Genomic DNA, 144,179 nt, shown 5'->3' on the forward strand with positions numbered 1-144,179 from the left:
TTTTGAGGCAAATTCAGCAAAGGAACAAAATAAACCATTCAATATCTATAAGCTTTACAGTTGCCTTCTTAGGAGTTGGTCTCTAATTTGATTTTTAGTTATTCTGATACAACTTTGATTTTATGAGTGACTTTTTATTTGACTAGATCAGATTTGACTTAAATGGAAACCTAAGTGCTAACAAATAGGACATTCTGCCAAAGCAACTTGGTATCTTTCACATTTACCCCTAATTCATTTTTAGTCCTTTAACAATCCATAGTGATATTCTCCTAAAGAGGGTGCACTTTCAATATGACGGCTGTCAATGTTGCCCTGATTCGTGATACCAAGTGGCTGACTTTAGAAGTCTGCAGAGAATTTCAGAGAGGAACTTGCTCTCGACCTGATGCAGATTGCAAGTTTGCCCATCCACCAAGAGTTTGCCATGTGGAAAATGGTCGTGTGGTAGCCTGTTTTGATTCTCTAAAGGTGAGCACCATTTGAATGCACGTAATTTAAATTGGTTGATTTCTATGTTTTTCAAAATATGATGTGCTGTGAAATGTTTAAAATTAATAACAGCATGGAATTGGTAAGTTTTGCTTTTAAAAACAGAATGTAGACTTTGTGCTTATAGAAATAAGCCAGTCTAAAGCTCACTCACCCCTTATAAAGATAGATACAAGAATTTTTGTAGGAGAGATATAGTTTTGCTAATAGTTAGCTTTTTTAAAAAAATGGATTTAGATTTTGAACACAGTAATAGAAATCCTCATATAACCTAGAGAAGCTTTTACCAAATTACAATGTAGCTGATTATCCATACTATAAAAATACATGTGGCAGAGACCAGTTTTTAGAGGATAGACAAAGCCAGACTGGAATAGTATAAGGTGAAAATCTTACTTTTCAGGAAGAAAATTATGGCATTTAGAAGATTTTTACTAAAAGTATATTTTGAACCTTTAACATAAAGACATAACTATAAAACTAGGCTCACAGACTGGCAATGTAGCTCAGTCGTGCCCTTGCCAAGCATATACAGGATCCTGAGTTCCATCTCCAGCACTGCAAAACAAAACAAAATAAACTCACTAGGTTCATTTAATTTTCTTCTTGAATACCTAATTGACCAAATCCAGATTTGTGACTACATTTTATAAGGAAAGTTCTACAACCAAGGTCTTCAAATATTAATGTTATACTGGAGTATAAACAAAACATGAGGAAGATGAGGTATTATGTAGAATAGGACATATATGATTGCGGAACAAGAAGATGCATTGATTTTCATGTTTTATTCATAGTTATCCCTAAATTAAGGATAAAGATGTACAAAATCAAAGCATAGGAGCAAAAATAGTAGTGGATTCTTGGCTTAATTAATAAGATTTTCTATGATGCATTCAAGATGTTTTTTCAAAATATGTTAAAATGAATTAAGCTTAACAAGAAACTTTTCAATTTCTTGATATTGTTTTACCCTCATCATGACCAGTTTTACCTCATTAACATTTTATTTATGGTGGCATTGGCTAATAGATATGTATTCTTTGATGTGAAAGTTTCTTCAGAAAACATTTTCTTCAATGATATACGACAGCTTGAGCATCCCTTAGTTGAAATGCTTGGGATCAGGAGTGTTTCAGATTTCTGAGTTTTTCAGACTTTAGAAAATTCACATGTATGTAATGAGATATCTTGAGAAATCCAAGTCTAAGCATGAAATTATATAGTATTTTTAGTGCAACAGCATTTTGACTACAACCTGTCACATGAGGTCAGTTGTAGAGTTTTCCATGTTTGACATCTTGTTGGTGTCAAAAAGTTTTGGATTTGGGAGCACTTTGGATTTTCAGATTAGGGATATTCAACGTGCACTTCAGTAGTTACTCTTAACTTATTTCAAGTTCTTAGTTTTTATTGAAGATCATTCTAGTTCAAGAATGGAAACTTGTTATGGTAAAGGTAATTCCTACTGTTGAAAATCTCAGAATTCCTTTTATTTGCAAAATACATTATGACTAAAGGACTTATTTTGCTTTCTTTATTTTGGGGTCATTCATGTTTCATTTACAGTTGTTTGTATATTACTTCAATCTACTACTGTAGGACTAGGCAGTGCCTCCACGTGCAAGAGTGCACTAGTCAGGGTTGGGGAAAGGCAACTTTTTCATCCCGTTCATACTCAGATTGATCCATGGCAATAGGCACTTTATGTATGTGGTTTCTGAAGATCTGGAGTATACTCCTAACCCCACAACTGTACTTGACCTTGGGCTCCTGAATCTTATGAACCTTGAGTGACTTCATCTCACTCTACCTAACAACTTTTCCACCTTATTTTCATGATCAATTGTGAGAATGCCAAAAACATAACACAAATGAAAAACCATGCATCACTACAAAAGTGAATTAAACGAAACGTCGTGTTCTATCAACTAAATGGTTTTTTAAAAATTTATTTATTTATTTATTTTTATATGGTGCTGAGGATCAAACCCAGGGCCTTGCATGTGTGAGATAAGCATTATACCGCTGAGCCATAACCCCAGCCCCTCAACTAAATGTTTTTTAAGGAGTGCATCAAAAAATTTTATTTAGTGGGACTGAGGTTGTGGCTCAGCAGTAGAGCGCTTGCTTGCCTTGCACATGTGAGGCACTGGGTTCGATCCTCAGCACCACATAAAAATAAATTTAAAAAAATAAAGATATTAAAAATTTATTTAATTAGAATTTATTATAGGAAACTACAAATTCATCTTCCATGCCAAAATTCAGTTGCTATGAATATGATAACAGTTCTTCTCACTAAGTATCATTGTTTCTGTAGTTTTCTCTTTGGTATAGAGTTCTTCGTAGATTCTGTATTTGTAGGCATCCCAGAATGTGGCAGGAGATATGTGACCCTCCTAAGCATTGATATACTTTAGGTCATGGTTCCCATTTAAAGACAAAAGAGTTCTATAAACTAAATATTTTAAAGAAAATATTATGGAAGGCATTTGTTATCAAAATGCATAGTGCACTTTAAAGCTTAGAAAATGTTTAATTCAGAGACTAGGTAACAGCTAATGGATAAAAATAACCACTTTATTATTTAAATAAGCTGTCTACTCACAGTATCTGGTTTTTTAAAAATAATTTGTGCATTGTGTTAATATTCTGATGGCCAGTCACATGGGTAAAGATAATTTGCATAATCCTTACATCCTCAAATTTTAATGAAAAACTTAATTATTCAAATATACAGAGTCTTTGAAACAGTTATTTCATTTGCCACTTAGATAGCACATTCATCAGAGTTCCATGTCTACACAAAAGCTTTGTAGTTCCCTTTTCTATTATTTCTTCTCCACAATATGCATGAAAGCTATGGCAAGTTGAGGGTAATTGACCTATGAGGGTAGTGCCACTGTCATAGCTACAATACACAAAAAAACATACCTCAATAGTTATCACACCATTTACTACCCCTCTTGAGTTTGTATAATTTAAACACCATGAAATTCATCTGTGTACTATTTCTTCTTCCATGAGTGGTTAAATAACTGAAGCAATCATTTGTTGAGTTTGGGGCTGCAGCTTTTGTTTTTATACGAATTTCTTTAGCACTCACTATTGTATCAGATGATGGTCCTTTGCCTTCATAATAGGTCCAATAGATAACAATGTCTTTAACTCACCTCATAAAACGAGGGAATGTTACAAAAATGATAAGGGTGAGTTGGATGGTTAATTATGAATTGTGCTGAAGTGCTATGCCCATCACTCCGTGAATGTTGAGTGTTTAGTGATGAAAGTTGTCTCATCTTCAGATAGAAATCTAGATGGTGCAGCCTGCAGATTAATTTCCAGAGACAGAAGAGTCTCATGTCATGTTGGTATGCAGCTGTTTTTGATGCAGTTGCTTGGTCTGCTTGGCACAATTTATTTCAAAAGTTTCTTTCAAAGTATCACTTAATCCATTCTATGCCAACATTTTAAAAAATATTTTTTAGTATTTAGATGGACATATATCTTTATTTTATTTTTATGTGGTGCTGAGGATCGAATCCACTGCCTCACATGTGCCGGGCAAGCACTCTACCACTGAGATACAGCCCCAGCCCTATGCCAACTTTTTGATACTCTGGTTTGCAGTTGATCTGAGTTGGTATTTTTTTCCCTTGGATTTCACAAAGGTTCATCAGTATAAAAATTAAATCAATGCTTGCAATTATTTTCATGGCCAAGTTATTCTGCTTCAACAATATTTTGGTATCTGGTGTTTTGAATTTTCAACTCCATACTTGAAGCAATATGTGGTATCAGCCACCTGTTATCTAGAAAGGAAGTAAGTTGTCATTATTTCATTATGACAATTCAACACCCTTTGCATTTGCCCACCACACTTGAGGTAGTTTTGTCACAGTTATTTCCCTGTTAAGGTCATAGCATCAGGCATAGTCAGGGGATATTCATGTCAACCCATATACTTTTCTATATGAAGCAAACTGATAAAATAGTGCAAATGATTCAACCCTACATTGCCTTCAAATATCACAAATGATCACAAGCATAACATTTGACAAGTAGAACCTGTAATAGAGGCATAAGGATGGGAATGTATCCTTGTACATAAAATTGATCAAGACACCAGTATACTCTCTAGTCACAGCAGTTTTCACTAGTTTTTTTTTTTAAATGACTATTTATATTTATTTTTTTGGTACTGAGCATTGAACCTAGGTGGCATTCTACCACTAACCTACATTCCCAGCTCATTATCCCTAGCCTGTTTTGCTTCTTATTTTTTAAAAGTTTTTATAACTTGTTTTAATTAGTTACACATGAGAGTAGAGTGCATTTTGACATATTTCACACAAATGGAGCACAACTTTTAATTCCTCTGGCACACATAGTGCAGAGTCACACCAATAGTATAATTACACACACATATATAGGGTAATAATGTTTCTCTCATTCTACCATCCTTCTCATCCCCACACCCTCTCCCCTCTCCTCTGCACAATCCAAATTTGCTTCTTATTTTTGATACAGGGTCTCCCTAAGTTGCTGAGGCTGGCCTTGATCTTAGGATACTACTGCCTCCCAAGCCCTATGATAAGAGACCCATGTGTCACCACATCTGGCTAAAATTTGACCATTTTTAACTGAATATTTACTCATCCCTGTTTGCTAAGGGAGAGTTTACCAGAAACTAGACTCCTAGCAACATAATCCCAAGGGTCGTCAGATTACACAAGATTTAGCACCATTTTAAGCTCCATCAGAGAGGCACTACAAAGACACAGGAGTAATGCTTGTGTCTAAGAGTCAAGGAAAATAAAATTTTACTTAAGGAACTCTATCTTCTATGAGACTGACATTAAAAAGGAAGTATCCTTCACTGGTAGAAATCAGTGATATTTATTGATTTTCAAAAACCTCTTCTGAAAGAAAAATGGAATTATTATTTGTACTCAGTTAAGTATATATTGATAGTTCAGCCTTCTTTTTTAACTTTTTATTTTGAAATAATTTTAGGCTTAAGGAAAATTTACAAAAATAATGCAGGCAGTTCCTGTATACTTTTCACCCAGATTCCCCTAATGTCAACAACTTACATACCATACATAGCACAGTTATCAGAACCAGGAAATTAACAGTGTGTTAGGACTCTTAACTCAGGACCTTATTTGAATTTCTCCAGCTTTCTCCATAATGTCATTTTTCTCTTCCAGGATCCAATTCAGAATCCCACTTTGTGTTTACTTGTCCTGTCCCCTTAGTCCCCTCCAATCTATGACAGTTCCTTAGTCTTTCCTTGTCTTTCATTGCTGTGACACAAAGCGAGAGGCATTCCATAGAATAATTGACCAGTTCTCATCCAATGTGTCATGGTCACAGATATTAGGGAGAAGATTGATGAAATTCAAATAAGGTCTCCAGTTTAGTTAAAAGTCTCGTGTTAGTATTAATTTCCTGGTTTGGGTAATTATGTTATAGGTTTTCTGGGCGAACTAGGTGAAGGTTATACTGGGATTCAAGATATTATTTTTGCATTTTTTCTTAAGTCTAAAATTATTTCATACTACAATTTTTTTTTTCAGTGGGGTGCTGGGGATTGAACCCAGGGCCATGTGCATGCTTAAGCATACACTACCACTAAATTATACCACTAATGCCTCAAAATAAAAAAAAATTAAAGTTAGCTTTATAAATATTATGCATGTATTTCCTGCCCTTTGAGGCTCACAAATATATGGAATAATTTTTTCCATTTTCTTTCTTCTTAAAAAAAATTTAGGGTATGGTAATAAAATTCTGAAATCCATTCAATGACTGATTCCAGAATTGCCTGCACAAAAGTTCAGTGAGTCTGATAATTAGTTTAAAAAGTATTCATACTCCTAACAATAATTCACAGACCTTGAAAACAAGAATGTTGGCTGTAGAAAGAAAATCATTCAGTCCAAAATTTTTACCATTTACAGATGAGGAAACTCCAGAACCAGTGAGGGAAAGTCATTTACCCAAAATGACCTATGCAGTTATCAAAAGAGCCTGATGACTCCAATGTCCTTCCAATTATTTTTCCCCATGGAGAAGAAGGAAATGGAGGAAACATCAAAAGGGCTATTGTTTTACTAAACCAAGAGCATCTGGTTCTTATCAGGTTCATGATGTTCTACATGACACTGATATATACTTTTGTGGAGTTTTATTTTCCATATTTTTATTGGTGCATTATAGTTATACATAATTGTAGGATTTATTGTTATATATTCATACATGTACACAATATGACACATATGTAACAATGAATCCTACAGTTATGTGTATTGGTATATATTGTTGCATATTCATACACACACAATATGACAATATAATTTGGCCAATATAATTCCCTGATGGTTCAAATTTATCTCCCTCCTCCCTGCCCCTGGTCCCTTTGCTATCCTGTACTGATCTCCCTTCAATTTTCATAACATCTCCCCCAGCACTTTTTCTCTCTAGCTTCCACTTTCGCGACCAAAACATAGAAACCCTTGACTTTCTGAGTTTGACTTATTTGGCTTAACATAATATCTCAAGTTCATCCTATTTTCCTGCAAATGGCATAATTTCATTCGTTTTTATTGGTCCTTTTTAGTTAAACATGAGAGCACAATCCATTTTGATATAATTATACAAGCATGGAATGTATCTTATTCTAGTTAGGACCCCATTCTTATGGATGTACATGGTGGGGGGAATTCAGTGTGTTGTTTTCATCTATGTATGTGGGAAAACTATGTCAGATTCATTCCACTGTCTTTTGCCTCTGGGTAAGGGGAAGAATAGACGTGCAGTAGATTAGATAAGTTATTTTTTCCTCATTCTCCAAATTTATTTTTACTTGTAAATTGACCTTCATGTTTCATTCTTCTTTATGACTGAGTAAAATTCCATTGTCTGTATAAACAACATTTCTTTATCCAGTCATTCACTGATGGACATCTAGGTTCGATTTAACAGCACAATTCACAATAACTTGTGAAGTTTTGTTGTTCTTCTTCAGTTTTTGTAACTGAAGACGGGAAAGTTGAGAGAAGAACCCAACTTTCCCTTTCCTAATCCCTCCCATTTTTTATTGTTTCATGATAACTTATTTTGGTTAAGATTTTAAATTGAGGCTCATATTTCCTTCATAGATAATCATTTGGAAATTTTATTTTGAAAAAGAGGAATAAAAGAAGCAGTGTTTTTTTAAATATTTAGACAAAATTATTTAATTTTGTGTATTAAGGTTTGATTAATTGTTGAGTGTCTGAACACTGAGTTATCTCTGCTCTATACCATAGTCCACCCTCCTCCCCAAACACTGCAATGCTGGGTTAGCTGGCCAGGATTAGGGGGTTATTATTGTATAATATTCTCTGATGTCTAATTCTGCTAGGCACTCATTAGTATAATGACCTGGCTAACTGGGAGGTAATTGTCATAGATCAGCTGAAAACACTGCAGGAGCAATTTGTAACTAACACAATTTATTTTAAAATGGTGTCTTATGGAATTATAGTTCAAGATCAGTTTCTCTCTTCATCTTGCAGCCAAGTTGCAATTGGGCATCTAGAGAGAAAAGTCTCAGGATAGGGCTAGATATGTGCTTTGCAACCATAGTTTGATTATACCATCCCCATAAAGCAGGAGAGATTTTGAAAGTCTGAAATTTGAAAAACTGTATATTATATGTCAACTATTTTGTTTGGAAGAACTCTTCATGTCAGGGAAATATATAAATATATAAATAATTCTCTTCCTGTTAGCATAACTGTATGAAATCATTGCAAATATTGTCTTTCTCAACGCCAGATTTTTGTGAAATGTGGATAAATAGCTACTTCTGTGCATCTGGAAATAATAAATAGTTTTTCTAGGAACATGACTTTGTTCCTAGAACATCATTTACTTACTGCTCTTTTTGTCCTAAGAGATGAGGTTTCTGCTTGTACCATTCTTGAGAATGACCCTGTTTTCCTTTCTCGCCACGTGTCATTGGATCCTTGATTTGTAGGGTTATGCATTCCAGAGGAATCTTGGCTATCTGCTCTTTTCTCATTATATCTAAATAATCTTTTAATTTTCTTCTATTTTTTACACCATGTAACCAGTTCAGCTTCTTAAATTTGTGTTTTGATTGTTGTTGCTGTGTAATCCAGATTTTCAATCCTGCTTGAGTTTTCAATGTTTTTATTTCTATGCCTTCAATTCTCACCCAGAGTTAAGTTTTACTGTTAGATGCAATTAGAAGTTTAACTTGTGATTTCTGTCTTTTCTTTCTTTCTTTCTTTCTTTCTTTCTTTCTTTCTTTCTTTCTTTCTTTCTTTCTTTCGGTGCTGGGGATTGAACCCAGGGCCTTGTGCATGTGAGGCAAGCACTATACCAGCTGAGCTATATCCCCATCCCTCTGTCATCTTTCTTGATGTTGTTTTCTTAAAAGCCATTGGCAAACATATTTGTCAAGATCTAAATGATCTTACTTATTTGAACTTGACCATGTTGTCTGGAGGGAAAGTAAACCATTGTTTCAGTACCTTATTTGTGATGAGTTTGTGTAATATTGCTCAACACCATGTCTAATCTGTTATTTAGTTAAGTAGTATAGCTATAGGATCCCTCTGTTGAAACCAGTTTTGTAGCTACAACTTGATCAAAGATATTTAAATGTATGCCTTAAATTGGATTTTTTTTCTGTAAAACAATGGCCATTTTTTCTTTGCAATCTCAACTTTTTTATCCACTTGAAATTGGAAATTGGTAAGTTTCCAGACTGTGAAAACTATGCATAAATTTTAAAATGTAGAGTCCACAATACTTGTAAGTGCATTATTAAATAAGATAAATCCTGTGTCAGCCATGATTTGCCAGCTAACTAGCTAGTACTATTCTAATTTCTCTCTTTAGCATGCAAAAATGCAAACAGAAAACCTTTTTGCTCTGTGACTTTAAACTTTTACCCATCTTTTATATGCTTCTAAATACAGTGAATAGACAGCATTGTGCTATCAATATCTCTTACTCCAAGATCACATTGTTTTAAGATCTCATTGTCATGTTATCTTAAAACCTCTGTTCTTCATCCCATTTGTGAAAGATATTTAACACTGATGTAACAATTTGAGAATTTTTTACACCTCCCTTAGCCCTGTGTTTTTGTTTTAAAATTTTGACAAATGCCTACCCCAGAAGTTGTTTTTCTGTTAAGTTTTATTCATATCTCCTCTAACTTAAGTGAACTTTTTTCTAGCTTTTATAGTGAAATAATATCTAGAGTTTCTATAATTTCCTGATTATTTTTTATTAGCCAAGAAAGCATTCCATGTAAAAACAAATTTAATCTTAACATTAATGCAATTGAAAAGTCTTGAAACCGTGTCCGTCTTCATTCCACAGTACCCCACTGGATGAAAGACTTAATTTTGGAATATTGTCTTATTTTTCAAAGAAGCCTAGAAAGTAGTCTTGATAAATCCCTCTTTCTTGGGTGAGTTACAGATGTAAACCCTTGAAATATCAGGAATGAAAAACAGTATCAGCAAGTGGCATAAACATAGAAAATGTTTCCTGTAATAATAGCTGTAACAAGGGCTCCTTGTGTGGCCTTCAGCAGGTCATGGGAATCCTACTGCCTCTGTTTCTCTTTATACAAAAGCAAGCAGCAACATCAATTTGTATGACTATTTGTTGTGGTTTACTACAAGGATTTTTATAAATGTCAGGATTATTTAATGCTGAAAGTCCTGTTAAATCCACTAAGAGTTCTGTATACATTCAATTCCCCAAAGAAATGATTCATTCAACAAACATTTGTGAAACCTATTACTTGTTAGGCACTGAGCTCAGCATTGTGCCAAATACAAAAGTATGGAAGATGTGATTCCTGCCTAACCTCTTAGTGAGAAATTGCTTGTACTATGTGCCATAAGTAAGGTACAAGCTCACAGTTAAGAGTCCAAGGGGAGGGGCAGGCACTAGGATTCCATCCAAATGTGATAGTTAAAGATACAATCATGGGAGAGGTACTGATTTAACTATTCTGAGAAAAGGGATATGAAGATTTTGCAAACAGAGAGGGTGACTGCACAAAGGGAAAACTTATGTATTTGGGTAGTGAAGTGTTAAGTCCAACTAAAGCATAGAGTTTCATAGAGTATGCACTTCAGAGGTATAGGCTGCAAAGTCAGTGAGGAGTTTGGACTTGATTTTGTAGATCTGAGAAATCTGGCCATTTTTAAGCAGAGAAATGATAACATCTGTCAATGCAAGAAAATTGGTAGAGCAAAAGAAACTAATGAGAAAGGGCCTTTTAGAAAGCTATTGAAATATTGAAGGTATGAAATTGTATTTAAATTAAGTGGTGGCAGTGGGAAGAGAAAGCTGGTGATAGAGTTGAGAAGTAGATGAACACAATGTGGTTAAGAGGTAGTTGCCAGGCATGGTGGCACATGCCTATAATCCCAGTGGCTTGGGAGGCTGAGGCAGGAGAATCATGAATTCAAAGCCAGTCTCAGGAAAAGTGAGGCCTCAAGCAACGCAGTGAGACCCTTTCTCTAAATATAATAAAAAATATGGCTGGGCATGCGGCTCAGTGGCTGAATGCCCCTGAGTTCAATCTCTGGTGCCCCACCCCCCAAAAAAAGAGGTAGTTAACATTCTACCCAGCCTATAGCTCTTGTGCCCAACCTGACATCAGATTGCTTGTACTAAATTGTAGCTATTGAGTTTTTTTTAAGTGAAGCTTCAGTTTCAAGCATTTTAAGACAAAAATAATGCTTGAATATTACTAGATTCTCACAGTAATTAGAAGAGTAAAATTCAATAAGCTTAATCAGACCTAACTTTCCTAGCACACATTGTGTACAACCACAGGAGTGGGATCCTAAATAGAATAAGTTATACTCTGTGTATGTATGATTTGCCAAAATACATTCTACTGTCATATATAACTGAAAATAACAATTAAAAATTTAAAAATATATATATTGACCTTAAACAATTCAATGAGCAATTTAGTGAGGCTCTAAGTAACTTCATTAGACCCTGTGTCAAAATAAAAACTTTTAAAAAGGGATGGGGGTATAACTCAGGGGTAAAACAAGTCTGGGTTCAATCCCTAATGCCCCCCCCCCAAAAAAAAGATTCAGTGGGAGCCAGTCGATTAAATGTTTAGGTTTTAAATGTTTAAGTGAAGTTTTAGTGAAGGGTGCCATATTTTGGGGGGTTTTGTTTTGCATTAATATGGGCACTGCCATACCTTTTGTGCTTAGAACATAGTAGGACCTTTAAAGGTATTTGTTGAATGAGACATGAGTTCATTGAATCACATGGAGGAAAAATAAAAATAAGGCCAAATGAGAGGCTCCAAGTGAACTCTCCATTGGTGCCTGTACTTCTACCCTGGTTTAATTTTTATTGAAATATGGATGAAAATTTTATACCCCCATGTAACAACTTTCCACACTCAACCATGTTGTAATTTACATTTGATGGCCTACACATTACTAGTTTTTGCAAATGTAATTCTGTCCATCAGAATCATAGCAATGTTCTTTGTCCAAATGCTGTTGGATACTCGCCAAATGTTGCATTTTGAGTGCTTTTACCTTCTGTAGGGATTTAAACTTTTTTTGCTAAGTGACTACTGTTGAATATTGCTTTAAAATAATTACTATGATAAGCTAGTTATACCTAAATATTATTTTTGTTCTAAAATGTTTGAAATTGAATTTTAGAGTAGATGGGTGGCTTACAAATCAAGGTATGATTAGTGCTAATAAGGTCATTCTGACCCAAGTACAAGGTCATATTCTACAGAAAAGAGTTTTGTTGAGAAGAGGGCTGCCTAATACAATAAAAATATATATTTAAAGTTCAATCAATAAGGACTGGGGGTGTGGCTCAGTTTTAGAGCACTTGCCTAGCACGTGCAAGCCCCTGGGTTCCATCCCCAGCACCATTAAAACAAATGTTCCATGAATAGTTCTTGCTGTAAATATACAGCGATATTTTGAAGTCCCAAAGAATTTGACCATAGAAAGGCAAAGAATTCTAATAGAATCCATGCATTGACACTTTAAAAAAAGTGAGTAACTATACTTTGGTCCAAGCAAACTAGAAAAAAAAAAAAAAGACTATCTTCCACTTTCTCTAAGCTCTTCAATTTCTTTCATTTCTATGCTTTCAATTGTCATCAAGAATTAAGTTTTACTGCTGGATGTAATTAGAAGTTTAACTCATACTTTCTATCATCTTTCTTGATGTTGCTTTTTTAAAAGTCATTAAATGATTCCATGTGTTTGTCAAAACTTTTATTTTCTAAATGATCTTCCCTATTTGAACTTGACCATTTTGTCTCTGGAGGGAGAGTAAACCATTTTTCAGTACCTGGTTTGTGATGTTAATATTGCTTAACATCATGTCTAATCTGTTACCTAGTTAAGTAGTATGGTTATAGGGTCCCTCTGTCAAAATCAGTTTTGTAGCTATAACTTGGTCAAAGACATTTAAATGTGTGCCTTAAGTTGGATGTTTTCTATCATAAATGGCCATTTTTTTCTTTTGAATCTCAATTTTTTTTACACCACTGGAAATGTGTCTCACTTTGGTAGCACGTGACATTTACTTCATCTTTGAAATGATAAAATATATTTATATCATATTTTGTTTATTTCTTCCCCAAATTTTCCTATTCTTCCACGAGAGAAACACATAGGGAAAAATCATGTTATTTTCAAGCCAGAGATTGTGGGGGTGGGGGGAGGAAGAAATGGAGGAGGATGAGAGAAAAGAAAGGAAGGAAGGAAACAAGAAAATCAGGAGATGCCAATTGAGAAAGGGTTTTCATCCTGACATACTTTAGCTCCAGTAGTAATGCATTTGAAACAAAACCAGAATGAAAATGTAATGAATAAAATCACATAGTAATTAAAGGGGGGTAATAGACAAAGTCTTTTTGTAATGATCTTATTAGAAAGGTATCTTTCTTGTAAGTCATTTCCAAGCCTTTTGGAAGAATGTAGCTGTTTTACTATTAAGAGCAAATCGGCAAGGGAAGGGGATAATTCCGTCTCTGAATTTCTTTTGTGCAGCTTATTAAGCTATCTGAATGGTTTTCATTTAGAGATGTTAATGTATTCCAGGCATTCCAATATTGCAAACTGGGGAACTCAGTTTAAAATAGGCTTCCAGTGACACAGATTTAATCATTACATAGTAAATACATGAATTGTAACATCACAATGGACACCATAAATATGTACAATTATTATGTATCCATCTATCATAAAAATGAAACAAAAAAGTAAGGAAGGAAGAAACAAGAGCAGCTGAGATTATTCTTAATACAGTAAGGAAAGAGTAAAAAATACTTAGAACTCCTTAAACAAGTGTTTATTTGCTTCAGTGAGGACTGAGGATGTAGCTCAGCAGTAGCATGTGCATGGCCTGGGTTTGATCCCCAACACTGTGGGGGATAGGGAAGGAGGAGAAACTGCTGTATGCATTGTATTGTTTTCTTATGGCCTTACTGCAAGGTGCAATTGGTGAACTTTGTATTCAGTGCTTGCTTTGAGGGTTAGGGATCTATTGATACTTCAGCTTTTGATTATCCACGTTGAAATGCTGTGGTCAGCATTGGCTTGTTTGTTCATCTGATGCAAAATGTATTTTCTTCCTTTTAGCTTGTATTTTTCAAGATGTAATTCTGGGGCATTGGAAGTGGTAATGCTTTCAGATGATGAGGGGTCCTGCAGTGAGTAAAGGGATAAATTGACAGGAGAGCTGAGGAGAGGTTATTAGAAAACCCTTTGTTCCCTTAAATTTGCATACATAGCATACATTTAGAAAAACACTCTCAAAGAAGCTTATAGAGCAAATGTAAGCAACATGTAAACAGAGTTCTCATATACTTACTTATCATTATAACTAATAGCCCTACTTTTGCAAACAGAAAATGAATGCATTTTGGAGGATTAGTAGAATAGGTTATGAAAAGCCCAGTCTTTCTTTTTAGTGACCTGGGCTGGCCTCCTTTTACATGAGTGCTAACATCATTACTGATGTCAGAGACATAGAATTAAGATGTCCAAATCCTTTCACTATGACCTTTTAGAAACTGAATTATAAGTAATATAACAAAATGCTCAATAAATGGCTAAATCCATTGTCAGATAGGACAGAGTTTCTCAAAAGTGTGATGGCAGACTTGCTTTACCTGGGGACTTGCTAGAAATGCAGATTCTCAGGCCCTACCCTATAACTACTGAATCGGACATTCTGGGAGTAGCCCTGGGCATCCGTGTTTCAAGAAAACCTCCTAGTGATTTTGATGAACATTAACATTTGAGAACCACGGGCTTAGAGAAAACTATAACAATTTAGAAGAATGTCAATTAAAGATGATCTTTCAAAGTTTCAGAAGTTTAGTACTTTGTGTTGTTTCCTGAATGCTTTTTCCTTTCTTGCTGCTTGTTCAAAATGGCTTTTTTTCTTGGGTTGTATGTTTATACACAGATCTGGTGGAAGAAAACTTGTATCTGTTCTGGAGGACTTGGGTATCTTTGGGAAGCCTATATATTTCTCCCTACATGAGTATCCTAATGCTTATTAGCTTAGAGGAGGCTCTCAGATGTACATTTCTCAAAATTCTTTGGCCACAGAACCTTATTTTTGTGGATCATATAGAAATGTCTCTTAGAGGGTGTTTTTATTTGTTTGTTTTTTAGTACTGGGAATTGAACCCAGGGGTGCTTAATCTCTAAACCACACCAAAGTATTTTCTATTTATTTCTGTTTTTTATTCTGAGACAGGTTCTCACTAAGTTGCTTAGGGCCTCGCTAAGTTGCTGAGGCTGGTCTCAAACTTGCGATCCTCTTGACTTAGACTCCTAAGCTGCTGGGATTACAGGCAGGTGCCATCACCTGGCCATTACATGCAATATTACATGACAGATGACTGATTGGATAAGAATTGTGTTGGTGTCCAAATATGTGAAACCCAAAAGTAAAATTTTTAGTTATTATTTGAAAAGATTAATGACTTTTTTGTGCCACAAAAGCTCTATTGAAAGTATTGTCAGCTGCTACAAGTAGCCCTACAAAATTCTATATGCAGCAAACATGAAGATAAAAAGATTGTGCATATTATGTATACATACATATACATATAATATTAAACATGTTTCACATTTACATAGCTCAATGTCGGCATCTAAGACATTGGCCTATCAAGATGCAAAATAGAAAAAAATAAAAAAATGAATTAAAAGTTTTATAATGAAATTTAATTGTATTATTTCACCAATTTATATAAGTAATATTTTAAATACCTTTGCTACAATTAATCAATAGTATTTCAAGCACCATTAGCATTTTCTCTTACAGTCTATTGTTTGTTTTATCCTCACAGGAAAAACTGACTTGCCTGATTTTTAATCATTTTAATATATGTCATAAATAAAATATAGCAGTAATCATGGCAAAGTTAGGATTAAAAACAGAGTCAACCAAAGACGGTGATATATTCTATGCTTTTCATATAAAAGAAATGATACTGAACATTTCACTCATTGTGATGCTAAAGTGAATTTTTGTTATGGTGGATCTTTGTGTGTGTGTGTGTGTAAGTGATGTGTGTGTCTGTGTGTGTGTGTGTGTACTCACACACATGCACTAGAGATAGAACCCAGAACTTCCAGCATATGAGGCAAGTGCTCTATCACTGAGCTACATCCCTAGCCCTAGTTATGCTAAATCTTAAAGTAAGAAGCTTACAATGGTTAAAAAAAAATGTCTCTTGATTAGATAAACTAGTCTCCTAAGTTGGTACTGGTTTATTACCAGTTGAAAAGAAAAAGGAATAATAATTCTTTTCTCTTAGTTTACTTGCAAGAATGAGATTAAAATCTGGATCTGCTTTTTTAACCTCTGCCCTTTCACCTACAATACCACTAAGCTGTGGGGGCAGAAAGTGCTTAACAGTAATATCCAGTTCTAATAATAAGAGATATGTCCTTGTTTTTTAACACTATATATATATAAATTTCCTCCCTGGGCATGTGATAACCTATATTATTCATCTAATCAGTAACTATGCATGTAATATTACCATCTGTAGGAGAGAAAAATGATACAAATACCTATAATTTGTCAGACTGTTTATAGTTAATTCTCAGTATTTTAGTTTTAAGGTAAAGAAGTAATGAAGAAAAATACATATATTTTTTACATCTGGTACTATTTTATTTCCAAAGCACACTAAATTTTACTCTGCTCCTGTATTCTTTCAAACTACCTATAAAATATGTAGAGGCAGGAATTATTCTTAGAGAAGTTAATTAACAGAATTGGAAAATAATTTACCCATGATCTAAAAGTAATTAGAATCCAGAGTTCTTGAATCCAGGTTAAGAATTCTTTCCAATAAAATAGTGCATTCATTTTAATGTTTATTCCTTCTTTGTCCTAGGAATAAATATTCTAGAAGTCAGAGTATGAAGAGTCTGGGGCCTGGTTACAAAGATTCATATAAGAATGGGTTTATTTTTGTAGTTTCCCTATCATATTATCTTAAAATTATAAGTACAATTTTGCATTCTGCACTCTCTGTTGTTTAATCATTTATGTTAAGAGGTAGGTTCCCTAATGTCATCAGCAAATGATTATAACACTTTGTGTTTTAAAAGCAGTGGAAAAACCTAATTGATAAATTCGAGAATATAATTTATATGTTTATATTATTGACATATTTACATGATGTAGCCACATATTCATTTGTAGTTGAAAACCATCAGTTTTGTGACTAATGTTTACTTAACCAACATGAAATTGGCAACAATATAGCTGAGCTCAGTGATGCATGCTTATAATCCCAGCCACTCAGGAGGCTGAGGCAGGAAGATCACAAGTTCAAGGCCAGCTTCAGCAACTTCGTGAGACTTTGTCTCAAAATTTAAAAAGGAAAGAAGAAAAGGAAGAAGTGGGCTGGGAATGTAGCTCAGTGGCAAAAACATCCCTGGGTTCAATACTAAAAAAAAAAAGGAAAAAAGAAAATGGGAATGGAAAGAAATTGACAATATACAAAAGAAAACAAATAAATGTAACTCTTGCTCATCAGCTACATTTGAAGCACTGAAGAAATCAAACCCTAGTTCCCAGGCCCACAGATCATCACCTCCACTTTATACTCTCTCAAAGTATTTCTACTTTATGGCCATTTAAATCAGATCCCCACTGAAAGTGACAGGGGGTAGGGCAATCTTTTGTGAGGTGGACAGTGTACTCTATGTGAGTTCTTATTTGCCTGTGTTCTTAGAGGAATGAAATGCTTCAGGACACTTTGTACTTTTGGTGACAAGGTTGATCATTGTCATTATTTGGAGGCATTGTCCACTTTGTGATAGTGTTAAGCCTACAGTACTCAAACAATTGTGGTCTGAGTAAACCTGTTTCTGAAAGGCGCTAGTGTGTTTTGAAGAGGTTCTTAGTAATGATCACAAAGTGCACAGACCAACTCTTTCAAACCCCACTTCTTTCTCCAGTGGGTTCTCAATCTCCAAAGGATGTTGCTGGACTCTTCCTTTTGTCAGGTCATGGCAGTTTTCCTTAAGCTCTCATGACACAATTTCTCATAATTTGACACTGTTTCTCCCAAACTAACTGGTAAAATTCTGTTCTGCAGACACTTACTAATGAGCTATTGTAGGGGTATCTTTTTATTATAAATTGTTTTCTTTTCCCCCCATGTGGTTTGATCTCAAATGTACCCCAAAATTTCATATGTTAAAGGCTTAGTTCCCAACTGATGGCCCTATTGGGAGGTAGTGGAAATTTCAGGATGGCAGGATGGGGTCTAGTTGGAGAAAGTAGTTCACTAGGTACATGCCTTTGAAGGGGATATTGGGACCCTGGCCACATACCCTCTCCCTCTATCACTCTCTCTGCTTCCTGGCCAGCAAGAGGTGAGCAGCTTTGCTCTGCCATGATGCCCTTTGCTGTGATGTTCTTCTTTTCTGCAAGCCCCAAAGCAGTTGGGCCAAGTAACTATGGACTGAAACCTCTGAAACCATGAGCCAAAATAAATCTTTCCTCTTTATACATTGTTTATCTCAGGTCTTTGGTCATAGCAACACAAAACTGACTGACACAGCTAAGAGAAGATATGTTTATAGTAGTTGTTCTGCTCCAGAACTGACTTATTTTAACTTTTGATTACATGGTCTATTCATTTTCAAATCCCCTGAGACCCCAGATACCTAACAAAATATCCTACTTGCCATGTTTGTCTGTTAAATTGTTTCTGGACATACCAAACAGCCAGTTGATCGCAATCTTTGTTATAATCTGTTTTAGTCATCTCTTTCACTGCTGTGACTAAAAGAGCTGACCAAAACAATTTTAGGAGGAAAAGTATATTTAGGGGCCTATGGTTTCAGAGGTCTCAATCCACAGATAGCAGGCACCATTCCTCAGGGCTCAAGGTGAGGCAGAACATCATGGCAGAAGAGTGGCAGAGGGAAGCTGTTCACATGGTGATCAGGAAGGAAAGAGAGAGAGAGAGAGAGAGAGAGAGAGAGAGAGAGAGAGAGAGAGAGAGACTGACTCCATCCATGAGATACAAATATAAACCCCAAAAGCCATGTCCCCAATGACCCACACCTGACCTGCCTTCAGTTCCCATTCAAATAATCCCATCAGGTGATTAATTCACTGATTTTTTTAAGGCTGTCACAACTGGATCATTTCCCCTCTGAGCCGTCTCACATTGTCTCACACATGAGCTTTTGGGGACACCTCACATTCAAGCCATAAAATAATCTTAGAAGGAAAAATGTGGCTCAGACAGTAGAAATATTTGAACCAGTTCCTCAGTTTAGCTCTATCAAAATATTACAAAGCAGGGCTGGAGTTTTGTTTCAGTGGTAGCACACTTGCCTAGCATGTGTGAGGCACTGGCTTCAATTCTCGGCACTGCATATAAATAAATGAATAAAATAAAGGTCCATAAACAACAAACACACACACATGTGTTTGTGTGTGTGTGTATATATATATTTTAAATATTACAAAGCAATAAAGTTCTGGTCTTAAAAATGTGAACTCAGGATCCAGAATTCCTAGGTTGAAATCCCAGCTCTATTACTTTTTAGTTCTGCCATTTTGGGCCTTTCCTAAATTGTGAAGAATAAATGTCATAATGCATATTACAACACTTTTCCCAGTGCCAGGCACATGGTAAATACACAATGAGGTAAGATAATAATGTACAGGTTGAAATGGTGTTGAAGAAAATGCAAACCAGAACACAGTATTCTAATTATCTCTCAAATGAATTTTGTTATGGTGAGTGCTTTTATGATATTGATGGAAAACATAATTTTACAGGGATATCAACATGATCTCTAAATGTGTGTTAACAATTGTCCCATGACAAGGGATATGAGCTAAAACTGCATATACAATTATTCTACAGCACTCATAAATACTCTGCATTAGTTCAAGTCTGAGGGATCATTTGACCTTATATGCTAGCGTCTAGTATATAAAGGCAATGAAACATGAAACCATCTAAAGCCAAATAAATGCTCTGGTTACCTTCAGTAGAAAAATAAGTGTAAAAGATTGACATGCTGATATTTTACACTGCCTAGTTTATTTTACTGCAGCTACTTTATCAAATCTTTTCTAGCTTGGAATTTGATTTACCTTATATAAGAGGCATAAACAGACTCATTTTTTTTTTCAGAAAGACATATTTTCTAATTTTATCCTGATTTTCAGGAATGGGAAAATGGAGCTTGTGTAGATTTGTTTTGTTTTATTTTTCTCACCAAACCAAGGATTCCACTCATTAAAAGGCACTGATTAGATGATCATCATGGCCCAAATGACCCTAGAAACCTTTTTGTACTTAAGGGATGCACATTTTGAAAGAATGCCACATTTTTCCAGTGTTCTTATCTTCTAATAAGTCTTGTTCCTACTGTTTAAACTGATTTAGGGAGTACAATTGATAGATTTTAAAGCTAATTAATGAATTCTATCTGGTCTTTGCTTTATTTTGTCCTTCTCTTGGATTTAGAGATAAGCATTCTTTGAAAGTGGTCATATTTCAAATTCTTCTTTGTAAGGGCAGAGAATTAATGGTTGAGGGATTGATTTATTTTAAAACACAAAACCCTCCCCTAATCACTTTAGTTAAAATAACCCAACTTCTAGTTACATTGTTTGTAGATGGCCTTGTTTAGTTTTTTGAGTACTGAGTACAGTTTCATCATCATCAAATATTAACTGTTCCTCTGAAAGCTTTACCAAATTAGACTGGAAAAGAATCATTTTAAAACACATAGATTTTTTTAAAAAAAAAAAAGTAATTGCAACAGTTTCATTTAGAACTTGGTAGATTCTATTCACATCTCTGAGACACACTTTGAATGAATCTTAAAACAACTTGGTAGATACTCAGGCCAAGCAGAATAGATCTTTACTTTTAGAAAAGAAAGAATTTGCTTGTTTTCATGTCTACAAAACGAAAATGGACCATAAGTTGGCCTAATTTTCAATGCATTTAAAAAGAATCACTTAGCTAAAAATGCCAACTTATTTAAATACACAACGCTTGAAATTTGGAACTTTCTTTGGGGCTTTGTGCAATACTCTAAACTGCCTACAGTTTTAATAACAAGTTAACACGAAGGTCTCAATAAGACTTTTTGGTGATAAATATATATTATCACTAACAAATGTAGACTTTGTACATGTCTCAAAGTATTTTAATGGCAATCCATGCCACCAAGTAAAATGTTCTGCTTGGAAACTGCATTTTTTGGTATTAGTTTGGCAGTTGGAAAGGATTATAAGGAACATGCTTATTTTAAAGTGAATATATGTGGTTCTATTAGGGGTTTGAAATATGATCTCACTCTTAGGAATTTAGCAAGACCCTGTAAACAAGCATTTTGGTATCATGCTTGCTTTTTCATTTCTTTATCTGAAAGAAGACTCATGTTTAGCACAAGAGCAACTGGTTTTCATCTTTGTGTTCCTGATTTCAAAATGCAGTGATAAATCAATAATTGTATCTGCCCTTTACATAACCTTTGGGTGGAGGGATATGTGGATGGCTATAGAGACATAATTATTTAATTTATTCAGCAGCACGCTGAGCCCCATAGAGATAAATTGCTTAAATCTGAACAATAATCAGTGACTTTCTCACTTGATACTCTTCTTACACCTTTGTAAGATGTTTGTCTAAATTAAATTCTTGTTTGAAACTTTCTTTTCACTTAGAGACAGGAAATTTAATTTTGCCAAGTAGAAACCCCAATGTTTAAGCTTAGTGCATAACTAAAACATGTAGGAATTGTGGGGATTGCCAAATGCCTTCCCACTTCCTATGTTTTAGTACAGCTAAAACTCACTTGAGACCCTTAAGTCATGGAAAACCTAAAATAACTGGCTTGGTATCAAGGGAAAGAAGTCATAGTATAGGAAAGCCAGTTAGAGAAGTCTTGAAGTTTTTATTTCAGGAGTAGCCTGAGTGAAGCCTTTAAACAAAAGAAGAAAGACAGCGGCCATTTGGAGAGATCTGATGAAATTTACAGCTTCAGAAAGGGGTGTTGGCAGGATGACTGTGGGATATTGTTTTGTAGCAACCATAGGAAAAAATATCCACCTTGTTATTTTTTGAGAGATGAAGTATAGGCAAAAGTATCCTTTCAATGAAAGATTCAATTCTTTGGATTTCACTCTGTTTTTCAATTTAGGAGAGAAGTCAAAATGAAAGTGAGAAGAAAACTATAAACATTACACACTTTTGTTTAGGCTTCACTTTCTTTACCTGTACCCTGAGGAAGGTGAGTTAGATCAGTATTTTCATAAGGGTATTCTATGGAGAGATGTCAACCGGCCTTTGATGAAAAGGTATAGGGGTAATTTCTGTTGTTGAACAATGTTGGAAAATTCTGGGTTAATAAAGTAAACAAATTTCTTTCCCCTAGGAGATGTGAGAACCTTTATTATGCTCTTACATATCATCAGACTAGAGCAAGACAGTACACCAATTTTTTCTACCTATTTGACCAGGAGACCTAGTTCTTGAGAATCCTCTCTGGAACTAGTGGTCTCTGTACACACTCTGATGAATAATGGATTAAAAGATTTCCAAGAGCCTTTCCAGATTTATCACTTAATGTTTCTATGATTTGTCTCTAGACATCTCAATTTCCACAGCATTGTACAATTTCATTCATTCTGACCTTATTAATCCTGAATCTTTGATAATTCCAGTGGAAGCATCTGCTTTCTTAATGAATAAAAAATAAATTCAGGACTGTGTCTAGCAATTGATTCCTAAATGTTCATTATCACCATTTCTTGTGAAAATTGTATTCAGAAATACGGGGCTATTATGAATTGCTATTTTTCCCAGAATATATTACTTTATTAGTTAGAATTAGCCATGCCCCTCAACTTTTCTCCCTCTCTTTTAATATGAATAATCAAGGATTGACTGAAAAAGATATCTATGCAAATAATGGTTATTCATCTGCACATTTTGAATATGTACCTGCATCGATCTCATGTGTTTATAGAAACATGATGTTAATCAATCATTTTCCTGGACTATAATGGATGAGTTTTGCTTGAAATTCAGTATTCCAGAGAGGTCTAAGAAAAAGAAAATGTTCACTTGCCCCCTGCCACCGCCCCCACACCACAAAAAAAAACCCTTAAAAAACATAAAAACCTCATCTTCATGTAACAATTTATATGCTCAAAAACTATTTTATCAGACTGGGGCTGTAGCTCAGTGGCATGTGTGAGGCCCTGGGTTCCATCCTTAGCACTGAATAAAAATAAACAAAATAAAGCCATGCTGTCCATCTACAGCTACAATTTTTTTTAAAACTGTTGTATAAATTTGGAAGCAGGCTGGGGGTGCAGCTCAGTGGTAGAGCGCTTGCCTAGCATGCACAAGGCCCTGGATTCTATCTCCAGCACCACAAAAATAGAAAAAATTAGAGGTCTGAGTCACACACCATGCCCCTCTGCGTCCTAACCTAAAGAGGGAGCTCCAGCAGGCATCAAGATCAGAAAAGATCTCTTGGACATATTTTAGTCCAGTTTTGCTTCTGTGGGTGGGAAGGTGGAGTGGTTGATAAGGTAAGTGATTGGTGTGAAGCTTTTGGTGGGAGGAGCTATGGAATTAAAAAATTGCCTTCTCCAACAGTCAACTTCCTTCGATTTCTTGCAGCTGATCAGGTAAGCTGGTGCTTTGAGTACCTTGTGCTTCACTCTGGGCAACTGATTGACTGATCAGGGATTACATGGAGGGGGCTTCCTAGGACTTTGTGGTAAAGTAGATAAAATGGGTTTTGGAGAATTTGAGTTTATTTAGCTCAACTCACCAGGGAGAGGACTGCAGAGAAAATATTGTATGGGGCATACTTATACTTAAAAGAATATTCAGTGTTCATCTGCAATTCAATTTTAATTGGGAGCCCTTTGTTTTTTATTTGATAAATCTGACATCCCCAGATAGGATTCTAAGCAGGAGCCCTGGCCGGGAAGAAAGGGTACAAGCAGCTGGTGTCCTTTTTGTCCTGGTTTGTAAACTGCTTTGGTAGATGTTGGATGGGCTGTCTAGAAAAAGGGAGTGAGAGAACCATTAGGACAGGAGATTTGACTTATGGGCCAGAAACAACGCTTTGTTGTTTTATAATGAAGCATATGGGGTAAGTAGCTTTCTGGTTGTGTGATTTTATGTGTGTTTTCTTAGAGTAACAAATTGAATGCCATTACTTTGCTTTCCTTTTTTTTTTTTTCTGTATTTCACGACATTTTATGTTAGTTGCCATCAGCTGCTCTAAAGACAGCTTCTATGGATACTTACCATGAGGAATGCCTTCTGGATTTTGGTAGCTAGGTGCCAATGTGCTTTGTTGTCTTTGGGGTTTTACTTTTATTCTGGCTGGCTGTTTTGTAAACAGAATGATGCATTCTCGATGAGTTTGTTATTCACCAAACATCTGGTTAATATTTTTCTAAAGCAATTGAAGATATTCGATTAGAGCAGGGGTAAAAAGTGTGTTTGGGAGAGGGAGGGGAGCCAGAAGAAGATTCAGGGTGTTGGTGAGGCAGGCTTCCTTTCCCTGTAAACAGCAACTAAGATTTTTAGTGATATCTGCTCTCCAAAAAATTTCAAAGAAAAATCTCAAGCTCACGGTTATTTGAAAATAAATGTTTAATGTGACTGAAGTAGAATGTAGGTGGAACATTTTTCTTGTAAGTCAGTGTATGCAGTAGAGATCCACAAGAAGGCTCCACCTGCTGTTATTTTCCTAAAGCCATGTATTCCACCTTTGTCTAAGTAGCTTCAGGGAATTTGACCTACAGCTTGTTCTGAGAAATTCTGGGTGGAGGTGGGGCAGTTAGAGAAACAGCTTGTTGTAAACTGACCCTGAAAATTCAGGGCTCCCCTTGGGCAGTCTCAGGTGGTGATTAGATATGGATCAGCTACTGGTTTTTGTATACAGCCTATGGGACCCTATATCCTGGGAGCCCTTAGGGCCAGAGACCCCTGAAATTAGACTAGGGCTTGTGTCTGTGTGCCTCATGGATTCATGTCACTTCTGGTTCAGCTATACTAAACTACCAGGCTTTTTCAGCCACAATGATCCCATATTCCTCAGGACTTCTAGTTATAACAACAACAATGAAAAAATTAGCTATTTTCTAGACCTAAATAGGATAGCGGTTCATTTGGAGGAGACAACCAGGAATAGCTTCAATCATGTGTTGAAGGGAGAAGAAAGACTTTATGAAAGGAAATAGTAAGAGAAACGATTAGGCTTCCAAATAGTAGGTAGGCCTTATGAAATTATTCTCACAAAGTCCAACAGACTAATATGGTGGGGCTGCTATTCACCAGGCACAGACACATCCCTGGAGATTCAAAAGATGAGGAAGGTACAGTTCCACCTTTAGATGGCCTCAAACTTTAATAGGGGAGATAGGCATGCAAACAATTTATCGATGTATTCAGTGATAAGTACTAGGTAATCTGAGTACAGGTACAGTTGGAGGCGCAAAGGAGGGAGCGATAAGGGATGTGGGGGTAGGGAGATAGCTTCAGGAAAATCTTTGTAGGGGAAGAATCCTTTGAACTGAGAGTCTATGTTGGATAATGAGATCCTGGAAACTTGTCTTTTATGGCTTGCTGAGCTGCTTGTGAGTTAGGACAAGTCACCTAACCCTTTTGACCTTGACTTTCTCAGTCAGATAGAGGTGCACAAGACATTCCTCAAAATCCGGTTGAGCCCTAAAATGTTTCAATTTTGAGAATCAAATAATCTTAGCAGACTACTTCTGAACAACAGTGTAATTGTTGAGGCTGACCCTCCCTTCATCTTTTGGAGGTCACAATTGAAAAGCTTTCTTGAGGACAACTAGGTAAGAAGATTCTCTCATTTCCTCCCAGGTTCTTTTTTTTAACTAATTAATTAATTGAGTTGTTCTAATTTGTTATACATGACAGCAGAATGCATTTTGATTCATAGTACACAAATGGAGCACAATTTTTCATGTCTCTGGTTGTACACAAAGTAGAGTCACACCATTTGTGTCTTCATACATGTACCTAGGGTAATGATGTCCATCTCATTCCTCCCAGGTTCTTGCCTATTCAAATTGGATAGCTCATTTGCATGAAAGTCATTGTTCTATATATGCGTATATGAATTATGTCAAGAAAACAGGGTTCCACCAGCATGAGGAAGGGGACTACAGTGTTGACTGAAATAGGGGGCACTTGGCTGGCCCATTTCATGGGGGTCTATGTTCAACCTCACGAGTCTTGCCTTCAGTATACTCAGGAAATGATTTAGTAAGACTTTTTTCACCAGATTTCTTACATCTCAAATTTAAAGAAAAAGTTGTATGCAGAAGTTTAAGGGTACTGTGCATAACATCAATACTTATTTATGATATACTATTTGGAGGAGAAAATGGTGTAGATTGTTTCCATTTTTATAAATACAGAATTCTTTTTTAAAAGTATTTTTAGTTGTAGATGGACACAATACCTTTATTTTATTTATTTATTTATTTTTATGTGGTGCTGATGATCAAACCCAGTGCCTCACATGTGCAAGGCAAGTGCTGTACCCCTGAGCCACAACTCCAGACCAAGACAGAATTCTAAGAGAAAGAAAATGGAAAATTTGCCATTTCTATGCTGATATCTGGCTAATGCCCAATGTATGCCAATGTTGACTCACTTTTAGCTCTTTCAGGTTTTTCCTAGACTTTAATAGGTCTGTGATTGTTGCAGGAACCAGGCAACATAGTACCTATGATTTCTAATGCTCAAATTCCTATTACTTACTCTGAAAAGCCATGTATAAAAACATAAGTATGTTACATTGGGGCAACATTATCAATAGGATATTTCATTTAACACATGATGGTTAAAATGCAGTAACAATATTTTCTTCATAGTCCAAATCATCTGACGGGTCTATTTATTTAACATTTAAGTTTTAACTCTTGGTAGTAGGGAAGATTGGTGAGATTATGTCTTTGAAAAGATAATCCAGTTATAATTATATTTGAGAGAGGGCATTTGGGGTTTTTTCCCCTATAACTTCAAATGTATTTGAAGAAGCAAGTCACTCTGCCAACAGCTGTTTTTGTTAAGATACTGTGACTGACAAAGGGTAGTTTTCAGCTTCCTAGGGTCCTTTTCTTATTTTGATGGATGGTAGAGCTTTCTCATGAACATAAAAAAAGTACTTTTCACAGGCTTTTTCTACCACCAAGTGCATGGGAAGTCTTGTTATCTGACAGAATCTGACTCTCATAACTCTCAAGACTTAGGTGGGATTTGAATCACTACAATGCTATTTTTCTCCCTCAGTCAGAGGCTTTGTATTCATTTGTGAAAAGCCTGAAGGTTGGAAAAAGGCAGTAGATTGAATTTGGGAGGTTTTATAAATGCTCTGCAACTTTTTCCTCTGTCTCTTATCAACTATTCCATGCAGATGTAGTTCAGAAATGTCATTGACCATTCCTCCCCCCTGCTGTTTTTTGGCTGCATTTTCTAAGACAGTAGGTGGGAAAAGGGAACTAGAAGATTCATAGGTATAGGAGCACTTACTTCAGCAATGAACTACTTTCCTATTGAATCACTGTGGTATTTTCTTAACTCAATAACATAATGAAAGACCAGAAGAGAATGACATGTTTTGAATGTCAAAAGGAAATGGAAAAGGAGAGAAATTGAGGCTAGCATAAATGAACTTTCACACTCATCTCTTACATTTCTTTAACTTTGTATGTATAGAAGGGAAGGAGAGAGATTGTGTGTGTGTGTGTGTGTGTGTGTGTGTGTGTGAGAGAGAGAGAGAGAGAGAGAGAGAGAGAGAGAGAGAGAGAGAGAGAGAGAGAGACTGGTTTAATATATCTTGACTAGCCTTAGCTGCTGTTTTTAGGATATAGGCACCTCTATGAAAGGTGGCAATTGTGACAGGTATAATATTTCTGAGTCCTTGATAAATTACATAATCTAATACTTTCCACTAATACATGGCCTTTCTGACCTTTTGTGTCTAGATTGGAAGAAAGAAGGCTTAGGACACCATTGACTTAGCTAGGGAAATGTGAGAAGTGATTTTTTTTTTTTTTTTAAGATTCAAGATAGTTTCTGGGCTATTATAGATTTACTGTGGTGGGATATCTTGTGGCCCACTTAGAGTGCTTAGTTAGCTCAGAAAAATCATTGGAACTTTCTATTCATAGGTTTTTCCAAAATACAAGTATAATGTGTGATTACATACTCTGTTGGGACAATCACTGCCCCTTCCACACTTCATCCCATCCATACTTAATCTACCACAGTCTTTATCCCCTGCAATGATGAAAAGAAAGTGTTACCAAATATCAAAAGCAAAGCTTGTTCCCCACAAAATGCTATCTAGAGGAGGTTGATTATCACCAAGTGTTCTGCACATAGATACATTATCCTGAGTTCTAAAGACATTTTGAAAAACATGAGAGGCTTGGTTTTCTTTTGTAACATTGTATTCCACAGATAACCTAGATATTAAATTACTTGTTCTCCTCATCTATTGTTTCGAAAGAAAATGCAGATTTTTTTATTTTATAAGCTTTCTTTAACATAAACAGCAGTCTCTGGTAAAATGGTATTGCTATGCATTTGCATTGTTATAGAATTAAATTATGAATTCTGTCATTCAAAAAAGAATGCTTTATAAATCAAGTAAAATCTCATAACTAAGATGAATATGTTTTTTTAAAAATCTCTTGCTGCCTCATATTCCAGACTTTAGTTTTATAGCCCAACTTGATGTAATTTTTAAGGCATGATTATCCTTTTTTACCTATTTGTTTACCATTTTCGCTTTGTAAAAATGTTATAAGTGAAAACTAAAGTTGTTATATGTAAGGAACAGTGATATAAAAGCACAAAGGCATGTTCAATTCTTTATCTCTGGGTTGGCAGAAAATGTGCCAAATATTCTATACTCCCTCCCTTTCTTCTTCTCTGATTGCATTCATTCCAAATGGTATTAAAACTTTCTAAGTTCTCACCACAAATAATGAAATCCCAATTATTCTTTTTTTTCTTTCTTTTTAAAAAACTAATGTATTATTTGGAATTTGTGAGTAACAAAGATGATCTTGGGCTGGAGTTGTGGCTAAGTGGTAGAGCACTTGCCTAGCACACATGAGGCACTGGGTTCAACACCACATTAAAAAAAAAACAAACTAAAAGACAGTCTTTATATACGTGTGTGTGTGTGTGTGTGTGTGTGTATTGCAGAAGAGTTAGAAATTGTATTGTGTGACCATATGTACTAATTGTGTTAACAAGCACTAGGTGGCTTGGTAATCCTAAAGCGATCCTGCTCAGCAGCTGCCTGATTTCTTTTCTCACTGCTGCTCTGTGAGTGCCCCAAAGCCTAGGGATTGGTGCAATGGCCCTGAATGTGCGTAAGCAGCAAGATGAAAGATAAGAAAAGGAGAAGGAAGGTCAGGAGTGAGGCATTTAGACCTGGTTGGGGGGCAGTATCTTCAAATGCTGCTGCAACTGGTGATGCAAAGGTCTGAAATTCAGAAGAGAGGTCAGAGGTAGAGATAGAGATTTAAGACCTGGACAGTTGCAGGGCAGGATGAAACTTTAGAGAAACTTTGGAACAATTTCATTTCTCCAGGAAAAAGAAATAAGAAGAGACAGCAAAGGATTTAGGCCTGAGCCTTGGGGAAATGTTTAATGTTGGGGTGTGGAAGGAGGAGGAGGAGGAAGCCTGAAGTAGAAATATAAACTAGCATGCCTGATGGTGAAAGTCACTAAGTGCCCTACCTCCTCCAGGCGGTGAATTTTAAGCCAGATAACCTCAGTTATGTGGGTGGAGGGTGGAAGATGTATACACTAAAATCCTGAGACCATCTTTGCCTTGCTGCAAGATATGATAGATGTAAAAACGAAGCTAATGGCTTACCTTGGAACACATTCATCTTGAAAAAACCCTCTTTATTGTCATTTTTAAGCATAGATGAGGATTTCCTTACATTCCCTACATGTGCTGAAATTATATAGCTATTCCTAGTCTCCTTGTAAGAATTCGAGAGGATTAAGTTAATATCATTCTTAATTCTTTCAACCTATAAATTCTTTTTTTTTCCAGGATTTGCAGAGAAATATAAAGGCAAATTGAAGTGGAAATATTATTAAACTTTTTGAAAATCATTTAAATTTGCTTATATCTAAATTGATCAAAAAGAGAAACAAAAAGATATCCACCATAGAAAGCAACAGTGTACCTTTTCATTTCTGGCACTAAGTTTAAGTTATATTCCACTTCTTGCCAGGGAGGTAAGACAATAGAGCTACCTGGTTCCAGTGATCTAATATGGTTAATGGATGCAGTTGGATAGGGGATCACTGCTAATGTTCCATAGCACAGTAAGGTAACTATGATTGACAATAATTAATTGTATGTTTTATTTATTTTTTATTGGTTGTTCAAAACATTACAAAGCTCATGACATATCATCTTTCATATATTTGATTCAAGTGAGTTATGAACTCCCATTTTTACCCCAAATACAGATTGCAGAATCACATCGGTTACACATAAACATTTTTACATAATGCCATATTAGTGTCTGTTGTATTCTGCTGCCTTTCCTATTCCCTACTATCCCCGCTCCCCTCCCCTCCCATCTTCTCTCTCTACCTAATCTGTTGTTGTTCAGTTCTCTCCCTTGTTTCTGCCCCCCTTTCCCCTCACAACCTCTTATATGTGATTTCGTATAGCTTTGAAGGTTTCCTTCCGTTTCCATGCAATTTCCCTTCTCTCTCCCTTTCCCTCCCACCACTCGCCTTGTTTAATGTTAAAAAATAGCTAACTAGAGAGAATTTGAATGTTCCTAGCACACACAAAAAAATGATAAATGTTTAAGGTGATAGACAAATTACACCAATTTGATCATTGCACATTGTATACATGTATTGAAATATTACACTGCATGCCATAAATGTGTATGATTCTTATGTGCAATTTAAAATATTTTAAATGTTTTTAAATGAATGAAAAAGTAAAAGAGATTCAATGCATGTATGATGATGTGGAAATGAACCCAGCTATTATGTACACCTGTAATGCACTAATAAATTCCTCTCCTGAAAATTCAAAAAGTAAAAATAAAATGAATGAGTGAAGTACCCCCCATCAAAAAGTTTGCATTATATATAGCTTTATAAAAGTTTTGAAGGCCACACCTGGATTCCCAGTGAACTTATAGGAATGCTTTCATGGCAAGAAAAATAAATATGGAGAAGTGATTGCCTAAACTACTTAAGCATCATAAATAAGAAAAATGCATAGCATGTGTTGAATGAAAAACACTTGGTAAACTAACTCGATTTTCTCCTGGGAATTCAGGTGGCCTAGTAACTTGCACTCTTGAGTCCAAAAAAAAATTGTCATTTTTCTCTCTCTTCCTCTCCCAATATCCTCATGCACTATAAAGAATCTTAGTATCTATAGGAATAAGAATTTCTTGTGGTTGTGTTTGCCATAAAAGAATTATAGTGGACCTAGTAATCCAAATGAGATAATTATTAGCTGCTGCATGTAGTGCTCATGAGTTGAAAACAACAATGGTTCACATGATAATGTGATAAACAGCTAGTCCGGTGACATTCTTTGCTACCACATAGTAAACACCATAATTGGCAGCCGTGTTAGTGTTTAGGTGACACCAAAGGCATGTTGGATTCTGTGGAACTGACATGTTATCCTGTCTTGAAGGTGTTTAAATCATCAATAAGACATCCAAATAGCTGAGAATCTAAAATATACTTTGGTTTCAATTATCTAAGTAGTGTAAGGCCTTTGCTTCTAGAGCCTGAAGAAAAAGTTGGCTGCCAGATATAAGGATTTATTTTTTGATTAACAGAATGTCAGTGGATTTCAGGATGCTTTTCACGTTGTAGATTTTGGGAAAAGAGCTCCTAGATTGCCCTCAAATAATGGAATCCAAAATTTATATATCTATGTGTGGATGGTTATTAAATGTTTTCCCTGGATTTTCTTGGTTACTTATACATGTGGATCCAAATCCCAAGTCTTCTTTAAAAACACATGATTTGCCAGCTCGTGATGGATGATTTTTATTTAAATTTGTAATTTATTTAAATTTTATGACATAATATTCACAATATTTTATGTTCTAAACATAACTTGATACATACCAAAGCAGAGCAGAGTGGCTAAGAGAAGGAGTTCTGGAATCAGACCAGCTGTGTTTTAGTTCTAGTTTTGTCACTTTTTAGTTGTGTGTGCATGGGCAAGTCACTTAGCCTCTCTTAATCTCAGTTTCCTGGCCTAGAAAATGAAGATTGTAAAAGTATCAGTTTTACACTTAGGAAGATGAAATAAGTTAATTCATGGAAAACATTTATGAAAGTTCTTGGCACATGATAAGAACTTAATAAATAAGCTCTTATTTCCTCAACCATGTAAGATTGTTAGAAATACTAAATAAAAACTTTGTCTAATTCTTCACTATTAGGGTCGGTGTACTCGCGAGAATTGCAAGTACCTTCACCCTCCTCCACACTTAAAAACGCAGCTGGAGATTAATGGACGTAACAATCTGATTCAACAGAAGACTGCAGCAGCCATGTTCGCCCAGCAGATGCAGCTTATGCTCCAAAATGCTCAGATGTCATCACTTGTAAGTCACAGCTGTCTGAAAGTTGTCAGTGCATATTGTGTGTCTTATGATGCTGGGAACTAGACCCAGGGCCTCATGTGAGCTAAGCAAGTGTGTCACCAGTGAACTACATCCCCAGCCTCATGTACTTTATTCGAAGCATATATATCTACATTGGAATAACCTTGTAGGCCTTTGGAAAGCTAGTTACTACAGGATTTAGGACTCAGCTCATGTTCATTGACACTTCTGAGTTGTGCATGTGAAGAGAGCAATCAGGTGCGTGGGATTGAAATCCTGGTTGCATTTATGCATGAGTTGATTCCTAGAAGAATATTAACAAAGGAGCAAGTGCATGTTAAGATGAAGAGAAAGATTGATTATTATTACATGGAAATCTTTGAATTCTAGGACATTAATTCAAACAAAATTCTCTGTTCTTTGATAGTTTTGTTGTTGCCTTTAAATAAACTTTTTATTTTAAAGTCATTTTGGATTCATTGGAAGAACTTTAAAAGCAGGCCAGAGAGTACCTGCATTATCCCTCACCCAGTTTCTCCAGTGTTTTGTTTTATGTTGGGGGGGTTTGCTTTGTTTTGTTTTTTACAGGGCTGAGACTGAAATTGGGGTTTTGAACATGCTAGGTAAGTGCTCTACTACAGAGCTATACCCCAGCTTCCCCCTGCCGTTAACATCTTAAAATACCATAGTAGACTTATCAGAACCAAAAAATTGAGATTCTCATATTACTGTTAACTAAACTGCTGGCTTTATTCCCACTTCACCATGTTTTTCAGTAATGTTCCCTTTCTATTCTAGTGTCTACTCCAGGATACCAGTACCACAGTACATTTGTTTGGATTCTGTCTCCCCTCTCTCTTCTGATCTGTAACCATTTCTCAGTTGTTTCCTATTTCGAATGACCTTAACTTTCTTGAGGAATACTAGCTAGTTATTCACTGGTGGTTTGTACTACTTAACCTAAATACAGAGTTTCCTTCTGCATAAAATTAGTAAGATTAATAAGTGTCTAGTATTTTGTGGATCAGTGAGTTTAAATGGATTTATAGAAAGCAATTAAGCTATATCTGTTCATATTGTCCTATTGAGAATTTATCTTGTCCTGATACCTTCAAATGTAATGTTGCATTTTGGCCCAACACTTCTCAGAGGGAATTGAAAACTGTCCCCTTTCTGCTACAATTCTTCAGCTCTCAGATTTAGCACAATGGTGTCTCATTCTAATTCCAGCTAGCCAAACATTTTTAAAATTAACAAGATAAATTTGAAAGAGCTGTTACCTTTCTTTGTTACCCATTCCATCAGTGACTATATAATAAACACTAAAAGTCAAAAGATACATGTATTATTTAGATGCAAAGAAAATATGGGAATAGGACAATCTGCTGTCAGCAAAACCTTATTATAAAGTTGGTTCTCAGAATTCAAGGAAATCTGGGTTAATGTAACACCCTTTAACTATCATGCCTGTATACATAAATGCAAAAAACAGTTGAGAGGGGCATTGATGTTTTGCACCATGATATTCTTTTTTCCAGAATGTCTAGACAGATTTAGGTAAATTAAATATATTTCATGTCCTGTACTCTTAGTTTGCCAAAATATTTGCCTTGGAACCCAGTGCTTATTAGTTATGTTGATAAATTGGTTCTCAGATCACCAATAGCCTCTTCAGAGCTCCTGTTTGACCTTCACTAATACTTTTCATTGTCAACTCCTTACCGAAACTCTTTCCTGGGCTTTCACACACTACGTTTCCTCCCTGGTTCTAAAGGAGTAGGGAAGGAAGACAAAGGCTCCTAGATATGTACAAAACAGAAGTGAATATGCTTGGTGAGTCCAGAAAATGTAGAATAAACCAGAGGAGCTTTTACTTTTTTCCATTTTATTGATATAATTGGCAAATAAAAGTATATATGTTTAAGATGTACAATGTAAATATGATATTTGTATAGTTTATTAAATGAGACAACATGGATTAGCTTGGAAAACATTATGCTAAGTGAAATAGGCCAGATAGAGAAAGAAATACTGCCTGACCTCACCTCTATGTGGAATAGTGAAACAAGTTTAACTCACAGGCACACAGAATAGAAGAATGGTTCCTAGGAGTTAGAATGGGGTTACGGGAATATTCTTCAAAAGTGACTATGACAAAGGAACGTTTAACTCAACATTGCTACCCTCATCCTCTTATGGGATGTCTTACTTTCAAATTGAGCAAGGATTGGAGCAAGATTTTATTGTCAAACACCTGAGCCCACCATATTTTATAGTGTTAGAGCAAATCTCTTTTCAAAGGTCAGGGGCTAGTTCAGGACACCAGTCAAATGACCTGCTTCAGGGAATCAGAGAGCAAATTGTAGGGTAAAGTAGTGGTAACTATACACCTTCCATTCAACTTCTGCCAGAGACTCTCCATTCAAAGTCTCAATCCTTCTTGCATTATTGATCATGTGGGATCACACTGGAGGAGTAGGGAGTGGTTTTTTTGTTTTTTTTTTTTTTTAGAATCCGATAAGAAATTCATTAAGTTTTCTAGCCTCTTGATTTGTGCTAATTTTATTCAACATGATTTCTATAGTAGAATGCATTTCCTTTGGTTTTTTTTTTCCTCATTGGTGGTAATGTCAGATTTTTACTGCAGATGATGATTGATATGACTCACAGGAGTACAATTTATTTTATGGCATGTCACAAGATACAAGGCATTACTTAGAAGATCCCAGGGAACAATTAGAAATTACTTTTTTACCTCATAGATTATTTAATGATAGCCGTTGTGATGTGATAAACTGATAAAAGATTAATTTCTGCAGTTATTATGTGTACAAAATTCTAGCTGATATGCTCCTGCTCTGTGGCCTAGGAAGCTGCCTCATAGATGTTCTGTAATTGAGTTAATGCAAACGATTTTAAGTGGCATTTACCAGTCTGATCTGGAAGAAATCTTTTCATTATGGATCCTGATCCTGATATAATTACAGAAGTAAAGTTTAATTTTACTTAATTTCCCTAGTACCGACTCTCCACCAAACAACTCTTGCTCTCTTAATCACCCCATTACCAATAATTGAATACTTGTCCCTAAAATAGTCAAGCTTTTGTTTAAAATATTTCTAGTTCTTATATTTGTATGGTTTCCCAGTAAGACCCATTTATATTACTGGCTTAAACTTCAGGTCTTTCTACAAAGCATACTTTGATCTGTTTCTGGGATACCAGAAAAGCACATCTGCCTTTGCAAGATTGAATGTGGTTTGCTTATTATAAGCCCATAGATAAAGGGAATGTCAACCTCAATGGGATGGTAACTAGAGAGCAGATTCTGTTCAGTGTGACTGAACAATGAATAAAAGCCACACCTAGTCGATTTGTGTGGAATGCTTGCTGCAGCAGGCAAGTTTGTTCACTGTATTTAACAGGTCTGCGTTGACATTTGCTATTATAAAAATCCACCCTGAAAGCTTTTTGTTGGCTTTATTAAGAAAGTGAAACAAAGGACGTGACTCCCAAATATTTTTTAGTGCAATTTCAGAGATTGCTTGTAATATTCACAGCAAAAAAAGAATTATAACTTTAAAAACTCCCCCTTTTCATAATCAGAAGGCAAACATGAGCATTGTTGAAGAATGTTAGGAAAAGTAGACATACTGGATTACTCTCAAGCAAAACTAAAATTGGAAAATTTTAGTTTCACAACTAGGAATTTTAGTTATTGGGAGGGAGGATTCTCACTAATGGATGTGATACATGTGTCTGTGTGTACAAATATATGTACATATATGTTTATATGTGCATGTGTAGATAAAGTAGATATGATGTTATAAGGTTATTAGAATATTTTTATTTAGATATTTTGCCTCTCTAGATCTTTCCATATCTGGAAAATTCCTTTAGTTTCTTTCTTTGAATGTGGTGATTCACATGGAAGCTGATGCTGACATATAGGTGAACTTGACCCAGGAGAGTATATTCACCTGATGATTTATATAGAGGGTGTAGTTCAGCACATTTGAGGTTTCATTAAGGTGTGCCAAGTCATGTGATTCTGCTATTTTCATGACTTTCATTCCTGAGGCCAAGTTATGGAATCTAGACCATAAAGGATATAAACAAGCGTTCCATTCCTTGATTTTTCTTTTTCCTCTATTGAATCATTTGATGTCTGTCTGGACCCCTGCTCCCCTTTTTACATCATTTTAAATTTCTATCTACCAAATATATTTCTCAGAAATAGGATCACATGTTTACATTAATATAGTAAGGTATGGAAGTGATGCAACACTTCAGAACCAAAATAAAAAAAAAATAGGAAGTCAAGTAGATAGGAGGAGGGGAAAATACTAATTAATTACATAATAATAAATATTATTTTCAGATTCCAATGCCTTTAATGTTTTTCTTCTTTACTTAATTAAGCTCTATAAGGTATCATATTACTCAATGAAACTTTGGACTAGAACAGTTTTATGTGGCTGGAAATAAAATTGGAAAATATTTTTTTGCATTTTTTTATTTTTGAAAGTAAGTAGTTAAATAATTTAGGAGACAAAAACAAGAGGATAATCTCCTTCCCTCACCAAGATATATTCTACATTTGCCATATTTCTATTAGTTGCAATTTTTCTAGTTCACATTAACTCAATTTATCCACTAATATATTTATGTAATAAAGAGTAGTTATTGTCCTGGTTTATTTTGTATTAAAATTTACTATGAAAAGTGTGGGCCAGACATTTTGAAGACTTAATAGAAAAGAAAACCATGTCTATTGCTCCAGAACAACTTGGTCCTAATACAGGAGGACTGGCCCCAGAGTGCTAAGAGACCAAAGAAAGATGCAGACAAATCCAGGATTGCACAGAGTGTAATTGGATGTAATGACAGAAGCGTAGTCCTGGGCAGCAACTGAGACCAGCTGGATCCCCACAATTGGGTCACAGGGAAGTGCGTACATATTGGTGAGGACAAAAATGACTTCGTCCTAGCCAGAATGTACCTGGTTTATCTTAGATTAACATCAAAGAGTCAAGCATATTTCTGGCACCAGGGTCTGGTTGTAAAGCTCCATATGCCTTTGTAAAGCTTTTTCGTCTATTTATAGTTTGCTAGGAAACTCTTGAAGAAAAATTGACCCTCTGGACACAGGGGCAATCATGGTGGTCATAACTCGACATGACTGTAGTCATATCAAACTGAATCCACACATCCATATTCCAGATTGCTAGTCTCCTCACCAGTACAGAAATGACAGTACATTTTAATGAAGGGTTTACAGCAGGCTTTTCAGTTTACCTATTCACAGAATAATAAATTAAGCTATTTAGTTTTTCACCTCAATGTAGTCACATTGTTTTGTAAAGTGATGTAATTAGAAATAAGGTTAATGTGCTCTTAATATAATGAGGATTATCATTATCATGTGAATTTCCACATTGACTGAGGTTCACCATATCACATCCCAGGAGTGCTTGGAGTGCTACTATGTTATGAACCCCAAATTTCATATGGATATTATTACATTTTCTAAAAGATTTTACTTTTAGATACAGCAGCTGAAGCTCATGTTTTTAATTGTTCAACACATATTGTTCCAGAGGTGAAGTTACCTTGGGCGAGTGAAGGTTCAGGGCCCACATTTGCTTGGTCTCCTTCCAAGAATAATGTCTTTTTAAAATTTTAATATTTTTTAGTTGTAAATGGACACAATTTCTTTATTTTTTTAATGTGTTGCTGAGGATTGAACCCAGTGTTCACTCATGCTAGGCAAGCGCTGTCGCGACCCCTTGCCTGCAAGGAAGACGCAACTCAGGAATCTTCTTTCAGCAGTTTATTCAGGTCCTTGATACTTTTTCTTCTTTCAGCAGTTTATTCAGGCCTTTGTTTTGACATGTCTTTTAGCTTCTACTGCTACTCCTACTACTACTTCTACTGCTACTCCTACTGCCACTACTCCTACTCCCGTGTGCCCCAGCCTTAATAAAGCAGATAAAGCCCCAATGCACAACTGCCACGTGGACTTTTCTCATAGGGTGCCAAGTCACAGCGTGCCAACTCATTCTGATAAGGAGTTGTTTGTCACCGACTACAGGGGAAACCAGCGCCATCTTGTAATGGCGGCCACAGTTCACAGAAACGGCTCACCACAAAGCGCTCTTCCACTGAGTCACAACCCAAGCCCCCAGAGTACATCTTTTAAAGATGGTCATAAAATTTGCAAAAGGTATTTGTGTGTTCTAAGTCCTAAGAGCTCTCTTCTTCCAGCCAGTGGTCTGAGCTTTAGACCCCACAGATCCCAGATTGACTCCTAATTGCAATTACTGATCCAAAGTATTTATTCATGACTCAGTTCCTTTCCTGTGACTGTGTATGTCACACAGCTTAAGGCCCCTTTTATAATAAAATAAAACCACTAGCAGTAGGTGTGCTGCCTTGCCCCAACTCTGTTAATAGGAAGTATGAAATCTGTTTGTTTCAAAAGTTAAGTGAAAATGCTACATTTTCGCAACCAAACAGAGGGTACTTGTACATGATATCTTTTACAGTGCTCAGTTCCTTCAGTGGTAACAAATCTCAACATTGTCCCTTTATCCTCCCTTATGTATCCCCATAGGATAAATTAAATGTAATCTCCTCTTGGCCCATTTTGTGTTCTCTTCCTCTGGGACTGGTTAGCTCAGTCTGTTAGAGCTTGGTACTAATGAGACCATGTGGGCCTGTTAGGTTTACTGTTCATGGTCAAAGTCTAAGCTACAAGCCAGCTATCTCAAAATTGCTTACTGGTGATCACAAGTGAGATGAAGGCTGGGAATTTGAAGGGCTCTATGAAAATCTTTCTCCCTGAAGGAGGATAAAAAAAACATAAACAAATAAAGCCAATGCTTGATAATCTAATCTATAAGGAATAATTTTTTTCCCTTATCAAAACAATCCTCTTGCATAAGTGCACATGGTTTAGCAGTTGTCACTGAGAGGGCCACCAGGAGACCTCATGTAAAAACCTGTGGTTGCCCCACCATTTGATAATCTTAAAAGTAGTTCCTCTAATATTCTTAAATTGCTTTTATAGGCTTTAAGTATCTATTCAATATTAATTTGCTTTTGAGAAAAAAGAAAAAGAAGGTTTATTGCTTTGCTAGCAAAGGAGAAGTACAGGGGACTCCTGTCCCAGAGGTTGTGATTCTGCTCATCAAGGAGAGCAGTGGGCTTTTAAAGAGGTGATTCAAAGGCCGCATTCTATGTGTTCTCTGTTGGAGTTGTGACACACTTGTTAATTTGGGAGATAGTCATTTCTGAGATCTTCTGGTGCCATCCCCAAAGTCAGAATTACTTGGTTCCTGTGGTGGGTGTGTGTTCAAGGACAGATAACTCTGCCTGGGATGGAGAAGAAAGGTAATCCTGTTTCTACTGAGATTGGGGAGGGGAAGAGGTTAGGGAGGAGCAGGGAGAGAGGAAGAGAAACAAACAGATTCTTTTAAAAATAAGTCACAGTGGCAGAGCAGCAAGTGTTATATTTAAGGCATAAAGTGGACACTTGTATATTTCCCCACTGTAAATTTCTACATTCCGTTTTTTTTTTGGTAAAAAGGGTGATAACATCTCCAACCTGCTTCCTGCTGAGAGGGCAAATTTGGGGGAAGCGACCTGAAGTCCTTGTTCTCTATCAGGTGGGGTGCAGATAGGCATTCAGCATCAGAGCAGTCCAGAGGTCCACAGTGGCAGATGGAAGGTGACTGGACAAAGCACACGTAGGGCAGGGATCATGCTAAGCCAACAATAAACAAAATAACAAAGAATTACTTTTTTTGTAAACAATTAGCACAAAGCAATTAGTATTTCAGTCAGGCTCTAAAAACAATGAGGAAAGTAACTCATAATCATACCAGTGAAAAACAGATCAAGTTTATCAATATAGGAGGTTAGGAAGATTCATAGGTCTGTGAGATCAGGCTCAAATTGACTCAGGACAAATTTGCAACACTAGAGTTCTTTGTGATCTTTATTATTAAGCATTTCCACACAAGAACCCTTACTTTTATAGCCTCCAGCTTTACTTACCTTTGTTAGGGCTGACATAAGTGTACATCTTGTTACATTTAAAGAAAACTATTGTTTTTTCCTTTTTAATGTCCGTGTAGGACTGTGCATAGGCTATACTCTCCTGCTGGGTGTTTAAGACTAAATTGAACAAAACTGACATTGTTAGTATCTACTGTTAAGAGTCACCTGAGATTCCTCAGAGATCACTCTTGGGGATGTGTGCAAAGCCTCTGGCTCCTTTAGCTTTCCTCTACAAGTGGTGCCATCTGCTTGGATGGGTGAAGGTGTTGCTGACCATATGTGGCTTCTTTTAGAAGCATCAGGGACATTTCCATCTCCAATGGCCCTCCTTTTTGCAGAATGTGCACTGGTTGGCTTCCTGTTCTCTAGGGTCCTCTTGGTTCCTCTGATTGGCACATTGGGTGACTCACCAGAGTTGTAGGTCCCATTGTTTTCTGGGTCCTGGCTAACCATAGAGGGCAAGAGCCAAATTATTGGCTATTTTTTCCTTGGCCCTTTTACTTCCTTGACTTTAGTCTCCAAGTTTTTAATTTAATCATTCAGCAGGACAGTTTCATCAGTGTTAAAGTAGGAATAATGGGTCATGACTTCAATATCTATAATTTTACAGTTATCCCTTCCATAGTTAACAATAATGTAATGTATATTTCAGAATAGCTACTAGAATTCTTCCCACAAATAAATGATGTTTGAGATGATGGATATATTAACTAGCCTGATTTGATTATTGCATAATGTATAAATGTGCATAAATATATACACATAATACACAAATATATACATGTCACTGCATAACATATACATATATGTATGTGTGAATGTATTATAAAATACCTCATACTTTTCATACTGTTTGATCTAACATTTCCCATCTTTAAAAAAAAATTATTTAGGAGTGGCCATCTGCCTGAAGTATACCTCAGGAAAGAGAGAGAAGCTAATGTACATTCCATCACTTTGACACTGCTTTTGAAAGTACTTTTGTTTTATTTTGTTTCTGTTTTTCTTGTTATGCACTGTGATGTTCAAATTGGACTTCATTTTGTTACCCCCAAATTAATCTCAATATAGTTACAATATATTAGGAATCACTTTTCATTCAATTCAGTGTATATTTATTGAGCATACACTCTATACCAGACATTAAATGGATAGGAGGTGGAAAAAAATAATGAACACAAAATAGGCTGTACCATCTACAAATTTATGATCTAATAGTAATGAGGTATTGAATTAGTATTTTTGTGGACCTCTTAATTTCTTATTTGTACCTGTTGTTCCATATTCTTAGAGCTATGGGCTTTTCTTTATTCCATAATAGACCTATCTTTCAAATAGCCATGTATAATTTTGTGGTAGTTTTTGTTGTTTTGATGATGATGGTGTTGGTCCAACCCTGATAATTTTAACTTATTCCTCCTATTTATCCTGGACTTGCATTGATATGTTTATAAATAATGTCCAGGTTTCCTGTGTGTTCCTTACTATAGTAAGTTCTTCCCATTTGCCCCCACAAAATCCACATTTTGTTTCACAGTCTTTGTTAACAAGCTAATATTTTATTATTTTTGGTGCTAGAGATGGAACCCAGGGGCTTTATGCATGTGAGGGGTGCACCCTACCACTAGCCTACAATTTGGTTAAAAATGCTATCAAGGTATGAGTGATACATCAAAAAAGCTGTACATATTTATTATGTACAATCTGATGAGCTTAGAGACAAGCATACACTTGTGAAATTACCACAATCCATGCCACAAATTTGATTTTTAAAGTAGTTTTCCTTTCCTACATGGTGGTCATTAACAAATCATTTTTAGATCAGGTCTGGTTTTCTCCTCAAAACAGTCAAATTTGCTTTGCTTATAAGGTCTCATAACTTCCTCCTGAGGAAGAAGTCATTTGCCCTCTTCCTATGCTGATCTGTTTTTAGGTACTCAATTATAATCCCAAGTATTCTATTGTAGCTTTTCCTTCCACCAAATAAGGGTAGATCAGAACCATGGTTTGTACTCTTTTTTATGCTGTTCTTCTCACCTCTTATACCCACAGTAATATATTTATATTTCATCTGTTTGCCTACATTTAATGCTTCCTCTTACTTGAAGACATCTGTGATTATTAAAGTCAGAAGAGCTAGTTCTAAGTGAGGACAATTATTTACTTTAGACCCTTGAACTTTTTTCTTATACTCTAGGACCACAATGACTTATTATTCATTAGCAAGTATGATTGGTACATAAACACCACTCTCAGTTTGCATCAGTTTATAAAGCTAACTCTCAATTATTGAGGGATCAGTTAACTAACCTGGAGGTTATGCGGGACTCTTGCAGCCAGCCTTTGGGATACTTCAGTCCTCATAGACCATCACTCAAAGAATATGGAAATTACCAAGTAAAAACTGTGGGGAAAAAAAAAGATTACTCAGTTGTGCTCCATGTGAAAAGTTGGAAAACTTTGATAGAAATTAAAGTTATGCATTTCAATATGCTTTAAAATTATCAAAGGATAAAAGTAAACCCAATGATGTTTAAAGAGTCTTGCTCCCTTTTATAATATATAAATGCTTGTGAATGAACAGTAAAACAAAGGTATTATGAGTGCTAGTAAAATTTAAGAGTGCTATTTTTCTGGTATTAAAATCAAGTCAAGAAATTGTTACCAAATGTTTATCCTTCCATAAAAGAAAATGTTTGGTCATCCACCTCTAGATAGGAGCTCAGAGAAGGAAGGCCCAATTATTCCATGGACTTCAGTCTAGGATGCCATTTAAGGGACTTAAAGTATTTTCCATTCATCCATCAGTAATTGTTTCTGATCTCAGATATTATTGAGGAAACTAAAAATAGATATATTCTGTTAGGAAGACACAAAGATCAATTCATCATAAATGCAGAATTTTCATATCTTTTAAAAAATATTTATTTTTTAGTTGGACACAATATCTTTATTTTTATTTATTTTTATGTGGTGCTGATGATCGAACCCAGGACCTTGCACGTGCTAGGCAAGCACTCTACGCTGAGCCACAACCCCAGCCCCCAGAATTTTTATATCTTTATACTAGCTTGAATATTAATGTTTTAAGTTATAAGTTAGTGTCCCTAATATGGGTGTTAACTAGACATGTTTTTTGGAGGCATAGTTTTTAAAATTTGTTTATTTTTAAAATTTTTAATTGACACATGATATTTGTACATATTTATGGGATACAGTACAATAATGCAATTTATGCCTAGAATTATAATGATGAAATCAGTGTAAATTAGCATTTCCTTATCTAACGTTTATCATTTCTTTCATTGAGAATCTTCAGACTCTTCTAGTTACTTTGACAAATATCATAAATTGTTGCAGACCATAGTTTCTCAGATTATTATATCAAGGAGATACCTGCACTTCCATGTTGACTGCAGCAGTATTCACAATAGCCAAGATATGGAATTAATCATGGTGTCCATCAACACATAAATGGATAAAGAAGCTTAATATTTCTCTGAATTGTTTTATAATTCAAGGGAGCTACAGAACACTTTAAGGCAAATATGCAGTGGCTCCTAAAGTTTTACCTTTATAGGATTCCAAGTACTTTTTTCCCATTGTCAATCACTGAGGAGTGATCTATATAGATCTATACAGTTGAAAACCTTATTTAGTGACTGCTTAAAAGAACATGCTCATGAATACCTTAATAGCAGCTTATAAAGCCAAACTTCTTCAACTTGTGGAATCTTGCCAAAGATATTAAATTTTTGCATCAGTGGATTTATGTATAATTGATGCTTTACTCCAGAAGTTGTAGTATTTTATATTTTGGAATCCTCTAGAACCAAATACAGTGAGCTTTTCTATAAATGGCTATATAGTAAATATTCTTTATGGGGAAAGAAGATATTGAATAGGTACCTATACGAAATGAGAGAGAACAAATATTTTTTATTACACAGGTCTAACTGATGAGTACAGCTTCATCTGTGGATAGGCACTAAAATAAGAATTTCATATAATTTTCATGTGCTACTAAATATTATTATTATTTTAATTTTTTCAACCATTTAAAACTATAGAAAAACAGGTTACTGGCCATACAAAAACAAGGGCAGACTATATTTGGCCCAGGGGTCCTAGCTTGTGGATCCTTACTCTAGAGCATTTAGCTGCTGCTGCTGCTGCTGCTGCTGCTGCTGGTTGTTGTTGTTGTTGTTGTTGTTCTTCTTCTTCTTCTTCTTCTTCTTCTTCTTCTTCTTCTTCTTCTGAAATTTTTTTAGTTGTAGATGGACATAATACCTTTATTTTATTTATTTATTTATTTTTATGGAGTGCTGAAGATCAAACCCAGTGCCTCACACACGTTAGGAAAGCCCACTACCACTGAGCCACAACCCCAGCCCCAGCATTTAGCTTCTTAATCAGTAAGTAATCCATAACTATGCACCAGGGGTGAGTATCTTGGGGGCCTTGAACTTCCTAAGGTCATGTGAAGTATTTTGTACACACATGAGTTTTTCTGTGGATAGGGTCTGCAGCTTTAATCTGACTCTTAGAGAAGTCCAAGACTAGAAAAGGATTAGAAGCCACTGTACTGAAGACATTTCATTAATTTTTAGGAGGCATTTCCTAAGTGCCTCATAGTTCCTAGGTACAGTGGTAGGCACCAGGAATTCACAGGGATTCCTATCATAGGAGGTGATATGCAACAGATACTGAGGGTAAATACTTTTCATGTAATCTTATTCATAAAGTCTGTTATCTCTGGCATTATTGTTGTTTTACAAGACTCAGAAAGATGAAAAACCTCTGGTTCTGGGAAAAGAAAAAAAAAACCTTTTCACATTTTCAAGTATTTAGTGAATAACTTAGGTTCAGATTTGAATATCTGAAATACATTTAAACTTCCAGATTAGTTTAGGCTTCAAAGAGAAATAAAATTCAATGTATTAAGAGCCTTTTTTCTTAGGACTGAGGGAGTAGAACTGTGGTAGAGCATGTGCTCAGCATGCACAAGGCCCTGGGTTCAATCCCCAGCCAAAAAAAAAAAAAAACCCAACCTTTTTTCTTTGAAATAGGATTAACCCACAGATAGATTCACTTTGCTCAACTGACATCAAGGGCTATGATATAGATAGAAGCAGGATTAAGTTGCTTACTAAAGCTGAGTATGTGAGTTTGCAGGCTGTTAGTCAAAGTTAAGCCCTTGAATGTTCAAATTCATGAAATGGAGTAGTTGCCCTGGGGCAGAGGTGGCTGTGAGAAAACAGAAATGTCTATTGGAAAATAAATAAGCAGCTGGGAGTTCCTGCCTCTGCCCCAGGGCTGTGAGTGGACAAACTTGCTTCTTCTCAATAAACAGTGTTATAGAAAGAAATTTATACCCAAGGAGGAAATGGTCATAAAAGCTTTGATACTAATTTTAAAATCTAAAGACAGCATAGTATAGTTCATGGTGAAATCTTTTAAAGATCTAAGAGTTTTCAGCAGCCCTCTTACACTTTGTTTATAGACATTATTTAAAGCTTTTTTTCCCATATGCTTGAAGCATGTAACAGACTTAAGTACGTTAAAATTATTCCAAAGATAATAGAAGTTAACCAGGAAAATTTCCCTGGTGAGTCACCCCCAAAAGGAAAGGAAAAAATAACAGAAGTTCAGAGCTACCATAAAAAGAAGGCATTGCTCATATGTACATTAGACTTGAATATTAAATGATCATTAATTAAATTAATATTGTTAATGATTAGTGTTTTTTTTTTAATCTGGGAAATTCATCCACCTCCCAATCTTTCAACAGTTTTAGTCCAATGGTTAATAGATATAATAATGGTCTTTTTCTAGTTTTGCAAAAGGCAAAAGCAAAAATTATCCAGGAAAATGGAATGGTGACTTCCGTGAGAAACTTACCACAAAAGTCCCAGAAAAAAATTAAAACAAATATAGTGTTTTTATCTTGAGATCCTTGCTGATTTTGATATAACCATGAATCATTTAGTGAAGTTTGCCTTGTTGCTGAAGCATGCTTGGGTGGCTGTTTCCAAAGGATTTCCTTCTCATGAAATAAAATAATGTCATATCAGCTAATTCCTAGAGTTTCACATCTCATTTGATGAGGCTACAGACTTTTACATCACCTGGACTTAGTTCGGCTGGGTCAGCCCTAAGATGTTTGTCCTCAAACCTTAAACCCTCTCCCCTGACTACTTCACCAACTTTTCTGGCACCTGGTGTCACCCTTTTCCTCTTAAGCTGTCAGCCACCATGCCTTCTTCACTCACCCCAGTGAGTCTTGCCAGTTCTTTGAGGCCAAATTCTTTCTGTCCTTCATAACATATCAAACAGTTAATTTGATAAATTCAACCAAGGCAGAGTGCTAATGGAGGCGTGCTTACATGTAAATTGAATGTGGCTTGTAACAGGAGCTTCTTGGAGAGTCTGTGCTGGTGAAAATTACAAGTCAGCACAGAGGTTGGGGCAGGGAATCTAGGTTGCCCCATCCAGGGTCTATGGCTTCCTAGTCTCCTGTATTTAGAGATGTTCCAATTAGTGTGACTTAGCAAGTCTAGGCACAGCTCGGCAATATATCAGCTTCTTTTTTTTTTTTTTTTTTTTTTTTTAGTGAAAGAAAAAGAAAGCAAGAAAGAACACATGTGATTAGTAATACATAATGAAGGGCTGGGGATGTAGTTCAATGGAAAAGTGCTTACCTAGCATGTGAGGGACCCTGGGTTCTATTCTCAGCACTGCCAAAAAAAAAAAAAAAGCAATACACAATGAGCAGCAGCAATTACACAATAACTACCTTACTGAGTCACTACTAGAAATACACTACATCTCATCAGATGTATTATTCACTCAATACAGTTCAAATATTTTTAAAACTCATCATTGATTATATCTGTCAGTCATTCACTATGCATTAAGTACTTTAGAGGAGACAAGAGAAATATCAAAGAAATTATGACTACATTGATAAGTAAAGAAGTTCGTGTGTGAAATGAACTGGAAAATAGCACAGTAAAGTGATAAATTATGTGGTTACAGATAATAAAGGCAATACACATATCAAGCTCTTTGAATCCAGGACTTTTAAAAATAAAAAAAAATCAGTAATAGCCTTTGCATTTCTAAGACTTTTCTTTATAAGTTGTGCTCTAGTTTGTATCCACCCAGTTATCTTATCTCTTCTTGTCTAACAAGGATCCTTATAGTATATTAGGGCCTCCTTTTGAACTATATTATCTGGCCCCCCTAGATAAACACAAGGCTGGGCAAGTCAAGATTCATTTGTGAAGTAGGACCTCTAGTTAAAGAATAAAAAAATATATATAATGACCATATCAATCTCATTTTAGGTAGATAGAAAAAATGGTTAAAGTACTTACTTTTAAAAAAAGTTGGTACTGGGAATTGATGCCCGGGGTGCTTTACTACTGAGTTATAACCCTAGCCCATTATTATTACTACTACTACTACTACTATTACTACTAGTACTACTACTACCACCTGGGATTAAACAGAGGGGTGCTTAACCACTGAGCCATATCCTCAGCACTTTTATTTATTTTGTTTTTGTTTTTAATTTGAGACAGGGTCTCACTAAATTTCTTAGGCCTTAATCTTGTGATACTCTTCCCTCAACCTCCTGAATCACTGGGATCACAGGCATGCAGCCAGCCAAGTATTCACTTTTCTAACCTGCTCTTTTCTTCATCAATTCTTTGCTATCTTCCAAGTCAGTAGACTAAGAAAAGAATCAAGGTCAGTGTTTGGTAATACAGGTGGAACCTATGGTATGAAGGGCAGCCTTAGAGCCAAGTAGTACTGATGGGTAAGAGGGAGAAGGGTGGAAAGAAGGGGGGTTTCAGGAGTACTCAAAGTCCACCTGCAGAGTACAAGCCTGTGTGAGGAGATAAGGGAGATTGTCTGTATATGTGCTGTCACTGGTGATGTGGTTTTTAAGTAAAAACAAAAGTACTGGAAAAAATACATTTGGAATGGGCTGGGGTTGTAGCTCAGTGGTAGAGCACTTGCCTTGCACACATGCGGCACTGGGTTAGATCCTCAGTACCACATAAAAATAAATAAATAAAATAAAGATATTGTGTCCATCTACAACTAAAAAAATATTTTAAAAAATACATTTGGAACAATGAGATTTAAGTTAGTTTATTCATGGCTTAAAATCATGAAGTTTGCTTGATCAGCTTATCAATAAATTTGTTGCTTGAAGAGATTTGTTGCTTTAAAAGAAACTCCCATATAGGCATTACCAGGAGATTAAAAATAAGCCAATCAGAATAGACAATGGTAAACATTGATATGGCTTAGGAAATTCTGATATTTCTGCAAGAATATCATACTGTGCGATAACAGGAAGAATCTGTTTACTTCTAACACTTCTATCCCCTCTTTTAAACATACAGGCTTCTTTTCCTGTGAATCCGTCCCTTGCGGCTAATCCTGCCATGGCTTTCAATCCTTATGTACCTCATCCTGGGATGGGCCTAGTTCCTGCAGAACTTTTACCAAATACGCCTGTTCTGATTTCTGGGAATCCACCTCTCGCGTTGCCAGGAGTTGCTGGTCCAAAACTGATGCGTTCAGATAAACTGGAGGTATTTGTGAAGAAATATATAAATACCTGTAAGGTGGATATTAATCTTATGTATAAAGTAACATTTTCAGAACCCAATGTGTTAAATATTTTAAATAAGTACACCCAAAGGTTTTTAGCCTATGGTATATAATCTCAGAAAAATGTTAAACATTTTATTGCTACGCTTATACCTTATTATTAAGTGCATTGATTCAGTGATACAGTTGGTCAAACAAAGTTTTAAGTGTACCTAGCCTAGACTATGCTATGGCATAGGAAGTCTGGGTGAGAATGCTCCTTATACTCAGGCTCCAGCTTTACAGAATGGAATTACTGTATTTGTTAATGATCCTCTACTTACTAGAATAGTAAACTGGAAAAACAAATTTAATCTAACTCTATGATTGTAAAATGTAAAGTCATATGAATGCAGAATGTACATGAGTCTCATAGTGTTTAAACCTTTTTTCTGTCTTAAGAATTGTGTACTATATCATTAATACCGCATAATACCTAAAGAATCAAAAAGTAGTTTTCAACAGCTTTTGGTTTACTGAAGTCCTTCCATTTTTCCTTAATTGTTGGGGTTTTTTTGTAAATTGAAATAAATGATTAGTTGATTTTGTAGAAAGTTAGCTCCATTGACAGCCCCTTAAATGCCTGATGATGTACTGCAATGGAATCTGATTGTACATGTAACTCAATCATGGTTCACAAGTTGGCCTTGGAAAACTACCAGTGTGTTGCTGTGTGATAAAGACTCATCTTGAATCTTAAAAAAACTAATTACACTTGAGGCTGTGTATTAACTGGAGGATTAAAATCGGTTTTCCATAATACTTTCAGATACAAGTTTAGGTCAGTGTAAGGAAAACAGAAAAACTTTCCTTTGTGGAGGATAGAATTTTTTCTAGAAATGCATTGTCTGTGTTTCCGTCCTATAGTGAATACGGCTTTTGATTAGCCTTCATCTTTTCAGATTTTCCTTAAGTAAATGACAAAATGTATATAATTATCCTTGCATGCATTGGCAAAGCAAATAAAAGCCAACCACCTTCCAGTCATCATACTGATTTGTGTGTGTGTGTCTGTGTCTGTGTTTTTGTGTTTTCTTCTTTAAGGTTTGCCGTGAATTTCAGCGTGGAAATTGTACCCGGGGGGAGAACGATTGCCGCTATGCTCACCCTACAGATGTTTCCATGATTGAAGTGAGCGATAATACTGTGACAATCTGCATGGATTACATCAAAGGTCGATGCTCCCGGGAGAAATGCAAGTACTTTCATCCTCCCGCACACTTGCAAGCCAAACTCAAGGCAGCTCATCACCAGATGAACCACTCGGCTGCCACGGCGATGGTAAGAGCAGACCAGCAGTTGCAGCCTCTCCATTTTGGGGTAAATGATTTATCAAATCAATTTGTCAAATATTCTATAACCATAATGTTGGATAGTCATGAGTGTATCTTAATATGAACAGTCAAGGTTATAAGCTAGATAAAAAAGGAACCTATTTATTCTACTTTATTTACTAAGATTTTCTAAAGGTAATTATTTAAAAGCTTTACTAATGATTTTAACCTACTGTGGCTCTTTCTCCCATTTTCAGAGAAAGGGCGAACTCTATAATTTAAGCAGTAAATTGTTTTTGAGTGCTTTTTATAGTCTAACTACCCTTAATATCCCAGAAAGGCGGAAAGTTGCTTCTGCTCTGTGAACCACTTTTGAGGGCACTTTGCCACTCACATCCTTAATGCTTTTCAGAACAGAGTACTTGAAAGATGGGATATTAAGTAGGTTCTAATTTCCTAAAGGTTAAGGTTACCTTTCCTTTCTGGAGGCCTGGTGTAGGCAAAGGAGAAGACAAAAGACAGAAGCCTGCTAAGGCTATGGGGAGATTTCCTCAGGACTAAGAGAGGCCTGGCTTTTGTATTGCCCTAGTAAGTCAGTTTTGGGGAAAATATAGTTCTACATAATAACACTGAAAGGTTCCTCAAGTATGTCTCAACTGTCAATTAAATGTGCCATTTGCTGTTTATTTCTTTGGACAACTGGAACTTTCCTCATGTAATAGGGTATAACAGCCCAAGATCTCAATACTCATCTGTTTTCAGAACTGAACACATTACTTCATGAAGGATCTGAGCACCAAAGTAGAACATACTTGCTTTTTTCTTTCTTTTTTTTTTTTTTTTGATCTGGATAACATCATCTGTTAAGGAATGTTTAAAAAATCTTCATCAAATATTTTTGTCTTAAATGCTTCTGAATGAGGGACTTTTAAGCTAGGAAAATAGCAAGGAATGCAGAATATAAGCCTTTATTTTTTTAAGAGATAGGATCTGGCATGATGCCCAGGCTGGCCCCTAACTCCTGGGCTCAAGTGATTCTCCTGCCTTAACCTCCAAAGTAGCTGGGACCATAAATCCTTCAGGTTTTTTGGTTTTTGCTTTTGTTTTGTTTTTTCATACCAGGGATTGAACCCTCATATGCTTTATCACTAAGCAATATCCCCAGCCCTTTGTTATATTTTATTTAGAGACAGAGTCTCACTGAATTGCTTTAGCCTCTAATTTGCTGAGGCTGGCTCTGAACTCGTGAACCTCCTGTCTCAGCATCCTGAGCCACGGAGATTACAGGTGTGTGCTACCATGCCCAGCAGTCCTTCAGTTTTTTATTATGTTAGAGTTACATAGAGTTAGGAAAGATGTGAGGCTATTAAAGGAGCAAGAATGCACAAACAGGATGAACAAAAAAAAAAAATGGTTTGCTTGCTCCGTTATGCATCTCTCCCCATGCTTGGACATGAGACCTTCATGTTTCTGCCCATTTCTGATGATCTGAGTATGTTTATAGAATGCAGGTTACATATGAGCATCAAATTTCCATCTGGAGAGCTAAGTATTATGTAGTATGCCCTCAACCGGTACTTGTGAATGTCAATATAAAATTCCTTCCTGAGTAACAGATCACAGCAGGATCTTAGTTGTAAAATCAATTTAGCCCATAAGAATTTCTTTAAGGTAAGACCAAATAAAAAGAGAGCTTTATGAAGATGTTTAATCTTTTTATAATTTTAAGGATTCAAAGTAGAAATGTTTTATAAAAGGGGAGTTTTTACCTTTTGCAGACTTATAGCTCAGGTTGACTTTGTTGAGAGCAATTTGCATACATTAAAAAAAAAAAAAACTTGGATGGACTGGGGCTGTGGCTCAGTGGTAGAGCTCTTGCCTAGCATGTGTGAGGTACTGGGTTCAATCCTTAGCACCACATAAAAATACATAAATAAAATAAAGGTATAATAAAGACTTGGAGGGTTGATAATTATTTCATCCACACTTAACTACAACTTTGGTAAGTTGGCAAGATTGTGATGAGGGCATTGAGGCCTTAGCCAGTGTTGATTATTGAGAAATACTTAATGGCAGTATAAGTACCAGCCAATCAGAACTGGGTGCTAACCTGTCAAGATAGACCCCAGCAATAAATCAACAGTACTTCCTTGCCAGGAACCATGAATCAAATGTCCATCTAGGCCTTTCCTCAATCTGTAGTTTACTGGGCAACACAAGTTTGATTCTGATGATCATACATGCTCCTAACTTTCTAAAGAAAGGGACACCCCCACCATACTAAACCAAGGGGAAATCTTTTAAATAACCTGTCCTACTCTATTGAAGTCTTCAGGTAATCCATTTTCCCTCAAAGGTGATAAAAGGCCTTCAAAATGATCAATTATGCTTTAAAGTTTATGATTTTAATCATGACTTTTGCCACGTCTTTCTCTCAGATCAGTTTGGAAATCTAAAGCTACTTGGTTTATTTCCATCTCACTTTTTTAGGAGATGGAAATAAACTAAGAAAAAGGCAGACCTGTCACACTCTGTGCACTGATAGCAGAGTCCCCCCCCCAAAAAAAAAGAAATAGCTTTAGGCCCTTGATAGCCACAGGAATAATAAGGTCATGGCATAACCCTTTTTGCAAAGCTAGTGACTCTGCACAGGTGTCAGTATCTCAATAAGAATTTGGAGCATACCTAATGGTTGTTGCTGGGGCATGTTTTTAAAGTAATGTGCAATTTGCTGAGGGAAAAAAATATAATGTTAAACTTCTTCAATGGATCTGGAGCAGGTCTGAGTACTATAAGCACAGTGGGATTTTGAAAGAAATGTAGACATGAAAGAAGGGTTTAAAAGGCTGATAGGTTTTAGAATTAATCCTTACAGGATTTTACAAAGCAAATGGTGCATAATAAAATGCACAGTGATCCTCTAAAAAACAGACCTGCATATATTTTGCTTAACTGTATATCATACCCAGGTGTGGTAGGTGGCAGGGGAGGAATGATTGACTTTCTTTTTCCTTACATGTGAGTTAGGAAACATACACTTCTGGGATTTGAACCTGAGGTCTTTGTATTAATTAGATTTTGTTTTGTAGGTCTCGGTATCAGACTCCAATCTAACAGCATCTGTTTTATCATCTGTATGCCTCGTATCTCCTAGATCCATATTGGAATTTTAACTGGCAGGATTTTCTTTGCTGCCATACCTGTTGCTTCTGCTAATCTCATTTTTACAGATTAATAGATGAGCATTTCTATGATGCTAATTGTAAATGTATTTGCTGTAATAGTTTTCTGTTGCATCCTGTTCAAATGACATCTCAATTAGGGATGTTGAAAAGCTTTTATTTTTTCCCTGGTATTTTTATCTTGTGTTTTGGCCTAACTGCTTATTCAGTGAACTACTTCATCTCTGCAGTTGGTTACCTTGCTGTGCAGCTGCTGCTTATTGAATGTCTTGCTCAATGGATACCTTTGCAGAGAATTCCCAGCCATTCATTATATAACTACTGCTTGTTTGATTTGACTATATTTTTTACTCACTCTGTTACTTGTGATTAACCCATCCCTCCCCCACAGGCCCTGCAGCCTGGTGCACTTCAACTGATACCAAAGAGAACGGCCATTGAAAAGCCCAACGGTGCCACCCCGGTCTTTAATCCAAATGTTTTCCACTGCCAACAGACTCTGGCTAACATGCAGCTCCCACAGCCGGCATTTATCCCAACAGGTGAGAACACAGCGCTGGGCACCTCGAGTTTAGTGATATTGTGAATATATATGATGCAAAGCAACTTTCAAAGGGCTTTCATGGGAGAAATATCCACATGCATTTTGACTGATTAGAAATAAAACAAGGCAATTATGCTTGATCTGTTAATACTTGTCAAACAACCTGTTTTTCTATGATTCTGAAAATTAATGGTTTGAAATCAAAGTAGGAGAAAGTCTTAACTTTTTTTTTTTTTTTTTTTTTTTTTTTTTTGCTTCTTGTGATTGATTTGCTTGGTTTGATCTCAACTAATTCCTTGACTCTTAGGTATCACTTTCACAGACAGCAGGCTGCTACCCCCCAAAATAAAATAAAATAGAAAATAATTCCAGCATCAGCATTACAAAACGCTGTAGTCCATAGATTGTGATATACCAAAGGCAGTTATTTTAAAACTACCCTTAAATTTACATGAAGTATAGTATGGCACAGTATAGTATATATAAAATAAGAAGTTTTAGCTTCTAACTCCTGAACAAGTTAATATGAAAACATAGCAGTTTGTTACACTTTCTGATACTTTGTAGCATATTTTGTATTACTTCCTACATTCATCTATATTTAATAGTATAACAGTTTTGAGCCTAATTGAGGAGAAAATTTAAAGCCAGAATTTCATTCAAATAAATATCATATATGCAGAAAATAATTTTCTTCCAGTGGTTTTTACTTTAAGAGTAAGCATATGGTGCCTTAGGAATAAATTGAAAATACTAACCACTGAAAATAAAAATAAACTTTTTTCCCCCAGAATCCTAAATGTCCAACTTTGGAAACTATTATTAAAAGAAAATAATATCTGCTTTAAAATTCTATTTAGAAAGCCTTGTTAATTCTGAAAACATGAAGAACATGTAGAATATATACTACAACTTGGAAAAAACAGTTAATTAATAAATCAATCTGTTAATTAATTGTTTTAAAACCAATCTTTCATTACAGACCATGGACTTCTTCATGATACCATTTAAGTTACACACATTTATATAAATAGTTTCTGAGGAGGAAAAATTGAATTCTTTAGTATATTTTTACATCACTTTATAAAAAGTAACTACTGATATCTAATGGTTTTAGACTTTTCCCCAAAACCTAAGAAAAAATATGCAATGTCCACAAAGTAAAAAAGAGAACCATTGTGGGTTGAGGTAACTTTATTTCTGGTGGTTTTTCCCTTCAAGATTTTTAGTCATTTGCTAGGCATGGTAGTACATGCCTGTAGTCCCAATGGTTTGGGAGGTTTAGGCAGGAGGATCACGAGTTCAAAGCCAGCCTCAACAACTTGGTGAGGCCCTAAGCAATTCAGTAAGACCCTATCTCTAAATAAAATATTAAAAAGGGGCTGGGGATATAGCTCAATGGTCAAGTGCCTCTGTTTTTAACCCCTAGTATCCCCCAATAAAAGATTTTTAGTCATTTCCTACCCATTAGATCTCTCCAGTTTGGCTGCTTCCATTTGTATTTTAGAATGAGTTGCATAGTTCAGGAGTATTAGCCAAGGTGGTTGAATGTGGAAAAATATACATTGTTCACTCTACATTTCCTTTTACATTTCCTTAATCTGTTGCTTTGTTTAGAAGTTAGACTTCTTTTTTTTTTTTGCCAGTTTTGGCCAGTATAAAATCTAGATTTACATGCAAAAAATGTGAGAAAATTTCCCTTTCCTTTAATCAATAGCAAAATGAAAAAACTCTCTGGCTGAGGTTCCTTTCTTGAGGGAAATAATCTTGTCATATGTTCATAATGAAGTCCTCAATTTCAATGAGATGGAGGAGGCAGTGTTAATAGTTTAATGCTCTAAATAGGAAAATAGGCACCAGATACAGATACCAAAGCATGTTTTGAAAAGACTATGTGTAACAAATGAAATTTTTATGATAAAAATTACTTATTACATATTTGCCCAGAATAAATATATAATTTAAAAGAGATAATTTCTTTACAGAAAAATTAAAGTTCATTTTTTAACCTAAGAATTCAAGAATTACTTTGATTAACTGGGTTTGTCATCTTAATGCTAATCTGTAATTATAAGCATGAAGGATTACTGGATTTGCATGTGCTGATTAATTGATATTTCAAATAAAGTATCTTTCTAGTTAAAAATTCATTTCCATCTGTAAAGCCTTAATAATGAAATCTCTCTTTTCTTTACTTTCCACGCTTTTCTGCATGGTGTACAGGGCCAATACTGTGCATGGCACCCGCTTCAAGTTTTGGTAGGTTTTGTACAAAAATTCTCAACTTTTTCTAATCTAAAAATATGTTATTCTACTGTGATTATGAAAGAGATGAGTGACAGAATGATATGATTGGTCATTTTCTGAGTATTTAACATTTACTATGGTGCTTTGTGGAACTAAAATAATCCTATTTTGTCAAGTCCTAGGTAGTTGCCACTGTGGCCAAATACTGACCCTGCCATTTTTCTATTTCCATCCCCCAAATAATAACAACTGACATGTTTCTTTTCCTAGAGAAACTGGGCAATTTAAATATAGTAGAATGGTACACTTAAAAAAAGAGGGGGGGGCTGGGGATATAGCTCAGTGGGTAGAGTGCTTGCCTCACATTCAGAAGGCCCAGTGTTCAATCCCCAGCACTATGAGAGAGAGAGAGAGAGAGAGAGAGAAATTGGGCAAATATATATATATATATATATATATATATATATATATATATATATAATTTTGAAAGTGTAAAATATTTCAAATGTTTAAAGTACAATGAAACAGTTCCTCCCCTAAAAGTTTATCCAGATGACCTAAGCCATTCAGTACTCTGATGTTAAGAAAGAATGACCTAAGCAAAACATTCTTCAGTGTTCTGTGCTGAAATCTGTAGTGTTCTAGGATGAAGTGCTATCTGCACAGAAACTAGACACAGCAGAATCATTTTAAAAATGACTCTTTGGCAGTTATGACATTTTTAGCAATCAGTTACGTACAGATCCTTTAGTTAGCCACTAGCCACCAACACAACCTGCTAGCCATCTCCAAGCCATTTTACCCATCACAAATACTGAAAAGAATGAGAAAACAACTGGGGAGTTTACAGGTCCTAAACTCCTCATAGGAAGCAGGAACAGATCAGGAGAAAATAGCTTTTTTCAATGCAGGGAGGAAAGTCCCACCCTTTACAAACCCACAATCTCATATGAACCCAATTCCTCCCATCCTTTTTGAGAGTTTGCAACAACTTGACATTCATCCCATTAGTGGAGTAGAGTAGTTACAGTCTCCAAAGGCACTAACAGGCTTATGCAGATAAAATAAAAAGGTCAAGATGATGGCCGCATAGAAACAGCACTCACTACATAGTAAGTTCTGACCCCTGACAACAGGAGTGAGGCCTCTGTTATTGAGGGATTAGCTTGCCCTGTAGGAATTAACAACATGTCCATTGATACTAACTGGAACATTCTATGCATACAGTTAGAAGAACAGACTTCTTCAAGTTTGAGATATGTGTCTCTGTGTTGACATTTGGTGACCTGTTTCTTGGGGATGTTTCCCTGTCCTTTTACTTTCAGAGCTCTGCTTAGGAATGCAAATTGCATGCTTTAGTGCTGCTGCTTCCTGTGTAGTTGCTGTGCTTCCAAAGGGGAAATAAGATTGTTTTTCAAATCAGCATGTGAGATAATAAAGGGATAACTGTAGGTAATAGGTAGCTGGAGTTGAGTGGAAGGGATAAGTATGGAGTTTCTGTTAATAGCCATTTGGGATAACTTTTTGGTTTCTATAACATTACATGTGGCCATTCACTTTCTCAGTAGGCTTTCAGAAAGTCTGAATTCAATTAATATAGACACAATAAGTTATCGTATACCTGCCAATCACACATCAATTTCCTGCTTGACTTTCCAAAGTAAAATGGAAATCAGAAAAACATAGAAAACTTTCAGAAAAAAAAAAAACTAGAGAAGGCAAAAAAAAAAAATCCTGAAAAAGATTTTACAGTTGCTAGCCATTGTAGCACTAATACTGATTTTACAGTTGCTAGCCATTGTAGCACTAATACTGGTTGTGAAGACAAAATTTACTATGAAGGACTCCATGTATATGTTTGATAAATAGCCAAAGTTTCCAAGGAACTTGTCAGAGGTGTACCTAAAAATCTGCACAAATAGTCCACTGAAGTCTTGATATCTGCTCCCCTACTACATACCCACCAATTAAACTACATTTTTTTATTTGCAGGCAGATCAGGTAAGTATACATAAAACTGCCCCTTTGCACTTGCAAATCCAATGGCAGTAATTCATGTCCATAAAAGTCAGTGAATTCAAACACAAATCCACAATTCCCTAATCTCCTTTAAAATATGCAACCAGTTACTCGTCTGCTTAACTAGCTTCAGATAGATAGCCTGGTAGTATTAGGTATTTTTTCATATACATTCATTATAACCCTTTTTGAAAATTTGACCTATTGAGTCAACTACAATACAATACTGCTCAAAAACTTACTAAATGTTGAGAATGGTTCCTTTTTCCTTAATAGTAACTATAATTGGATTTCCCCTTTTCTCTTTTTAAATTTCCCTCCTCCCATGCCGTGTTGCTTTGCACTGACTGTGATTGCATGTTGCACCCTGGTGTTTCCATCATGATGATGTCACTTGGCTTGTTGCTGTGATACCTACCACACCCCATTCCATCGAATGTCATCATTGCATAAATGCTCCGCCCTCCTGTGTGTCGCTTCCATGGTTTCCTACTGAAAGTGCCCATGATGCACGGTGCTACACCTACCGGTGTGTCTGCCTCAACAACACCTGCAACCAGCGTTCCCTACGCTGCAACAACTACAGGCAATCAGGTTTGGCCATTTATTTCACCTGTTCAGACCTAGAAAACTACAATATGTTGGGAAGGCACAGTGTATGCTTTTTGGATTGGTGAGAGACACTGGTCCATGTATTTGCATGTTTCTTAAGCAATTGTCACATTTACAAATTTTACTTTTCTATACATTCTAAGATGCTGTATATACTTTGCCATTCATCCCAAGGGTGATTGGTGGGATTCTATTCATTTTTAATCAGTGAACAGATGTCATTCTTGATATTCTATAACTAATTTTTTGCTACCATACCAATCCTGAAATGTATATACTGTACTATTTCATAAATGCTTTCTCATTGGTCAAAATGAGAATTGATTTTCCTGTCATTTTTTTTTATTATTGTGCTTGAACTTGGACTTAGTACAATCATTGCTTTTACTTTCAGATACATTGGAAAGAAAGCAAGGCATCACATTTCTTTCCAAGGCACAGATCTATCCTTATCATTACCCAATGATTACATCAGACATTCCATCTCATACAAACATTAGATGTGCTTTTGTTGTTTTGATTTTCATTTTCTTTAGGTATTTTTCTGACAGAGTCACTGGCAAATTAGTAGTATTTGGGGAGTCTTGAAATTTAAGATGGTTACATATGTATGAATACAGCACAATGAATCTCCATATTATGTACATCCACAAGACTGGGCTCCTAATTAAAATAAGACATACTCCATGTTTGTATAAATATGTCAAGATTGACTCTACTGCCATTTATAGCTAAAAAGAACTAAAAAATGAAAAAATAAAAATATGATAATTATTGAATAATGCTGTTCTGCCATAGCCAAGTGTTAACCATGCCCACAGACTAAAAATTCCTCTGCTACTTAAATTACAAGCATGATCACCATGAAACACACAGAGCATTAATTAATTATGGAGCAAACCACATTCTAATCTGTGCTTTGCTATTAGTGGAAATAGTTAATATGTCTAAAGTTTAAAAATTATATCTAAGGTTTTCTGTGAAATTGATTATCATCATTGATTACCATGTCCAAGCAGTGAACAAAAGAAACAGAATTCTCTCAAGAAATCATTTTAATCTAAAATCTTTTTTACTACTGTAGATACCCCAGTTATCAATAGATGAACTGAATAGCAGCATGTTTGTTTCACAGATGTAGAAGTTACCAGTAGAACAGTAAGTTTCTTTAAGTATTAATATAAATAATATTTTTAGGTTTTATCTTTTTATTTACACAATGTATTTGCTACAGCTTTGCTAAATATTTTCATTGAAATATCACTTATGACTTAGATCTTGATGTATACATTCTAAATTTTCCAAATTGAAATGAGAAAGCAAAATGCAATTTTAATATGGAAATGACAGCTGATAACTGGGAAATACAACTTACAAATTCTGCAATGGTTGCCTGTTTTTAAAGAAGTGTGATTTGTTAGCCAAAGATATAGGTTGCTTTTGAACTCTAATTCCTAAACATTTTTATAGCTTTATTTTTTTATTGAAGTAAAAAAGTAGAGCCAGGGATGTAGCCCAGTGGTAGAGTGTGTGCCTAATGTGTGAAGCCCTGGGTTCAATTCCCAGCACTCCCCCCAAAAGTAATATTTGTTAGGATTTAACTGAGATGATTATCTTAAAGACAGTGTCATGCTTCTCAGATGACATTGTGGAAAATAGTGCATTTACAGTCAGCTGCCTTATGTTGTTTCCCACATAAGTCACCCAGAATTGCTCCAGCTGTTTCGAGTTATGAGTAGCATAATCAAGTGATTTAATCATTACTTTCATTGAAATCATGTTATTTTAAAATTCTTTTGCTCTTGGATTTTTCCCCTATGCCCTTGATCTCCTCTTTGCCTAGTATGGAGCCCATGGTAGCACATACTTTGAGCAATTATGCACCTGAACCTGTGTCTTTTGAAGCCACTTAAGAGAGCTAGGTATATTAATTCTAGGGACTTATTAAATAAGTGTACCAACTCTGAATTACATACATTAGTCATTGAAAATTTGAAGTTCTCACAGCCACATTGTCATTTGAAGGAGGCAGCAGTTATGTTCCCAGCTAATCCTTCTGTGCTGCTGAGGATACACAGGCCACCAACTCTGTTTTGAACAGAGCTGATTGCCAGATGTACAGCAGATAAACAAGTCCTTTTCATCATAAGGACTGTTTTTTAAAAAAGACACTTCTGAATCCATGGGATAACAGAAGGAAGCATAAATGGTAATAGTTTTCAGGGATGTTTTTGGGATAGTGGCAACTTGGGCAAAGCACCATACATGAGAATGTAGATTTTTGCCAACACCTTGCTCCCTTTTCAATGGCTATGCATGTCAAGGTAAACAAAAGTCATAATTATAATTAACTTTCTAACAAAATACACTTAAGAAGAATGATTCTTTTTACTTGTTTCCTTTGGAAAATGTAGAGGCATTCGATATGTAAGAAGGGTTGAAAATTTCTCCAGAGGTCAGAACAGTTTTATACATTACTATATGCCTAACTTAGGCTATTTCTGCATGGCTTTAAAACACTCTGATAGTGAAGTTTACTTACTATTGGCATATTTCAAAGTGTTTGGTATTGAACATGTTTTTCCAATATGTACCTGTTGAAGGAGATCAACCAATGGGTGGATGATCTGCAAAAAGTTTTGGTATTGTATAGATAATGCCTGAAACAACGTATCTCTTTTAATTGAGGGCAGTTCTCCACAATAACTCTCACTGGAAGTTTCCCATAGACTGTCATAGCTGTCGCTATTTACTGATCATTCACAACAGCCCCATTTTCACAGATGCATAAACAAACTGAAATTCAGAACTGAAGCAAGAACTAGTATCCTAACTCCTAGTACAGTAACCCTTCAATATGTCTCACTCATTCTCTTGTTTTTCCCATTTCAGTCGAAATTCTGAACAGCAGAGTCACAGAGTACCGGAATCTCTCCATGAGAACCTCCATATGGCCTTTCTATATGTATTCTCAAATGTCCTCTTCTACCAACACAACAATAAGCATGGTGCAGTCAATATATTAAGCAGAGAGAATGTACCAGCCAACAAATTTGAATAAAAAATGAAGCATTAAAAATCAGCGAAGATGGTAAAACAAGACCCATATAGAAAGCTAATAACTACTACCCATCTTGTTTGAATTATCAGGTAGAATATTGACCATAAAATTTGTGATTTTCCAATAACCAGTATGCTAAATTAATTTCCACACTGTACTGTTGGCTTACTCTACATTCTTGGTGGATAAACTATCTGTTTTTGAAGTGTTACCTTACTATTGTGTTTACAGGATAGTCTATTGGGTTGATTTAGAATGTAACAAATATGTCCAGTACCATCTTCCCCATCGTTGTGTTGTACTGGTTTGGGTTGCATTTAGTCTTACATACTATAGTGTTTTGCTGTATATGTGTGGTGTTTGGTAAAAATTAAAATGTTACTAGTGGGGAACAGAAGTATATGTGCTTGAAAACATGACAGGATTATGTTAATATGCTCTCTTTAGAATCTTTCTGTAGGTTTCTAGAGGCAGATATGTAAAAGGCCTCACTTTTGAGTGTGCACAAAACCTGGTCATAAACATGCATGTATATAATTTGTACCTGTAGATCTGACCCTGCATAATTCAGTAAGCTTACTAGATTTTTTTGTGAGAGAGAAATAATTACCACCCAAAGTAAGGAACTTCTTCAAACATGAACTCCTAATACACTCCTTTTAAATGGCCTAAAAATGGAGAATTTTTCCTTTTAATGAAGTTCTCAGCATTTATACTAAAAATGATATAAAGTACCCATTACATTTTTTTTGTATCTCAAGAAATCCTGTCTCCTAGGTTGAGTGTCTAAAATTGAGCCATTTGTCATCTTCAGCTGAGAAACTGGTACTTGGGAGCTTAAAGGTATGCTAATTGCAGGTTATAAATCAAACAGAAAGATGGGGGCATGGAGATAGTTTTTACATACTGGCAGAAAGTGTGTAAAACCATTGCAATGTAACCTTTTACACAAGTGCCATTTCCAAATGCAAATGGCTCATGCTCTTTAGACTACTCTTTGAATAATAAGTAAGATGCAATCTAGCAAAAGTCAGTCAGGGTGAAAGAGAATTGGTTCCAAATGAGGCCTTTCCTCCCCAAATGGACAATCTTCTCTATTGATCACAGAGGGAGCCTGAGTACAGGTTCAGAGAAATTGTAGGTTTGGGGGCAGGGAGACATTTAAAATTACTCTTTGGTTTATGCAAAAGAACTTGAAAAGGTGTCCACAATTGTCTTTAGCTTAAGTTTAACTGAATTTCCAATGCTGTTTAACATTTTAGTGAAGGAGCCAGCACCCATGACACGTGACAAGTGTTTCCCTGGCCAGATTTTAACATCAGAATCCTTTGCATCATAAAGCTTTTTTATTGTTTGGACTCATTAACCTTTTTATATGTTCATAGAGAGATATTAGCACACTTTGATTAATATAGAGAGGCTATATTCCACAGAGATGAGCTGAATTTTCATTACTAATACTTATAAAATAGTTGCACACAGTAAAAATAGAAATTAATCCATTCCTGTGGTACATACATAGCATACCTCCTCCACTCTACTGAGTTATTAACATTACTCTTATACAGTGGTAGAAACATATGATATTTTACACAAATTAGATTTAATATTTTCTACTAAATATATATTCTCCCATGGGAAAGTATAAAAACATAAAATATATATGTTGTTTTTCTCCTTCATGAAAATGACAATCAAAGAAAAAATCTGATTTAGGATATCAAAAGCCAGCTGGTAGGTTTGAATTGTAGAAAAATAGAGTTGGCAAAGATTTTTCACAGTTGATCAAACTAAGACCCAGAGCAGGTAACTTGCTCAGGGGTACCCAGCCAACTGTGGGACTCAGAACTACCAGTTGTTCCTTCTCCTCACATTTTGCTTCAGAACATTTCAGACTCCATAGGCAAAGCCTGAGCAAAGCAGTTTGGCTCACAATACAAAAGAACAAAATTATCCCAGGTAGTTTGTATCCCGTTTATCTTAACTATCAATCCAAATCCTGGTCAACAGTGATTTCTAGTCAGTCTTGCTTGTATTGAGCCACTGTTATCTGTTAACAGTGTTGCCTGGAGCAAGAGATCTAGAGTTGTCCTAACTTTTCCCAGTGGACTCTTTGAACCACTTAATTTGTTTCCTAAAATCTTAACACTGCTAGAAAAGAAAGTAGAGTATGCCTTTTTGAAATGTCTTTTGTATGCAACTGAATTTTGTATAATCTGTGCCAGTGCCTCTCCAGAATGGCAGATCTGATCACATAAATCCAGGAAGGAAGCACCTGAGCTGATCAGTGGAGATGAAATTTTTGTGCAAAATGAACTTTTTAAACTTGTGGCAAAGATGTACAGAGACAACAAACCTAGAGTTCAGCTGTTTTCCTATTGCTTTAAGCACTGGAAGACATTAAAAATGACTTATTTGTAGTAAGAGATTCATGGGGGATATCCATGATAGTTGTATTTTGGAGCCACAATTTTCTATACTGTTGGCATTTTTAAAGTTGTTATGAAAATGAATTTAAAGAAAGAAAACTCAAAGCCCTAAAGTTTTGATCAAATTCAACAGAGTTTTGAGAGAAATGAAATTTTAAGATAGTACTCTTTAAGCTAGTTGTGCAATGACTTATTAAGATTATCTTTTTTCAAGAGAAAACAAGACCAATAAGTCATTAGACTATAAATTTCAAGTTATAAAGACAAGTCACAAAATCAGTGACTCTAAGCAAAAATTTACTGAATGAATTGTATATATGAAATTCTAATCACTTGTGATTCTTAGTTAACAGTTTATAATCTTTGTAGTTTATAAGGGCCTCTATTTTTATTTATCCAAAATTATGGGTTTTGTCCATTTTTCTCAGCCTTTTGCAGAACTATGCAAGAGTGCTGAAACTTGGATGAAATGGGTCATCCATACAGAAAAAGTAATCTAAAAATACCTTTTAAGAGGGTTTTAGTAGTTTCAATTTTTACCAAAAGCACTATGTGACCATAGCATAAGTATATTTTAAAGAGGGATTAAGATGAAATTAAAATAATGGATTCATAAAATTGCTATTTAAATACAGTATTTACTTTCGCAATGAGAGCATGATTCCACTCCCAGCTGTTTCATTTCATTTCACATTTCTAGATTAGTCTTTACTTTGTAGTTAATCATGAAAGCCATCTTCTCCCAACTCCATCCATTTCTGAACATGCTAAAGCACTTTGATCTTGCCATGAGTGTTGTCCTACAGCACTGGCTGTGTTCACTAATGGGAGCCCTTAGCTCACCTGCTCTCCAACTTGGGAAAATGCCAGTACCTTCTCCCTGCCATCAGCAGGAACCAACTGAAATTAGCCTTTACAGCCTGAATCACTTTTTAATGCCATGACCAGTGAGCATAATGATGATGTCTGAATAAGGAACCAGATTTACAATTGCATTTAATGAAATAAGTGAGAAGGTTCATGTGCTACTTGGAAAGTTATTTGGTTCTTTTTCCTCCTCTTTGGAGAGTGTTGATGAGGTTGCTCTCAGGTAAAGTGCAACCACAAGTTTCCTGAGTTCTTTTAGTCTGTAGAGTAGGCTGTGGCACTCAGAATGATTAGAAACTGGAGTCTTAATTCTTTTCATCTCTCATACATTGAAATAGATACAAGTAAAATTTAGGCGGGAAATTTGATTTCCCAATTTGATTAATAGATTTAGTAACATAGTGGCCTAGTTTAACAAGTACCTGTTGAAGGCAATAGAATAAGTAGCATTTAAAAAATATAACTTTTTTTAGAAAATGTAGTTGCTAGTCTAATCAGTCTGTAAATATATAACTACAAATATAGGTTTCTGAGCACCATCACTAATTGGTGCCGTGCTTTCATTTTTTTATTGTTAGTTTTTAAGATTCTTATTTTATTACTTTTTGTATCTCTAAGTAACTGATGGATTTAATTTTGAAAGAGAGTTAGGGAAAGTATAAGTTTTTGCTACATATATTCATTCCATCTGGATAAGTTCTAAACTGACATTGAAGCATGGCAAATGTAGATTACAGTCCATAACAACTCTCTACAGTTCACAGTTTAAGAACAAATTTACCTTTATACAAAAAGAATAATTATTAACTAATTATATTTAGTCGTTGCGTTGGCAACAAAACTACAACATGGCTACCTTTAGACGTTGTGTGTGTGTGTGAAATTTTTATTTGTAAACTATACATGGTTTGTGACAGTATGAGCATGTCAAAGCTACAGCTCAAAACTCAGAAAACAGATATGGTTGAATTTTTTTTTAAATCCCTAAGTCTCATGTGAAAGCTGAATTTGTGTCCTTGTGTGACTTTTTGGTCAAAAAGTTTACAACACATGGATTTTAGAGTCAAGCTTTATAGTTTATAGAATTTGTTGTGTGGATTGGGTTATTCCTCAGTATTTTGACATCAAAACAGAATTGTTGAATATATAAAATATTACCTGACTCTTTTTTTATAACTAAAATTATCCTAGTCATGTAACATCTGTAGCTGCAAAATTTCTGTTTTACGTATACAATTACATGAGGATTAGAGGATGACTAAAATATTTTTTGAAATCAATTCATATTTGCAAAACCATACATAAAGATACTGTGGAATGACCCCTTGACAGTGTTTAAGAGACATATGCTGCCGTTACCTGATTGTCTCAGTTAGGGTGCGGATGTGTGAGACACACCTTTTTTGCACTTATGTACATAGTTCATGAAAGCAATCCTTGGAGCTTTTTTTTTTTTTAACGTAAGAAGTCTGTGATGATAGTGGAAACATTAGTAAGAAAGAGTTATTTCTAAGGCCTTGAGAAGGAGGATTTTTTGCTTTGCTGTTGTGGATGCTTTTCTAGTTTGCTACAACTCACTATAAGAAAAGGCTGGTAACAGAGAAAGGTCAACTTTAGCTAACAGCACTAAACAAGAGCAGAAGTATTTCTTTCAGCAAGACAACTAACAATGATTGTTTGCTTTGTGAATTAACCCCCACTGGAAATACACACACACACACACACACACACACACACACACACATGCACACACACACCAAGTGGGTTTCTAGAAGGAATTTACTTTTTTAATGATTGCAAGCAGTTAAATATACTTTAAAATTACAAAATAGTTATTCTCATTATGTTAAAATCAGATTTCATCTTTCCCAGAAAATTATTGCTATATGCATCAGTTAATATGTATGCCAACTAATGTGTATTCAAGGAATAGTCAAATTGTTACTGTTGACCTCTATTCCTCCTTTAAGATTCAGGCCCCCAAACAAATAGGCAGTCAAAAGAGCTTACTTACCAGTTAAGTGTGACCAGTATAGGGCAGTTCATCCCCTTCAACAAAGGAAAACAAGCTTCTGACACAACTTTGGAAATAACTTTATTTACATTATACCTGCTCAATGGAAGCTATTTTCTGACCTGATTTTACTAGATTACAGAGTACTTTGATGTGCCACTTCAGCCTCCCAATATTTTGTTTTAACTAAGGAGAGAACTAGCCAAAATCTTCCATAACATAGGAGCTGAAAGAGAATGTTTCAATCTGATCATTTCTGCCAGTTTTAGCTCCACACCACCTAGAAATAGACATGGAACTTTCTTATCCTGCCCAGGAAATGAGACAGGAAATGTTGAGGTTAGATAGGTTAAGGGAAAGATCACTCTAGGTCTTTTAAGTCCTTCACAAATTGGGACATGTAGCTCTTGTTCTCAAGAAGCCCATCCTGGGTTTAAGAGAGCTGCAACTGGAGCATAGCAGCCCATTTTTCTAGTTCTCACAGGATAGAAAATAGAGCTAGGGATGTGGCTCAGTGGTAGAGTGCTTGCCTAATATGCACAAGGCCCTGGGTTCAGTCCCCAGCACACACACACACACACACACACACACACACACACACACACACATACACACACACAAACAAAAAACAGAGAGACAGAAAAATAAGCCAAAGTCAGAAAGCAATCCAAGCCTTATAGTTGTCAAATAGCTCAGGGCCAGCTGGTTAGAAATTTCTCTTTTTTTTTCTTTTTACCTCCTCATTTCATAAGCACTTAAGAGTCAGTCATATAACCATACAACTAACAGCCTGACAATCTAACCACCATTTCCATTGATGTAAAATGTCAGCATTCATTCATTCTATAGTTAAGAATTCACCAACATAATTTCCCAATTTAACCTATGTCCTTGTTTTGACATAACCTTGTGAATATATAAGCCACAAGAATATATTTTCATAAGGTCAAGAGAGAGATGAGTTTTTTTGTGGTTTAGTTTATTTTATTACCATGCTGAGGAGAGAATCCACAGCCTCATGCATGTTAGGCAAGTGCTCTTACCACTGAGCCACATACCAGCCTGAACTCTGAGATTTTAAGTCAGGAAAAATCATCCATAAAATAGCAAGAATGGCCCTAGAAGCATTGCAGAAGATATTCAATAAATTTACAACATGGTGTGCCTGCTGACAGCATCTGGGTTGCATTCTTTGGAGCTTAAACACAGTGGCTGTCTTTAAGTAAAACAAATTAGGAAACGAAGTATAACAAATGCATGAGACCCAAAAATAACCTCAGCTAGGATTCAGTTTGACTAATTCAGTATCCAGTCCCTTTACTTGTCCATGCCTATAAGGAAATTACTCATTAATACTCAAAAGCTCAATTATTCCAGAGAGAACTTATTTTTATATAGAACACATCCTCAATTATGGTTTACCTAAAAGGAAAAAAAAATGTATCACTGTGAAATAAGTTACCACTCTGCAGATACTGTAAACATTCCTCACTAGTCATCTTCTATATCATGTTACTTTAAAAAAAAATACCTCTGTAACAACACCGAAAAGTAACCTGACTATTAAGTAGGCATTTTTTTTCTCCTAAACGCATAACCTGAAGATTTATCTATCTTAGAACTGCATGATTCCAAAGCTTAAGTCTATATACAGATGCTATTTGTTAGTAATGGAAAGCAAATTATTTTATTGTTGTCTTTTGTGTCTACCAGTTGAGGGAGTGATGTGAACATCATTGTCATTTGATTCTGAGGATGACCTTCCCAAAATAAATTTCCTTTTATTGTTATCATTGCAACTTTAGTTTCTAGAAAGTGAATAATTTGTTTCCATGCTCCCAATTACATTCATTTAAAATTAAGGATTTTTTTGTTTTTTATTTTTGAGATAGAGTCTGGCTACATTGCCCCAGGTTGACCTCAGATTCCTGGGTTCAAGAAATCCTCCCATCTTGGCCTCTTGAGTAGATGGGACTATGGGTGTGTGCCACCATGCCCAGCTGTAAATTAGATTTTAAAAAAAAAAAAGATCCTAAATATACTCTTTTTTAAAAGGCTGATTTTATGCATTTATAAAACTCTCTGGAATATAGACAATGGAAACATGTATTGGGAGCAGAAAAATGGTAACTTGAAAATACCTATATTAAGAAAACTATTAACCCTGTGCAACAATTATAGTTTCTAATAATGATCAGAATATTTTATTAATAAAAACCATTCCCATGATGTTTTGTCTCTAAAATGCAATAGCTCATTCCCTCAACGGCAGATGCTTTGACTTTTTTTTTTTGCAAGTTATAGTGCTGTAGTGCTTGTTTGTGTTTAGAAGTATACATTATGCAACTCATTTTAGTATGCTACTTTTATGTCATTTTTTGTTCTTTTAATAAAGTATGTAAATTCTTTGGTTATGTCTGTTTTTATGAATCCATATTCACACATTGAGTTCACTTCAAAGCTATTCATGTTCTAATATATCAATCCCAATATTTAGTAATTCTAATATAAAATTTAAATTTGTGATTTGGCTTAACATTATATTTCATACATATAGTAAATTTATTTCCAAATACCTACCAGTATTTTGAATTATGTAGATAATACAGCCATTGTGTTAGATTATGATTCCTATAAAAATGAAATTATTAACACAAGAAAAACATATATTTTAATAAAAGAAAAGTAAGAATTTTGAGATCATGCTCACTGGTTTCCATTGTGCCTCAGAAATCCTGAGGAATGTTTTAAGATACATTATTAGAAGTTTGTATGTGCCAGTTATTCATTTCCATTCTGCATCTTCTGTGTAACATATGAAACCAATGTTGTTCACTTCATCCTTCTCAAGATGGGCATCAATGGTTTCATGACAATGAGATGCATGAATTGTTCCATTAAGGGGTTTTCTGTCACCTAAAATTGGTTATCTCCAATAAATGGCACAGAAAGATAACCATTTTTATTCTTTAACAAAACAAATGTAACTTGATAATACTTTAGTCTGTTCAATTTCTAAATGCTTCAAAAAACACTAATCAGGAACTCCTCTGCATTGAACCCTCTCCTGGAGTCTGGCTAGTAGAAAATTGAAGTCAAGGGAGTTTGGATCAGAGGTTGTGATAAAGTATTATTGACCCATCTATTACAGCGACAATGGCCAGAGAGGAGGCTCTGTCCTTATCCAGCATCAGCTGTACCATATAGATCCCTCTTGCTCTTTGTTCCCTACTTTACTATTTCTAATATGGTTCCACTTTGGCCTTTCTTGATAAGCCAACTTTAAGTCCTCGTTTGGTGTGTCACATGTGTTTCTGTTAGTCTGATAATCCCAGCACTAAAACCAGTTCAGTATACAGACATCTACAAGAGGTCTTTGGCCTCCTCAGAATTCAGTTTATGTCTTTCTCTTTGAAGCTGCTAGATGGGTATGAATTCAGGGCAGGCATTCCCAACCATTGTCAAAATGGGAACTGAGTTTCTATTGGTTAGGGGAAAGTTGACCCACAGATAAAACCAGAAGTAAACCAAGTTTGTCTTGGGTATTTTTCATTGTTCTTTCACAACACCCTTCAAAGGCCCTCCCTTCCTCATTCCTGATGGTGGTCTCTAGCTCTCTAAAAGCCCTGTGGTAGCAACTTCTCAGGCCTGCCTTCTTAGTAGATCTGGAATTTTTCCCTTCAGAACTTTCCTGTTGGGCATCTCAGGCTATGGAAAGCAGCTCATAGCTGAGATCTAAGGAAAAAAATATTACTCTTGTGTAATGGAATGGCAGTGCTTCATGTGCTGCCCCTCCTGGGAGTGTTTGTATTTTAAAAGGCAAGACTCTCCAGTGGTACAGTATTGAATATCAGATGTCCACATGCATGGATAAATGAGATGTTTTACTGAAGCAAACCTCTAGGCTTTGAATCTCAGAATTTAGGAGCAGCATCAAATTCCTATTGATCAATAGAGCAGTCATTTACCACTTCAGAAAGGCCAAAAAGTGAAGACCCTTGTAATATCTTAATTATCAGGAAAGTTCTGATATAATAATGAACCCAAAATATTGACTAGACTGTGAACATCTCAAAGTTCCACAGGTAGAATGTATGCACATGATCAGCATCTGTACAGAGCATGACATAGAGACAGGCCTAATACATGATTTTGTTTCTGGAGTGATCTAATGCCTATACATGTTAATATGTAGGCATGTGTGTTAACAGGTGAACACACATACTCTGATGTTTTTTAACTTGGCTCTTTCCTGTACTAGAAATCCCCATTTAACTGAGCCCTCACAGATTTTCCTTTTAGTAACTTATACTTCTTCCTTAGGAGGGCAGTGGATATCTGGGGAACAAAAGCAAACCGCTGCAAACAAAGTACTTTAGATAGAAGGGGCAGCTACTAGGACATAGGATAAGGTTTGTAAGAAGTACAGAAAGTCTAATTCTCATCTGTAGAGACATGCCCAAAGCAAAAGTACAGAATTCTGAAGTGGATACAGAAGTCAATATAAGAAGGAAATTCTATAGTGGGAGAGGTGGTGCACATCTGTAATCCCAGCAACTCTGGAGGCTGAGGCAGGAGGATCACAAGTTCAAAGCCAGCCTTAGGGCAATAGAAATCCCCTAAGCAACTCAGTGAGACCCTGTCTCTAAACAAAATATTAAAAAGGGCTGGGTATGTGATTCAGTGGTAGTGCCCCTGAGTTCAATCCCTGGTACCAAAAAAAAAAAAAAAATTCTAGCACTTTTGTGTTGTGCATGGGAACAGCACAGTGCAGAGGCAGACAGAGTTTCCAGTACAAAGTACAGCAGACACATACAAAATGACAGGTTTTCCTGATGAGAGAGATGGAGATGTCTCCCTGTAAGTGATACAGTGCACTGTCTGTGTGCAAATGCAGAGAGAGACAGAGGTGAAATATCATGGAGTAACAGTGGATGAATAGCAGAGACAGCATCTGCTAAAGCAGAGAGCCTGTTCATTGAAAACTGGACTTAAAGGAATCTGAGGAGTGTCTGCAATTAGGATGCTTTTCTAGAGATATAATATGGCTACAGATGATGATGATCTGCCCCTCAGGGATCAGTGTAGTTCTCAAGAAGAGGATGGGGAAGATTAAGATTGGGACTGAGACTTTGCCTTTATCTTTCATGACCTGAAGAATTGAACAATTATTTGTTGAAAAAATTGGCATGTAACAGAGAATCCTACTTGTGTTAATTATATATAAATACATTGTAAGTGGTTATTGATGTGCCTTTGTTAACTCTTTAATAAATGTGTGTGTTTAGTTCATTCAAAGTGTCTTAGTCCTTTTTAATTTCTATTAACAGAGTCCCAAGTTAAATTTTTTTATTTATGGGAGGTTATATTAGGAAAACCTGAACCCATATGAGTCCAGGAAATAAGTAGTCATAATTTGGGATTCTAGCTGTCAATAAATGAGTTCTTGTCCTAACAAATACACCCTACTTTCATGACTGTTGTTCAAGACTTCACTGATTAATATCAAGTAAATATTTACCATAAGCAGAACCACCAACAAATGCAAGAGACACTTGTGATAAACAAGTCTTTTCTCCTGTTGTACACCACCAGAAATATTCTAGAACTTAAAGAGACATGGGATCTCTAGAGTCATTGGGCCAAAAGGACACTAAAAGCACTCAGGAAAAATGGCCAAGGAATATGGTGAGCCCCCGCCACATTCACTATTGTTTTCTTCTTCTCTCTGGATCTTGGAGAAATGTTTTCCTTGTGCTTCAGATAAATAAATAAACAAACAAACAAACAAACACCAGATATTGTTAGGATAGCTAGCAGAAAAGTTAGTCCAGAAATAACTTTTTGAAGGCTGGGGATATAGCTCAGTGGTAGAGCACTTAGAGCACATGTTCAGGACCCTGGGTTCAATCTCCAGTATCACACATACAAATTCATGGATACAGGAATAACTTATTAAGTAATAATAGACTTTTTAAAAAACCTTAAATAGTATTTTTAAATTAGTGTGTCTGCATTCAGTGCTGTGCTACTTCACCCTTCTTCCCTTCTCCCCTCCAACCCACCTCTAACATTATTGCCAGAGTGATTTTTCTAAGGTCAAAAACTATTTATTTTAATTTCCTAACTAAAAGTCTTCCATAGCTCCTCCATGCCTATTGAGTAAAGTCTATACTTTAGCACAGTGCTCTTTTATGCTCTGGCCTTAGACTTGTCCTACGGTTTCATCTTTTCCCTGTTTTCTGTAACTTATTGTCAAAGAAAACTGGAGCCGTACAGTAGAAGAAGCAGTAAAAACAGGGTGTTTTTTTTTTCCAGGACTATTGCAAAAGGGGAAAGGAGACCTCAGTATTGAAATGGACTAAATGCTAAATACAACCAGGAAAAGTTGAAAGTTATAGTTCAGGAGCAGGATGGGGGGTCAGTGGAGTGAAAATGACTAAAAGGAAACATTAGGGGTGAGGGGGCATTCTGGCTAAACTGTCCTAACAAACAGGGTTTTTTGCTGAAGACAGGCCAGGATGATCAGACATCACCTTGAGGGGAGAGGGAAGATGAAGAATTGGATCAGATATGGGAGAGGGGGATTGTGGGTAAACAAATTAGCAGGATTCTTGCTAAAACTGAGTCATGCAAAAACAGAGACATGGAAGTGCAAATGTCAAGGCCTAGTTGGGAAGACCATTCAGAAGAGCCTGAGTAAAGTTTGATCAAGGAGAAACTTCATCAGTGTACACTGCAGACAGATGAAATCACTTTGAGTGAAATATAATTTAACAAGAGATCTCCCAACTCAAAAATTCTCTCCACAAAGGTTGTAAAGGGAAAAAAATGCACTTATTAGTGAATAAGCATTAAGCTGGAATGTGATACACATCACAGGCAACTTCTAATGAGGTCGAAGTTACGGACATTAAGATGGTGGAGGCAGGGTACAAGAAAAATGCTGACCAGAATACAAAACTGAGTCATTATAGTCCTGTTTACAATAAATCCCATTACCATGGCAACTTCTGCCTTGGAGGGCTTATCACCATAGCAACTCCCACCACAAGTTCTGTGTTCTAATTAGGCAAAAATAAAATAATCAATAGGAAAAAATGGGACATAATCTCCACTCGGTCCACAGGTAGGCAAGAGTCGCCCAGGTATCAGGGCCATGGGCCACTCTCAAACTCTGCCTGCTCTACTCTCCTTTAGAATTGTACTTTCACTTTGAATAAATCTACACTCCGCTTGTTGCTTCTGTGAGCCTTGCTCAGCCCTTTGTTAGGTACGCCAAGAACCTGAACCCCTATTGGACACCCACTGGTATCACTAAGAGATTGTGAAAACATAAAGGAATGTCACCCCCTTATGCAGCCAAGCAGATACAACCCGTTACATGCACATTCTCAAGATAAGCAATAACTATTCCTCAAGTAACAGAACTTGAGAGAACCTTTTGTCACTCAAACTTCTGTCCTAACTTCATCATGATAACTTAGGAGGTCACCTATGTTTACTTTATCAGAAGAAAAAATAAATAAATTTCTCATATCTTTATGACAGGAAGTAGTTTTGCAGATTGCAGCAAGTTCCCACTCCTCCTATACAGAAGTAAGACTCTTACTGTCTACTCTTGATGTTTGCACATCAAAAAGATGTTTCTCAGGAGTTGAAAGACTGGGAGCAAGCCTTGTTTATTTAGCCATTGTGAAGACATATGTCTGTGAAAAGGTCTGAGAAGCAAATAGTGAAAGAAATGGGGTGGGAGTGGAGAGAATTCTCTTCTCTCTCTTTTTTTTTCCAGTAATGGGGATTGAACTCAGGGCCTTGCACATGCTGGACAAGTGCTCTACCACTGAGCCACACACAGAATTCTTTATGTGTTTTAGTTTTGAGATGGGGTCTCACCAAATTGCCCAAGCACTACAATGCCTAATTAGTTTAACCTGACACCCTGCCAGTGCTATTTGCCTCCAATGTATTCTTCACATGACTATCAGAATGTTCCAGCTTAAAAAAAAAAACAACTTTCCAATCTTTGCTTTTTAAAAATATTTTTAGTTATAGATGGACACAATATTTTTATGTGATGCTGAGGATCAAACCCAGTGCCTCAAGCATGCTAGGCGAGCACTCTATGTCTAAGCCATAATCCCAGCCCATCCAATCTTTGCTTCTTAAATCAGCTACGTTGGACTTATACAGCCTAGCATGTCTAGTAGCAGGAAGCTGCAAATCTACCTCCCTCAGAGTGACATGCAAAAATTATCATGTTATGTATATTATAATGTGATGTGGAAAAGGACGGGGAAGCTCAGATCTAAAATAAGACTGGCCATGTAACTCCACTGCTTATGGCATTTCAGTGATGCCCCATAGCTCTCAGGATAAATCCTAAACACACCCTATAGTTGCCTATAACATTTGGAATGATCTAGTTGCTGTCTGTTTCTCCAGCTTCATCTCTTGCCATTGTCTATCTTGGACTCACTTCAATGATAGGAAAATGTAGTTTCTAGTACCTGCCATCTTGTTTCATGCTTACATTTTCTTTCTTTCTGGAATGCCCATTTTCCTACCCTTTTGCCTGGCTCACATACTTTGAGACTGTTTCAGTAACATATCCCCCAGGAAGACTTCCACATGTGCGCCTCACCTCCAATAGTGCACCTCTCTTTGAAACCCTTATGAGAACTTGAGCATATAATTGTCATTATATAACCACACTGTGTTAAATTATTTTTGTGAGTTGGGCATGACATCACACACCTGTGATCCTAGAGGGAGGCTGAGGCAAAGGATCACAAGTTCAAAGCCAGCCTTAGTAACTTAGCATGGCCTTAAGCAACTTAGTGAGACCCTGTCTCTAAAATAAAAAATAAAAAGGGCTAGGGAGGTAGCTCAGTGGTTGAGGGCCCTTGGGTTCAATTTCTGGTACCAGAAATTCTTCTTTTGTTCTCCCATGTACTGTGAGTTTCTTGAGGACAGGGTCTATATCTTATCCATCACTATATTTTCAGTACTTAGCATAATAATTAAAGAGTAGGATCATATGACTCAACAAGAACAACAAAACCCAACTGGAGGATGGGCAAAAGAGTTAAAGAGTATTTGTCCAAAGAAAATATCCAAGTGGGTAATAAGCACATGAAAAGCCATTCAGCATCATTAGCCATTTGGGAAATGCAAATCAAAAACATAATGAGAATATCACTTCACATCCACTAAGACAGCTATGATGGGAAAAAAGGAAAATAAAAGTGTGGATTTTTTTAAAAGAAAGAGTGAATTTAAAATCAGAACTCTTATACTTTGCTGGTAAAAATTAAAATGGTACAGACATTATGTAAAACACTTTGGTGGTTAAGCAGGGAAGGCATGGAAGTGCATAGCTATAATCCCAGCTGTTTGAGAGGCTGAGGAAGGAAGTTCAAAGCCAGCCTGGGCAATTTAGCAAGATCCTGCCTCAAAAAGCTAAAAAAAAAAAAAAAAATGGGGGCTGGGGCTAGGACTGTAGGTCAGTGATAGAGCACTTGCCTAGCAAGAGCAAGGCCTTAGGTTTAATCCCTAGTATTGCAAAAAATTAAAAGTTAAAAAATTAAAGAATTAACATATGAATCAGGGCTGGGGCTGTAGTTCAGTGGTAGAGTGCCCACTTAGTACGCATGAGGCACTGGGTTTGATCCTCAGCACCACATAAAAATAAATAAAGATGTTTTGTCCAACTACAACTAAAGAAAAATATGAATCAACAATTCTGCTCCTGGATATGTGCTCAAAAAAATTGAAAGTGGTGTCTCAAACAAATACCTGTACATCTACATTCATAGCAACATTATTCACAATAGTTAAAATGTGGAATCAACCCACATGTCCTTTGATGAGTGAATGGACAAACTGTGTATCATACAAAGGAATACATACAAATGGCATAGATATTAGAATATTGTTTACCCATTTCAAAGAAAGAAACCCTGCCACTTTCAACATGTATAAAACTTGAGGACATTAAGTAAAATAAGCCAATCACAGAAGCACAAATATTAAATGGTTTCACATATATGAGATACCTAGAATCATGAAATTCATGCAGACAGTAAAATGGTGGTTGCTGGGAACTGAAAGAAGGAAAATGAGGAATTGCTTAATGGGTACAGAGTTTCAGTCTTGCAAGATGAGAAGAGTTCTAGAGATGGATGGTAGTGATTGGGCTGTGAAATGTGCCACTTAACACCACTGAACTGTACACTTAAAAATACTTAACGTGTCATGTATACTTTTCCACAAGTTAAAAAAAAAATGAATGCAGATGACTCTATGACTTCTATGCTAAGCTTAGACACAAGAATCCCACTTTCAACACTGAGAGACATAATTCCTAGGAATCAGCCTTCCTCATTGTACTACCCACCCATTTCTTCAGGAAGTTCTGCCATATTCCCCAGAGCACTGACCAAGCACATAATGCCCAATGTGATAGCAAAAGTTTCCTCATTGTGTTCTTATTATTTCTCCTCAGGAAGTTTTCCTATTTTGCCTTTTCTGTCTTTCCCCTCTCCAAGCCATCACTTCTTTCCCCTCTTGTTATGGTTTAGATATGTGGTTTCCCCCAAAAGTTCATGTGTGAGACAATACAAGACAGTTCAGAGGTAAAATTATTGGATTGTGAGAATTTTAACCTAATCCATGCTAGGGATTAACTGGGTGGTAACTGAAGGCAGCTAGTGTGTGGCTGGAGGAGGTGGGTCACTGAGGACATGCCTTTGGGGTTATAATTTGTCCCTGGTGAGTCAAGCTCTCTGCTCCAGGATTGCGACACCCTGAACTGCTTTCTTCCTCCACACCCTTTCATCATGACATTTTGGCCCAGAGCAACAGACTCAGCCATCTATGGACTGGGACCTCCAAAACCGTGAGCACCAAATAAACTTTTCCTCCTCGAGAAGTGTTTTTGTCAAATATTTTGATCACAGTGGTTAGTAGTAGTTAGCTTTTCATGCCTGGTTCAAAAGGAGACTCAGACAAGGGAAAATAAATTTTTGGCTTCTCTTATGATATGGGAGGGGAAAGTCCCTATAGTAGTGAGAAAAATATATATATATATATGAGTATCAATAATGATTCTTAGTGTGAGCTACATGGAGGGGGAGAGATGGGACTTTATAAGATTATGGGTGTCTCTTTGTCCAGCTTCTTCTGGTTATAAGTGACAGAATTCAAAATAAAGCTGGATTAGTAAAGAGGACATATATTAGGTCAAAGAGCTGCAAGATCTATAGGTGGTTTAGCTTCAGGCACAGCTGTGTGCTGGTGTTCAAACTGTGAGGCTAAGAATCTGCCTCTCTCATGTTCTCAGTTTTAACATCTATTGCCTAGAAAGGACTATCCTTCATCTAACCACCTAAACAATCTAGAAGAAGAGAGTTCATTATTCCTAATAGCTACAGTTTAATTCCTAAGGCTAATTCATTGGCCAAGTTTGGCCTCATGCTTATACTAGCTTGGGTCATATGCCCATTCTCAAAGCTAGGGAATGGAACATTCATCAGCCAGGTTCAAGTTTATGTGCTTACTCTTTGAATCAAGGATTGGGACATGCCCACTCTGACCTGTGGATGGAGAGGGAAAAGGAAAGAGAGGGAGTGTGCCAGAGCTACTCAAAGGAAAACCACAGCGCTCTCCCCAGAACAATTGGAAATATATGTTGAGCACCATATGAACTACATGAACGCCATGTGAACAGAACATTCTATTACTTGATAGCCTCCCCGATATATTTAAGGCTTTCAACTAATATAATACAACTGTATCAAATGCAGATAAAAAATGTACTTGTGCCCTATATATAGAGAGACAATCCAAATTCAGACACCACAACTTTATAAGTTGGAACTTTTAGGAGCAAATTCATCCAGACTTGATGTAGTTTCCCATCACCTCACAACTATGGGTAAATGATGTATTTGACTCTGTCCAAAACATCCAAAGTCCAATGTCCAATATTTGAGGGAATACAGGATGGAGTAAATTAAACCTCCCATTTGGAAATAGAAGAGATGGAAACAATATACTAAGATGACTAATGAATATCATGTCAACTTTATACATGTTTATAGCAAGAACTCTATGACGTAGCAATAGAGTTTTTGTTCAGCTTTGCTGGACATCCTGTATTCTGCTCTCTAAGAGCATGTCCCTTGGTTATTTTCCTACTTGGATAGCCCTAAAAGAGGATTTGCAAAATTTTAGCCATCTGGGAACTTTACCATCTCATCCACCCATTTCCTGTATGTGTGGATTGGGGACTGCTCTAGGGGTTGAAAGATCACATGCATCTATGTGTGTGCACAGACACATGTGTATGTGTGTTTGGGCCAGGCTTTAACAATCTAGCAGGTACATTGCTTACTGTTAATTTTAATTCTCTATAAGATAAAAACCAAAGATAATAGTGGCTTACTCAAGACTGCAAGTTTCTTTCTTTTACAAAAGAAACATGTAAATAGATAATCTATAGCTAGTATGAAGTACACAACTTCCTTCTTGCTCTCTGATCCCACATCCTTAGGGTATGGCCCTCATTCTTTTGGCCTAAGATGGCTGATAAAACTCCTGCTATCACATCCACATTCCAGGCAATGGAATGGGGAAAGGTGAAGAAGGGCACGTCTCCTGCCTCCTAAGGAACTTCACAGAAGTTCACAAAATACAATTGCTTATGTCCCATTAACCAGAACTTTTTTTTTTTGGACCAGAACTTAAAAGCACAGCCATGCCTATCAGTAAGGGAGTTTGGGAACCTGACATACAGTTTTTTATACCAAAAGACAATATGTCCAGATATGAATTGTGTATTTGTTACTAAAGAATGGGAAATAAATATGGGGGTAAGCCACTAGAAATACCACAGTAAATTTGATTTATATTCCATTTCATTGGTTGCTAGTCAAAGGAAGAAAGGCAGTCAATTCATGTCCTCATGATCTTCATCTTCACCTCACAGTCAACAAGACATAGAAATTTTCCCAAGCCCCCTAGTCCCTCATTTACATGACTCTTTCTTAGCTTTTTTTTTTTTTCACTGAAGTCATTAGATTACTTTAGAATGAGAAGACCCTAATGATCTGAGGTATTGGCCCTACTTTGGTGTAAGTAGATGTTTGGGGGATGTCTACGAGTTTAAGCTTTTCACAGGCTCTGTTCCTAGGTTCAGTCAAGTTTCCTTCCTCTTAATATTTTAAATGCTACGTTTATATTGGAGCACATAATTTAGGCTTTGTATTCCTTCAAGATTCACAGTATGAGTCTCATTCATTTTGTATTGCTAATGGCAGGCATAAAAAAACACTTAGCAAAACTATTTCTTTCCCCTCGCTTTTAGATATATCTAATTCAGCCATTTTCCTCTTTTTCTTTTCTTTTTTTTTTTTTTTTTTTTTTTTGCAAGCTACTAGTGAAGGCCATAAGAGATCTCCATAAGCTCTAAGAAGCTGACATGTTTCTACAGGTACCTAAAACTGCTGTTGTTAACATGCAGACTTTTGTCCTACAACTTATGGCCCTGAGATGACTTCTGTTCCTCCAGGCATTTTGAGCATAATCTGGAAAGAAAGAAGAATGAAGCAACAAAAAGATTCAAGGATCTGTCAACTGAATATATTCATTTAAAAAACTTTCCCAGAAACTCCAACCAATGAGCTAGTAGAGTTATATGGGGTCACAGGGGGCCAATCCCCAGTGTCTGCTACAGTTTGCCACTTTGGGCAGCCAATATTTATACACATCTATTTGCCTTTTAGTGAAAAAGGCAACACAAGCAAAAGTCTCATCTCTTATAGCCTTTACTTTTTTTTTTTTTTAAATGGAGGATTGAACCCAGGGGGCTTAGGCACTGAGCCACTTCCTGAGCCCTTTTTATGTTTTATTTAGAGACAGGGTCTGGCTGAGTTGCTTAGGACCTCACTAAATTGCTGAGGCTAGCTTTGAACTTGTGATCCTCCTGCCTCAGCCTCCTGAGCTGCTGGGATTACAGGCCTGTGCCACTATGCCCTGCACTTATAACCTTTACTTTGAAGTTAGCATCTCTAGATTTTACACAACCCTCTCCATAAAATCAGGTCTCATCTCCTACCAATAAAAACACAACTGATCTTCTCCTCACATGATCACTATAAAATATGGTTGAGATAAGATATCGGCTATTTACTATTTTTTAAGAATTTAACTTTTATTTTTTATGTACTTGTTTTTTATGTGGTGCTGAGGATTGAACCTAGTACCTCATGCTTGTTAGGCAAGCGCTCTACCATTGAGCTACAACCCCTGCCCAGATATCTGCAATTTAAAACTCTATTCAGAAAACTCCTACAAAGAAAACACACAGCAATCATTGGTCTATCGCTTACTATAGTATAGTTCATCCCATAATCTTCACCACCACATAATCATCACACTTGGTTTTTCTCATCCAAAAACTGGCTTATAGCCTTTCATATAATCATCACACAGCATAATTCTGTTCATCACCCCAAATTAAAAGGTAAATAGAGCAGCAATGTATTTATTCATCAGTAACATATGGATGCACACTTGATTTCCCCCACACTGTGATCAAAAGCCTAGAATTCTCGGTACACACATATTATCAGAATATTTCCCAAAGCTGCCATGTGTGGATTGTTTAGAGCACTGCAGGACACATGGGAAACATCTCATATGAGTGCTTCTGAGGATGGTACATCAGATAAGGAAACCAATGATAGTGGCTCAGAATCTTTGGACACAGAAGATTAAAGTTCTAAATCTATACTGCACCATACTGGAGCAAATTTTCTCAAGTGTAATATTTTGACTATAACACACAAATCAAGAACAACTAATGTGTTGGCTTTGTTTTTCAGGCCAAAAAAAAAGTTTACTAAACTGTCATGAAGAAATTATGTGTGCCAATTTGGACTATTAAATTTCAGCATATATTCCCAAGTATTGTGCACCAAAGACAATTTAGTGATCAGCACAATGTTCTTTTCTTTAAAAAAAACACTTTACATATTGGTCACACCTCAATATTTTGCAAAAAAAAAAGGAAAAGAAAATTTGGCATAAAATTTGTGATGATGATGAGGTGAAATATGGTATATCAACTCCTGCTAGGCAGGAATAACAAGGATTTCCTGCTCTGACCATGAAGTATGTTCTTTGATGAATCAACTTAGCCGGTCCTGATTCTGCTGTCTGGGAGGATTTCCCTTATTCATTTTCCTTCATTTTTTTAAAAAAAACAACCTGTCCTCTTAGGGGATCCTTCTCATTCTTTCATGGCTAAATTTGAGACAGGCACTGGGGAAAGTATCCTGTAGACTACAGCTTCACATAATTTCCCATGAAATACCTGGGGTTTGCTTAGAGGTTGAACAGCTACAATATATTGTTGGCTTTGGCAATGGAATACCCTCAAAAAGTTAAGTATGTTTCTAGTCAATCCACGTACAAGTAACTACAGCCAAACATCTTGACAAGACATGGTATTGAAGTCTGAAGAGTCCCTTTTTTATTTACTTGTCTTTGCATTCTACCTATCCCTCTGGCCCTAAAATAACCCTGCTTCATGAGACCACTCAATCAGATCATTGTTGGTGGGTTTGCCCCCTTGGTCTGGGAGTGAATTATTAATAGAAATTAACTTTTATATGGCAGAGACCACCATATTATCTTCTGCTATGGCTGCCAATCATTTGTCACTGATGGTACCAGCTTCAGCTTGAGATACAGAAGCAGTTGGTGTCATCAACCCCACAAATCTCCATAATGGGGGACTAATACTGTAGCAATGCTGTTTCTTTCTATGTCTACTTATGGGCTTTCTCAGTTCTAATTTAAGTTAATTCATCTCTTGTAGAACTTTGATGAAACTAACAGGAAGTAGCAAATTTACCACCCTGATTTTCCCCTGTGACTTTTAACACTACAGCCACTTCTCTTTGCACATCTGCCCCATTCTCCTTTGTGCAGACAGATTTTGATCTCTCTGAACTTTCTGCTGGCCCCACCAATGCACAGATTAATATAGCCTAAAGACTGGGGGATGTGGCTCAGTGGTTGAGCACTTGCCTAGCATGCACAAGGGTCTGAGTTCCATCCCCAGCACAGCAAAACAAAACAGGAAACCCACATCCTCAGTGTTGTGGTTTAAATATGGTTTGTGCTCACCAAAACACTTGAAGAGGTGATTAAGTGTTTAAGAGGGATTGATGCCTTTTTCCTGGGAGTTGGTGGGAGTGAATGAGTATTTATGCTACTGCAAATGAATTGGTTCTCTTGAGACCAGGTTGTTATAAAACAAGTCCACACCACATGCTTGGCCTCTTTGTACACTCCTGCTTACCCTTCTGCTCCAGAACGAGGACCTCCCAGAAGCCAAGAACATGACAGCTCTTGGATCTCCAGAAATATGAACTAAGTAAAATTCTTTTCTTTATAAATTTCCAAGTCTTGGGTAATGTGTATAGTGACAGAAAACATAATAGACACTAAGTTTAATCAAAAACACCAAAACACATCAGTATCAATGGGCTCCAAATTCCCAAGGGAAGACTCTTACTAACTGTTCAATTGTCCCCCCAACATTAAATAAACTATAGTCACAGACTATACTTATGGATAACAGAACTGTCCCCTGCAGTTTTGTGGTGTTTTTCCACAAGGTAGAGATTTGATTGGCAGCTATCTACTACAGATAAAATCATAAATACTTCTCATACAAGGTAAATACCACAAGAAGGATCAAGATTAGGTGCTGAAGCAGTATAAGGGAAGAAGATGTTTCTTGCAGTTAAGAAGTATCTAGATGTTTAACAGGTTTCAGGCTTGCTTTCTTTCAACTCATATGACTCAAGCTCTTACCAAAGATCCCAAAGTGGTGGCCCTTGGATAAGATTCAGCTTGTCCAAATTTTTCTTTGCTACATTGAAAAATCAAGGTATGCCATATGATGATATAGATTTAGGGTTTCTCTTAAAGAAATCAAGATCTGGTGATGCTAAGTCAATCTGCTCCACTCAGAAACAGCTACCCTCTTCAAATGAGTAATACATTCTCTAAGTCATCAGTTCCACCTGGCTAATCCTGTTTATTGGTTTTGCCTGCCTGTCCTCTATAGGATCCTTACCCTTACAACAAAAGACTACTGGTGTCAGAATGGCTCTATAGAAATAGCAGATTCCATCTTTCTGCAATTTGTTCTTCATCCACCTTGTGTATAATACCTCTTCCTCTGCATATATTTTCACTAGAATATTCCAGTTATCATGTTGCCCACCAGGATTATATTTACCATCTTCCCAATGGTATAGCAAACTGCAAGTCATGCCTTGCTGTTATATCCCAGGCAATGACTTCAGAGTACTTCAAAGGCACTTCAGGGTACAAAGCTGTTATAGTCTATCACCCTGTACACCTTAAATATAACCAATTTGGGGCTGGGATTATGGCTCAGAGGCAGAGTGCTTGCCTTGCATGTATGAGGCACTGGGTTCAATACTCAGCACCACATAAAAATGAATAAATAAATAAATAAATAAATGTATTGTGTCCATCTACAACTAAATTTTTTTTAAAAAATATAACCAATTTATATTCACCACTCATACCTCAATAAAGATGGAGAAAATAAAGCTGCTTTGCATGTGTTTAGTATTCTTTTTTGAAGGGGGGGTGTACCAGGCATTGAACTCAGGGGCACTCAGCCCATGAGCCCCATCCCCAGACCTATTTTGTATTTTATTTAGAGACAGGGTCTCACTGAGTTGCTTAGGGCCTCACCTTTGTTTGATATTCTTAAAGAATGTCTCCAGATGACATTCCTTCAGTTAAAAGTATTTGAGGTATATAATCGAGATATTGTGTTTTGAGGGCTGGGATTGTGGCTCAGTGGTAGAGCTCTTGTTTAGTGCATGTGAGGTATTGGGTTCATTCCTAGCATCACACATAAAACATAAATAAAATAAAGGTATTGTGTCCATCTGCAACTAAAAATATTTTTTTAAAAAAGATATTGTGTTTTGGTGTAAAAATTTCATATAAACTTTCCCAGACATCAGTGCCAGAATATATATTTTTCTTTTTTCTTTCTGTTTTTTTTCTTTCTCTTTTTTCTTTATTCCTTTGACAATTAAGGAAACTTTGATTTTGGTCTTATAGCCTCCAATACATTAAGATAATAAATTTTCATTTTTTAAGACACCCAGTTTGTTCTGGTAGCTGTATGAAACTAATGCACACTTTCAAGAGACAAATACCATGTGTATTATTCAAATTTTCATCACTGATCAAAATTCCCAACAATAACAACTTAGAAGAGGAAAAGTTTGCTTTGGCTTATGTTTTCAGAGGTTTAGTGCATGACTGGCTGACACCATTGCTCTGGGACCAAGGTAAGGCAGAACATCATGGTGGAAGAACGTGGCAGAGGAAAGTTGTTTAGCTCATGGTAGTCAGAAAGCATAGCAAGTATGAGGAGCCAGGGACAAAAATATAATACCAAAAGACATGCCCCCAGTGACTTACTTCCTCCAGCCACACCTTACCTACCTACAATTATCACCCAGTATCAAATTATCAGTCCATCAAAGGAATTAATACATTGGTTAATGTTTAGGTTACACCTCTCATAATCTAATCATTTCACTTCGGAAAAGTAACACAGGAGCTTTGGGGAGATACCTCCATTCAAACTCATAAAACCACACATGCAAAAGCCTTACTTCCCTCTGAAAGACACCTTATTTAACGACTTCACAGCAAAGCTGCCACATGGAGAAACTCAGGATTCCTCTACCCCTCCGGCCTCCCATTCCTTCTAAGGATCTTTTCCTGTGTCTTCTGTTTTTAGCACCCATTTGTACATAATTTACTCTTTCTTTTTTTGGTATCAGGGATTAAACCCAGGGGCGCTTAAGCATTGAGCCACATCTCTAGCCCTTTTTAAAAAATATTTCATTCTAAAAATAAAAAAATAAAAATATTTTTATTCTGAGACAGGGTTTTACTAAGTTGCTTAGGGCTCTGCTAAGTTGCTAAGCCTGGCTTTGAACTTCCAATCCTCCTGCCTCAGCCTCCCAAGTCACTGAGATTACTGGGTACACCACCATGTCCAGTTTATAATTTAGTCTTTCCAATGTTAAAAGGGAGTATAAATCTTTGTAATGATGGTTTACGGTATAATCTTGTGAATGGTACTTCACAAACTTGGATATGTAAGAACTGCCACATTTCTTTATTTTCTTTAAATCCAGTGTATTCTAACTCCACATTTATGTGCTATAAAAAGTGGCAAAAAATAAAAAAAGAAATTCCCAGAACTCTGTCCTCCTTAGGATCACACAAATACCTAGGAGGTTTGTCTTATCAAATAGGGAAGGCATCTCGAATCCTCAGGCCATTATATTTTCTAGTCCAAGCCTGCCTGATACAGCTATACTTCTTTTAAGCCTAGGTAAAAGCCACAACATGTAGAATCTAGCTAGCCTTCCAGGGTTGATCACAGATATGTTACCCCTAGGAGTTTTGCGATGGAATGATCCCAGGACTTCACTATTTCCAAACTGGCAGCTCTGAGTCTTTCCCAAGGCTTGGAGAAATCTCTCCCCTTTTGCTTTGTTCTAAAAGCAACTACACCCACTGCCTTCTTTAAGTAGAACCCTTAATATGTGTTCAGGATTCCAGGTAAACAAAAGCGAGAAAGACAGACTTTGGGCCCTGCAACACAACCCACTGTCCCCAGGAAAGAAAGCACAGAGAGTCTGGATTCCTCTTTGGAATACAATGAAGTAAAATTAGAAGGAGAATAAACACAATATCTCAAAAAATTCCACTTGCCTCACTTAGCAATAAGATAAAATAATACCATGAACTTGTATTTTTTGAGCAACATACTATGTGCCTGCCACTATTATAAGTGCTTGTCATGTGTTAACTCATTTCAGCCTCACAATTCAATCCAACAGCTACCACTATTATCCCCTATTTTACAGATGGAGAAATTTAGGCACAAAGAAGTTACTTCATGAGCACAAGGTCACATAGTTGCTATGTGGCAGAACCAGTATTCAAATAAGCAATTTGGCTCCAAGGACTACATCCAAACTCAGTGCTCTACTGCCTCTCAGTGGAACATGTCATCTTCTTATCTACACAGGTATTTTATATCCCAGTGATTCCTACAGCTAAGTGATTATGAGGTTTTAAGGAAATGGGTCAAATAGCTCAACATCATTTAGCAGTAAACATTCAGAACCTCAGACACACCTACTCTTTCTCTACCTCCTCTAAATCTGGGTTACTCAATAAACCACCACTAGGCCAAAATAGCCTCCTTCAAGTTCATTCTATAGACATATGTCCTTGGCACAAGCACCTTCTAATACAGAGCATCAGAAACATTTTATGGCAAAATATCAAGCCAAACAGCCTTAGATAATAGTTGACCTTGATCATGTGCAGATCTTGAATTCCATCCATAGTGGCTGGGGTTGGTTTTATTCAATGGGTTAGTTGCTTTAAATGCTTATGGCATAGGCTTAGCAAACTTAGGCAAAAAGAACCCTCAGGACTGTTTTCTTCAGAAAGGGGCTGCAGGAGTGGTGGTCAGTAAGAGTATCAAAGACTACAGCCTAATGCCATGCAAAAGAATGAAGACTTAATAGCCTTGACTAGAGATAAACAAGTGTTCTGGTGACACAGGTGAGTCATAGTAGATCTGGTCCTCCTTTCCAGGTTCAGTAAGGGATCAAAGTCAGGTGCCAAATTCATCCAAGATGAGCATGTGATCTAAATGTGAGAGATGTGAGAGTTAAATTTAAAACCAAAGCCCTAAAAGAGGGCTGGGGATGTGGCTCAAGCGGTAGCACGCTCGCCTGGCATGCGTGCGTCCCGGGTTCGATCCTCAGCGCCACATACAAACAAAGATGTTGTGTCCGCTGAGAACTAAAAAATAAATATTAAAAATTCTCTCTCTCTCTCTCTCTCTCACTCTTTCTTTAAAAAAAAAGCCCTAAAAGATGAACCCTCCATAATGCTTTCTTCCCAATAGAACATATACACTCTCAAGTCTCTTCAATTATTAAAAATAAAACCTCTCTCCAGCCTTACATGACCTTTATTTACCACTTGAACTTCCACCTCTTTACCAATTTCCCAGGGAAGTTGTTGGTCCTATTGCCTCCATTGGATTGCCCTTCCTACACTACTCAACCCACTTTTCTATCTCCCCCACCCCTATCCTTCCATAAAACTTTCCTAAAAAAATAAAATAAAATAAAAACTTTCCTCATTAAGTACGTCAGTGGCTTTATTGACCATTATTGACTTAAAACTCTTCCTTTGGTTGGCCATATTTCACTGCATAATCATCACAGATATTATGCCAAGTTATTTTGCAAAAAAAGTGGGGGTGATGATTATGTGAAGCTTTTTTAAATAAGATTTTTCCAGTATTACTTAATAGTCATTTATTACTAAACTGTCTTTGGTGCAAGACCAGGATGCAGAATATTCATGAACATAAGTTAAAATTGAATAATCCAAATCAATGCACATCATTTCTTCATGACAGTTTAGGAAACATTGTTTTCTGGCCTGAAAAACAAAGTTAACACATTAGTTGTTCTTGATTTGTGCATTATAGTCGAAATATTATACTTGAGAAAATTATTCCAGTGTTGTGAAGTATGGACTTCAAAATTTAATCTTCTGTGTCCAATGATTCTATGCCACTCTCACTGGTTTTGTTATCTGACCAGCCATCTTCAGTATCACCCGTTTGAGATGTGTTAGTCCTGCAGCACTCTAAACAAACCACACAAGCTGGGCTGGGAATGTGGCTCAAGTGGTAGTGCGCTCGCCTGGCATGCGTGCGGCCCGGGTTCGATCCTCAGACATACAAACAAAGATGTTGTGTCCACTGAAAACTGAAAAATAAATATTAAAAATTCTCTCTCTCTCTCTCAAAAAAAAAAAAACCACACAAGCTGAATTTAGGCGAACATACTGACAATGTGCATCTGCTGATGATTCTAGGCTCATGGTTCACAGTGTGGGAGAAGAAAAATGAGCATCTATAAGCCACTGGCAAATGCACTGGCCACTCTGTTTACCTTTTAAGCTGGTGAAAAGAGTAGAATTAATACCATGTGATGATTAAAGGTTGTAAACCAATTTTTGGACTGAAAAAAAAAACCCAGATGAGACAATTATGCAGCAAAATATGGTAAACAGAGATCTCTTAGACATAAAACCAAAAGAATAATCAGTAAAAGGTAAAGTTGTTAAGTTGGACTTAATGAAAAGTTAAAAACTTCTATTCTGTGAGAGACAATCTCAAGGGAGTAAAAATCAAGCCACAGCCTGGGAGAAAATATTTGCAAATCACATCTGTGACAGAGAACTTTCACCTAAAATATACAAAAAAAAAAAAAAAAAAAAACAACCCTTAAAACTCAACAATAAGGTAACAGACAACCAGATGTTTAAAAGGGCAAATTATATAAACATACCTCACTAAAGAAGATATATGGATGGCAAATAAGCATAAACAAATGTGTTCAAAATCATTTACCATTGAGGAAATGGAAACTAAAACCACAATATGATACTTCCACATGCCTACCAGAATGGCTTCTAGAAACTGACAATACCAAATGCTGGCGAGAGTACAAAGCAAATAGAAATTTTATACATTGCTGGTGTGAATGTAAAAATGTGTAGCCACTGTGGAAAATAGTGTGTCAACTTATGAAGTTAAATATAAACTTATCATACCACCCAGTCATCCCCTTCCAAGGTATTTATCCCAGAGAAATGAAAACTTATACACACACACACACACACACTATATATATATATATATATATATATATATATATATATATATATATATATATTGGTTGACAGTCTTCACAAAATGGAAACAACTCAAATGTCCTTCAGTTGGTAAATAGACTATGGCACAGACAATGGATGGAACATACTTTTCAATAAAGAGGAATGAATTATTGATACGTGTAACATGCATGAATCTGAAATGCTTTATGGTATGAAAGAAGCCAGACTTAAAAGTCCACACGTTGTATGATTTCATTTATTTCTTATCCTGGAAAAGCAAAAAACTATGGCAATGGAAATTTGATGAGTTAGCTAATGAGTTAAATACTTGGGCAATAATCATGTGCAAATCTAATGTTTCATTTGATAACCACTTACCATCTAATCCTTTATTGTCTTTTTGGTCATCGCATCCTGTAATTTTTCCAAAAATGACAAGAAAAACACCTATCATGAATGCTCCGAATATATTCACTGATGGGTCAAATAATGGTACAGCAGCAATAGGTACATCTGATCAAACTTTTACATTTTTAGTACCCAAACAATCAGCTCAAAAGGTAGAGCTTAATGCAGTATTACAAGCTTTTGTGATGTTTAAAGATTCTGTATTGAATTTATTTTTCGATAGTCAGTATATAGTTAATGCTATAGTATCGCTTGAAGATGCTGGTAGGATTTCCCCCTCTTCTACTGTTTTCTCTTTGCTTTCCACTATACAAAGTCTAATCTGGGACAGAAAAGATCCATTCTTTATAGGACATATCAGGGCACATACAGGATTTCCTGGAGCCCTTAGTTTGGGCAATGATTTAGCAGATAAAACTACACATGACATACATATTTTCTCTACACTAGAAGAAGCTATAAATTTTCATAAAATGTTCCATGTCAATGCTAATACTTTACAAAAGTGTTTTAAAATAACTAAGGAACAAGCTAGACAAATAATAAAACAATGTCAAAATTGTGTGACCTTTTTACCACAAGTTAATCTTGGAGTCAATCCTAGAGGATTGATACCTAACCATATTTGGCAGATGGACGTCACACACTTGCCAGAATTTGGAAAATTAAAATATTTGCATGTTACAGTTGATACTTCTTCTGGATTTTTGATGGGCTCCCTTCATGCCAGAGAAAAAACTAAAGATGTTATAGCTCATTGCTTACAAAATGTTGCCACTGTGAGCGTTCCAAAACAGTTAAAAACAGATAATGCCCCTGGTTATACTTCTACCTCTTTTAAACAATTTTGCTCAACATTTGGCATTACTCATATAACAGGAATCCCATACAATCCACAGGGACAAGGCATAGTTGAAAGAGCTCATCAAACTATTAAAATGTACTTATTAAAGCAGAAAGAAGGAATTGGGAAGGGGTATATATTCCCCAAAGATAAACTTAAAATAACCCTTTTTACTCTAAACTTTTTAAATTTGGATTCATCAGGGCTTAGTGCTGCAGAAAGGCATATGTGTCCAAAAAATGTGCATAAGCCCAAGGTACTTTGGAAGGATATTCTAACAGGACAATGGAAAGGTCCTGACCCAGTAATTGTCTGGAGTCGGGGGTCTGTTTGTGTGTTTCCACAGGAAGAACAGCAGCCGATATGGATTCCAGAGAGATTAACTAAGGTTCTGACCCAGTGATTGTCTGGAGTTGGGGATCTGTTTATGTGTTTCCACAGGGAGAACAGCGCCGATTTGGATTCCAGAAAGATTAACTAAAGCCATTTCTACAGACCAAAAAGAAGATGATTTGGCTCAAATCCATAACAACTGATATCCAAAACTCCAGTTTGGCTATCCTTACATCTGGCTGAACCAGAATGCTTTTTTCAATATCTATTTTATTATTGCCCTTTGCCATATCATGAAGTTCTATTTTGTTTTTTGAGCTCATATAGACCTAGATTAATGTTTTGCTGATCAGTTCTATTTTTTTGACTATAGAGTTTTTAAACATTGCAATGGAGATTTCACCTTTAAAAAGTTATAAGGCCTTTACTATTATGTTATGTGCTGTATGTATTATATTATGTGTGCACACTTGTGTTTTCTGTTATATGTTTGAATGTACATATGTCCATATATCATATATGATGAGCGCTCATGAAAAAATGGATCCAAATTTTTTTTCACATGATTTAAATGGTTTAATTTAAATTGGGTAAACAGCTGTTGAGGATTGTTTTAATATATGAACAAAAAAGGAGGTTAACTGATCTGTTTGTTTACTTTCACCTTTCCTTTTCATTATATTTAATAATTCTCTTCAAGACAATGTAAATTGTTAAGAAAATTGTTTTCTTTTAGTGCCTTCTGGAATGTTACATAATTTTTTCTTTAGCCATTATTGCCAGAATTCCTATCTTCATCGAAGTGCTGGTGAAGACAAAGATAAAACCAATCTACAGCTTCTGCAATAGCCATCACTGAACTGCTTGCAGAACTTGCCTGGACTATGTATCACTTGTATGCATTGTGAACTCACTTGTATGCATTGTGAACTATCTGTTGGTGCAGCGACTTGTGGTAGTGTTGGGGTATTTTTGCTGATGATATAATCGGTGGTACTATTGGACAACCTAAGGCAGGCACGGTCCCTAAGCCACATGCTTGTTGTTTAAACAGAGAGGGGGAGATGTTGAGAGCCACAGCCGAAGGGGCCCCAGCAAACTTCCAGCTGTCAGCAAACTTCCAGCTGCCGGCTGATGATTGGCTCACAGCGGCCCCAGCAACATCTAGCTGATTGGCTCCTCTGCGGTGATGCTCATTGGGCTGTTTCCCTGCCTTTTCAGACCACAGAGCTGCTCATTGGGGGACTTTTTTGGCTCCGCCCACACGACCCAGCCAATCGGCCTCAAGAGCAGGAGGATTGTGGGAGGCGGAGAGGCTGGTGGTTGAGGGAGAGGCTTGTGGGAAGCTGGTGGTGGCAGTTGGGCTCTGAGGGTTTTTCCTGAGGAGCTGTTTTGTTTGGCCTGTGTGGTTCTAAAAATAAAGTTTGTTTCTTTTGACAAGTGGCTCCTGAATTGTGCCCAGCCAGACTGCGGCAGAAACCAGAACAGTGGTTGTCAGTGATGAGAGAGGGGTTGACTAAAAAGCAGCAACACAGGGGAATTTTGTGGGGTGATAAAACTGTTCTGCTTCTTAATCACGGTGTTGGTGTTCATACAGCTATGCATTTTCCAAAACACAAAATGTATGTCACAGAGAAGGGAGTTTATTAATTGTAAATTAAATAAGTAGAGACTTCCCATAGGTTTTGTGACAGTGCTTCTTATTTTCCTCACTGTTTTATGATTCTTCCTCCTCTGCTCAGAGTAAATGAGGATTTTCAAAGTCTGGTCCAAGCCCTGTTATTTTTTTTTTTAATTTTACACTCTACTCAGAGGTGCTTTCATCCCTTCCTGTGATGAGCATCTCTAGCCTAGACACTTCTGAGCTCCAAATCTTCTGATTCACTTAAATGTCTCTCAAGCATCTGAAACTATGTATCTATAATAGAATCTAGCATCTCCCCACTCAGTCATGCTTCTCTCATAACCTTTGCTATCTTCATAAATGATAGCATTATCCACTTATTTGTGTTGAGCAGAAAACTGGGAGTCATACTTGGTTTTCCTTCTTTTTTCCCCTTCCACATTCAATTCTTCTTGTTAGATTTATTTATGTTGATTCTTATACTAATCCAAGCATGTTACAATCAAGTTCTACCCCATTTCCTTATTCTATACTCTAACCCCATTCTAATCACCCTGGATTTTCTCCATTTCCTAGAAAGTGCTATGATTCTGAGTCTTTGCACATACCATCCATCTTCTTTAAAGTAATTTTTTAACTTTATTCTATTTATTTATTTTGTATGTGGTGCTCAAGATTGAACCCAATGCCTCACATGTGCTAGGCAAGCAAGCACTCTACCACTGAGCCACAATGCCAGCCCACATACTGTTCAGTTTTTAAGGAATATTTTTCTCTATCCCGTCTGTCTCAGGCTTAGCTAGATCTTATTTGGACTTTAGGTATCAATGTAATCTTCGCTCTCATAAGGAGGACCATTTCTGAGCTTCTAAACTAGGCTAGGCACCCCTGCTATCTACTTCCACATTGCTTTCATTCTTACACTAAATCACAATTCCTTCTCTCATGTTTTTCTTCTCTGCTAAAATCTAAGCTTCATGAGACCAGGATTATGTCTGCGTTGTTTACCCCATATCCTCAGTGAGCAGCACTTGATAACCAATATTTGCTGAAGAAATTCAGATAAGTGAAGTAGAAAGCATGCACTACAGATTTAGGTGCATTTGGGGACACCAGCTGTCTTACTTGAACCTCTTTTGAAGGCATGCAGTTCTACTCCTCTGGGCTTCCCTTACTTGTTTTAAAACCACCATCCACAGAAGGTTGATCTCACACTGACTCTCCTCACTTACAACAGGGAAGAGGAAAGCTTTCAGAAGTGATGGAAGGCTACCATAAGGTTAGAGGAAAATGTATAGGTGGGCATTAGGTTCTCATGTCTTCTCTTTGAACTTGTACAGATTATAACCACTTAGACAATGGAGCTGATGCCTGGGAGAGATCAACATGATCCCCAAATATTCCCAAATTACTTAGAGAAAATATAAAGCATGGGACATGGATTTGTTAAGAAGTATATAATCCTGACTTTCAGGGCCTGCTTCTTATCCTGTGATAGACACGAAGGATTCTACATTAGGGAGACAGAGTTTCCCTGAAGACATGAAGAAGCATAATCAACACATTCACAGCTTTCCCAATGCATCAGCCTGGTCCACTCATATGAGCCCTTCAAAGCTGCCAGATATAGGACTAATTAGGCAGGAAATACATAAAATCTTTGTGCTTTAATATCATTGCCCAGGGATAATCATGGTATGTTAGACATGGAAATCAGGATAAAAGATAGGCCAAGGTCAGAAAAGCCAGTTAATATCAATGCTAATCTCATGAAATGATGTTTAAAGGGGAAAAAATTGCTGTGTCCATTAGACAAGGAGTCCAAACCAAAAAATTATAATCATAAGGGGTTAATCTATGATCTCACCACTTTGCTGTTCTTAAATATAGAAATTACAGTGTTTATTCATTATTAGTGTTTAGTAATATTTGTGTCTTCCTTCTTGGAATCTTTAATATTAACTCATGAATGGTAGAAGATTTTTCAAGGCAGGCATTAGGAAACTCCTCCTATGAGTGATTATGTCTAAATCCTCTATATCCCTTTATGTCCATAAACTTTAAATGGTTGTCAAGGTAAATCAGTTTGCAAATGCCTGGGGTTTTGGACAACCAGCCCTGCCTCTTTCTGTTCTTGAAATTCACCATTCTAACTCCTCCTTTGAAGCCTTCATCCCTGCCAACCTCACCCCAGGTCTTTGCCTCCTGCTCATTAATAATATGAATTATGAACTGGGTATGCAGCTCAGTGGTACACACTTGCCTTGTGTGCATGACATCCTGGGTTCCATTCCTAGCACTGCCAAAAGAAAATCTGAATCATGTATTTCCTTCAAGACTCAGTTGGTTCCCCAATGACAATCATGACATGTTCAATCTAGAAGTATTCTTACAGCTTTCCAAAGCCCACTCACTTACTTGCTGTTCCCCAAACCAAAGCTACCTGTTTCCGATCTTGGGGTCTGCTCTTCTCTTTTCTTTCTTTCTTTCCTTCCTTCCTTTCTTCCTTCCTTTATTCTTTCTTTCTTTCTTTCTTTCTTTCTTTCTTTCTTTCTTTCTTTCTTTCTTTCTTTCTTTCTTTCTTTCTTTCTTTCTTCTTTGGTGCTATGGATCAAACCCAGGGCCTTATGTATGCAAGGCAAGCATTCTACCAACTGAGCTATATCCCCAACCCTTTGGTTGCTTTTCTTAGCCCTCTACACCAGCACTGAAGTTATCTTTCACAACCCTTTTTCCATCTACATTTAAAAACATTTGTAAAATAGGCACTGGAATCAGAAACGAAAATATCAGATTATTATATTGTATTTTAATATTACATATTGGATGATGTGGCCTAGATCCATGGGCTTCTGAAATCTACAACTTTCCCCTCCTCACCATCAGACTGGACTGACTTGCCACCAAGACAGAGCAAAGAACTTCTGAATCACTGCATTTACCACATGGCAATGTCATAGTGGAGGGAAAGCAGATCTGAGCCATGCATACTCAATCTTTCAAGTCTCTCTTCCTCTTGAATGGAAACAGTAAATGAGAGATAGAAAAAAGTGCTCTATTCAATATTTAAGAAAGAACTCAAGTTTGGAAAGAAAATGGATCCCTGTAACGATTATATTCTAAATTAGTTTGTAAGTGACTCAAAAGTGGGGCTTTGTTTTTCCACTAGATACCATAAATGAACAACTGCTATGTATACCTGCTTGACAATTTCTTCCTCTTCTTTAGGTAACAAAATAAGATTTTCTTTGGGGAAAACAATGAAGTTGTAATAGAGCTCATAGCTCATACCCCTCATCCCACACCCAGTTCCAGGTATGGATACGTGATCCAGGCCAGTATGAATGGGCAGAGTAGTAGATTTAGAGATGAGTTGGTGATACAAACTATACCAATACAAGTCAAGCCTGGGACTTCTGCAGGAATGATTAGAAAAGAAATGCTGCTCTCTGCTGGGATTTTTAAGCCAGGAGAACGTAACCTTGGAACTGCTGGTAGTCATCTTTGTTGTTATGTGGGAAGAGGCTGTCTAACAATGAAGTAAATATAAGGAAATGCAGTGGTGAAATGAGGTCAATAGAGATGAAGAAACATGGGGAAAATCCTGGTGATATTGTTGACTCCGTACCCAGTTAAAGTCTTAAGAGAACACATTTTTTTTAACAAATACAAATTGATTTTTGTCTTGGTACCTAGTGATGTAAATGCAGTTGCAGAACTGTGTTCCTGTGCATATTTTCTTTTTCTTTTTTTTTGTTTCTGATGTATCCTCTGTTGTTGGAGTAGAATAGATATCTCAGATATCTTTCCATGGGGACATCATTGTGTGTGTGTGTGTGTGTGTGTGTGTGTGTAGATCGTTTATGTATCATATTTAATTTTGGTCTCCCATGTCTTGTGTTTCACAATTGAACACATATTTTTCACATAAAAGTTGATTACACCTTATTGATTATTCATACATAATACTTCTCTTTTATCATCCTGTTTTTTTTATTTTAATCTCATGTTAATTATTTTCCTTCAATCTTTTTTCCATTATTTCATTATCACGGTCTCATTTTCATCTTGTCATTGTTCCTCTCATTCTTCATTAGTATGCATTATACAACTACAGCTTTTCCACACAGATCTGTCATTTTGAGCTCTAGAAACATTAAACACATACCATAAAATTTACCATAACCATTTTAAGTATACAGTTCATTAACATTAATGAGATTATGCAAACAATCTCGAGAAATTATTTATCTTGGAAAACCTGAATTATACCCATTAAGCAATTTTCCATTCAGCTTCACCCCACTCAACCCTTGATAATACCCAACCACCATTCTATTTTCACTTTATGAGTCTAATGACTTTTTTTTTTTTTTTTTTTTTAGTACCAGAGGTTAAACACAGGGGCACTTAACCCCTTAACTATATCCCCACCCTTTTTATTTTTTTGTTTGGACTCAGAGTCTTGCTAAGTTACTTAGGGCCTCATTAAATTGCTGAGGCTGGCTTTGAATTTATAATCCTCTTGCCTCAGCCTCCTAAGCCACTGGCATTACAGGTGTACACCACCATGCCCAACCCTGACTACTCTTAATATTTCATATGAATAAAATCATACAGTATTTGCCATTTTGTATTGGCATAGTCCAATTAGTATAATTTTCTCAGGGTTTATCTATATTGTAGCATGTGTTGGAATTTTCTTCCTTTTAAGGCTGAATAATATCAAAGTGTGTGTGTGTGTGTGTGTGTATGTGTGTGTGTATGAGTGTGTGTTTATGTGTGTGTGTGTGTGTGTGTGTCACATTTTGTCCATTTATCCATCCACAGACACTTGGGTTCTTCCCACTAGTTGTTTTTCCTGAATAATTCTTCTCTGAACATGGTGTGCAAATATTTAAATTTGATTAAACATTTGATTAAATAGGTTTTACCTGTGCCTCATCCACGTCCCCTAGTCACATCAACTCCTTTTCAAAGAGTCTCTTAGATCTCCTCTCTACCATTTTCAGCACGCACAGGCTTACAACAGCATGTGGGCAGTATGAGCTCTGTTAGAACTGATTCTTTTTCTGTCCTGAAGGGGAATTTTAAGATTGTTCTCTGTCTCCTAGAAATACTGAATGCATGGGTTATGCATGCTTTTATATATATACTTTGTGTTGGTTTCATGAGCTTTAAAAAAAAGGCTATGTCAAAATTCAAAATCAGGCAGCTATTATTCTCTAAACCTGTTCTCCTTACTATAAAAATATAGTTTCATCCCATATGCATGGTTCCCTAAAAGTCATATTACTTAGTTTTTCTTATATTGAGCTTCATAAGAATGCTGTCAGTGGCTGAGGAGGGTTGGGGGAAGAAAGGATAGGAAAAGATGGATCAATGAGCATAAGATAGAGTTAGGTAGTAGGAAGAAGTTCTGGTGAGCTATTACACAGTATGTAGATTACAGATAACCATAATGTACTGTACATTTCAAAAAGCTAGAAGAAAGGAGTTTGAATCTTTCTACCATAAATAAATGATAAGTGTTTGAGGAGATATATATGTTTAACCTGACTTAAACATTACATAATGTATACATACATAAAAGCATCACATGGCACCCTATAAATAAATACAATTTTATGGGTTTTTTTTCTATCAGTTAAAATAAACTTTAAAATGCTGTCACACTATATACATTCTCCTGGAATTACATTTTTCATTCCTTACTCTCTTCTTCTGGAATTCACATTCATTAAATTGATAGATGAAACCTGGGATTTCTGAATTAAATTTCATTTTTTCGAACACCAAATCTGTTACTTTTTCACACCAACAGACTTGGTAAGAGCCTTATCATGACTGGACAGTGAGGTGACAACTCCCTGCTTCCCCTGCCTCTACATCCCTTTAATCTAATTCATAAATCCTTTGCTGTCAGTCATGGTGGCTGCTCACCTGTAATCCCAGTGACTTGGAAAGCTGAGGCAGGAGGATTGCAAGTTTGAGGCTGGCCTCGGCAACTTAGGTCCTAAGAAACTCAGTGAGACCCTGTCTCAAAATAAAAAATAAGAAGGGTTAGGGATGTCGCACAGGGGTAGAGCACTACTGGGTTTAAACCCCAGTGGGTGGTGGGGAATTATTTGCTGCCTCTGTCATTCAGTGGCCTCCTGCCCTCCTTTTTGTAAATCTGGGCAACCCAACTGGTGATGGCAAGAGCAGTGTCAGTGAAGCAGACCACAGAGCTTGAGTGTGACACTCCAAGGCAATTCCTAGGCTTCTCCACACATTTATCCCAACATGACTCCATGAAGCAATGCACCTGTGCAGAGAATAGCACCATCTGATGTTTGTTTGCCCACCCACAAGGCACAGCGACTCTGCTCCCTCCTCCTCATCCAGTCTCACCACTGTCATCATCTTCATTCATCATTTCTGGTATTTATCTTTGTTATTGTATAGGTTTGTTCTTTCATTTTATTGCTATATAGTATTCCACTGCATGACCATTATTCATAGTACTATTGATGAACAGATGGATTATTTCTTATTTTGTTACTACAATCAGTGTTATCATAAATATGCTCATGGTATATTAAATAGGTTTTACCTGTGCCCATTTTACCTGTGAGGCTACACTAATGTTAGGCACTAACTACAAGTCACTACTGAGCATTTAAAATGGGAACATAAGAATTGAGATATGATTTAAATGTACAATATGCACTGCATTTCAAAGATTTACTATGAAAAAATAATGTAAACCATCTCACTTTTAACTTTTATATTGACAGCCTGTTGAAATGATCATCTATTGAATATGTTGGTAAAAATTAAATATATTATTATAATTAATAGCCTTTGTTAACTTTTACTTTGCTATGTTGTTCCAAATGGATTCAAAACTATCTATGTGACCTGCATTTATGGATCATATTATATTACTAATAGAATTTGCTGATCTAGTATATAAACCTAGTCAAATTAGTTTTAAATGAGATACCAAATGAGTGTAAAATGTACTTCACTGTGTTCTTGATTTTCATTTTCCACATTATGAATAAGATTGAGAAAGATCTTCATATTTTAAAATTGTTATTCATGTTTCTAGTAAAATGAAATGCTTGCTTTAGCTCTCTCCTCTCTCCTTTCCTCCACTTTTTTCCTGCTAGATTTTTTTGTTTTGTTTTTTCTTATTGATTTGTAGAAATACATTCTATATTTAAGGCACTAAAATTTTGCAAATATCTTATCCGAATTTATGATTTGTTTTTTGTGTTTTCTTTATGGTAACTTTTATACAAAAAAAAGAGTAGTTTGATTTATTAAACGTTGCTTTATATCTCCATTCATTTAGGCCTTCTTAATGTGTTTACATGCAGGCTCAAAAATTCTCCGTGGATGTCTTCCACATATTTTACTGTATTCATCCATAAGTACCTTAATAGTTTACTAGCTATTATAAGTGTTATCTTTGTTTAAAAAAACTATGCTCTCTGATTATTGCTAGAACACAAATGCAAATACATTTTTGTGATGATCTTATTGTGACTCAGGTTGATAAACTCCATTACTATTTGTAATAATTTTATGTAGATTCTTTTTTAAAGGTACTCTTGTACATTGTTTCTTAATATGTTTTTTTTTTAGTTGTAAATGGACACAATACCTATATTTATTTATTTTTATGTGGTGCTGAGGATTGAACCCAGTGCCTCACATGTGCTAGGCAAGTGCTCTACCACTGAGCTACAGCCCCAGCCTCTACAAAGTTTCTTTATTGTTTTCTATGTTAAAAAATAATATGAATTGCAAATAGACAGTTTGACTTAATCTTTTTCAATTTGAATGGTTTCATATTTTAGTCCTTAATCCATATGGTTTTACTTAAGTGTAGGGTGTAAAGTGATGGTTTTATTTCATCTTCCATAGGGATACCCAATTGTCCTAGTTCCATTTATTGAGCAACTAAATCTTCTTTGCCAAATGATTTCAACGTCTCTGTCATGTGCTAAGATTCTCTATACACATGTTTCTGTTCCTAAGCAATTATTGCACATTGATTATTCAATTTATCCCTTCACTAAGAAACCTGTATGATCTTAATTAGTGCAGAAATATACAAATTTTGGAGCAGGTAGAAAAGGTTTCCTTGAGTTTCTTCTAAAACTGTGTTAACTGTTCTTAGCCCTTTGTTCTTACATGTATACTTTAGAATTGGCTTATTAAGTTTCACAAAAAAATACCTTTGGGAATTGTAGTGAGCCGTTTCTGTGTACTGTGGCCGCCATTACAAGATGGCGCTGATAAGCGCCGTGGCCTGTGATAAACAACTCCTTATTTTGGGAGAGTTGGCACGTAGCTGTAAAACACCCTATGAGAAAGATCCACCTGGCAGTTGTGCATTGGGGCTTTATCTGCTTTATTAAGGCTGGGGCACGTAGCAGGAGTAGTAGTAGTAGTAGTAGTAGTAGGAGTAGGAGTAGGAGTAGTAGTAGGAGTAGCAGTAGAAGTAGCAGTAGGAGTAGAAGTAGAAACTAGAAGACATGTCAAAATAAAGGCCTGAATAAACTGCTGAAGGAAGAATCCTGTGTCGTGTTTCCTTTGCTGGCGAGGGGACGAGGCAGGGAATCCTGATAAGAATTGTATTGAACTGTAATATATTTAGATATAATTGATATATGTAAAATGTTAAACCTTCATATCCATCAGTAAAACTTAAACATTCTTTAATATCTTCAGAAGAAGGTTTATAACTTTCCTCATAGGTGTCTTATACATTTTTGTTATATTTACACTCAAGTACCTGACACTTACTGATATAATAAATAGCAAAATTTGCTCCAATTGTAATTTCAAAATGTTCATTGCTGGTACATATAAATAAAATTACATATTGTATGTTGTTCATATAGTTAGCCACATTGCCAAATACTATTTTCATTTCTAATAATCTGTGCATTCTTTTAGGTTTCTATGTAGAAAATCATACTAATTCCTAACAATAGCATTTATGTTTTTTTTCATTAATTTATCTTTAATTTTAATTTCTTGTCTTACTGCATGGTTTAGAAACTCAAATACAAAGTTTAATAGAAGTCAGCCATACCTTGTTTCTAATTTTAATCTAAATTTTTCTTCCTTTCTCCCAATTAAAAAAATGCTGTAGATTTTTAATAGGGAACTCATAGAAGATTAGGAAATCCTCTTTCATTTCTAATTGCTAAAATTTTGAGTCATAAAAGGGTGTTTGACTTCAAAATTTATGGAGTGGGGCATGGTGGAGCACATGTATAATCCCAGCAACTCAAGAGGCTGAGACAGAAGGATCACAAGTTAGAGGCCAGTCTCAGCAACTTAGTGAAATCCTGTCTCAAAAAAAAAAAAAAAAAAAAAAGGAAGAAAGAAAGAAAAAAAAAGAAAAGAAAGGGGATGGAGATGTAGCTCCGTGGTAGAGTTTCCCTGGAAATCCCCAGTACTACAAAACATAAAAATAAAAATAAACAAACAAATAAAAATATTGTGGACAGTTTTCTTCAAATTCTTCTTAAAATAATACCTTTTCTGAGATATAAATCATATAACATAAAATTTCTTCCATTAAAGGGTACAGTTCAGTAGTTTGCCGTATACATACTGAGTTGGGCAATTATCTCCATCATCTAATTTTAGCACATTTTTAAAAAAATATATATTTTAGTTGTAAATGGACACAATACCTTTATTTTATTTATTTATTCTTATATGGTGCTGAGGATCAAACCCAGTGTCTCACCAGTGCAAGGCAAGCGCTCTACCCCTGAGCTACAGCCACAGTCCCCATTTTTGTTATCTCCAAAATAAATCCTGCATTCATTAAGTATCACTATCCATCAGATCAACTTCCCAGCTCATAGCATCTACTAATCTATTGTGTGTCTCTATGAATTTGTCTATTCTTGACATTTCATGTAAATAGCATCATATGACATATAATATTTTGTCACTGGCTTCTTGCTATATTTTTCAATGTATACATGTTGTAGCACTTATCAGTCTTCCATTTCTTTTTATGATTATATAATGTTCCATTGTGTACATATACCACGTTGCATATGGGATACTTGGATGGTTTCCATCCCTTTTCTTTTCTTTCTTTTTTTCTTTATTTCTTTCTCTCTTTCTTTTTTCTTTTCTTTTCTTTTTTTTTTTTTTTTGTAATAGGTTTGAACCCATGGATGCTTAACCACTGAGACTCATCCCAAGCCCTTTTTTATTTTTTTTTTTATTTTGAGACAGGTTCTTGTTAAGTTGCTTAGGGTCTTGCTAAGTTGCTGAGGCTGGCCTTGAACTCAGGATCCTCCTGCCTCCGCCTCCCATGCTGCTGGGATTACAGGCATGTGCCACATCGCTTTTCTATTATGAATTAATTTCACTGCAAACATTTATGTACCAATATTTGTGTGGACATGTTTCATTTCTCTGGCATATAACTAGGAGTGAGATTGTTGAAACATATGGTAACTCTACATTCAACCAATTGAGGAACTTCCAGATTGTTTTCCAAAGCAGCTGCATCATTTTATATTCTCATCAGAAATGTAAAAGATTTCCAATTTCTCCACATCCTTGCTAACACTAGTTACTATGTTTTAAAAATATTATTATAGCCATTCTAGTGAATATGAATTTGTATCTCATTGTGGTTTTCATTAGCATTTCCCTAATGACTAATGATGACAATCTTTTCATGTATTTATTGATTGTTCAAATATCTTCTTTGAAGAAATATCTTCTCAGTTCCTTTGTCCATTTTTTAAATTGATTTATTTGCTTTTAATGTGCTGTAAGAGTTGTTTATACATTCTGGACACAAATTTAATTAGATATATGATTTCTTTTTATTTTCTCCCTTTCTGTTAGTTGCCTTTCACTTTATTGATGACATCATTTAAAGCAACAAGTTTTTAATTTTGATGAAGTCCAATTTAACTATTTCTTTCTGTTGAAGTCATGCTTTTCGTGTCATATTGAGGAAACTATTGCCTGACCCAAGGTCATAATGATTTATTTCTGTGTTTTTATTGAAGAGTCTTATAATTTTATCTCATATTGAGGTCATTGATCTATAATTTACATTTCATCTATTTGTATGTTTGAATTCAAAGTATTTTACTTGTAGACAACATATAGTGAGACCATGCTTTATTTACTCTTTCAGTTTCTGTGTTTTGTTTGGAATATTTAGTCTGCTGCATCTAATATAATTACTGATAAGGTAAGACTTACATCTGCCATTTACTCTTTGTTTTCTATGTGTTTCAGTCTTTTTAATGTTTCTTTGTCCCATTTCTGCTTTGTTGAGGCTATGTGCCTATGCAAACAGGTTTAGAATTGCTGTTTATTTGTAGTGAATTTAGCCTTTAATTCTGTGGTTAATTTATCTCTAATAATGCTTTGTTCATTAAACATCTTTGTAAATGTTCTAGTAATATTGCTATTTTCACTTTGTTTTTGCCTACTGTTTTGCCTAGTACAAAGTATGAAGGTACTATAAAGGTACTGAAATCTAATAAACAACTTGTGCCCCCAATTTAGTATCTTCTTCTAGAGGACTCAACATGTAATTCTTGTGTTATCATCCCCATATCCAAAAAATAGAACTTTCCCAACCCAACACAAAACACTTTCATTCTCCTTCCCAGTCAGTCTCCATCCTCTCTCCTTCCACCAGTTCCACATAATTGCATTCTATCACTGTAGATCACTTTTTATTTCCTAAAGTTTCAACATAAATGGATCTATAAAATATGTATAGTTTTATGTCTGGCCATTTTGATCACCATAACCTACTAGGTGAGTCATAGTTAAATATTTTTTCAGTGCTGAACCAGATTACATTTTATGGATATATTAGAATTTGTTTTATTTACTTATACTTAGATTAATATTTGAATGACTTATTTAGTTCAATAAGACTACAATGAGTACCCATGCTACAATCAGTGTATGGACATGTGCTTTCCTTTCTCTTGTATGCATACCTAGAAGTGAAATGGTTGGATTACATGGCATGTGTATATTTAAGAAAACGTGCTCTTTTCAAAGCAGTTACATCATTTTCCAATTGATGAGCAATGTATTTGAGTTCCAATTGTTCTCACCAAAGCTTAGTATTGTCAACCTTAATCAGTTTTGCCTATCCTAATGATATGTACTAGCATGCCTTTATTTTTTTTAAAATTTGTATGGCCTTGTTGACCAACTATTTGAACATCTTTCATGTGCTTATTGACTGTTTGTACATCTTCTTTTGCAAAGTGTTTGAATAGTTTTGTCCATTTTAAGTAGGTTATTTATCTTCCTATAGTTAAATTGTAGTCTATATATTCTGGATATAAGCCCTTTGTTAAATATATGCATTATGACTACTTTCTTCATCACTGTCTTTGCTTGGCATTCTTAAACAGTGTCTCTTCTAAAGGGCAAACATTTAGTTTTCATACAGGTGATGATATATCATTTTTTATACAGGTGATTTTTTTTGTCTACATCAAAGTCACAAATATTTTCTCCAAAGTTTTCTTGTAGATGTTTTTATTTGGAACTTTTGTGTTTTTAATCTATGATCTGTTTCAAGTGAATGCTTGTATGTGGTAAGAAGTAATTAATGAGGTTCAATTTTTCCCTCTTGTTGAAGAGATCATCCTTTCCTTACTACCCTTGTGAGATCCCCAAAGTTCATCACAAAGTGGTTCTGAAGTGATAGGGTCTCTCAGAGCTTCTAGATACCATATTGTTGAATTAGCCTTATTTGTTTAATGAATTCTCTATTGATGGATATTTTCATTATTCTCAATGTATGCCTAGAAAAAAATGCTACACCCTTATATATGTCTCTGTGTACTTGTAAAAATATTTCATTTTTGTTTGTGTGGTGCTGGGCATGAAACACACAACACAGCCACATGCCCACTGAGCAAGTGCTCTATCAATCACTGAGCTACATCTCTAATCTTTTTTAAAGAGAGAGAGAGAGAGGATTTTTTAGTATTTATTTTTCAGTTTTTGGTGGACACAACATCTTTGTTGGTATGTGGTGCTGAGGATCGAACCCAGCACCCCGCGCATGCCAGGCGAGCACGTTACTGCTTGAGCCACATCCCCAGCCCCAGATCTGTAATCTTTGAAAGTGTTTGTCCAAAAAAGTTTCCTAGATGAAACTGTTATCCTTTATGAAAAGATAGAGTAAGCACATACAGCTAATTGGACCTTGCCAACATTCATTCTCACCGCCCCCCCCCCACGTTTCTCTCTCTCTTTCTCTGTCCCAAGGATAGAACCCGGTGGAACCCAGGGGTGCTTTATCACTGACCCACATCTCCTGCCATTTCTATTTTTTTTTTTTTTTAGAGACAGGATCTCACTCAAGTTGCTTAAGGTCTAGGTTGTTGAGCTGGCTTTGAACTTGCCATCCTTCTGCCTCAGCCTTCTGAGCCACTGGGAGTACAGGCGTGTGCCACCATGCCTGGGGCCAATATTTTCTTTTGGGTTATTTCTAATCTAGGATGTTTGTCCTTTAGGGTTAGTACTGTAAAGAAGAAGTACAGCATGAAAATCATAGTCTGTGGCTATCTTAAATTCAGGGAATGATTGTAAGCTCAAATTTAAAATTGAGGGAATGTTTATGATTTGGACCAAGGAAAAAATAATTTAGGAAAAACACTCTCAATTTTGATTTGCCACCTAGGCAGGGTAGAACATATTCTGAACTAGGAATTCTATCAGAGCTACTTTACCATGGTTTAAACAATTATCAAGGAATAGAACAAACCACAACAGAAAGATGGGGATGAGCCCCAAAGTAAGTCATTGTCTTGGTTCACTTCCATTACCTATTCAGTGCTCTCTGGTATTTGGAAAACTGACTCAATCATTGATTCATTCAGCAATATTCAGGTAGCTGCTGTACTCCAGGGAGATAGGTTAAGAGTAAATATTGAGATTAAACGAAGGACCCCAAGATTATCATTATCAAAGTGGGAGATCTTAGGTGGGTGTAAAATCTTTACAGAGACTATAAATATTTTAAGGAGAAAGACTAAAGCAAGGTCTTTTTAGGACACTAATTTGAAAACTTATTTTAGAAACTCAAGGATAACAGAGGCATCTAAAGGGACTCTTATTTGTAAGGGGCTACCTGGTAGATTGAGACACTAAACTGTAATTCACAAAAAGACTTTTCAGTAAGACCTCTGGAAGGAGAAAAGAATAGGGACCATGGGATCAAAAGTTCTAATGCCCAGCATTGTGGTTCTAGGGTAGGGGGTTTAGAAAAATTATTTCTGGAATCATGGAAAGGTGCCATTAAACTATTCCCTTCATGAGTTAATGGTGAAACTTTCCTACATTCCTAAAAAGGAACCATGAAGTTGAAGATTTTCTTGGGGTTAGGAGGTCAAGAGCAGGAGCTGAAAGTTTGTGGTCTCTTGAATTTGGACAAGCTGTATTTCACCAAAAAAAAAAAAAAAAGAAATAACTGGGGTACAATTCTTGTCCTTCAACTTTGGGAATAACAATGTAGAACCTTGGAAACAGAATCAAACCAGCAGAACAAGAGAAAAACTACAGAGTGAAAATTCATGACAAGAAAGAGCCCCCTGGGATATAAAGGAAAAGAAGAGTAGGATGAGAGAAGTTTTAGTAATCAAAATATGATAGCTTCTGAGCCCTGTATCACTGAGTTTGTCTTAAAGACTTTGAGTGTTCCTGAATCTAAGATACGGAGAAGTGCATGTTACTTATAAGAACTAATTACTGTGAGTCTGTATTTGTCAATCATGTTTACTCAAATGTTTAAAATCACACCATCCACACAAACACATCTCTGTTTTTTTTTCCTACAACATTTAAAAATTGTTTACCTCTCTGATCCATTTCCCTCTTTGAATTTCAGTATTTGTGAGCCAGATTTAATGAAAACCTTTTCTAGAGTAAATTCTACAGAAGTCTTGTGACAATCCTTCCAAAATCCATTTTCCAAGGGCCTCCAACAGGGTAGAAGGAAAGCAGGGCTCTCATTCTTCCTTGATTTATGACTTCTTAGTTCTTTTTGATCTACTGAGGAGAACACGAAATGGAAATATTTTAAGCTCTTAAGAGTTTAAATATAATAGAATCTTACAAAACAAAAGCTATTCTACAAAATGTTATTGTTTTAAGATATTGAAGTTAAAGCTACGTGGAAGAGGGGAAGGGGAATAGGGGATTTCAGAAACATTGTATTGCTTTGTGGGTTTTACTTTTGGAAGAAAACAATAAAAGGACTCAATTTACAATGACCCTCTTTTTGTTTTTCCCAAAAAATCTTAGTGTTAAGCTTAGCAAGTGGACTTTTCCTATGCAGTAAATACACAAATCATAGTTATAGGCATTTAGATGCTCAGAGACATTGGCAATCCTCAACCACACATCCACCTACCTGCAAGGTTATGAGAAAAGACTTAAAGGGACTCACTGATCTGTTTTCCATTCAGTGACTATCAGTTTGATTCTGTTTTGTTTTGTTTTCACAGTGCTGGGATGGAACACAGGGCCTTATTCGGGCTTGATAAGTGCTCTACCATTGAGCTACACCCCTAGCCCTAATGTCACTCTGAATCCTTCTTGCACTGATACAAACCCCAACTATCATGTTGTCCCTGGCTTTCTGGACTTTTACATCCATACTGACTTCACCCTCTTGTTTGATGTTCCCTGTATGGCTTCAGATAGGATACTGCAATTCTAACTTGGATCCCCAGAAACCAACTCCAAAAACTAACCACCTCCATTGCAGCTGATCCTGCTTCCCTATAGGTACACAGAAAGGAGACAGGAGAAAGGTTCAGACATCTAGATGCTCAGGAACCACAGGAACTGAGGCTAGCAAGTACATGCATCAGGCCTGGTAATTGTTGGGACTATTCACTGTCCCATTAAACTTCCAACCCAAAGGATCACTTTGTAAATGGAAAATGAGTTAAGAGTGGGCAAGATTCCATCATCCAATTGCTCCTGCTGGAGCCTGGGGCTGCTCCATCCATCAGTTGCAAATTGTAGTCTAGGTCACTTGATCTTGAGAAGCTAAGAGGAGTCAGGCCACTGTTCATCCTAATGTGTCCACAGGGTGCTGGTGTAGAGTAGAGAAAGGTAGGCCTTTTTGCCCTTTCCTATCTTCTCTGTCATCAGTCATCTTATCAAAGGACCCAGGTTTCACCATGATGGAAACAAAAAGCCCACTTTTTCCAAGAAGGGCTTTTATGTGTTTACAGGCAATCTGTTGTTATATGTATCACTGGTGGTGAGTTTTAAGAGTAGAAAAAAATTGCAACAGTGTTGATGGCAGTAATTTTATTTGCTTTTTTTCTTCCTTGGCCTTAAAACATGAATCAAATATACCCTCCAAGTAGGGAAAAATTGTAACAATGCTGTTGAGTGCAAATTTTACAGCTATGGAAACTGCAAAAACACACCGATAATAGATTTTTAAAACAATTTTAGAGGTATATTGGGATCGAGTTTAGTGCTATGACTAAAGCCCAGGAAAACAAATTTAATAAAAATGTAGTTGTCAGCAGTTTATATGTCAAGACATAGGGTCCAGTGCACAGGTTGGATCAAAGATTTCTGACTTTAATGGTGGGGCACAAAGTTTAAGCAATGAAGCTTCCAGATGGCTGGGGGCTTAGGGAAGGGGCAAGGACACAAAGAATAATCTGTTACAGGTACAGTCAGCAGGAAGGCACACATCAAAGGAATGCTGTGGGAAGCAAAAGGAACAGAATTAGGAGAAGAGAAACCCTGAGTCCCCAAGGTTACTCTATTAGTGCCAAAAGGTTGGCAGGTAAAGGTGGGAATTAAAGGAAGGAGAATTCTTAATGCAATAGATGGGGTTGAAGAGTACTGCCAAAAGAAAGGGGGAACAAATAAGTTATCTGATAAAGCCTCTACCAACTCAATTTCAGAAATATTCAACTTAACAATAGTTGCCCTTTATGGAATTCAGCAATAGGTGCCAGGCCTGGTTTGAGGTCTCTGTTTACTTACATTATCTCTCCTTCTTATACAAACTGAGGGGTTTTCACCCCCATTTAACATGTGTTCTAAATGTCACCCAGAGCTTCCGCAACTCTTGACTCCAGGTAAAACTGATCACAAACCTCAAAAATCACTGACTGTAGAATGTGAACATTCAATACATGTTTTCTGTGATTTCAGAGGATTCCTCTGTCCCCTGGGCCCTGTGTCTTCTTAAATGTTCTCTGTCCTTACAGAAACAACCCCAGGGTGAAATTCAGCTTCTTGTTCAGTTTACATACATACACGCGCGAGCGCGCACACACACACACACACACACACACACACACACACACACATCTTACACAAAATATCTGTAACTATATAACTTTAATGCTACTCTGGTAATCATGGAGATGGGACTACATTGTGCATGACATCTAACTGGCTCTCTCCTCCCCTGCCTTCTTCCTTGTCCTCCAGAAAGCCCTCAGGAACTCCAGGCTCTATGCATTTTATTTCAACTTTCTCTGGTTCTGATCTCTGCATTTACTTAGCCAACCCCATCAAGGTGCTCAAGAGATAAAAAGATCATTTTATCTTAAAAAAGTTTTGCCCTCCTTAGAAGGAAGTTTTAATTATAGATAACAAAATAAAAATCACATTTAGGTAGATATGCTTGAGGAAATTAAGATTCAGAGAAGTAATGCCATTTGGCCAGGACTACACAACTACAAAGTGACAGAGTTATGATTAGAAACAAGTTTGTCCGGACCTAAAGCTTGTACTATTTCTATTTGACAGTAGAAATATCATTTAATGATTTACAGAGAGATTCAAATCCCATACTGCCTTCCTCATCATTTTTTTCCTCCATTTTGCACCCTTTGGGGTTCTCAGTTACTCCTAACACATCTATGTGACAAGTACAAAAAAAGGGCTCCAAAGAACCCATTGAGCCTATCTGATGTCCTGAGGTTCAATCTGATCCAACCATTCTGACATTCCCTAGAGCACTGCTTCTCAATCAGGGATTTTACCTCCAAGGGGGATATTTGGCCATGTCTGGACACATTTTTGGTTCTTATAACTGGGGGAGTGTGACTGCCAGGTATGTACTCAATATCCTACAGTGTGCATGATGGCTCCCCACAATAAGGAATTCCAGCCCAAAATATTATAGTGCCAAAGTTGGGAATCCCTATTCCAAGGAATCCACCCATTGCTGTGTTATGTTTTTTATTGCCTGTTTCACATGAACTGTTTTTTTTATTGTTTATTTTTCATTGCTACTGTTGATCACCAACTGCCACTAAACTTCTCAGAGCCTACTGCCACATCAAAATTCCAAAGAGCTACCCCCTATCAACAGTATTGTTTCCAGAAATACTATCATATGGTCTCACTCAAGCTGACCCTCTTGGAGTTCCTTAAAATGATGTTAGTAGATTACTCATTTCTGTGGGAGGGAGTCTACAATGAGAATTTACCCATTATTTTTGTGACAGCCTAATTGAAAGATTGTGCTCCTATGGAGGAAGGTTGGACATCAGAATTCCTTTTTTCCACCTTGGACATTATGTCCTACTCTCCCAAATAAATGAAACCTAGCTTCAAAACTGAAGCCAAGAATCACAGTCTTTTTTTTTTCTCCCTACACATTTCTGTCTTGGCATTCTTAGTTGAATATTTGGGTTCCAGATCAACATATTTAGTATCATACATATTGAACTCCCATTTCCCCTCTTCCCTTTTGGGGCCTTTGTTTCCATCTAAAGGAAAAAAAATTCACTTTAACATCCAAATATTGGACCTGGACATCACAAAATGTTGGATTTCAACTAGGGAAATTTGGCTTGTGCTATGCTGTGAAAGTTCATGTCCCTCCAAAATTCATACTGAAACTTAACATCAAATGCAACTGTATTAAAATGTGGGGCCTTTAGGTAATTAGGCCATCATCAGGGCTCCACTTTCATGGATGGAATTAGTGTTCTTATAAAAGGGTTTAGGGGAGCATGCTCATTGCTTTTGCTCTTCTACCCCTCCCACCATGAGGGGACAGAATGTTAATCTCTTCTCTCTGTTGCCAAGTGATGATGCATTTATAAGGCACCATTTTGGAACCAGATAGAAAGCCCTTACCTGATACTTAACCTACTAGTCCCTAAATCTTGGACTTCTAGCCTTCATAAATGTAAAACAAATTTTATTCATAATTACCCATTCTGAGGTATTTTGTTATTGTGGCATACTATCAGCAGCATGTATGTTACAGGCTGAGAAGCATTTCTGTTAAGGTGATCCAAAAAGGGCCAAAAGTAGGGCTGGAGAAACTAAAGCTCCAAGGAGAAAAATGTTTGGCTTAAGAACACAAAGGTAACTTCCACAGTCAGAGCCAGAGGCTATTAATTTTCCTGCTATACTACAATTCCTCTGCTATTGCCAAAATAAACATATATGTACGTCTCATTTTCCAAACATCTTGAAACATTTTGTGATTTTAAAATACTTCCATAGCAAATGTGAGGCATGATTATGCTAATGATTTTCTAAGTATTATCATGTCTCTGAGTGAGACTCAGGGAGTTAATGTGGATTGCACAGCTGAAAACATAATCTGGTTATACAGATACCTTTCTATTGCAACATACTGATGAGAATGTTGGTTGTCAGAAGTTGACAGGTACAAATGTTATCCAGGCCACTAAGTCATGTCAGAACCTAGTCAAAGGATTCAGGCAGCCACCTGAGTAATGAGGACAGAAACAGGATTTGAGCTGAATTAGCCAGTTTACCCAAATGAGTCATTTTGACCTAAAATAATATGTATGCTTGGGAACTTCCTCCACAGATATGGTTTGCAGGTATCTGCAGGAAACTCTGAAGCCATTGCAAAAATCTGCAGAAGCAAAGTTTGAATAGCATTTCTTAACCATATATAGTAGAATCTTCTTTCTGTAAGTCTTTTAAAAGGGAGATTTCTGTGTATCAGAGATCACAGAGGTTCACTCTGGACCTTAGTGGTACACCCTGTATGAGAGGATTTGGCAGTTCCAAGTCAGTTTTCTGAGTACTGGCTTCATCATAGAAAAGTAATAGTTTCCAATTTTATAACCCTAAATATTTACTGTATGCTATACACTATGCTAATAAACATATTCCCTGGGATACAGGAGTTTACAAGGCAGGGGCTGAGAGTGATGGTTACACAGACATTAAGAATTCAAAGCAGCTGAGTGTAGTGGTACATGCCTGTAATCCCAGTAGCTTGGGAGGCTGAGGCAGGAGAATTGCAAGTTCAAAGCCAGCCTCAGAAACTTAGTGAGACCCTAAACATCCTATCAATATCCTGTCTCTAGAGAAAATATAAAAAAGGGGCTAGGGCTGTGGCTCAGTGGTTAAACACCCCTAGGTTCAATCTTTGGTTAAAAAAAAAAAAGAATTCAAAGCCATAAGTGCTAAGAGCATATGCTATTCCTTCCCTCCCATATTTCCCATATAGTATCATTTCTATTAGGAGATAATCTTTATCTTGATGCCCTCAGTGCACTTTTTGTCCCTTTACTGTGTTCACATGCTACAGTTGGAATCTTTTGAATACAATATTTTCACAAGTTGTGGTCTCCATTTTCAATAAGCCATTCATTTCTAAAGAGGAGGGAGTTTTTATTTCTGTATACTTAAAGCCTATCATAGTGTATGAAACATGAAAACTGTTATTATATGGCTGCTTAATTTTTAAATGGATGAATAAAGGAGTATGTAAATCTGTTCTGGAAAACAAAGGAAAGATAAGTTGCTTCTAACTGAAGGGTATATGAAAGCTTGTTTCAAGGAGAGGTCATACATTGGGTTTTGAAGAATGATATGATTTGGACAATGAGCAAAGACACAGAGATGAGAAATAAACAAGTCAGAAATACGATTTAAAAATGATACTTTGAAGCCATGCACAGTGGTGAGCATCTATAACCCCATCTACTCAAAAAGCTGAGGAAGGAGGGGGGTAAGTTTGAAGCCAGCCTGTGTCTTTTCTTATTTCCTCTGCCTGGAATGTTCCTCCTCAAATATCCCTATAACTTCTCTTCTCTTCTCCTTTCCTCTGTCTATATCTCACGTGCTTTTTTTTTTTTTTTTTTTTTTGGTACTGGGGATTGAACCTGGGGTGCCTAACCACTTAGCCACACTTAGCCACATCTCCACATCCCCAGCCCTTTTTATTTTTATCTTGAGACACGGTCTCACTAAGTTGCTTAGGGCTTCACTAAGTTGCTGAGGTTGGCCTTGAACTTATGATCCTCCTGCCTCAGCTTCCAGAACCACTGGGATTACAGGCATGCACCAGCTTTATTATTATTATTATTATTATTATTATTATTATTCAGAATTCAGATCTGTACTCAAACGTTTCCTTATCACAAAAGTCTTCACTGAGCGCCCTAGCTATAGCACAGGAGACAAAATTTCTAGACTTTCAGGGGTTTCTATATGCCTGTTATGCTGGAGAAAAATATTGCTTTTTTCATCCTTGTCAAAGAAAAAGACACAAAAATGACAACAAAATGGGTAGTCACAGATGCTCCTGGAAGTTGATATTCTGACAGGGTTTCTTTCAGCTCTCAGAATTCTTCTGCCATTGACACCATCCCTACAAGTCTCAACCTTGTTTTTCTGTGGCTGTTCCCTCTGGAGCTCCCTCCCTAGAGCAGAGGTGAGGCACAGGTTTCCTTAGGAAGCAAGACAAGCCTGAATGACATACTCCTTATCTCCTATTAAGTCTCTTCAGGCTGACTGGGCAGGAACTGAGCCTCAGAGCTGGAAAAACAGGTTCAGCAGTTAAATGCTTGGGAAACCTAAAGGGAACATTTTGCTCATGACCCAAAAGAGCTCTCTTCATTCCAAGGAAAACTTTACCTTTGTGTCCAAAAGGCATTTCCAGAGGCTTTTTTTTCTAAATTCTGGAAAATTAAATAGAAGTTCAAATAAAATAGAACATGGAGCAATTTTTCAGTATTCTTTTTTGTCTTCCTCTCTCTCTTGGGGCAATGTCCAGTCATGGGAAGTGCTTCTGTGGTGAGGGTCCATGGCTAGCTATTGCTCTCTTCCCCAGCAATGATTGGGTTTGAAAGAAGCTGCTAGACTGAGCCCTGTGGCTGATATCGACTGAGCCCTATGGTCAGAAGACTAGAAGGAACAGAAAGGGCAATGCCCACCCATGTCCCCAGAGTGACCCAAGGTCCTTGTTTCAGTACCTGAGCCTCTGTGTCAGAGGCATCTGCACTGAGAACTTCACACTTGGACCCCTAGTAGTATAGATCAGAACCTTCTGGAACACACCTTTGCTATGCCATTGGTATATGACCTTGGACAAATCACTAGCCCTCTTTACACCTCAGTTTCTCTACCTATAACATATAACACTTGAACTGTGCTGTCACTGAGAGTTCTGCTAATCCTGTCATTCTACACATTTCTTGAATCCAGAGCAGGTGTTTGTTACCTCTGATATGTAAAGTCCTCATTGGGCATTTTGGGAGGAGAAAGTTGTCTCTTGCCTTTCACTGTATGTGCTTATGTGTTTGGCATAACTCAGAGGGTGTGTCCAATTTTCCAACAGTTGCATTTTTACCCATGTGACTTCTTGTCAGGACAAGTGTGCTATCCATTCTGGGAATGTAATTGAATAGACAGAAGAGTGAGCATCCTTCTCTTCTCAAGACCTAGGGATTCTAGTTGTCCCCAAAGATGGAAACATTTGCTTTGGGATCTGGGTCCTAAGGGATGCCTCCCAGGAGCTGGTGACTTCCCAGTGTGAGGATAGGCCTTGTGAGGAGGTGAAGACCTACCTACATGGTGTGCATTGAGGAGCAATGAGTGATCCACCACTGTACTCCACCATCTCTTCAGTGCTTTGTCATTGTATCTTAAATGCTCCAATTTCAAATGCATTCATATCAGCATTTGCAGACTTCAGTCAGAGGTTGCAAGCCTGAGAAGCTGCCTGTTATTCACCCACAGAGCTTCCTTAGGCAGCAAAGTTTTAAAGAATTTTGGTGCTTTGTTTTTACTTTTTAGACATTGGAACTTTCAAGATCTTTAGCAGTGAAGCCTACCCTTCCCATCACTTTACAAAATGGCTGGTAAACATAGCAATGTTTAAGAAAACTGTGTTAGCACTATGGAAAGCAATATGGAAATTCCTCAGAAAACTTGGAATGGAACCACCATTTGACCCAGTTATCCCACTCCTTGGCATATACCCAAAGGACTTAAAGTCAGCCTACTATAGTGACACAGCCACATCAATGTTCATAGAAGCTAAATTCACAATAGCCAAGCTGTGGAATCTACCTATGTGCCCTTCAAAAGATGAATGGATAAAGAAAATGTGGTGCCTATACACAATGGAATATTACTCAGCCACAAAGAAGAATGAAATTATGACATTCACTGGTCAATGAGTGGAACTGGATACTATCATGCTTAAGCAAAATAAGCCATTCCCCAAAATCCAAAGGCTGAATGTTTTCTCTGATAAGCGAATGCTGACTCACAATAGGTGTGGCTAGAGGAGTGGAGGTTTACTGGATTGGACAAGGGGGAATGGGGGGAAGGGAGAGGGATAAGAATGGGAAAAACAGTAGAATGAATTGGACATAACTTTCCCATGTTCATATATGAATATGTGACCAATGTAACACCACAACATGCACAACCACAAGAATGAGAAGTTGTACTCCATATATGTATGATATGTCAAAATACACTTTTTTTGGTACCAGGGATTGAACTCAGGGGCACTCAACCACTGAGCCACATCCCCAGCCCTATTTTGTATGTTACTTGGAGACAGGGTCTTACTGAGTTGCTTACTGCCTCACCATTGCTGAGGCTGTTTTTTTTTAAATCTTTATTTTTATTAATTTGTTTTAATGTGGTGCTGAGGATTAAACCCAGGGCCTCATGCATGTGAGGCAAGCGCTTTACCAATGAGCCACAACCCCAGCCTACTGAGGATGGTTTTGAACTCACGATCTTCCTGTCTTAGCCTCCTGAGCTGCTGGGATTACAGGCATTTGCCACCGTGCCCAGCTTTGGGAAAATAGATTTCATTGTCATGTATAACTAAAAAGAACAAATAAAAAAATTTAAAAAATAATAAAATAAAATTGCATCTAAAAAAAGATAACTTTATTAGGCATGAATGGTTGGAATTGAGGTTCTGCAATATTTGTGGGGAGATATGTGAGGAACTAGAAAACGTGTTTGTCATTTCTCTAAACATATCAATATGGAATCCTCAGGTCATTTTTGTCACTCTTATAATATTGAGCATATTTTGCTTCATGTAACATCACAAATATTTTGCAAAATACTTGGATGATTTGCAAGGATAGTCTATTTCTAACCACTAACCCATTATAAACATCTTGAGATTCCAGAGGATTGTAGAAAGGTTTATTCACTTTGCTCATTGGTTTTCTTTTTTGATCCACTCAAAGTCCATAACAGTCCCAAATCTCCTTCCTTTCAACCCCCTATGTGCCAGTTTCATACCTCAGGCTTTCCAAATAGTCTGAACTACTGAGCTTTGTCAAAGTTGGGAATTATTTATTTGGGGGGGGAGTCTGGTGATTCTGAGTCTTTACATCAAATGAATCCTTACAGTTTCTTTTGGGAGCAGGTTTGGTTCATTCAAAGCCTTTAGCACAGAGAATCCTTAAGACCTTTCTTCTTACTAATATTGAGCATCTGAAATGGCAAAGCTTTCATACATCATTATGCTTAAAGCTTCTTCCTCGTTGCAAATAAGATGAAAACATGAAAAGAATTAAGGAGATGAGGAACTCTGACCCATTATCTTATCTATTAAAGTTACCTGTCTTTCCTACTGAACTCACATTCCTGCAGAATAAGGGCCATGTCTATCAATCAATAGTTCAACAGTATTTGGGCAGAGAATAAATAAGGAAATGAATAAAGGATCCTCCTTCTTTTGAAGACTGATTGCAAGGAAATACATCTTTGTAAATGGGCTCAGAAAACACCCTCTATGAGAGAATAAATTGAAGTTAAGGAGTTATTCTGTTAAATCCTAGGACACAGAAGTAGTGGTCTTTTACCTTGCAGTCAAAGTCTGTCCAAGCCAACATCTGACTTCTACATAACTTTTGAGGATCAGTTCCATTTATGTTTTCATTTCTAGGTAGGTGCTCAGGAACACTCAGTTTGTGTTGCAACCCCTGCTCTGACAATCCAATGGATCTTCATCAAGTGTCCCCTCTTTCTGCATTCACCCAGATTACTTTGTTGGCCCAAATAAATCCAATTGAGTGCTTGATGTCCAATTGTATTGATTTCCTATAAGTGCTGTAAAAACTTACAAAAAATCTGGTAACTTAAAACAATACAAATTTGTTACCTTGTAGTTTCAAAGGTCAGAATTCTAAAATGGGTCTCGATGGGCTGGAATCAAGATATCAGAAGTAGCATACCCTTCTGGAGGCTCCATTAGAGAATATATTTTCTTGTCTTTTCCTGCTTTTACAGATTGTCCAAATTGCTTGGCTAGTGGCTCCACTCCTACATTTTCAAAACCAGCAATGACTAATCAAGACTTTATCACTCTGTATTGCTCTGGTGTTTTTTGTTTTTTTGCTTTTGTCATTGTACCTCCTATGACTTTTTAAAGATCTCTTAGGATAACATAAACTTCTTATTAAGTGTTCTTATCACAATAAATAAAATTGATTTTTAAAGATAGATGAGGTCTACAAAGGATAAAAACTCTACAACCAATATCTTCAGTTTATGCACATTTTACTTAATTCCAAATATAATAACATACAAGCTCTGACCAGTTTGGAAGAATGTCACAAAAACTAAGTGAAAAGTTTTTGCTCCAGATTTATGGCATAGTATGTAGGTGAAAAGCACACTATATTCTACCATGCTCAATAAACAACTTATTTAAGGGCTGGAAACCAGTACGTTATCAAGTCTCATTACATATTAAATGATCAAAGTCTTCTGAAAGACCAGCTAAATAACATTAATTTCCACTGTAAAAAAAGTGAAAAACATGGACATGAAAAATATAATAGGTGACATGAAAAATTCACTACATTAGCTTGACATTAGATACTACAAATGCAAAGATCAGTGTCTTTGAAAGTGACAAAACCTAAGAATTGGATGGTCTTCATTCCTTTTCAGGCATTTGTGCTATGGTAGGGTGGCACACTAAATTCTGGTTCAGGTCATCCTAATCTCCATCTCATTATTTAAATCATCCCAGCCCTGTTATTCTCAAGAGTATAATAAACCATTTTAGATTATTGGAGGAGTGTTAACACTAACACAAGTGTCACCTTGGTGTGATTCACTGAGTGGTGCACTGTACTTCCAACATTTTATGTCCAGGTAGAAACCATGTATTAAGAATGCACAAAGTTCCAAGCATAGTTGTAGACACTGCACATGGTATAATATGCAATAATGGTCCTTTTCACATGGAAGCAGGAGTATACAGATTAGTAAAATAAAAGTAGCAAATTTGGCTCAGTATATGTTCACTGAGCTCTTATCCTGTGACAGTCATCATGAGTTGGTGATGTACAATGGTGCCTGTTTCTAATTGCATAGAGCTTGGGTTTTCTATACCTTTGGTTAAAAGCTAGAGCCAAAAGATAATAACACCTACTTCTCATAGAATAGGAGAGTTTGAATATGTAGGATTTTATTGGAAACAATATTTTTTAATCCACATTTTTGGTGCATTATAGTTGTACATATTGGTGGTATTTGTTGTAACATTCATAGATGCATACAATATAACAATATGATTTGGTCAGTATCACTCCCCAGCATTCCCCCCCTGACTTCCACCTCATGGTCCCTTTCCTCTACTGATTTCCTTTTGATTTTTAGGAGGTTTTAATTTCTAGGGGTCCAGTGTTGTATGTCAAGAAATCTCTGCTAAATTGTGATTCATAATAAAGTTATGTAACCAGCCTCGGTGTTCATCAACAGATGGATGGAAAAAGAAACTGTGGTGTGTGTGTATATGTGTGCATGTGTGTGTGTGTGTGTGTATAAAATATAATTCTACTCATCCATAAATAAGAATAAAATTATGGCATTTTCTGGTAAATGGATGAAATTGGAGAACACTGTGCTAAGTGAAATAAGCCAGTCCCATAAAGTCAAGGATCAAATATTTTCTCTTATATGTGAAAACTAGAGAGAAAGAAAGAAAAGGAGAATTTAAAAAATCTCCAGGGGACTGGGGTTGTAGCTCAGTGGTAGGGTGCTTGCTTAGAACATGTGAAGCACTGGGCTCAATTCTCAGTACCACATTTAAAAACTGAATGAAATAAGGGCATTTAAAAAAATTCTGGGCATAGTGGTGCACACCTGTAATCCAAGCAGCTCAGGAGGCTGAGGCATTAAGATAGCAAGTACAAAGCTATCCTCAGTAACTTAGTGAGGCCCTAAGCAACTCAGTGAGACCCTGTCTCTAAATAAAATATAAAAAAAGGTCTGAGGATGTGGCTCAGTGGTTAAGTGCACCTGGGTTCAATTCCTGGTATAAAAAAATAATAAAGGAATCTAACAAAAATAGAAGGGAGACCAATAGAGTAGAGGAAGGAGATCAAGAGGGAGGGAAGGGGAGAGGGCATGGAGAAATACAAAGGAATAAAATCTAGCAAAATATGCTATGTCCATATATGAATATAACACAACAAATCTCACTTATATATAATTATAATAATGCATTAATTAAATTAATAATAATAACAGAAGGGAGATCAATAGAGCAGAGAAAGTGGATCAGGAAGAGGGAAGAGTGGAGAGAAAGGGAAGGTACTAGGAAATGAGATTGATCAAATTATGTGGCACACATTACAATATGGCATAATGAAACCCACTATTATGTATAATTATAATGCACCAATAAAATATAAAATAGAAATATTCAAAAAGAAATCACTGCTAAGATGAAGGATAAGTTGTTGTATGTGGCCCCTCCCGCTATCAAAAAGAAAGCATTACACCTGGTGGGCTCCTTTGAATTTCAACACATTTCTCATTTGATTATGTTACTCTGGCCCATTTAAAGATTGATGCAAAAAGTTTACGTTTTGAGCAGGACCCATAAAAATAAGAGAATCTGCAAAAGGTCCAGGCTGTCATGCAAGCAACACTGCCACTTGTGCCGTGTGAGCAGCAGTTCCAAAGGTGCTCAAAATATGAGTAGTAGAGATGCTGTTTGGAGCCATTGACAGGCTCCATTGGTGAATCACCTTGTGTACTCCTGGTATTTGAGAATAGAATTCTGTCATGTGCTGTGAATAACTATTATTCTTTTGAGAAACAGTCTCTACTGGATCTCAGTAGAGACTGAATACTAAACCACAGACCACCAAATTATTATGTGGCATGTGCTGCCCATGGTGAACTGGTTGTTATCTGACCACCAAACCATAAAGTTGGACGTGCACAGAAGCATTCCTTCACTTCCAAATGGAAGCAGGAGACATGTGATCAGGCCCAGTCAGGCCCTGAAGGCACAATTAAGTCACAGGAAGAAGGGTCCCAAATGCTGATGGTCTCCACTCCTACTACACTGCCTTCTCTCTCTCTCTCTTAGCCTGTACCTATGGCTTCACAGGGAGCTCCCGACAATCAATTGACAGAGGAAGAGAAGACTCAGGCCTGGTTTACAAATGGTTCTCCATCATATTCAAGCACTACCTGAAAGTGGACAGCTGCAGCCCTTTGGCCCTTCACTGGGCATCCCTGAAGGACACTGATGAAAGAAAATTTTCCCAATGGGCAGAACTTTGAGCAGTGCACCTGGTTGTGCTTTTGCTTTGGAAGAAGAATGACTAGATGCTCAATTATATTCTAATTCATGGGATATTGCCAGTGATTTAGCTGGATGCACAGGGACTTCGAAGGAATATGATTGGAAAATTGGTTGATTTTTTTAGCAAGAGGTATATGGATATACCTATATGAATGGGCAAAAAAATGTGAAGAAATTTGTTACTCATGTGAATGTTTGTCACAGAGTGATCTCAGCAGAGGAGGCTTTTAGTAATTAAGTGGATAGAATAACCCATTCTGTGGGTACCATCAGCACCTTTGCCCAGCCATTCATGTCATCATCTGATGGGCCATGGAAGCAGGGATAGAGGTGGGGTATGTTCTCAGCAACATGGGCTCTAATTATGAAGGCCAAATTGGCTATGGTCACTGCTGAGTACCCAATCTGCCAGGAGAGAGAGAGAACAACACTGAGTCTTTGATATGGCACAGTCCCTTGGGTGATCAGCCAGCTTCCTGGCAGGCTGATTACACTGGACTCCTTCCATCATAGAAAAGAGTGTTTTGTACTTCCAGAGTAATTACCCTGGATAAGCATGTGCCTTCCCCTCATACAATGCTTCTGCCAAAACTATCATTTATGGACTTATTGGTTGATTTATTCACCATCATGATATCCAGCATTCCTTTTGACCAGGAAATTCACTTCACAGCAAATGAAGTGCAGCAATGGATGGATGCTCATTGAATTCACTGGTCTTAACTATATTCCCCACCATTCTATAGCAGCTGGCTTGATAGAATGGCAGAATAGCCTATCAAAAACTCAACTAGGTGGAAGTGCTGAGACAGCTTTCTCCAGAAGATGGTATATGTTCTGAATTAGCATCCAATATGTGATACTGTTTCTCCCGTATTCAGGCTCATAGGCCCAGAAATCAAGGGGTTAGAAATGGTGGCAGCAGCACTCATCATTGTTCCTAGTGTCTCTAGCAAAATGTTTGCTTCCTCTTCCCATGACCTTATGCTCTGCTGAACTAGAAGTCTTAAATTTCAAAAGGAAGACTGCTTACACCATGAGATACAACAATGATTTCATTGAACTTGAAGTGGGTTGCATGGAGACTTTGAGATCCTTATGCCTCTAAATCAAAAGGCAAAGAACGAGCTATGGTTATTGATCCTGACTACCAAGGGAAAATTGGACCACTACTCCACAATATGGGTAAGAAAGAATATGTCTGGAATGTAAGAAATCACTTACAGTGCCTCTTAGTATTCCCAAATCCTATAATGAAGGTCAGTGGAAAACAACAATAACCAAATCCAGGCAGGACTACTGATGGCCTGGACCTTTCAGGAGTAAAGATTTGGGCGACCACACCACATAAAGAGCCGTGACCAACCAAGGTGCTTGCTGAAGACAAAGGGAATATGGAATTGGCAGTAGAAGATGGTGGTTGCTTCTGCCATGTGCCCAGTTATGAAAATGAGAACTTAAATTATCATGAATATTACCTTATTTCCAGGTAACCTCTACTGCCACTGACCCAATCAGTTGCTCTTTCATGTTTAAGGCCTAGATAATCTCTAAGGCCCTTGAAAAGGAAAAGAAGACTATTTAATGAGTGCCTAGTATGTGCCAAGTTCTGTACCAAGCAAAGGCCAAGAGAAAATGCTAAGCATCCTGGGGGGAGGGGTAGTAGCAATAGGAGGAGTATTGTCATAGAAAGACAGACCCCAAGCCATCTGAGAGCATGAAGGGAGAGTTGAGAAGGGGAGGGGATAGCATTGCTTAGCTTTGAAATATGGCTGGCCAAGCTGCTTGGGCACTGATGTGCTCTTGACAATCTGAAAAGGTCCTTGGATTATTCCCATGTTCAGGCTGCTTTTGAAGAGCCCTTTTGTTTAGGGGCCTCTTTCAATTGTATGAAGTCATGCTTACTTCCTATAGATGTTTCTCAGTTGTCAAGAGCTCTCCAGTCCTTCTGGAAGGCCTCTGGGACAAAGGGAGCTGTGGGATGCAGAGGCCAGGTGCTCAGACTCCCATGAATGGGTGGAGAATAGAAACAAAGTGAGTGAATGGGGTTTAGAGATGCAGAGTGGCCAGGTTGCTCTTGGTTAAGTCACTAGGGAACAGCTAGAGTGGAAATAAGCCCTAGCCTCATTTTTCAGTTAACTTCATTTCCCTTTTGAAGGGCCGAGACTAAAGGGAGAAAATGGGGTAAAGGAAAGAGGCTATCACTAAGTAAATCAAACACACTGAAAATTTACCCCCCAAAATGGAAAATCTGAAGGTTGAAAGCATTTGAAAGTTCCTTTTCAGCATTAGTAGGAAATTAGCTTGACATGAGACTGTACTCTATAGTCCCAGCCCACCATTGAGTCTTGTCTTACTTTTCTTTGACCATCATTCTCTACTTGTCAGTCTAGGCTTTGAGCTCTGAAAAATAATAATTTTTAAATTTCCCATCACCAAGCTTCACCTCCATCTCTCACCCATGGACATTTCCTCTTAGAGCTGTTGCTCCTCTGAGTCCCTGCACCTCTTTGCCCAGGATAGCATTTTTCATATTATGTCTTATCACACAAGGAATTAATGCTTTTGTGTATACATCTATCTTCCCACCTAGATTCCAAGTGCCTGGAGGACGACAGGTACCATATCTTATACTTCCTGTCCCCCTCCCCTTCCCAGCTGTGCTACATCCACAATTAATCAATCTAAAATGATATTCTGGTTGTTTTGTTGATTGTTACAAGTATGTCATGAGACTAACCCATAGGACTCTACCCTGAATGTTTTATATGACCTTGTGCAAGATTCTGTTCCTTTCTATGCCTCAGTTTCCCCACATGTAAATGACTAGGTTGGATTCAATAAAGTCTATGACCCCTTCAGGGTTTGATAGCACATGATTCTACAAATCCATGCTGAAAATAAGGAAATGGGAACAATCCATCTTCTAATCCAAGCTGGGGAAAGAGGGTCAAATCAATTTTCATTAAAAATAAAACTACATGGCAAGCAATAACTAAAGAGGAAATAAAAATCTAAAAGATGGTTTGTGGCTAGGAACTAGTGTGAGAATTGAGGTGGGGGAAATTCCAAACTTAGAAAGCAGGCTTTTCCAGTCCTAGTGCTTTACAAACACAAATTTTCTCCTGTAGTAGACAAAGGAATCCAGCTAGGTCGAGTGCTTTTTGTTACAACTGATTGCAAGAGCCTAAGAAAAAAGAATTACCAAATGAAACTCCCCACTACTCAGCAGTCAAGTACTCATTGAAGGCCCAGGTCTGGCCAGCAACCCTCCCAGACACTGCCATCTAGTGGCAGTTCAGAGATATACTTGGGGCAACTCATCCTTGGCATTTTCAGATGAAGTTGCCGGTATTTGGAGAAACACTGGACAATACAAGAAAACTTGAGAAGAATGTCAAGTCACCTGAGGGAAACTTGATTTATGAAAAGCTAAGAGAGACAAAGCAAAGAAAGTTAAAGACAAAGAACAGTGTCACAAAGACATTCCCAGATATTCATTAAATTAGGTGAACCTTCATTTGGAAATGGGAGAGAAGGAGGTAAGGGGAGCAGAGAATTAATACAGTCACTTACTCTAGACAAGCATCTCCATCATAGTTTTAAGGGGATAGTGATGGAGGAAGCTTCTGATATGTCTCTTGAGCTTTTTCTTCTCCCTTGTTCTGGATTTCTTTCCTACTTCCACTCTTTGGGGGGAGGTGTGCTTGGAATTGAACCCATGGGCACTTACCCATTCAGCCATATACCCAGCCATTTTTATTTCTTTATTTTGAGACACATCTCACTAAATTACTGAGGCTGGCCTTGAACTTGTGATCCTCCTGTCCTGCCTCAGACTCCCAATCTACTGGGATTACAAGTATGGGCCATGGCACATTTCTTAATTTCAGCATGCTGTCTGTAGTTGAAATATGCACAATATTTAGAGACATGTAACAATAAAACCATAAAGAAGTGGGTTAACTAAAAAATAAAAATAGATTTAAAATTTTTAAAAACATACTTTAAAAACATTATAAGCTAGCAGGAAAATCAATGTGGAGCACTAAAAATTGTGTACTTAAACACAAAAGAAGATAAGGAAGAACAGGGATGCATAAAAAAGAGACAAAAATAAATAGCAAAATGATAAAGGTAAATCTAATCATATCAAGAATCACATTAAATGTAAATTATCCAAATACTCCATTCAAAAGGCAGACCACCAGACTGGATATAAAAGGAAGAACCAACTATATGATGTCTATAGAAAAGACATCTTATTCAAAAGCACAAATAATTTTAAAGAAAAATAGTGAGAACATGGAGCAAGCAAAGTGCAAATGTAGAATAGCTGAAGTGGCTATCTTAATATCAAGTAAAATACGCTTTAAAACAGGAATTATTGCTACAGAAAAAAAATATTTTATAAAGATAAAAGCATAAATGTCATAAAATTATAATAATGTTAAATGTATGCACCACTATTAACAACATGTCAAAAACCACAAAGCAAAACTTATAGAATTAAAGAGAAACAGACAATTTACCAATAACAGTTGTAGACTTCAGTAACCTATTCTTAGTCATTGGTAGAGCGACCAAGCAGAAAATCAGCATGGATATAGTGAATGTGCAAAACACTATCAACGACTCTACTTAATTGACATATATACAACTTCCTACCCTACAACCAATGAACACATTCTTTATAGCACAGAAGTAACATTGTTCTGGTATAGACCTTATTCTAGGCCATAAAATGAACTTCAGTAAATTTAAAAAGATTGAAATTACACAAGTATGTTCAAAAATGGAATGAGAATTGACAATAGAAAGAAATCTGATAAATCCCTAACTATTAGAAAATTAAACAAGTATCAATAAGTTACAGGCCAAAGAATGAAGCGTGAGAGAAATGAGAATTTTCTTTGAACTGAAAGATGATAAAAATATAACACATAAAAATTATAGGATGCAGCTAAGGCAAAGTTTAGAAGGAAATTTATACTTTCTAATGCCTGTATCAGGAGAGAAGAAATGTCTCAAATTCATAACTTATGTTTCCACCTTACAAAACTAATATAAGAAGAGCAAACTAAGCTGTGATTGAGCTGAAGAAAGGAAATAATTAACATTGGTGTATAAATTAACAAAATAGAAAAATTTATATAGAATCTCAGTTAAAACAAAACTTGGTTCTTAGAAAAGATTAACAAAATTGATAATTCATAAGCTACACTGACCAAGAAAAAAAGAAAGAAAACACAAATCACCAATGTTAGGAGTGAAATAGTGTTCACTATGAACACTATATAAAAGAAAAGAATTAAGAGAAAACTTTTTGGAAAAAATTGGACAACAGAAATATAAAGCTTTCTTTAAAAGACACAAATTATTTTAAAAAGTTCTAATTGGGAGGAAAAAAGACACAAATTACCAAAATTAACCATACAAGAAATTTTAAAAATTTGACTAAACATATATCAAGTCAAGATATTTATATAGTAATTAAATATCTTCCCACATCGAAAATCCCTGAATCAAATGGTTTTAGTGACAGATCTTATCAAATATTTAAAGAAGATATAATATCAATTCTTCATAATATTTTCCAAGAAATAATAGAGGGAACACCTACCATCTCATTCTATGGTGTTAATATTACTCGAATTCTGAAGTTAGAGAAACATATCACAATCAAACAAAAATATAGGCCAGTATTACCCATTGACATAAACATATATGGAATCCTGAGCAAAATATTACCAAACAAAATTCAGCAACATGTAGAAGGAATTGTAAGTCAAAGACAAGTGAGATTTATTTCAGATATATAAGGTTGACTTTATATTTGAAAATCAATTAATGTAATATATTATATTAATGGAATAAAGAACAAAAACTAAAAGATCACCTCAGTAGAAGTAGAAGAAGAAAGGGGAGGAGGAGGAGGAGGAGGAGGAGGAGGAGGAGGAGGAGGAGGAGGAGGAGGAGGAGGAGGAGGAGGAAGAGGAAGAGAGGCATTTCCCAAAATCTAAAATCCAACACTCATTCATGACAAAAGCTGTCAACAAATACAAATGGAAGAAGGCTTCCTCATATTTGGAAAGACAGCTACACAAACAAAAATAAAATAAAATAAAACATAGTTTAATGTCATACTTAATGGTAAAAGGCTGATTGTTTTCTAAAATGGAACAATGTAAGAATGTCTCCATTAGTCACTTATATAAAATATTGTATTTCAGTAAGTTAAGAAAGTAAATAAATACATAAGAAAAATTAAAGGCATCCAGATTGAAAAGGAAGAAGTGAAAATGTACTCATTTGCAGATAACATGATGCTGTGTGTTGAAAATTTCAAGGAATCCAGAAAAATGGTAGAACTAATAAATACTTTACAAAAAGCCACAAGGTGTAAGACCAGTAGCACTATCCAGAAAATTAAAAATTAATAAATTGGTTTTCATCAAAAAAAAAAACTTTTGTGCTTCAAAAGTCACCATCAAGAAAAACAAACTTCAGAATGGGAAAGAATTTTTGTAAAACATATATCTGATAAGTTTGTATCAAAAATATGAAAGAAGAAGATAGATCAGCAGAGTAGAGGAAAGGGACCAAGAGGAGAAAAGGGGGAATGATATTGACCAAATTATTTTGCAATATTATGTGCAGGTATAAAATTTAATAATGAATCCTACTATTATATGCATAATTATAATGTACAAAAAATGAGGAAAATATTTAAAAAGGTTTTTATTTTAAAATTTATTTATTTATTTTATAAGAGTTTTATAGTTATACATAGTGGTTGGGTTCAACCCAACAAACTCATACATGCCTGGAAATTGATTTCAGTTCATGATCCCCCTTTTCCTTCCCCTTTTCCTATCTATCCTCCCCTCTCCCATTCTCCTTCCTCTATTCTACCTGACTTTATTTTGTTCATTTATTAATTTATATTTGATTGGTTCTTTATGATATCCTATCTTTCTATCCCACTTTCCTTTATTTTACTCCAGTTTTCAACATATGAGAGAAAACATTCAATCTTTGAGTTTCTGAGTTTGGCTTATTTCACTTCCCGTGATATTCTTCATTTCAATCCATTTACTGGCAAAAACCATAATTTCATTCTTTTTTATGGCTGAGTAGAACTCCATTCTGTGTGTTTATATTTCAGTTCATGATATCCCATGATATATTTTTCTTAATTTATTCATCCATTATCAGGCATTTGGGTTGATTCCATAATTTGACTTTTGTGAATTGTGTTGCTATAAACATTGAGGTGGCTGTGTTGCTATAGTACGCTGATTTTAGATCTTAAAAAGAACTCTTACACTTGACAATTAAAAAACAAATAACCCAATTAACTTTTACAAGGAATCCAAATAGATATTTCCCCAAAAAAAGATTTAGGAATGGTTAAAAAGCACATGAAAAGATGCACAACATCAAACTCAGTAGGGAAATGCAAATTAAAATGACAACACACCATGACACATACATTAGGATGGCTATAATCAAACAGAATGTCTCATTTGCCTTGTTTACCTAGGGAACTGCTAGTTCCTCTTCAGGAAGCAGCTGAAAGCTTCTCATCTCTCCCAGATCACTATCCCCAGGCCAAGAAGGGTTACTCATTCCCCTTTCTCTGTCATGACTGTTCTCAACAGATACCTCTATCTTTGTGCTTCTTGTACTCTGTGATAATTATCTGTGTTTACCTGCCTCTCTGGTCTCCTTAACTAAGTGATGAGTTTATTGTAGGCAGGTATTATGCTGGATTTAGCTACCTCTTCCCAGCACCTTACACAGGGCCTTGTAACAGTGGTCCACTTTAGGCTTTGAATATAGCCCTTGCTGCTCTACCATAGCAACTTATTTTTAAAATGAACAAGTTTCCTTCTCTTCCTCTCTCCCTTCTCCTCTCCAATCTCTCCCCTCTCTAATCTCAGGGGAAACAGGATTACCTTTCTTGGCCATCCTAGGCAGAATTATCTGTCCTTGAGTACACACCCACTGTAGGAACGAAGTAATCCAGATTTAGGGATGGCACCAGAAGGTCTCAGAAATGACTATCTCCCTGATTAACAAATGAATTCCCACAGAGAACAGGAAAACAGTGGAACATAACCTTTGAGTTACCTTTTTAAAAGCCTCCTGTTCCTGCTGATGGGCAGAATCACAGCCTTTGGGACGGGTGTCTCCTGTGCTTCACCTTTGTTAGCAAAGCAAAAAAAAACCTTCCTTTTTTTCCTCAAAACTATGTCCTTGTTATTGGCTTGGCATTGAGGACTGGGACAAGGACTGAGCTTTCAGCAACAGCCTGAGACACAGTAGACTCTAGGTACACGTTTGTTAAATGAAAGGGGCTGGCCATCCATGTAGAGCAGAGCAATACAGAATAGGCAGGCTCAAATTATTATGTCTTAAAAGGAAATGCAAGACCTTAGAGTAGTTTTTTGAGTCATTTTCTACTGTGGATCTCTCCTACATGATGTGACACCCTGAGAGCTTGTATCTGCTGTGGTTTAATTATGGTTTCAGGGTGTCCCCCAAAACTTCATGGGCTGGAAGCTTGATACCAGTGTGGCAGTGTTGAGGTGGGGCCATTTTTAAGAGGTAGAACCTAATGAGAGACAATTAGGTCATTGGGAGCACTGCCCTTAGAAAGGACTAATGCAGCTCTATGGGATTGTAGTTAACTCCCACAAGAGTGGTTATTATAAAAATAGCAAGCCTACTTCCTAAATCTCTCTTGCTTCACATCTCACGAGGTGACTGCTCTCTCCTTCCCACATGTACTTCCACCATGATGGCCTCCACCATGTTGTGATTTGCCCAGGAAGCCCTCACTAGAGGCAGAACAAATGATATTTTCTGAACTTGGACTTTCAGCCTCCCAAACTGTGAGATAAATACACTTATTTTCCTTTTAAAGTATTCAGCTTCAGGTATTTTGTTACACCAACACAAAATGGATTGAGACAGGCTCTCTAAACACTGTTTCAGCAGCAGGGCCCGGAGAGCCAGGCCAACTGATTCGCGTGGCCTGCCCTGCGGCTACAGAAGGCGTGGCGCCTCAGTGAAGCCATTAATTGGCAAGCAGGGAGGTTAGGGAAGGCCATTAGGTGGAATCCCACCAGCCAAGCCCACACGGACCTTTGGGCCGAGCACGGGTTCTCAGAAGGGGAAGGAAGCGGTACAGTCCCATCCCCCACAGCGGACACCCCGCCGAGGCAGTCAGCGGCCAGCATCCGGGAAAGCTGAAGGATACACCGCCACTCTCCTTCAGAGTGCGACATCAAAACAGGTCGGTGTCATTCAGCTCACCCCCCAGACAGCGGGAATTCGCATAAAATCTCTCCTAGGCTTGCCGGGAGAGGGAGTATCAAGCTGAACCTCCATACAGTCTAGGGGAAACCAGAGACACCTGACCTCCAACCCCTCCTCCCAGTAGCAGCCAAAAGGAAACCTGGCTAGCCAGCGCTGGGGGAGGGGCAAGCAGAAAAAATCAAAGTGATAGAGTGCCAGGGATCCCAGCAGCCTGCAGCAGGGCCCGGAGAGCCAGGCCAACTGATTCGCGTGGCCTGCCCTGCGGCTACAGAAGGCGTGGCGCCTCAGTGAAGCCATTAATTGGCAAGCAGGGAGGTTAGGGAAGGCCATTAGGTGGAATCCCACCAACCAAGCCCACACGGACCCTTGGGCCGAGCACGGGTTCTCAGAAGGGGAAGGAAGCGGTACAGTCCCATCCCCCACAGCGGACACCCCGCCGAGGCAGTCAGCGGCCAGCATCCGGGAAAGCTGAAGGATACACCGCCACTCTCCTTCAGAGTGCGACATCAAAACAGGTCGGTGTCATTCAGCTCACCCCCCAGACAGCGGGAATTCGCATAAAATCTCTCCTAGGCTTGCCGGGAGAGGGAGTATCAAGCTGAGCCTCCATACAGGCCAGGGGGAAACCAGAGACACCTGACCTCCAAACCCTCCTCCCAGTAGCAGCCAAAAGGAAACCTGGCTAGCCAGCGCTGGGGGAGGGGCAAGCAGAAAAAATCAAAGTGATAGAGTGCCAGGGATCCCAGCAGCCTGCAGCAGGGCCCCGGAGATCCAGGCCAACTGATTCGCGTGGCCTGCCCTGTGGCTACAGAAGGCGTGGCGCCTCAGTGAAGCCATTAATTGGCAAGCAGGGAGGTTAGGGAAGGCCATTAGGTGGAATCCCACCAGCCAAGCCCACACGGACCCTTGGGCCGAGCACGGGTTCTCAGAAGGGGAAGGAAGCGGTACAGTCCCATCCCCCACAGCGGACACTCCACCGAGGCAGTCAGCGGCCAGCATCCGGGAAAGCTGAAGGATACACCGCCACTCTCCTTCAGAGTGCAACATCAAAACAGCGGACACTCCATCCAGGCAGTCAGTGGACACCATCCGGGAAAGCTGAAGAATACACCACCACTCTCCAACAGCTTGCAACATCAAAACAGCCAGCAGCAGGACCCCGGAGATCCAGGCCAACTGATTCGCGCGGCCTGCCCCGCAGCTACAGAAGGCGTGGCGCCTCAGAGAAGCCATTAATTAGCAAGCAGGGAGGTTAGGGACTGCCATTAGGTGGAATCCCGCCAGCCAAGCCCACCGCCCACGCCCGGAACAGGCCCAGCGATCTGCCAGCATTGTAGTCACGACACCCCAATTGGAATAGGGACAGAGCAGAGCCGCCTTCCACTCCCGGAACAGGCCCAGAGAGCCGCCAGCGTGGTAGACACGTCACCCCAATTGGAGTAGGGGCACAGCCGCCGCCTGCACCTGCAAGGGAGACTTTTCAAGTATACAAGAGCAACATAAATAAATAGGGGGTAAATTTCAAAACACAACAGTTGCACCAAGCAGAAAGAAACGCGAGCAGTATGAAAAGACAAGGAAAGAAAGGTCCACAAGCAATGCAGGTCAACTCAACTTTAGAAGAGGTAATAGCTGCAACAGATGGAATATCAGATAAAGAGTTCAGGATATATATGCTTCAGATGATCTGGAGTCTCAAGGAAGACATGAGACAGCAAAATCAGACAATGAAAGATCACATTGACAAACAAATCCAGGAAGTAAAAGATCAATTTCACAGGGAGATAGAGGTAATAAAAAACAAACAAATTGAAATTCTAGAAATGCAGGAAACAATAAACCAACTTAAAAACTCAATTGAGAATACTACCAGCAGAGTAGATCACTTAGAAGAGAGAACATCAGACAATGAAGACAAAGTATTTCAACTGGAAAAGAACATAGACAGCTCAGCAAGTCTGCTAAGAAACCATGAGCAGAACATCCAAGAATTATGGGACAATATCAAAAGACCAAATTTAAGAGTCATTGGGATACAGGAAGGCACAGAGCTCCATTCCAAAGGAATAAACAGTCTATTCAGTGAAATAATACGAGAAAACTTCCCAGAATTGAAGATTGAGACAGAATCCCAAATCCTAGAAGCCTACAGGACGCCGAATGTGCAAAATCATAAGAGATCCACACCTAGACACATTATAATGAAGATGTCCAACATACAGAATAAGGAGAGAATTTTAAAAGCTGCAAGAGAAAGAAAGCAGATTACATTTAGGGGTAAACCAATCAGGATAACAGCTGATCTCTCAACACAGACTCTGAAAGCTAGAAGATCCTGGAATAACATATTTCAAACACTGAAAGACAATGGGCTCCAACCAAGAATCGTGTATCCGGCGAAATTAAGCTTCAGGTTAGAAGATGAAATTAAAACCTTCCACAATAAACAAAAGTTAAAAGAATTCGCAGCTAGAAAACCATCTCTTCAAAAAATCCTTGGCAAAACATTACAGGAAGAGGAAATGGAAAACAACATTGAAAACCAACAATGGGAGGTAGGACAGTAAAGGGGGGAAAGTAGTCAAAGAGGATAACAAATCAGGTTTAGTAACATCAATAAACAAATATGGATAGAAGAACAAACCATATCTCAATAATAACCCTAAATGTTAATGGCTTAAACTCACCAATTAAGAGACATAGGCTAGTAGAATGGATCAAAAAACAAGACCCAACAATATGCTGTCTACAGGAGACGCATTTGATAGGAAAAGATATACATAGACTGAAGGTGAAAGGTTGGGAAAAATCATATCACTCATATGGACCGCGGAAACAAGCAGGAGTGTCCATACTCATATCTAATAAAATAGATTTCAAGCCAAAGCTAATCAAAAGGGATATAGAAGGACACTTCATACTGCTCAAGGGAACCATACACCAACAAGACATAACAATCATAAATATATATGCCCCAAATAATGGTGCAGCTGTATTCATCAAGCAAACTCTTCTTAAGTTCAAGAGTCTAATAGACCAACATACAATAATCATGGGAGACTTCAACACACCTCTCTCACCACTGGACAGATCTTCCAAACAAAAGTTAAATAAGGAAACTATAGAACTCAATAACACAATTAACAACCTAGACTTAATTGACATATACAGACTATACCACCCAACATCAAGTAGCTACACTTTTTTCTCAGCAGCACATGGAACCTTCTCAAAAATAGACCATATACTATGTCACAGGGCAACTCTTAGACAATACAAAGGGGTAGAGATAATACCATGCATCTTATCTGATCATAATGGAATGAAACTGAAAATCAATGATAAAAGAAGAAAGGAAAAAGCAAGCATCACCTGGAGAATGAACAATAGGTTGCTGAGTGATCAATGGGTTTTAGAAGACATCAAGGAGGAAATTAAAAAATTCCTAGAGTTAAATGAAAACACAGACACAACATATCGGAATCTATGGGACACATTGAAAGCAGTTCTAAGAGGAAAATTCATTGCTTGGAGTTCATTCCTCAAAAAAAGAAAAAACCAACAAATAAATGATCTCATACTTCATCTCAAAATCCTAGAAAAAGAAGAGCAAAACAACAGCAAAAGAAGTAGAAGGCAAGAAATAATTAAAATCAGAGCTGAAATTAATGAAATTGAAACAAAAGAAACAATTGAAAAAATTGACAAAACTAAAAGCTGGTTCTTTGAAAAAATAAATAAAATTGACAGACCCTTAGCCATGCTAACGAAGAGAAGAAGAGAGAGAACCCAAATTACTAGCATACGGGATGAAAAAGACAATATCACAACAGACACTTCAGAAATACAGAAGATAATCAGAAATTACTTTGAATCCTTATACTCCAATAAAATAGAAGATAGTGAAGGCATAGATAAATTCCTTGAGTCCTATGATCTGCCCAGATTGAGCCAGGAGGATATAGACAACCTAAACAGACCAATAACAATAGAGGAAATAGAAGAAACCATCAAAAGACTACCAACTAAGAAAAGCCCAGGACCGGATGGGTATACAGCAGAGTTTTACAAAACCTTTAAAGAGGAACTAACACCAATACTTTTCAAGCTATTTCAGGAAATAGAAAAAGAGGGAGAACTTCCAAATTCATTCTACGAGGCCAACATCACCCTGATTCCGAAACCAGACAAAGACACATCAAAGAAGGAAAACTACAGACCAATATCTCTAATGAACCTTGACGCAAAAATCCTCAATAAAATTCTGGCGAATCGGATTCAAATACATATCAAAAAAATTATACATCATGATCAAGTAGGATTCATCCCTGGGATGCAAGGCTGGTTTAATATACGGAAATCAATAAATGTTATTCACCACATCAATAGACTTAAAAATTAGAACCATATGATCATCTCAATAGATGCAGAAAAAGCATTTGACAAAGTACAGCATCCCTTTATGTTCAAAACGCTAGAAAAATTAGGGATAACAGGATCATACCTCAACATTGTAAAAGCAATCTATGATAAGCCACAGGCCAGCATCATTCTGAATGGAGAAAAATTGAAGGCATTCCCTCTAAGATCTGGTACAAGACAGGGATGCCCTCTCTCACCACTTCTGTTCAACATAGTCCTCGAAACACTGGCCAGAGCAATTAGACAGTCAAAAGAAATTAAAGGCATAAAAATAGGAAAAGAAGAACTTAAATTATCACTATTTGCAGATGATATGATTCTATACCTAGCAGACCCAAAAGGGTCTACAAAGAAGCTATTAGAGCTAATAAATGAATTCAGCAAAGTGGCAGGATATAAGATCAACACGCATAAATCAAAGGCGTTCCTGTATATGAGCGACAAATCCTCTGAAACGGAAATGAGGACAACTACTCCATTCACAATATCCCCCCAAAAAATAAAATACTTGGGAATCAACCTAACAAAAGAGGTGAAAGATTTATACAATGAAAATTACAGAACCCTAAAGAAAGACATAGAAGAAGACCTTAGAAGATGGAAAAACATACCCTGCTCATGGATAGGCAGAACTAACATCATCAAAATGGCGATATTACCAAAAGTTCTCTATAAGTTCAATGCAATGCCAATCAAAATCCCAACAGCATATCTTGTAGAAATAGATAAAAGAATCATGAAATTCATATGGAATAATAAAAGACCCAGAATAGCAAAAACAATACTAAGCAGGAAGTGTGAATCAGGCGGTATAGCGATACCAGACTTCAAACTATACTACAGAGCAATAGTAACAAAAACAGCATGGTACTGGTACCAAAACAGGCGGGTGGACCAATGGTACAGAATAGAGGACACAGCAACCAATCCACAAAACTACAACTATCTTATTTTTGATAAAGGGGCTAAAAGCATGCAATGGAGGAAGGATAGCATCTTCAACAAATGGTGCTGGGAAAACTGGAAATCCATTTGCACCAAAATGAATCTGAATCCCTATCTCTCGCCGTGCACAAAAGTTAACTCAAAATGGATCAAGGAGCTTGATATTAAATCTGAGACACGGCATCTGATAGAAGAAAAAGTTGGTTATGATCTACACGCTGTGGGATCGGGCTCCAAATTCCTCAATAGGACACCCATAGCGCTAGAGTTAACAAATAGAATCAACAAATGGGACTTACTCAAACTAAAAAGTTTTTTCTCAGCAAAAGAAACAATAAGAGAGATAAATAGGGAGCCTACATCCTGGGAACAAATCTTTACTCCACACACTTCAGATAGAGCCCTAATAACCAGAATATACAAAGAACTCAAAAAATTAGACAATAAGATAACAAATAACCCAATCAATAAATGGGCCAAGGACCTGAACAGACACTTCTCAGAGGAGGACATACAATCAATCAACAAGTACATGAAAAAATGCTCACCATCGCTAGCAGTCAGAGAAATGCAAATCAAAACTACCCTAAGATACCATCTCACTCCAGTAAGACTGGCAGCCATTAGGAAGTCAAACAACAATAAGTGCTGGAGAGGATGCGGGGAAAAGGGCACTCTTGTTCATTGCTGGTGGGACTGCAAATTGGTGCAGCCAATTTGGAAAGCAGTATGGAGATTTCTCGGAAAGCTGGGAATGGAACCACCATTTGACCCAGCTATTCCCCTTCTCGGTCTATTCCCTAAAGCCCTAACAAGAGCATGCTACAGGGACACTGCTACATCGATGTTCATAGCAGCTCAATTCACGATAGCAAGACTGTGGAACCAGCCTAGATGCCCTTCAATAGATGAATGGATAAAAAAAATGTGGCATTTATACACTATGGAGTATTACTCTGCATTAAAAAATGACAAAATTATAGAATTTGGAGGGAAATGGATGGCATTAGAGCAGATTATGCTAAGTGAAGCTAGTCAATCTTTAAAAAACAAATACCAAATGACTCCTTTGATATAAGGGGTGTAAACAAGGACAGGGTAGGGACGAAGAGCTTGAGAAGAATATTTACAGTAAACAGGGATGAGAGGTGGGAGGGAAAGGGAGTGAGAAGGGAAATTGCATGGAAATGGAAGGCGATCCTCAGGGTTATACAAAATGTCATATAAGAGGTAAGGAGGGGTAAGTCAAGAGAATACAAATGGAAGACATGATTTACAGTAGAAGGGGTAGAGAGAGAAAAGGGGAGGGGAGGGGAGGGGAGGGGAGGGGGGATAGTAGACAATAGGACAGACAGCAGAATACATCAGACACTAGAAAGGCAATATGTCAATCAATGGAAGGGTAACTGATGTGATACAGCAATTTGTATACGGGGTAAAAGCGGGAGTTCATAATCCACTTGAATCAAACCGTGTAATATGATGTATTAAGAACTATGTAATGTTATGAACGACCAATAAAAAAAAAAAAAAAAAAAAAAAAAAAAAAAAAAAATAAACACTGTTTCAGAGACTCCTTTTCTGCATGCTGGGGTCATCAGACACATGTAAACTATCTTCTAACACTTTCTTTCTTCTTTTTTTTTTTTTTAATGTGTGTGGTGCTGGGGATTGAACCCAGAGCCTTGTGCATGCAAGGCAAGAACTCTACCAACTGAGCTATACCCCTAGCCCCTCCATTTCTGGCTTTTTCATTACACAAGATGTTCAACCATGTTCCCTTGTGGTCCAAATCAACAACCTTATACTTGTAAGATCTTTAGCCAAAAAGACCAGCTGGCTCTAGCCCAATCCATTTGATTGTTTGGATAAAACATGGGGAAAATATGGCCTATACTTAAAAAATCGAAATGTCAGAACTGTCTTGTTATACTGTAGAGGAAGGAATTCTGCCTTAAGTCTATAACATGGAAATTCTGCCTGAGTTTGCAACTTACTAGCCTTCCCTATGGATTTTGAATTGACAGCCCCCACAATCATGTAAGCCAATTCCTTAAAATAAATGCTCCCTCTTTCATATGTATATATGTAGTTATCCAGTGTACTGCCTGTCTCCTAGCCAAATTTCTTGCTCGGATGTTGTTAATCTTTGAGGACAGGATATCTGAAGAACAGAAATTGCCTTTCAGGTAACTTAGCCAAAACAGATGACTGCCAGAGTAACCACCAGATACCCCTATCTTCATTATAATGTAATTTCCATGCTAAGTGACAGACCCAACAGTAGCCATGACTGGAAACACCAGATCATAAAAGAAATTAAAAGGTGGCACATAAGTTTTGAGAAGTCTCTGCCAATTCCTGGAAAATACATGAATATTCCTTCCTGCTGTTGGCCTATCCACTCCCTTCATTTCCACTACTCTATCTCTATGACCTCTCAACCCTGAGACAAGAAATTGATATGAGAACTGGGGTCTGCTTATTTGGCCACTGAATAAAAGCTTGCACCTTGAATGCTCAGAATCAGTTTCATTATTGGTTTCACAACACCCAGAGGAAGTGTCTGTCTGTCTCTCTCTCTCTCCCTCTCTCTCTCTCTCAAAAAAAAAAAATCTGTTGGTAATAAATTTATACACACACACACACACACACACACACACACATACACACACACACACATCTGGCTTGTTCTGTTCCTCAAAAGAACCCTTCCTGATATGCCCAGCAAATGAAAAAAAAATTAATTCAAGAGACAATTATGTGAAATGTGTCTGTTTCACAATTTTGTCTAGAGGCAACATTCTCAAGAGAAGTATACCTTTCATCATCAGCCTGTTCATCATCTCTCAGTTTCTGGTTTAAAACAGTTGTTATTTTGGTGGCAAAACCCAATTTGACAATAGACTCTTCTGATTAAATGTACAAAGTCAGGGACTTTTGACAGAGTGGTTGTTAGCAAGCCCTGTTTCTTCTGTAATTTCAGTGGCAGAAGGACAGTCTTATCTTTCCCAGTGTCAGACAGAAGCTGGTCTGAAACCACTCCCATCTCAGTCTGGGTGTAGTTCTGGCAGCTCAAACAAGAGCCAGGAAATTTTAGGAGCAGTAATTTATCAGCAAATACATGCCCAAGGCAAAAATGGCAGGTGTTGCCACTTCCCAGTTTGAGCTGTTTTGCCTAAACTTGAGGGCCTTTCCAGTTACCCAGGTTTCTCAATAGCATACTACAAAAAAAGTGTGACAATGTGCTCTATAGGACCCACCAGCATCTGCAGACAAGGTGGGTACTGAACACCACATTTGAACTGTGTTGATAATTAAGGGAGGTCTAGAAAAGTCAGGAACGCTATTTTCGTTCAAATGATCTGGGGAAAGTGAAAGTACAGGAAAGAAAGTCCCTTTTGTGGGGATTTTACCTTCTAAAATGTAGGAAACATCATTTAGTTGTTTGCCACTTCAGATAAATACAAAACTTAAATACATTTTTGTACAAGACATTTAAAACTGCAATCACTTCGAATTGCTCCATTGTTCCCTTCATCTGTATTCATAGTCATGATCCTTTGCCAGCACCAGATGTTTCTAGGAGTGGCTAGCTCAAAAGCTCACTTGACATCATTCCACGGCTTTCCTTTCACTGATGTTTAACAGAGGACACAAGGCCTGACTCACACCTTGGCCAGAGACCATAGCTTGATTAAGGCAAGCTGCAAGGAATCACAAACTCCCTCCCTAATTGAGGCCAGCTTTGTGCAATCAAAGCTCTCTGATAGGAGAAAGGGAGCCCTTGTCTAGGATGAGGCTCCTTCTATGATTTTGGAAAGGAGGAAGTTCTCAAATTTGAATAAAAAGAAAATAGGGTTGGTGATTCAGAAGCAGGAACATAGACCGTGCAGTGATATAAAGTTGGTACCATGTCTGAGAGGACTGAAATATAAGATGGGTGTTTGTCTAATTTTGAGGATGCTCATTCCTGTGTGTAATAAATAGTACAGTGCACTGCTTCTAAAACTTTAATGTGCATGTGTATCACCTGGGGATCTTGCTAAAATGCATATTTTTATCTGGTAAATCTAGAAGGCTTGAGATTGTGAATTACTATCAAGTCCTCAGATGATACCTAAGCAGCTGGTCCTTGGACCACACTTTGTGTACAGGGTTATAAGACATGTGGTAGGCCTGCAAATGGTCCCCAAAGCTCTAGTGTTAGGCTGAGTCCTGTCAGCCATGAAGAAAACACTAGACTCTTCTGTCCTTCAGTTTGCACTTTAGTAGAGAATGATTCTGATGTAGACATAATCAGTACCATGAGAGGAGAGACGGCTGGGGATATTTGGAAGAAGGAGGAGTCATTTTGTGTGTGTGTGTGTGTGTGTGTGTGTGTGTGTGTGTTGCTAAACCCAGGGCTTGTGCATGCGAGGTAAGCACTCTACCAACTGAGCTATATTCCCAGCCCAGGAGAGTAGTTGTTTTGCAACTGCAAGTAGGAACTGCAAGAGGATAAAACTTTCAAACTGGATCATGAAAGAGAAGTAGAAATTAATTGTCAGAAACATGGTGAGGTCTTGCCAGGAGGATGGATCACCAAAAGAAAAAGTGCAAAGATTAGAAAATATGAGGCATGGGCTAGAAATAGCAGTAATTCCATTTGACAAAACCTAAGTGTCTTTGCTCTGAGCAGAATGAATAAGTTCAGGTAGCAAAATTCAATGCAAAGAAGGCAGTTATGTGAAAGTTTGAATCGAACAGACAAGAGGTGACAGAGGCTTGGTCTAAGTGGAAGTGAGTGAGAAAAGAGGTCAGAAGACACAAGTAAAAATAAGTGAATTAAATTGGCAAGAACTGGAGAATGTGGGGAAGAACAGAGAAAAAAGAAGGCAAAAATTATTCTTAAACTTTTAGTTTAGGGACTGAGAAAAATTCGTATCACATGTTAGAGAAACTGATTGTCCATATGGAGAAGAACAAAACTAAACCCATATCTCTCACCCTGCACAAAAATCAACTCCAATGGATCAAAGACCTAGGAATTAGACAAGATACTATGTGACACCTAGAAGAAAACATAGGGTAAACACTCTAGCATATAAACATATGCAACAACTTTCTCTGTAGGACCCTCAAGCTCCAAAATAATGCCAAGAGTTAATAAGTTGGATGGCATCAAATTAGAAAGCTTCTGCACAGCAAAGGGAAAAATTAAGAATGTGAAGGGAGAACCTACAGAATGAGAGAAGATCGTTGCTAGCTACTCTTCTAACAGGGATCATTATTCACAATATATAAGGAACTCAAAATTTAATGCCAAAACCCCAAATGACCCAATTAATAAATGGGCAAATGAACTAAACAGAAACTTTTAAAAAAAATACAAATGACCAACAAATATATGAAAAAAAAGATGTTCAACATAATTCGCAATTAGAGAAATGCACTGAGATTTAATCTCACACCATTCAGAATAGCATTCATCAAGAATACAAATAATAATAAATGCTGGAGAGAATGTGGAGAAAAAGGAACACATTTATACTGTTGGTAGGATTGTAAATTAGTACAACCACTATGGAAATCAGTATGGAGATTCTTCAAAAGACTAGGCATTTGACCCAGCTATACCATTCCTCAGTATTTATCCTAAAGAATTATACTATAGTCATCATACTATAATGATTAGTGCATACCCATGTTTCTAGCAGCACAATTTACAATAGCCAAACTATGGAACCAGCATTGGTGTACATCAATAAATGAATGCATAAAGAAAATGTGGTGTGTATACACAATGGAGCTTTATTCAGCCATAAAGAAAAATGAAATGATGTCATTTTCAGGAAAATGGATGGAACTAGTGCCATAATGTTAAGTGAAACAAGCCAAACTCAGAAGGTTAAGGTTGTACATTTTCTCTCATATGTGAAAGCTAAAGAGGAAAAAGGAAAAAGAAAGTGGTGGGGGGTTTCATAAAAATCAAATGGAGATTAGTAGAGGAAAGAGATGGGGGTGGGAAGAGGGAAGGGAGAGAAGAAATATTGGGGAGTGATATCAGCCAAATTATATTGTTATATTGTGTGCATGCATGAAAATGTAACAATAAATCCCATCATCATGTACAATTATAATGCAACAATTAAAAAATGTGGAAAGAGAAAAAAAGAAGTTGGTACCACAGCCCAATGACATAAAGAACATTGGAGGAGAAAGATATTTGGAAGAAAAGTTCAATTGAAGGTCCTATGACATTCACGGAGAGATGGATAAGCAGCTCTAAATACCACTAGAGTTTGAGAGGTTTGGACCAGGGATAGAATTTGGAAGTCATCAAGATAAAGATAAAGGCTGAAACCTTGCAGTCTTATTCCAGCCCCAGAACATTCTTCCCTACCTGCTCATCCTGCCTCCCAACTCTGCCTGGCCCCAAAACTCTCTAGGAACAGACATTACAATGGACAGGCTGATAGAGCCACCCAGATTCTTTCTCCCATAGGCTTAAAACAGGGAAAGCAGAATTTGGAGATAAAGCACAAAGGGATTTTGAGAATGTCTGAGAAATTATTGCATCTTTGGAGTTGATATACAACATATCAAGGTGAGGAACAGCTTTCATTTAATATGTTCAGTTTGATAAGTCAGTTACAAAAAGAGGATTCAAAACTTTGCAGGCAATTGTACATCAAGCTTCAGCTTAAGAGTTTTAGGTCAGCTCTCCCTGCTCAGTTACCCAAAATGTTCTTGAAACATATGTGCTCAGAGTG

The 144,179-nt window shown here is 36.9% G+C and overlaps 1 protein-coding gene across 2 annotated transcripts; it reads left to right on the plus strand.

The window, feature by feature from the left end:
- Window positions 1-294: 294 nt before the first annotated feature.
- Mbnl3 (muscleblind like splicing regulator 3) lies at window positions 295-60,528 on the plus strand. Of its 2 annotated transcripts, none has more exons than XM_077793773.1 (8): window positions 295-471; window positions 32,611-32,775; window positions 49,260-49,451; window positions 50,554-50,790; window positions 54,357-54,507; window positions 56,733-56,768; window positions 59,275-59,369; window positions 60,472-60,528. In XM_077793773.1, the coding sequence occupies exons 1-8, from the start codon at window positions 295-297 to the stop codon at window positions 60,526-60,528; spliced, it is 1,110 nt and encodes a 369-aa protein (XP_077649899.1). The 2 variants fall into 2 exon arrangements, with proteins under 2 accessions (XP_077649899.1, XP_026270951.1); XM_026415166.2 differs by having other exon boundaries at window positions 54,462-54,507.
- The last annotated feature ends 83,651 nt before the right edge of the window (window positions 60,529-144,179 follow it).

Source organism: Urocitellus parryii, chromosome X (genome assembly GCF_045843805.1).
Source record: "Urocitellus parryii isolate mUroPar1 chromosome X, mUroPar1.hap1, whole genome shotgun sequence".
NCBI lineage: Eukaryota > Metazoa > Chordata > Mammalia > Rodentia > Sciuridae > Urocitellus > Urocitellus parryii.

What these genes read in the sequence shown, in the direction of transcription:
- Mbnl3 (XM_077793773.1), top strand. Translation starts at nt 295, where the DNA reads ATGACGGCTGTCAATGTTGCCCTGATTCGTGATACCAAGTGGCTGACT. An exon ending in ATGCTCAGATGTCATCACTT is followed by an intron (nt 32,776 to 49,259) that starts GTAAGTCACAGC and finishes TTAAACATACAG; the next exon opens with GCTTCTTTTCCTGTGAATCC. An exon ending in ACTCGGCTGCCACGGCGATG is followed by an intron (nt 50,791 to 54,356) that starts GTAAGAGCAGAC and finishes CCTCCCCCACAG; the next exon opens with GCCCTGCAGCCTGGTGCACT.